Source organism: Schistocerca nitens, chromosome 3 (genome assembly GCF_023898315.1).
Source record: "Schistocerca nitens isolate TAMUIC-IGC-003100 chromosome 3, iqSchNite1.1, whole genome shotgun sequence".
In the NCBI taxonomy this organism is placed as follows: Eukaryota; Metazoa; Arthropoda; class Insecta; order Orthoptera; family Acrididae; genus Schistocerca; species Schistocerca nitens.
In genome coordinates this window covers 975,068,709-975,212,887 of record NC_064616.1, presented here as the reverse complement: position 1 = coordinate 975,212,887, position 144,179 = coordinate 975,068,709, and the positions used below count along the sequence as shown (strand labels likewise).

Below are 144,179 nucleotides of genomic sequence, written 5' to 3'. Positions count from 1 at the left end.
GGTAAGCTGTTGTTCGAAAGCACAGGACACTTTATACAAGATAGAGTTCAATAAAAGTGCTGACTCGAATTCCTTTCCTTGGTCCGTTATTATTGTGGCAGGGCAACTGAAACGAGAACTCTGTTGGCTGATAAATGTTTTTGCAGTTGTTTCATCAGTAATGTCAGAAGTTGGTGTAGCCTCAACGCTCAACGCAGTGTGTCAATTGCTGAAAGACTATATCTATACCCTTTTGAATGTGGAAGGGACCCAACGAGATCTAAATGGTTGTGCTGAAAACGACTCCTAGGAATAGAGTAATGGCTGAGTCATGGTTATGGACACTCTCCTATTTAGGAACACTGGCAGGTAGTGCCTGCTTACATCCAAGACTTACATACTTCCTTGACCTATGGACAGACGAAGTGGTCAGTGACAGACTTCGTTACTGGGTGAATCTCAGGGTGTGAAAGTCCATGTAGTTTATCTAAAATGGCTTGTCTCATTATGTGTGGTACCAGTCGATGAAGGTGGTTTTGGGAGACATGAGATAATACTTGTTTTGAAGAATGAGCCACATATCAGTCCCCTCTGTGTTTTTGTGCAACAGCACAAATAGAGGACCCACAGTTATCTGTAGGTCCTCTATTTGTGCTGTTAGAAATTTATCAAAATCAGTATGTACTGATAGAGCATTTATCCACGAGAGGAAATCAGCTACAACATTGTGTCAGACATCTGTTGTGAATTGTGGGATGAAGTCCAAATGGCGAAAGCACTGAGGACAACAGACTTTTGCGGAAATTTGGATGGAATCTGCTAGGGGGGATGGGGGATGGTCTGTATTAACTGTCAAAAGTCTGCCCTCAGTGTCATCATTAAAGGGCCCTATTGCTTTGTACACCACCAATAGTTCTCTGCCATAGCCTGAGCACTTACATTGTAAGTATGTCAGCTTCCTGGAAAAGAAACATAGTGGTTGTTGCGTGCCTGGTATTGACTATTGGAGGACAGTGCCAACAGCAAACTCACTTGCATCCGTGGTGATAGTTATCTGAGCCAGAGTTATAGCCTGGGAAATGCAGTAGCATCCACATCTACATCTAGATGGTTACTCTGCAGTTTACAGTTAAATGCCTGGTAGAGGGTTCACTGGACCGTCTTCAAGTGGACAGTTTGCAAGATGGCGCCGAATGAAACTTTGTTCTGTAACGATGTCTCAGTTTCCTTAAAATGTGGTAGTTATGTGTGTAAAATATGCGTAAACATGGTAAAGAGAGGTATCCTATGCATCGAGTGCAGGTCGTGGTATCATGATAAATGTGTTAAAGTGAATCTAGAATATATAAAAGACGAACATGACTAGATATGCCGGCAGTGCGTTGCGAGTGCCACGAAAAACGAGGTTATAAACACAATAAAAACAAAAGAAAAAATAATAAGTGTGCTTACAGAAGATTTAATGACTATAAATGCGAAATATGAAGAAATTCGGCAGAAATATCAGGAACTGGAAATGAAATACAAAGAGATAGAATAAGATCATCTTCTAGCACAAGACAGTGTTGTTAACAGTCGTTCTGTGCAAAAAACGTGGCGCGTGCCGAAAACAATAAATAAACAGACAGTGAGTACAGTTCCGGCGATACCGCTATCAAATAAATTCACAGCACTAGACGAAGATTGTGATAAGACAATAAACAATGACACACTAAAATCAGTGACAAAATTTCCAATCGAGTGCACAGTCAAGGAAACGTCTAATACGAAAAATTAACCAGTGAACATCAAACGACGAGTTGTTGTACTTGGTGATAGCCATGCCAAGAAAATTGCTGAAAAAATAAATGAATACAGTACAATATTCACGGCACCAGGTATGACGAAACCCAGTGTACCTTTGACTGAGATAATGAAGAACAGCAACTCACTTAATGAGCTATCTAACAAGGGGAGGCCGCCAATTGTGAAATTCAGATTGGATTCATACTGCGCATAATAAAAGCTCATGGCCAGAGGTGTAATGCGGCAAAGCACCAAGATGCACTTCTAAGCCGTTGTCGAGAAAATCGACAGTTAAAAGAAACCATTGTGGTGAAATACTCTCTACGATTAACAATTTTCTACATCGTTGTGGCGCAGCAGTAAGCGCTCGGGTTCGTAATCCGAAGGTCGCTGGATCGAATCTTGCGCCATGCAACTTTTTTTTTAGTATTTGTTTTTTGTAATTCAAATGTGTGTATACATACATACACCCACACACACACACACACACACAATTCCCGGCTATCAGTTGCAACAATTATGCATATAATAAGTTGTTGAAAGTCGTTTGTCGTGGAAAAACTGGCGACTTTGAACAAATATTATGTTTTCCGCAAACAAAGTTCTATTTCACAAATGTTATTAATTGTCATCATAATGTTAACCATGTATAGTTAACGGAAGACGTAGAAACGATATTCTGAAACGAATAAGTATAGCGTAAGTCAAATGTTCGAATTAGAATAGAGACCCCACGAACACAGATTTGCTGTGGCAGGTATGAAATATAAACTCCATTACTCGCTCGTTACACTTGAAGGACAGATGTTGAATGGGCCGAAACGAGCTGCTGTATAACAGCGTAGTTGCCTGCTAACTTCGAAAGAAGGTAGATGCGGCCCCTAGCGCAACTTATAACATCGTCGAAAATCAGTGCGGACGTGAGAGCTTTGGTACACCCTGTTAAACAAACGGAAAAATGGAGGTGGTACAATTGGAGAGCGACCCGCCTTCACCAACATGCATAAGCAATTCATTAATTGTATATATATACATATATATATACACACACACACACACACACACACACACACACACACACACACACACACACACATATATATATATATATATATGTGTGTGTGTGTGTGTGTGTGTGTGTGTGTGTGTGTGTGTGTGTGTGTGTGTGTATGTATATATATATATGTATATATATACAATTAATGAATTGCTTATGCATGTTGGTGAAGGCGGGTCGCTCTCCAATTGTACCACCTCCATTTTTCCGTTTGTTTAACAGGGTGTACCAAAGCTCTCACGTCCGCACTGATTTTCGACGATGTTATAAGTTGCGCTAGGGGCCGCATCTACCTTCTTTCGAAGTTAGCAGGCAACTACGCTGTTATACAGCAGCTCGTTTCGGCCCATTCAACATCTGTCCTTCAAGTGTAACGAGCGAGTAATGGAGTTTATATTTCATACCTGCCACAGCAAATCTGTGTTCTTGGGGTCTCTATTCTAATTCGAACATTTGACTTACGCTATACTTATTCGTTTCAGAATATCGTTTCTACGTCTTCCGTTAACTATACATGGTTAACATTATGATGACAATTAATAACATTTGTGAAATAGAACTTTGTTTGCGGAAAACATAATATTTGTTCAAAGTCGCCAGTTTTTCCACGACAAACGACTTTCAACAACTTATTATATGCATTATATATATATATATATATATATATATATATATATATATATATATATATATATATTTGAATTACAAAAAACTAATAATAAAAAAATTGCATAGCGCGAGATTCGATCCGGCAATCTTCAGATTACAAACCCGAGCGCTTACTGCTGCGCCACGACGCTGTAGAAAATTATTAATCGTAGAGAGTATTTCACCACAACGGTTTCTTTTAACTGTCGATTTTCTCGACAATGGCTGAGAAATGCATCTTGGTGCTTTGCCACATTACATCTCTGGCCTTGAGTTTTTATTATGCACAGTGTGAATAGAATCTGAATTTCAAAATTGGCGGCCTCCCCTTGTAAGAATGATGCCGTCATAATCATGGGTGGAAGTAGTGATATATACAGAAATGAGGGGAAACATGCGACCCAGTGTTTAAAACTACCTTACTTGATCTGAAAGTTCCGAACATCATAGTTACTAGCTTGCCTCACAGATACGACCTGCAAGACAATTCCATTGTAAATCTGGAGCTTGCAAAAGTAAACAGATAATTCTACAAAATATGCAAGTCCCATCATAATATAACATTTTTTGATCATCCTGATCTTCCTGATGCAAGAGATTTGTTTATGAAACATGGACTACATTATAACAACGCTGGCAAGTCATACGTTGGCAAAATGCTAGCGAAATTAATATAAAAAGATGACGACGTTGCAAGAAAACCAATTGCTATAAAACCAGTTTCGACCAAGGAAATGGATAAACGGGAAAACAATTTCAAAATCGCAGCCACAGCGCCAGCTCAAACAAAAACATCACGTCCAGAAGATGAGACGGTGCCAGAACCAGCCTCAGAAGATACAGCAGAGACTGTAATTATCGTCGAGAAAACTGTACCTACTCATCATGCAGACGCTCACACACAGGAAAACTGAGGAAAGGGGCCAATCCTTTCCGAATTTGGCACAATACAATGAATCCAGAACAATCAGTCAACACTCAGGTGGACGCTCCATTACTTTACAGTCAAATTAGTTTTAAAGACCCTCTACCTAATAATATATGCAGTAGTAATTTCATTATGCTCTTAAACATCAGAGGTCTGTCTGAAGGAATGATCAGGAAGCTTTATGATATAGAAATTTTGCTAGAAAGTGTGAAACAATCTGTGAAAGTAATATGTCCTAATGAACATTGGCTAAAATCTTAAAATATCAGTCTCCTGAATAAACTTACAGGCTATAAACTGGCTACCAGCTTTTGTAGGGCCAATGGGTATGAAGGCTCTTGCATACTAGTTCATTCCTCCGCAGACTATGATATTAGACAGAATTTTAGCCATCTGAATGAAGCAGGTACTTTTGAAAGTTGTTGTATAGAACTTAAAGAGCATAATCTGAATGAAGCAGGTAATTTTGAAAGTTGTTGTATAGAACTTAAAGAGCATAACATATTAATTATCAGCATATATGGCATCCCTGGGTACCATATAAGCTCTGTATTTTTAGATAAGCGTGATACATTGCTAAAAAAATTAAAAAGTGAGAAACTGTACAAGAAAGTAGTTATATGTGCTGACTTCAACATAGATGTAAATACTGATGACAAATTTTCTTCACACTTAAAGAACCTGGTAACCACAAATGGGCTAAATCTCAATTTTGATCAGTATACAAGAATTACAACGTCTACAACATGTATTGACAATATAGTAAGTAGTTATAATTATTATGTAAAAGAAAAGTTTCTTCTAGATTTAGGAGTATCAGACCATAAAGTGCTATTTGTATCACTACTGAAGCAAAATTTAGTCTGCACAACAAAAAGATGTAGGAATTTCAGTCAACAAAATGTGGAAGTAGTTTCTAAAAAACTAAGCCAAACCAAGTGGACAGTCAGCAAACACACTTCCACAAGTGACAATTATAATAACTTTCTAACTGAATTCTTGGGTATATTCAATGAATGCTTCCCTTTTGTAACAGTGAGGACCAGCTCCCATAAAAGTAGATCATGGGTAACAAAAGGAAATAGAGTGACTAGTGCTACTAAGAGGAAACTGTATATGGAGGCAAAAGTAAATCGAAGCCCTGAATTTCTTAAGTATGTAGGCACATACAAAAAACAGTCGACAAACTAGTTAAACTAGCAAAATGTACTGCGAATAATAACTTCATTTCAAATGCAAAAAACAAAACAAAAGCTGTTTGGTCTGTTATAAGAAGCGAAGTTGGCAGTGAGGCAGAGAGAAAATGCCCTTCTAAAATAGTGATAAATGGTAGAGCTGTTACAGAACCCAGTGCCATTTGTGAATCATTGAATGACTTTTTTTTATAAACTGTAACAAATTTGATGACTGTTCACCACTAAAAACAAAGCCCAATATGACAGAGAGTAATTGCCCATATTTTAAGTTTTCTCATGTTTCCATCTCAGATGTCGTCAAAATCATAATGTCCCTAAAAAATTCAAAATCTGTGGGATGGGATGAGGTCCCCATTGAAATAATAAAAATAGTCCGTAACAGTATTGCATATCCACTCTCTTTCATAATCAACCAATCTTTTGATGAGGGATGTTTCCCAGATCGATTAAAATATGCAGAAGTTAAACCAGTACATAAAAAAAGGCAAAGAAGATGAATTGGGCAACAATAGGCCAATCTCACTGTAACCTAACCTCAGATCGAAAATCACAATTCATCTAACAGCATTATCTTATGCAATCCATATGGTTTCAGAAAAAGCTGCAGCACAATACATGCAATAAATGAATTAGTCACAAAAATCAGCAGATGTCTCAATGACAGAATGTGTGTGTCAGGCATCTTTTGTGACCTATCCAAAGCCTTCAACACAGTAAATCATCACCCGCTTCTCCAAAAATTGACAAGCTATGGTTTTCAAGACATATCTCTTAGCTAGATGTCATACTTTGCAAACAGAAAACAGAGAGTACTTATTAACATTAATGGCAAGAAATTTCTCTCTGGCTGGAACCACACTCAATTAGGTGTTCCACAATGTTCAATATTAGGGCCACTACTTTTTCTGTATTATATGAATAATATGCCACGCCAGGTCCAGTCTGATTCTATCCTCTATGCAGATGACTCAACAGCTGTATTCTGTTGTAAAAATGAGGTAGACCTAATTTGTCATATTGAACAAACACTTGGGGAAGTAGAGGCATGGGTCAAAAACAATAACTTGACATTAAATTTCACAAAAAGAGAAATTGTTCGTTTCACCACAAAACAATCTGCACAGTCTACAAGTCAAATAAGGTATATGGACAAAAAAATCAGAGACTGCAGAGTGTGTCAAATTCCTTGGCGTATTAGTCAATAAAAACCTGTTATGGAGTCACCATGTGGACAACATACTGGGTCGACTGAATAGCCTTGTATATATTATGAATATTTTGTATAGTATTACTGATTTAGCTGCAAGAAAAACTTTATATAATGCATATTTTGTTTCAATCATTAGGTATAGTATAATCTTCTGGGGGTCTGAAAAAAACAAATTTACTTAGAGCTTTTAGACTACAAAAAAGAATCATCTGAGCAATGGTGGGAGCAAAACCAAAGCAACTTTATAAACCATTATTTGTAAGACTAGATCTAATGGTCATTCCAAGCATATACATCTATGAAACTCTCACTTTCACGAAAAGAAACCCACAACTTTTTGAGGGCGACTGCTTCTTGCATCAGTATGATACTAGATATAGAACGAGGTACATGTTACCTACCCACCGATTAAAATTATATGAAAGAACCCCATACTATATGGGCATGGAATTTGTAAATAAAATATGGAAAGGTATGGATGACTGAAATGTAAAAGGTACCAAGAGAGACCTGGAAGAATATCTGAAAGATAAATGTTACTATAGTGTAGAAGATTTCTTGAATGGCAACAATGCATTATAATTGTAATTAAAATACCTCTTTGAAGATGTTACACCATATGTATCATTAGTTTATTGTCTATTTTTAATATTATTATATATAGTGTAAAACTGACAAGTCGCCTATGTCACAATCATTGATTGTATAAGGCATGTTATGTGAAAATAAAAATTGAAGTGGAAATGGAAAAAGCTACTTCTCTACCATTCCACTTTCGAACAGCACACAGGAAAAACGGACACTTAAATCTTTCTGTGGGATCTCTGATTTCTCTTATTTTATTATGATGATCATTTCTCACTATGTAGGCTGTCACCAAAAAAATATTTTAACACTCTGAGGAGAAAGTTGGTGGTTGAAATTTCATGAGAAGGTCCTAGGAAAAGCTCCTTTGTTTCAGTGACTGCCACCCCAATTTGTGTATCATATTAGTAGTATTCTCTCAACTATTTCACGGTAATACAAAGCAAGCTTCCCTTCTTTGAACTTTATCGATGACGTCAGTCAAACCTGTCTGAAGCAGATCACACATTACACAGCAATACACCAGAAGAGGACAGACAAGTGTAGTGTAAGCAATCTCTGGAGTCAAGTTAACAGTCTTTTTACCTGAGGTGTGTTTACCTGTTAGTGTATCTGTAAGAAATGTCTCTGGCAGCTGCATTAGACAGGTATCTATGATAAAAATTTATCATGGTGAGGAACTAGAATACGTAATGAAAGGTCAGTGGTTGTGGCAGATGATGAATTAATTCGACATGTTGAAGTGAAGGCTGTCTGCCATCATGGGAAACCAGATGACCAAGGAAGGTAATCTGAGACTGTCTCAACTGACATCTATCATTATTGATTATAACGCCAAGTTTGTTTAAAGTACTGAAAACTACTCTGGGGTGCTCTTCGTGCTCCTCTCAGAAAGTAGAGAAGAGTAAAATGGCATTCAAGCATGTGTAGCAGAAGAGGAATTTAAAAAGAGCACTATCTTCAGATCTTGGCCAGGTTTGTGCTGCATGTTTAGTCCATATGGCGTATAAAGAAATTCATACAGTCCAAAATAGGTGATCAGTGGTCTTTGGGACATCATCAGTTTCTTTAGGAATCTCTAAATATGGTTTCTTACACTCTTATACACTGACAACTGAGGCACCTGTTAAAGAATGCGCAAAGTCCAGAATATATGAGGACAGAGTGACTGTTCACTATTGTGTGGGGACTGAGCAACCAATAGTCACTGTTGTTGTTGTTGTGGTCTTCAGTCCTGAGACTGGTTTGATGCAGCTCTCCATGCTACTCTATCCTGTGCAAGCTTCTTCATCTCCCAGTACCTACTGCAACCTACATCCTTCTGAATCTGCTTAGTGTATTGATCTCTTGGTCTCCCTCTACGATTTTTACCCTCCACACTGCCCTCCAATGCTAAATTTGTGATCCCTTGATGCCTCAAAACATGTCCTACCAACCGATCCCTTCTTCTAGTCAAGTTGTGCCACAAACTTCTCTTCTCCCCAATCCTATTCAATACCTCCTCATTAGTTACGTGATCTACCCACCTTATCTTCAGCATTCTTCTGTAGCACCACATTTCGAAAGCTTCTATTCTCTTCTTGTCTAAACTGGTTATCGTCCATGTTTCACTTCCATACATGGCTACACTCCATACAAATACTTTCAGAAACGACTTCCTGACACTTAAATCTATACTCGATGTTAACAAATTTCTCTTCTTCAGAAACGATTTCCTTGCCATTGCCAGTCTACATTTTATATCCTCTCTACTTCGACCATCATCAGTTATTTTACTCCCTAAATAGCAAAACTCTTTTACTACTTTAAGTGTCTCATTTCCTAACCTAATCCTCTCAGCATCACCCGATTTAATTACACTACATTCCATTATCCTCGTTTTGCTTTTGTTGATGTTCATCTTATATCCTCCTTTCAAGACACTGTCCATTCCGTTCAACTGCTCTTCCAAGTCCTTTGCTGTCTCTGACAGAATTACAATGTCATCGGCGAACCTCAAAGTTTTTACTTCTTCTCCATGAATTTTAATACCTACTCCGAATTTTTCTTTTGTTTCCTTTACTGCTTGCTCAATATACAGATTGAATAACATCGGGGAGAGGCTACAACCCCGTCTCACTCCTTTCTCAACCACTGCTTCCCTTTCATGCCCCTCGACTCTTATAACTGCCATCTGGTTTCTGTACAAATTGTAAATAGCCTTTCGCTCCCTGTATTTTACCCCTGCCACCTTCAGAATTTGAAAGAGAGTATTCCAGTCAACATTGTCAAAAGCTTTCTCTAAGTCTACAAATGCTAGAAACGTAGGTTTGCCTTTTCGTAATCTTTCTTCTAAGATAAGTCGTAAGGTTAGTATTGCCTCACGTGTTCCAACATTTCTACGGAATCCAAACTGATCTTCCCCGAGGTCCGCTTCTACCAGTTTTTCCATTCGTCTGTAAAGAATTCGCGTTAGTATTTTGCAGCTGTGACTTATTAAACTGATAGTTCGGTAATTTTCACATCTGTCAACACCTGCTTTCTTTGGTATTGGAATTATTATATTCTTCTTGAAGTCTGTGGGTATTTCGCCTGTCTCATACATGTTGCTCACCAGATGGTAGAGTTTTGTCATGACTGGCTCTCCCAAGGCCATCAGTAGTTCTAATGGAATGTTGTCTACTCCCGGGGCCTTGTTTCGACTCAGGTCTTTCAGTGCTCTGTCATACTCTTCACGCAGTATCTTATCTCCCATTTCATCTTCATCTACATCCTCTTCCATTTCCATAATATTGTCCTCAAGTACATCGCCCTTGTATAAACCCTCTATATACTCCTTCCACCTTTCTGCCTTCCCTTCTTTGCTTAGAACTGGGTTGCCATCTGAGCTCTTGATATTCATACAAGTGGTTCTCTTCTCTCCAAAGGTCTCTTTAATTTTCCTGTAGGCAGTATCTATCTTACCCCTAGTGAGACAAACCTCTACATCCTTACATTTGTCCTCTAGCCATCCCTGCTTAGCCATTTTGCACTTTCTGTCGATCTCATTTTTGAGACGTTTGTATTCCCTTTTGCCTGCTTCATTCACTGCATTTTTATATTTTCTCCTTTCATCAATTAAATTCAATATTTCTTCTGTTACCCAAGGATTTCTATTAGCCCTCGTCTTTTTACCTACTTGATCCTCTGCTGCCTTCACTACTTCATCCCTCAGAGCTACCCATTCTTCTTCTACTGTATTTCGTTCCCCCATTCCTGTCAATTGTTCCCTTATGCTCTCCCTGAAACTCTCTACAACCTCTGGTTCTTTCAGTTTATCCAGGTCCCATCTCCTTAAATTCCTACCTTTTTGCAGTTTCTTCAGTTTCAATCTGCAGTTCATAACCAATAGATTGTGGTCAGAGTCCACATCTGCCCCTGGAAATGTATTACAATTTAAAACCTGGTTCCTAAATCTCTGTCTTACCATTATATAATCTATCTGATACCTATTAGTATCTCCAGGATTCTTCCATGTATACAACCTTCTTTTATGATTCTTGAACCAAGTGTTAGCTATGATTAAGTTATGTTCAGTGCAAAATTCTACAAGGCGGCTTCCTCTTTCATTTCTTCCCCCCAGTCCATATTCACCTACTATGTTTCCTTCTCTCCCTTTTCCTACTGACGAATTCCAGTCACCCATGAGTATTAAATTTTCGTCTCCCTTGACTACCTGAATAATTTCTTTTATCTCGTCATACATTTCATCAATTTCTTCATCATCTGCAGCAATAGTCACTACATATTTTATTTTCACAAGTCTGTGTTGATCACATAGGTTTCTTTACACTTTATGACCGGTTTCGGCTCATCGCCATCTTCAGATTGTTAAAATATTCTGATATAAATCATCATCAAGTTAAACGTGTTTAACTTGACGATAAGCCGAAACTGGTCATAAAGTGTAAAGAAACCTATGTGATCAAGACGGACTTGTGAAAATAAACGTGCTAAAAATAAAATGATCGCAGACTCATATACAGACCTCATGTCTTCAATTGATAAGTCACCACGTAATCTAAAAGTACACTTGACATCAAAAAAAGTGGGTCACTGCCGAATACAACCAACATAACGTAGCTGTGTTGCAGCTCCTCTAAACACCAAAACCCTGTCGGGTACAGTTGTTTGACTACACACAATGGATACCGCAAGAGACTACTAGAGACCAAAGGTCTATATGGCAGTCAGTTTAAGCGTCAACTAATATCGTCATACAAAATATATTAGAAAACACGTTCTTAGCGATGAGACACCCATAACACTCATAAACTAACCTTAATTACAACAAGTGACATTCCAAAAGTTCTGAGAAAATGAATTCTTTTACGTATATCGTACAGTAATGCTTAGTCAAAAGTAAATACTTGAGGCAATATATGGAGTTACAAAGCTGTACGGCAATTGGAAAAAGTTTTTCGCTCTCGAAAAGGTTTTCCATCCACGTGCGGAACGTCACTCAACGGCGAGTTGCTCTGGAAACTGGATATTGGACGAACCAGTAAAAAAACGCGATTAACGGCAACAAGCACTCTATAGAAATCTCAACATTAACAGTGAATCACCAGTAATATCATTTTTCTCGTAACACATCAACAGCTACATGTACACAAGCCAGCCAGGGTGGCCGAGCGGCTCTAGGGGCTACAGTCTGGAACTGAGCTACCGCTACGGTCACAGGTTCGAATCCTGCCTCGGGATTGGATGAGTGTGATGTCCTTAGGTTAGTTAGATTTAAGTAGTTCTAAGTTCTAGGGGGACTGATGACCTCAGAAGTTAAGTCCCTTAGTGCTCAGAGCCATTTGAACACAAATTTGAAATTTAAATGACATGACCAACGTCGTCGTTCTGGTCCTGGATTCAAACCCAGCACCTATAAGCTTTGTTTGTGCCTTATTGAGACCCGATCACTAGGCATAAAGAGACGTGAAGTATAGACGTCTGCACCAGTATCAGTTATCAATTCAGAACCTGAAAATAAATTACGAAAATGTTTGTACTGAACTGGGAATCCTGTCATAACAGTTACCTCCCTGGGAAGTACACCCAACGACATTTAATATGGTGTCATTCACAAGGAACAAGATATGCTCATGTTTAAAATTGAAATGCCATCATGTAGTGCTTGTAACAGGGATGCGAACCCAGCACCTAATCGGATTGTTAACGACGTACGCAAAATCAGAAGTTAAATATCAAACATTTTCACCAATAGCGAGCTGTTGGAACCTTTAATGACGATAGAATTGTTTTTGCGTGACTGGGATTCGAACCCAGCATCTAGCGCCGTCGTTATCTAGCCAGGAACAGACGATAAATAGCTATTGTTGGTTCAGCAGTAGAGAAATGTGCGCATGTTTAGCTAGACATCAGGCGACGAAAAGTACTGTGCTGAATGGAATTCGAACCCTGCACACGTGGCCATGAAGACACTTTAACTATCAAATTCTATTCCAATAATAGCTAGGAGTGGCATGTTTGTACTTTCAATGATGTGATGGAAAATACTCTGCTGGCTAGAAGTTGAATCCACAACATATCATCGTTGGTGATCACAACGAACACAACGTCAAACCCAAATCCGTTTTAGCCGGTAGGATGGAGAGGAATGTTTGAACTTGAAAAGATGTAAGGAAACGTTTGATCTTGTAATGTTGTGATAAAAAGCTCATCATGTGACTGTGAGTTGAAACGAACACGTTACAGCTGACAACGCACGAAGAGACGTTCAAAATGCAACTATTTTTCACTAGTAGTTTGGAGTGCACGTGCTAGGGCTTGAAATGAAATAATGAATATTTTGTGCTGATCAGGATTCGAAACCAGATAGGTGCCTTTCGAGGAGGCCTAGAAGAGTTTGCAATCTTGGAAAACACACTGAAATCGAATTCGAATAACAGTCCAGCACCATAATATTCAACGTCTCAGTTTCAAATAAAGTAAGAGCCCTGTGAACTTACATGGCCATTGGTTCGCTAAATGAAATACGTTTTCTAGTTTCCGACAGCTTGCTGGTGACAGAGTCTCTGCGTTCCGGCGTTTCTCCATCTGTCACAGCTCAAACGAATGCCGCTCTCCCCCAGTCAGCAGCAAAGGGATGTTATCTTTACCGCGGATATTGAACTACGCAGCTTACTGGCGTTCTGCACTTGACGTTACTAGGGGTGAAGGAGAGTTACTTGTATGCGTTAAAAATCTACGCCTGACGTGAGATGTGAATCTACAAGTTTTACACAGCAATACAAGATTAAACCACCAGACCACAGAACCCCCTGCCAAGCACATAATTATGAATTGCAGAGTATTCATTTGGATGTAGATGCAGATGTCAAGGGACGGGTAACAGGAAGGAGGGCGGGATCTGGGAATGGATAGAAGTGCAGAACTGCAAAATATAAGCGTGAAATGCTTGCAAAGTATTGCTTACTTAGATGTGTACCACAGTTCGTTTTAACTTAGGACCGAGAGATAAGGAAGGGCTGTTTTCAGAACGATGAATGGGTCATAGGGAAGGGGAGATCAAAGAATACGGTTTCATAGGTGTTGAGAGGAATGATAAAGACAGCAGCAATTAAAAGAGAAAATGCAGCGTCAATGGAAACCGCTAGATTTGTTTATGAAGTTTTGGGGGAATGGAATAGAAGGGCACTTGCGGCGATAGTGTCAGAGAGAGAGAGAGAGAGAGAGAGAGAGAGAGAGAGAGAGAGAGAGAGGGAGTGAGAGTGAGAGAGTGAGAGAGAATAGAGGAGATATTAACAACGAGTAAACATAATAAGAAATCGTTTGCGTATTGTGTGGAGGACGGAAGGTGTATTCATGGATGGAGGGGAAGAGAGGGATGTATTTGAAACAACAAAAACTACTGTGACAGAGTCCATCTACGCTGATTAGTTTGTAAGTATCTAGACAGGATATAAATGAAATCAAAATAGAATATTTAACAAACTGTATCTTCGAAAGAAACCCACTTGAATTAAAAAGGCAACTCAAAGGAAAACTAACTCATATTGTATCTTTTCTGTGGCCACGCGATCTTCCACTAGCTCCGAATGAGGAAAAAGGACGAAAAAGAAGACACAACAAAACATTTTAAGGACTCTAATATTTTATCCAGAATCCTTCATTATGTTGTACTTCTATCATGCGTCTTGGCATAGACTGTATAAGCCGTCGGACGTAACAGCCTGAAGAAGCAACTTCCTCCCAGGCTTGCAGGACGCAGTCCCAAAAAGCGTCCACAGTAGTTGGTTGGTTTCGTGGCCAGTCTTCTGTTAATGTTCTGGCGACCTCAGCCCACATGTTTTCCATGAGGTTCATATCAACCGCCCGTGGCGGCCAGTCCATGACGTGGACGCCAATCGTGGAGAGCCGCTGCTGAACAAATGCAAACCTTTGAATGGGAGAATGGTCCTCTTGCAATGTGACGTCCCCTTCTGCGTACAGCATTCGCACTGACGGAAGCATCACTTTTTCCAATATGTGCGCATACTGCACGCTGTCCAGAGTTCCTTCTATTCTGTGAAGAATTCCCGCCCCTCTCGCAGAAATCCAACCCCAGCAGGAAACAGATAGCCGGCCACTTCTTCTCGTCATGGTTACATATTCGCGTCGATGGCGAGTCCCTTGCGGCCTGTAAACGATTCGTGGACCGTCGTTACTGGTGGAAAACACCTTCTCATCAGTGAAAATGACGTTGTCCCACGACGCCCTCAGATGGAGCTCCGCAAATGCTAGCTGGTGTAAAACGTTGTTTTCGCTAAGCTCTTGTTTCACGGTGGATCGTCGTGCATGCAGTCCAGCGTCCCTCAGCCTTCGGCGAATCGTGTCACTGGAGCTGGGGAAGTTGGTCTCCCGCCGCAGTTGCTTCACGTTCAGATAGGGATTTTCTCTGCTCCTAGAAACTAGGTCCCTGTCTTCCTGCTGTGAGCTCACTCTCTTCCTGCCTGATCCAGGAGCCCTGTTGGTGGCGCCTCTTTCAAGGCAGATCATCCACCATCTCGTTGCAGTGGTATGTGGTACGCCATACCGTCTGACAGCTTCTCTGATGGAACATCCTCCTTCTTCAATGAGAGCGACTATCTCGAATAGACCTCTCCCAGTGAGCCATTTCTGCAGACAGCCTGATGTGTATTTCTGCTTACCGCTCTTATACTGATGCCAGGAGAGGAGCTAAACATATTTACGTCAAACGGAGCGGCAGAGGCAGAGGCATGCGGCGCAGCCGTGCTGGCTCGTCCCGGACTGTTGGCCCACCAACGCCACCGCCAGCTCGCTCACTTCCGTCTCTCCTCGGCCGGCCTGGCTCGCCCGTAGCTCGCGAGCCGCAGCTAGTACAGACCCGGGCCGCAAGGCCACGATCACCCCTTGAAGGATCAAAAGTTACACCTAACCTACCCAAGTCTGTAGTATAAACTAACGCAGCTACAGCTATTATGCTATAACATGTGCAGGCACACCTACAGTTGACGATTCATTCAAATATTTGACCAACAATACGTTCAAAAATATATTCATTTTAAACATAGCTACCACAAAATATTTCACCTAGCTAGCAATAGCATGACGCAGGAAAATATTCTTTCTTATAGGCACTCTGCATTAGATGTAGCCTTAAGAAAACATGTATTCAACCACGACAACTAAGCGGAATGTAAAAGTAAATGTGTTTGGCGGCAGCTTCTCCAAATAATAGTATATACGTAGTATATAAGACACGTTTTGTGCACTTATAACATGCACTCAGTGTCTCTGAAACAATACGTGCTGCACGACGGAAATTACTTTCTGCTGAGGCACTTCATTTACATCTCAATGATACACCACTTGTAAATTAACACCATGATATCGCCGACATTAGGCAACACGTTACTAGGGATGAGAAAGGCCTTAAGGTTTGCTACTAAACATGCTACTCCTAGCTACTACTGAATAAGAATTTGATTATTAACGTGTCTTCATGACCATGTGTGCGGCGTTCGAGTCAGCATAGACGTTTTCGTCGCCTTATTTCTAGTTAAACGTGCGCACATCTCGCTAATGGTGGACCAACATTGGGCATTTCTCGTCTGTTCCTGGTTAGACAACGACGGCGATAGGCGCCGGGTTCGAATCCCAGTCAGGTAATACAACTTCAGTCGTCATTTAAGGTTCCAACCTCACTACTGGTGACAAACTGTGATATCTACATTCTGATTTTACGTACTTATTCAACAATCCGATTAGGTGCTGGGTTCGCATCCTTGTCACCAGCATTACATGATGGCATTTCAATTTTAAACATGTGCATCCTTTGTTCCTCGACAATGCAACAATATACAACGTCTTTCGAGGTTAATTACCAAGAAGGTAATTGTCATGTTAGGGTTCCTGGTTTCGTAGAAACATTATCGTCATTTACGTTAAAATTGAGAATTGATAACTGAAACTGGTGCAAATGTCAATATTTGACGTCTCTTTCTGCTTAGTGATCGAGTCTTGATAAGACACAAAGCTTTGCTTCGTTAACAATGGCTTTACATTCTGGGTTTGCATCCGTATCCAGAACGAAGACGTTGGACATGTCATTTAAAGTACAACTTTGTGAACAAGTAATTGTTGATGAGTAATGAGAACAATGATATTATTTGTGATTCGCTGTTAATGTTGGGATTTCCGTAGAGTGCTTTCCGCCGTTAATCACGTTTTCTTTAAACTGCTTAGTATTACATAAAGTTGATGCGAAACCACTTCCTGTTGAACGTTGAACGACGTTCAGCTTGTGTTGGGTAAATGTTTTAGTCAGCAAAGAACTTGTTCCAATTGCCATACAACTTTATAAATCCATATGCTGTCTCAAATATTTAATTGTGCTTAAGGATTACTGAACGATTTATGTGACAAAATTAGTTGTCCCATAATGTTTGAAATGTCACCTTTTTGTAATTAAGTTTAGTTTACAAACGTTAAGGACTGTCTGATCTCTTCTGTACTATCATGTTGTTACTTTACATCTGGATGGACTGTCATAAAAACCGGTGTTCTCTAGTAGTGTCTAGCGGTACCCATTGTGTATCTTACAACGACTGTACTGTGGAGGGTTGTGACGATGTGCAACACAGATATGCTATGTTGGTTGCATACACTCAGGTGCAGCCTACACATTGGAATTCAGGCGTGGCCCACTTTTTTTGCTGTCGAGTGTACATTCCTTCTTGGGTGTGAGCCAAATGGGTGAGGCCCAAGTACTATTGGACAGTCTAACAATCCCAGCATGCAACGATTCCTCTATAACCAACTTATCTGTGCAGAGTCTATAAGGAGCCAGTCTATGTGCTCTGTACCCAACTGACAGGACAAGCATAGTGTTTATTTTATGAACTGTACCATCACTGATACTGCACTGTTGGAAATGCTCACAGGGATTAAGTGGGGTGGGGAAAACACATACAGCAGGTGCACGGCCACTAGTGGAGTAATACACTTGAATGATCTCTACAGATGCTGATGAAGCTGTTGCAAGCTGTTTTGGTGGTGAGTGAGTATCCGCTGGAGTCTGTCCCATGTCCTTTGATCCATTCACGAAGAGAGAAGTGGGATGATGAGGCTGCTCCTGAGTAGCTGTTCGAGGTGTGTACATGCAGTAGTGCACTTGTCTGCTGGTGAGTGAATTTTGTCAAGTATTGAGAGGTTTTCTTCACATAGGTGAAGCGTGCCCTGTTTCATGTCAAAGTATTGCTGGGTACTATGTTGTATTTCCAACACTGATGATGTGCAGTCTAGACATATCTGTCAGTAGTGTTTAGATGTGTCAACTGACTTGATGGTTTGCAAGCTGAGGTCAGTAGCCATTGGCTGCATAATGGACGGGGTAGTGCTGATAAATCCAGTGACAAAACATCACCGCTGTGATGCAAAAGAGTTGCAACAGATATATCGGGAGAGAAGTTAAAATGCCTCAGAAAGTCAGTCCTCAATACTGGTTCGCTGACACACCAGTAAAAAATTTTCAAGAGAACCTCGCTTCTAAACCAAAGTCTAAGATTCGAGGTGTGGTTCCATACAATGTGATGCATTAATCGTTCACCACATGGCATTGGAAGGCAGATAAGGTCTCTCTTGCTGATGGTAGATCATCTGCAACAACACTCATCTCAGATTCCTCGTTGATGAGAAAATACTGATTGGTAGAGTAGACCAAGACATAGAGTCTGTGGTAGAAAGGCAGTGTGTGACGAAATTAACTCACATGTCGGGATGGTACGTGACTTGACTTGGTGTGACTATCTGGTGCGCCTTTTTGAATCATCCTTCCGGTTTGGGTATTGCAAGATGCTGTGCAATTGTGAGCTTTATTACTGAAGCATATGTGAAACCAGCAGAGGCGTGGTCTCTTCCTTTTTCTTGTCAGCAGGTGGAAGGTTGTCGTTGGCCAGCTGTCTGTTTGTTTTGGCTGGGTTAAGGTCGTTGCTCAGTGTGGGTGGGAGTGACATTATATTCAGAGCTGTTCATGAGTGCTTGATGCCTTTCAGCTGCAAGCTGCCACAAGTCACAGCCTGTACTCTGGCATGGCTCATTATTGTTGTCCATTGCATTAATGCATTGTCGATGTTGCAATGCTGCAAAGACTCTTATCTGACAAAATTAATCTCCTCTCAAACGGTTCACGCCCAGGTGAGATCACTTCACTGCTAATTGTAACTGAGGAGGCAATTTTACAACCCATGGAGCCCATAAAATGTGGCCCAGCACGAGTGTTACACCAGATACTTGTCGAAGATGTCTCACGAGTCGAGAAGGTGGGTTTGTGCCTAAACTTTTAGCGTAGATAACTCGAAGTAGTTGGTGTTCTGGTGCTTAGGCGAAACGTTTAATGAGAGCAGTCTTTGCTACATCGTATTTGTTGATAGCCTGGGGGACACTACAACAACACTAATAAGCTCTAAATGCTCACCAAAGTGATGAAGTGATGAACTTGAAACTGTAATCAGTAATGCCATGAGTCCGGAAAATGCACTCATTGCTGGTGAAACCCAAGTTTGGTCGATCAGGATGGAAGGGTGGCAGCTTGACTGATGAATTAAGATGCACAACACTGCTGTGTAGTTTCTGAGGCCCATGTATCACTGTATTTGGTTGGAGAACGACAATGGACAAGCTCTAACGAGGAAGCCGTGGCAGAGAAGTAAAATCCAGGAGTATGTGCATGGCCTGATCACATGGGCTCATATCACTATAGAAGCATGTTTGGCAACATCTTACGCGATGTGAGAGGTGTGGTATGGCTGAACAGCATCAGTCCGTCTCTCTCCATGGTAGTTTGTTGGAAAGTGCCTAGTTTGGTTGTGGAAGAGCAGGAAATCATTAGTTACACAGAAGGTCTGCCACTGGTACATACTATCTGGGTACAAGAAGGTCATTGTTGTTACCACTAACACAACATGAGAGAATGTCAGATTCATGATTAACCCAAGGTAAGAGTTGTTGCTATCGCTGTAAAGCAGTGAAATCAACACCAAATAAGTCACTGTCTCGTAACTGTTGTTTCCTAGCTGTAAAGTTGCGTGATGGGTCCATTGTTGTTGCAAACAAGACAAGCTGAAGCATGTAAAATAGCTCAGAGCTGGTAGTATTGTTTTATGTGGGATCACCAGTGTAGTGTAGATGAAGGTAGAGATGCTCCATATGGAATGAAAGACAGCCTAAATACCATATATCTACACTTTATTTACTGACTTACACATACACAAAACACATGCACGCACAACAGAAGTCTACAGACGACTGAGTCAGAGATTGCTGCTAGAGCAGAGCTGCAGCACCACCCAAAGAATTTTTTCATTGGAACACTCAATCGCTGCTAGGTCGCCACAAGGCCAAGAAAATGGTGTGGCTGTAGCATCTAATTTGTAAAATTAGGATGTGATTGATTAGCGAATAGTAATGAAATGCATACTTTATTTTTAATGTTGTAAATATTGTATCAGTAGTATACTGCCATGTACAAGGTCACCCAGTGGCGGATACAGAAAAACCTCAAGGAGGGGGCGTTAAAGATATCTTGAGCTACCTTTACTTTTACCATAATAAAAAAAAATAATCAAGTCACATGCAAAGTTTAAGAAAGTTTTATTTAAACTGATTATACACATATACAAGACAATGCCATTGTATGATATAAAAAAGTTACAGTTGTGGTTCTCTTCCTTAAATAATGAGTTCTATGCTCGTATTCTTCCTGGTAAATTGATTAATTACGCCGTCAATAGGACAATAAATGTCAGGGTGAGTGCTCAACAGAGCTAAGCCATTAAATCGATCCTCCTTCATTGTCGACCTCAGCCACGTCTTTGTATGCCACAATCTTGAAAAACTTCTTTCTACTGCACCAATAGATGCAGGTAGACAAGCAAATATTTTGTACAGCGTGTTAGCTACACTATGTGATCAAAAGTATCCGGACACCCCCAAAACATACGTTTTACATATTAGGTGCATTGTAGTGCCACCTACTGCCAGGTACTCCATATTGGCTACCTCAGTAGTCATTAGACATTGTGAGAGAGCAGAATGGCGCACTCCGCAGAACTCACGGACTTCGAACATGATCAAGTGATTGGGTGTCACTTGTGTCATACATCTGTAGACGAGATTTCCACACTCCTAAACATCTCTCGGTCCACTGTTTCCGATGTGGTAGTTAAGTGGAAATATGAAGGGACATGTACAGCACAAAAATATACAGGCCAACCTCATCTGTTGACTGACAGGAACTGCTGACAGTTGAAGTGGATCGTAATGTATAATAGGCAGACATCTATCCAAACCATCACACAGAAATTCCAAACTGCATCAGGATCCACTGAAAGTACTATGAAAGTTAGGTGGGAGGCGAGAAAACTTGGATTTCATGATCGAGCAGCTGCTCGTACGCCACACATCACGCCGATAAATGCCAAACGAGTCTCGCTTGGTGCAAGGAGCGTAAACATTGGATGATTCAACAGTGGAAAAACGTTGTGCGGAGTGACGAATCACAGTACACAATGTGGCGACCTGATGGCAGGATGTGCGCATGGTGAATGCCCAGTGAACGTAATGTGTCAGCATATGTAGTGCCAGCAGTAAAATTCGGAGGCTGTGGTGTTGTTCATTGGAGGAACCTTACACCTCTTGTTGTTTTGCCTGGCACTATCACAGCACAGGCCTACGTTGATGTTTTAAGCACCGTCCTGCGTCCCTCTGTTGAAGAGCAATTCAGGGATGGCTATTGCATCTTTCAACACAATCGAGCACCTGTTCATAATGCACGGCCTGTGGCGGAGTGGTTACACGACAATAACATCCCTGTAATGGACTGGCTTGCACAGAGTCCTGACCTTTTATTTATTTATTTACATTTTCTTTGCGTGGAGCCATCGTAATGATGGCTTTTGCAAACGTCAGACTTAATACTATGGTTATATTTATACTTATAAAATACACTATATTCTGTAGCTGTTGCTTCTTATGTCTATTTTTTACATTTATCACATTACAACTGATATGCTAATGCCTCATCACTATCTTAAAATTCATTGAAATAATATAAACATTTTTCTATTAGAAAAGATTTTAATTTTGTTTTAAAAACATTTCCCGTGTACATTCTTAGAGAGTTTGGTAGCTTGTTATACGAAATCAAACCACTGATATATGGACTTCTATCAGTCATTTTTAACGTTGCTCTGTTACGGAATTAGTTACACTTTGTTCTAATGTTGTGATCGTGTAAATCACTGCCTTTGATAGCTTCTGTTGGTTGAATTATAAAAAATACAACTATTTTGAAGAAGTACAGAGAATATATTGTCAGATATTCGTGCTGCACGAACACTTCTCAATATGAATCTCTATGTCCCATCCCATGTATAAGTCTTATTGCTCTTTTCTGTAGTAGTAGTATTCTTTTTAAATACACATCAGCTGCACAGCCCCATAGTTCAGTTCTGTAATTGAGAAAGGGGTAAAGTGTTCCATAATATACTAATTTCAGTGCTTGGCTAGGAAATATCTTTGCGAGCTGGCTGAGGAGATATATGGCACTACTGACTTTTCCACATAGGAAATTAATGTGGTATGTCCACCGCAAATTTTCATCAACATATACACCCAGGAATTTACAGTTACCATTTTCTGTTGCAGAGATATTACACACACTATTCATATTGTTGTGATGAGAACTGCCTGTTTTAAATGTCAGTAGTTGAGATTTGGTGACATTCACCTTGAGTCCCTGATCATTGAAATATTTTGTTACTTCTGTTACACCACTAGTAGCTAGAGATTCTAGCTCTTTAGATTCGCTCCCATAGAATAAGATTGACGTGTCATCTGCATAGCTTACAATATGGGAGTTAATGGGATGTGCAATGTCGTTAATATATATAAGGAAGAGAAAGGGTCCAAGGATTGAGCCCTGTGGTACACCTTGTAATACAGGTTCACTGGTGGACTGGGAGTTCATGATTTTATTATCTAGTTTGTATGACGATTTAGTGCTTTGCTTACGATTCAACAGGCAGGTGGTTAAAAGATTCATGCCTTGATCCCCAATACTATAAGATTTTAGCTTTTTAAGAAGTACCCTGTGGTTTACTGTATCAAATGCTCTTGTCAGGTCCAAAATATACCTGCAGTCTGCATCTTCTGGTCCAACAGACAGTAAACTTCATGGATGAACTGTGTAACTGCTGTGGTTGTACTTAGCTCTTTTCTGAAGCCATGCTGCGAATCTCCAAGCAATTTATGTTTTGTGAAAAAGGCACTTAGCTGAGAAAGGATAATGCTTTCGAATATCTTGCTAAAAGTGGGAATTAATGATATTGGTCTATAGTTGGAGACTTCTTCCTTACTTCCCTTTTTATACACTGGTTTCACTACACTCCTTTTTAGAACCTTTGGATACATGTTTTCTCTAATGCTGTAATTAATCAGGTGAGTAAGAGGTTTAGAAATTTCTTTTAAGCATGCTTTAGTAATAGCACTGGATATTCCATCCCATCCAGATGAAAATTTTTTCTTTAGCATGTATATTGCCCTGCGAACCTCCTGCTCATTCACTTCCACAAATTCAAATTCGGTACACTGGGGGAGATGGCACCGGATCTCTATCTGTGAATCTGTAATATGCGTTGATTGTTCACCAGAAATGTAGTAGTTATTAAAAATATAACATATAGAATCTGGTTTTTTTTATAACGTTACCATCAAATATTATGCTGAGTGGTTACATGTTCATCTTGTTGGGACCTTTACGGTATTTGTCAATCAGCTTCCAAGAAGCTTTGCTTATGTTGTCAGACTGATCTATTGTTTTGCTGCTAATCTGCTTCCTTAGATTGACAATTTCGGTTTTAAAAGTTTGCATGGCCCTATTGTATTTTTCCTTGAAAACCTGTATAGTAGTAGCTTTATAAAGCTGGTTTAGATCATGTACTTGCTGCCTCAGCCTAATCAGATTTGTTGGGACTTTTAGTCTATGATTACTTCCATTTTGACAGTGTTTAACTACCTTCTGGATTTCTCTGACTGGACAACTATATACATAATGATGAAATAGGGTTGAGTAGAATTCATTTCATTTCTCATCCGACCCTTTTACCTGGTACACAGAATGCCATTTCTCATTCGCTAGTTTGTATTTAAGAGCATTAATATTTGAGGTATTCAGCATTCGTTTCTGTAGCACAATTTTTGTTATTTTAGGCACAACTGAATTTTTGCATTCTATCACCTGACAGAAGTGCTCAGAATAAAGAAAATCTAAGTTACTGTAATTTACCTTATCTATAACATCTTTGTTGATTATAGCATAATATATTCTAGTGGAACATGTGTCTGTCACTCTGGTGTCAGAGTTCACCATATTTACAAGCTTGTATGAGGTCAGTACATCACTGAGTTTCAAGTTTACTATGCTGTTTGAGTTTGCACCTATATTAAAGTCACCTAATATAGTAAGGTCATTAGAACCAGACTGACCAGCAACACTACTAAGTTAATCCATAAAAAACATTACATCAGCATTTGGTGGCCTATACACTATGCTTTGGTAACTTAAGATCATTACTGTGGAGTACAATGCCTGTCATTTCAATTGATCCTTCTTTGGTGTGGTGTTCAAGAAAGGAAATTTTTTTCGCTTCTACATCCTTATTAACATAAATTGCCACACCACCACCTTTATGGTTTTTCCTACAATAACTACTTGCTAGTAAGTAACCTTCTAATCTATAGTATATTATTTCACTGCATTTTAGCCCATGTTCCATTATTACTAGTAAATGTGGCAAGTGTTTCTCTATGAATATTTGTAGAATGTCTAGCTTGTTTCTGAGATATTGCACATTTAAGTGCATTAACTTTAAGGGTTTTATCCGTTCTTGTTTATTTACCATTTTGCACGAATCAAAACTGTTTGAGTTACACTTTTTACGACATTTTGCATACACTGGTTTTTTGGAACTGACCTGCAATGACTGAGCACTTACTTCACAGCCTGGCTTTTCTTTGCGTGCAAGGGACTCAGTCATATCCGAAACACATCCATGAAAACTGTTATTATGGTCCTTTATTCAAAAAAAGTCTCGCTGTTGTAGCCCAGAGCAATTGGAGCTTTCTCCACACTGCCTTTCTCGCACAGTTTGCTTATGTGGGAAACTAGCTTGGCCTTCCCTTTCCTGTTTAAGTGGAATCCGTGTTTTGTATGTTCATCACGACTCATCTTACTTAAGTCTATCAAATGTAAATGGCTAAATTTATCACACAGTTTCTTTAGCTCGGAATTGTAGTGTCGAATCTCTTTGTTTACACAGGACCACAGTGGTAAATCATATCGCACTGGCACATTTGTGATGACAATGTTCGTTTGAAATAGTTTTGGTAATATGTTACGGAAGCCTCGTAGGGCTGTCTTGGTTTCGTTTTTGTATACGTCGTTGCAGGCTGCGATTTGTGCTTTTACCAGTGGGGGGGGATGTCTTAGGGGGTTAGTAGAATTACATATGTTACTAGCTTGGACCGTGGCGTTACGCATGGTTAAACAGCTATTTATAAATAGATGTTAATGCTGAAACTCACTATTGACGCGTATGCACTATCAGAAAAGCCATTCCTTGTTATATCTTTAAAAGTACATTATAGGTAAAGCTCATTTACAAAAACATCTACATACGGGTACAGATATACGATGGGAATTCAAAAAGTAGAGGCACATTTGTGGAAAGTTGTACTTATTCTGATGATAGAAAACTGAAACATATTAATAGTAAGACTTATTAAAAACTTTCAGTGTTCATCTCCACAAATTTAAATTATATGTAAAGATTTACTCCAGTGCGTGGGAAATAAACATCCCAGGTTGGGATGCATAAACTAAAACCAGTGGAGGGGATGGTCTGATGCAGAGGGGGGGGGGGAATCCCCCCCATCCCCCCCTGCAAATCGCACACTGCGTCGTTGCCGCCGCCAATAATCATAACGTGAGCGCCATTGTCCAGTTGACTTGTTTCTGATGTAATATTCTCCACAACTGCATTTAACATTGCACCAGGCTTGATTTTCGCGAAAAGTGAATGCTTTGAAGGCATGCTTTCGCGAAAACGTTTGGATAGATCTTTTCCTTGACTGTCGGCATACAGAAGAAGCCCTTTGATGCATCTTAAGGTTGGCAAGTTCTTTTCTGGTTCTTTAGCGGGAGTTTTGTGATTACTTTCTGGTTTTTTTATGTCTATTGTGTTACCACAATCCGCTACAACTGCTGAGAATTTGTTTGATAATGGTATTACTGGGGCTGTACTTACATGTAGTTCTTGCTTGTTTGTTTTTTTTCGGCACACGCCACATTTTCTACGTGGAATGACTATTAATAACGGCGTTGTCTGGAGTTAGGCGATAATTCCGATCCACTGCTTTATATTTAGTTTCCAGCTCTTGAAATTTTCTCGGAAGTTCTTGATATTGATTGATACTAAATCATCTGTTAAAACGCTTATTATTTTTACTTTTGTCTTTAGCGTGTTCGTTATTTCGTTTTCCGCGGCACTTACGAAGCACTGTCGGCATGTCCAGTCATGTTCGTGTTTTATATATTTCAAATTGACTTTGACACATTTATCGTGATACCAGTACTTGCAGTCGGCACACAGGATACATCTTTTGGCTTGCTTCACGCAAATTTTACGAATCTCACTATCACTTTTTAAAGAACCTGGGGCATCAATACACGAAAAATGCTCACTCGACGCCACCTGAACCCTATAGAACCCATTTGAGATGTTTTGAAACGCTCACTTCGTGCCAGGCCTCACCGACCGACATCAATACCTCTCCTCAGTGCAGCACTCCGTGAAGAATGGGCTTCCATTCCCCAAGAAACATCCAGTACCTGATTGAACATATGCCTACGATAGTGGAAGCTGTCATCAAGTATTATCGATGGAGGGGGAAAAGAAATTGTAAGTAATTTTCAGCCAGGTGTCTGGATACTTTTGATCACATAGTGTATCTATGTGCAAAACAGAGACGTATAAATTACGATGACCCAGATGCGCCTGCTACATAGAAAAGTACAACTGCTCCATAACTCGATTCAGTCCAGTCGACTGACAAAATAAACAAACGAATAGCGTGCAGGCTGACTGGTGGGGGGCGGAGCGGGTGGCAATGCGGGTTGTCCCGCAAGGGGGGGGGGGGGGGGTTGTTCTCCGCCATATGAGTCCGCCAGTGATGCCATCACACTTAATAATGTGTGTGTGTGCTGTTTGAAGCTTTAAATCCCTCAGAGGCATCAACAACAATAAGAAAGTCAATTCCGTATCTCAAAACCTCACTCTCGCTATTCGATACTGTGCTAAGCCTTCACCACCTTGAAAGCTTTGACTAAATGAAGTGTCATTGTGTTGACATTTCATCTAGTGTGAACACACCACCATTTGATGGTGACGACGCCTGCTGTTAATCGACCTTGTCCCGAAAATAAAGGAAACAATAAAATAAAGATTAAAAAGAGACCAAAGCAACACTCTATTACTGCAACATGCGTGAGTGCGCCATTAGCACACGATGCCATCGTTATAGCCGACCATTGTTACCCTCAAACCTTTCTTCCCCGGAAATGTTGTACCCCATTCTGTTCCGTTAACGGTTTGAATGAATGTTGTCATTTGAAATGCGTTGTGAAATGTTTTAACCTTTCATCATGTCCTTGAGCAAATTCCTTTTAATTTCTGTTTCTCTTGGGTTTACGTAAATTCACTACCTGGTTTGTGGGTATTTATTCACATGTATACAGCCTGAAAATAGTAAAGCAGCCATATTCTCAATCAAAGACAAAAAAAAAACTTAAGATTTCCTCATATGCATTAATTGAGTGTTCCGTCGGTTCCTGGTAGAATATTTTATACATTGTGAATGAAAACACACACAACACTGATGTGGCATTACACAATATTGTAGAATATTACACCAGTGTTGTGCGTGTTTTCATTCATAATTTCTTCATGTGTTCTCCTCCACAAAGGATTATCATGCAGAACATCGTGAATTAAGAATAAAGCATTTTTAGTATACACGCTACTTTCCCAAACTAATTGCGTTGAGCTACTGGCTTTATACTTCTTTAATTTTCATTCACTTACGATACAAAGTATGTGTTGGTCTTTTACAGAGCCAATACCACATTACAGTAAATATTTAAAGAACTGAAAGCTGAGTTCCTCTTAAACATTGGAGCTACGTGGCTTTCTTACATGTATGTGTTGTCAAGCCTCTTTTTCTGTCCTATTGTTAAATGCGACGGTTCATTTTGCGTCGATGACCGGATGTCACCCTCAATGAAACTTAAGTGAAGTTTGTCACTGATTGTGATGCAAAGAGATTGCTCATTCGAGAACAAGTGAACGATGCGGGTTGGGGGCAGGTGTGGTAGTTGTCTGTTTTTGTTGTAAAATCAGTATGCTGTTAAATTATAGTTTTACACGCAGAAAAGATCGTGTACGGATGTACGAAGTGTACATTGTTGATGTTTGTCTACGGAGGTGTACAAACGGAACGAGTCAACTGGATTCGAGGAGTGTTTAGTGCCTTTTTTAAAAACTGTAATTGGACGACAAGAAGGCGTCATTCAAAGTACGCACTCGTTTAATTTGTTGTGACGAATTAAATGTCAGAATTGTCAGGTTTTGCTTGTGCTTCACTGTTCAGAACTTGTGATATTGAATTAATTTGACTTAAGAAAAGAAGTTTGTAATACATTTGTGTCGGAATGGATTTTGACATTTATATCTCATCTTGATGTAATAAAATATGTTTTTGCAGCGCCCTTCCTATTTACTAATAGTTTTCCCTTTCGAAATCTCTAGTAATGAATGTACCCGTGCGACCAGCACCAGCACCACCTGGCAAAGACAGACGAAATATTCAGGGATCATTTTTCGACTGGGACGATGGGTAAGTGAAATATCATTACTTATTAGGAACTGTAAATAAAGTTTTTAATGGCGTCTCTGCATAATTTTTTGTTTGTTTATTCTGTGCAAGTTTTTACGTGTTTGACCCCTCAATCTGGAACGTTAGGTCTCATACATAATTTTCATTTGGTAATTATCTATCTCAATAACAGAAACATTATGTAACATTATCAAGTCTGATGTCAGCATCCATTGTACTGTTAAACTATGTAATGGATCAGAATGGATCAATAAATGATGATCATGACATTTATTCAATATTGTCTACTCATTTCCATGCAGTCGCATTCCTACCAACGTTTGCTCTTTTGCTGAATAAAAGCAGTTGCTTATGAAAAGATGTTGAATGTTCCTAAATTATGTGTTTCCTCATTTGTTTAATGTTTGTGGCAGGTTGCTGTATAGTCTTGTAGCCTGCTAGTAGCTAGATACTTTTCAAACTTGTGATCTGATTTAGTTTTTCTTCCCCTGGTAATATGCATGTTTCCTCTAATTGTTAAAGTGTGGCTGAGGGTTAACTGAAGCCTTCGACACTGCTGCTCCAACTCGTAATAAAACTGTCACCTTTCAATGTGTTAAAGGCCTCAGACTATGCTACAGATCAGTATGTCACCGCAACTAAGATTTTGTATTCACCTTAGTTGGCTCCAACAATATAATATTGATGAAAAAAAAACCTGTGTTTTGTTCTCTTCCTGTTTGCACATGTAAGACATCACAGGCAACAGTCGTCGTCATTGTCATTTCACAGAAGGGGGTTGACATGTGATATCTATAGACTCTGTTGACTTATGCAGTTTTTATCACAAATTCTCTCTTGCTCTTTGATGTATATTTTTTGAGAGGGGCAAGTTTAAGGAACTATGAGCATTGAAGCATCTTAAGCAGATAAGTAGAATGAGTTTATATTTACATTTGTTATGATTATTACTGCTTGATCATACAGCTTGGAGGGGGAAAAAAAAGAATAATTGACCCTACAGCCTTCCTGCCACTCAAATTGCTGAAACATCAATCATAAAGTTAGGCCTACTTTAATTGAAGTATACATGTGTGGGGTCAATCCAAGTGAACTGATCCAATAAAAATTAAGTTGGTTGCTGGGTCATTTTGAAATATTTTTTTTAAATGTATGATTACCATATAACTGAGAAGATCAAAACAGTTTTTTTTTTTTTACCTTGTAGCCTTACTGAATGTTTGCCATTTTTATTCGTAAGCACACAACGATTTTTCAGTTTGGATACATTAGTGTTAATATGAATATCTCTGCACTGATTTCTGTTACAACATCGCAATTGACATGAAAAAGTCTCCCCTACAACATTGTTTATTACCTAAAATACTCTGAATTCAAAAATAACTGCTCAGAATGATTCCCAATGTTTGGCACTGAAAATTTAAAAATTCCACTTTTAGACTCAAAAATAACAACCAATAGGTGATTTATCAGAGTGTATCTTTCTCTGTTAAGATATCATAAACCATTAGCCTTATATAGAGCAAGAACACTGACAAATAGCAATGTACTGTAAACATTTCGACTTTGGTATGACTTTTTGAGGATGGGCAAATAATTCACATTAAACTACAATTGATCTTATGGCTATTGTCTAATTCATGTGTGATATTGGCTGGATGTAATCAATTATTATTGAAGTTAAGGCACTGAATTGTATGCAGAAAAATTACTGAAATAAACACTTTTATTATCTTGACAAATTTAAAATAAATAATTTCAGTTAATGTACTTTTGAGATGTGGTGCTTCCTAATCCTAGAGGTGATTGTAAAGAACACTTATTTCTTCAGACAGCTTTTGTGATATAGAATAAGATCTCCCAGTTGCTGTGATATGTTCAAGCCCTAAAATCTCCCTTAATACATTTTTCATTGGTATCCAAACTGTCACTATTATACTTCATGAATGACATTCTTGGGCCAGCTGGGTGATAAAAGTACATAGATACATCATTATTTTCCAAAGTTATTCTTTCAACGTGTGCAAGCCACCATTGTCCATCATACACACATGCCACTATGTCATTCAGTGTTAAAAGACTGAGAACTAATTTTACTGATGCAAATTTCGATTTCTGATGTTGTTGTTGTTGTTGTGGTCTTCTGATGTTATGTAGCATCAAACTTAAGTTTTATGCAATGCCAAGGAGTTTGTGGAATTAGCTTGTTTATTGCTATACAGCTGTAAAATCTGGTTTGAAGTGTTGTTTTGATATGAAGAACTACCTCTTCTGTGTTGATAACAAAATAGGTGATGCCTGTAATATTATTCTTGCTAAAGGCATACATGTCCTCTATTGTAAGAATTTGGTCTGTGGTCATTCTTTGTAGACTGGCTTTACTCACTCCATATTTAGTTGTACCTCCTACTCCATCACATGCATTTTTACCATGGCATGAGGCAAAAAAGTGCCATGTGGCCTCCAACCTGAAATCTACTTTGTGGTTGCAAAGACTTGAAAAATTTTTTTGGTCTTGTATTGACTACAACTTCCACCTGAAAAGTATGAGCTTCTCAAACTTGGACAACTTTTCTTTTATGTAATTTGTAACATACTTTGAAACACATGGACAAGCGAAGTGTTGTGCGTGAAGTAGTCGCAAATTGAAGAACTGCAAACTTCATCTTATTTTTGAAGTACAGAATAAATGGATGCACTGTTGCCTCGTCATTGACCCAGTGGTACCCATGTATTTCATCCTGAACCACTAATAGAGTTTTCTGCAAAATAAGCTAGAACTATGTATTGAGTTTCATAAAAGTTGTCTTTTTTGCCCTTCAGGAACTTGCTTTGGAGTTTAGAAACATAGTGGTGACTTTTGACATTTTTTAAATTATCAATTAAAGATTCAAAGTACTCTTCCTGAGATTTAACCACTGTTGTCATTTCAGCTGTGTCGGTTGTGACCCAGTGTTTGAAGGTAACATTTTGGGCATTTCCTCCTCAGATTCGTTAAACAATTAAAGAGTGGTTTTTTTACCAGGGCATTTATCACACACACTCATCATGCAGTTGTCATTGTTAGCATAAAAGGCCATTAAATCTAGTAACTCTTTGTGGTTAACATCAGTGAGTTTTGCACTCTAAGTCATCAATTTGACATTTTGATGATAAAAACACATACAGAGTTTGTTCCTGAGGAGCCCGCGTAAAGACACCACTTAGAGCGAAGATCACAATATTTTGACCTTCCAATTTTGCATTCAGGTTGAGCATTTTTTAAAGCTGCATAAAGTTAATTTAAATGTGACAGCACTAGTGGTTTATGCATTGTTGTTTTAACTCCATGTATAACAACTCTTTTGCTATCTTTTCTACCTGGAGATGTTCTACTGTTTTCGCAATCTTCAAAAAACTGCTTGATTTTTCCAGTGTTTCTTAAGTTATATCCACTCATTACTTCTTTCCTAAAACTGCTGTGCTACTTCAGTAATGTACAGGTTAGTCTAACCAAACTATCAGAAAAGTTGAACTCGTGAATTATTTTTTTCTCTTGACCATGTATCAGGGAGCAAACATAAAATTTTAACTTTTTCTGCTTTAGGTGTCACTAAACACTTACTTTTTAATTTTTTAATGAAGCTCAAATATTCAGTGTCAGATGATTCTGGATGTAAATTTTCTTCTTTCTTAGAAATACTGTTGGTATTAAAGCATGATCCTAAGTCTTTTGTAATTTTGTCTGAAATTCATTGTACCTTACTTTCAGTAGCTGCTTTTCTTTTTCCAGCTAATCAATTTTCTTATTTTCCAAAGTAGGAGATACTTCTAAATTAGAACAAGCAAGATCCAATTTGCTAGTAGCTTCCTCATTAGTAATATAGATGTCATTAAGAAGGTTACATGGTTCTGATTCTGAATTCACGATAAATATTTTCAAGTAATAATTTGGGCACATGGAATTTCCAGGAATCACATTAAGTTTCACCCTGGAAGCTGCTTTATTCGCACTTAACAAGTACAAATGTTCAAATTTTATTTCCCTCAAACCTTTAATAACTGGCTTCTTATGAACTTTTAGTCAATCACAGCATTTTTTCCAAAAATATGGCTGTACTTCAAAATATATTTTTTCTCACGATACAAACTCACGATCTAGAACAACTGTCTTGTAATGTAAACAAAGTTCATCTACATTCATCGAATTCATTAACATTCTTTAAGTTTTTTTGAAACTGAACCATAAACTTTTTTGTGACACATTTCACAAACTGTCTGTGCAGTAGAGTACTGTTCATTCATTTTATTGCATTCCAATCAGTCTTTCAAATTAACGTATTATTAAATTTTAAAATTATTTTAGTTAATTAAAAATCATATAACAAAAGCACATAAAACATTGTGCACTCTCGGTGAAGTATGTACATCCACTCTAACAGAAGTTTGTGAACAGATTACAAAAATGCCTCACCCAGCAAATGTAGTGGAAGTAAAAGTTCATGTACAGACTTGACACTGACTGCTGGGCTCCTGTGCAAACTTTTTGCTTTATCCACTGAGTTGTTGTACGCGCTTGCCTTGAGGACTACACTTACGCACAAAACTGTACCCTACTCAACAATAGAGAAATTTCACATGTTTATCATTTTAGTTTTGTCGTTTTGATCTTGGTAATGTGCTACTTAATTGAGAATAAACCAAGATGTAAATAGGCAATTTTTAAACGTAGAGCTAAAGCAAAAGCTCCTATTGATAAATGTTTTATTATTGAAATAAATAATACTAACTAAATATAGGTTGATAGTGTCAACTAAATACAGGTTACAACCAAATTTTGTTACAATGGAACAGTAAACCATTTAAATAGGCAACAACCGTAGAATCACTTCCTCATTTTCAAAAATTCATATCTTTGTTCACAGATATCAATGGTCAAATTTTTACAGTACTTTGCTATCATATAGATGTGCAAACTTTCAAAAATCAATTTTTTATATTCAGTCACACCAGAGGTAACTCACCCCAAACTTTACAAAAAGTTAAAATTTTTCACATTTCAAAAATTTATAAAAAATTAAGGAAACATTTGTCACTGTTCTTGCTCTATCTAATGCTATTAGTTTCTGATATCTAACTAAAGAAAAAAGATGCACTCTGGTAAATCACTCATTTGTTGTTATTTTTGGGTCTAAAAAGTGGATTTTCTAAATTTTCAGCACCAAATTTTGGATGTCATTTTGACTAGGTACTTCTGAATTTAGGGTATTCTGGGTAATAAACAGTGTTGTAGAGGGGACTTCTCTAAAAACTTCATGTTAATTGCAATGTTGTAACTTAACCCAGTCCAGAGATATTCTAATTAATGCTGATGTCTCCAAAATGAAAAACTGTCATGCACTTACAAATAAATATGGCCACAATTCAGTAATGGTGCAAGGTAAATTCTTTGAAACACTGTTTTGAACTTCTCAATTGTAGAGTAATCACATACAGAAAATTGAAATATTTGAAAATGGCAAGCAACCTTCATTGGATCACTTCATACAGATTGACCTGTGTGTTTTGTGGAGCAATGTTGGCAATACATGCATGAGATATGATGGAAATGCAAAATTGTGTCAACAGCTAGTTGTAAGTACTCTGTCAGAGCAGTTGACAGATAATGGATTTTTCCTCTCGCTGAGTTGATGTTGTGTCAAATACTGACATGAATATAACCAGAGAATGTGCAATGTACTTAGATAAAATGGTCATTGTAATAACAAGAGTTCAAAAGATTTTTCCCATAACAATAAAAATGGTTTTTTGTAGCATGATACAGAGTCAAAAATAAAATGTGAAGTAATGTGATGCAAATGTGAATCATTACATTAACTATTCACTGACTGGCTGACCTTTCTTACAGGATCACATTTCTTGGCTATTCTATCTCACAATCAATCACCATCCATCCTAAACTAGACATATAACTATGCTGTAGTGTAGTCTGTCCTACAAACTCCATTCCAAGAAAGAATGAAAGATATCGAAGCAGTGACTGTGAAAATTTAAGGCACACTTTCATAGTTGAATATAACTGAATAATCTGTGAAGAATTATGAAATAGTGTAGGCGTAATTTTCCTCATTTTCTCTGTTATTAATTCCTGGTAAATGTCTAGATCAAGGCCAGTGGTATTCTTAGCTTACATGTTTCGTGCAGCAATGTTGTCAGCACTTGCCGTGTGGTATGATCAGAAGGAAAGGGCTGTGTGTCAGTAAAGCAGAATTTCTGGTTTGAGAGTGCTTTTGTTGTGTAAGGAGCAATTTGTCTGATGTCCAAAAGGGGATGATCATTGGCTTTCAACATAAGGGTGTAAGCATTTCTGAAATAGCTAAGTTTGTAAACTGTTAGTGTGTCAGAGTATTTAAACTATACCGTGCATGTCAATAAGGCACTATCCAAAACCAGCACTGAGGCAACTGGGTGCACCATACGCAGTAGATGACAGGAGTGAGTGCCGGCTGCGGCAATGTGTATGGGTGAATAGATGTGCTATTGTTGGGCAACTGGCCACCCAGATGGACCAAGTTGCTAACAATTTCTTCCCGTGACCGTTCAGCAAATGTTGCTGCGTTTGGGCTTCCACAAAAGTGGTCTGGTTCATGCACCAATGCTGAGTGCTGTTCATCGGTGACAAAGGCTGGAATTTGTATTGCCAGTACGATAACTGGATGTGCATTGAGTGGTGACGGGTGGCTTTTTGAGATGACTCATGTTTTAGGCTCCATCAGACGGATGACCATTGGTGTGTACAGTGCAAAATGTCTGAAAGCAAACACCCTGCAACCAGGAGGGAGCGATATGGTCTGGGGAATGTTTTCCTGGCATTCCCTGGGTAATTTCAACATTTTGGAAGGCACAGTGGATCAACCCAGGTATCCAACTGACGTTGGGGACCATGTTCACCCCTACACGCAGTTCGTTTTTCATTGGCACAGTGATGTATAGCAGCTGGGCAATGCAATGTGTGACTTGGCTCACAGAGTGGGTGCATGGTTTAAAAAACAACAGGTTGATTTTACCGTACTCCCCGGATTGAAACCTTATCAAGAATCTGTGAGAGCACCTCAGTCAGTCTGTTTGCACTATAGATCCTCAACCAAGAAACCTAGCACAGCTGGCCACAGTACTGTAGTCGGCAGGTCCCCACATCCCTGTTGGTAACTTCCAGACCCTCGCGGATTTTCTTCCTGCACGTCTTGCAGCAGTCCATGCTACAAAAGATGGGTATTCGGGCTTTTGACAGGTGGTCACATTAGTGTGACTGGATAGTGTGTGTATGAAAAGGAAAATTCACTTGTGAAAACTGTAAGATAATGAGACAGAATTACTGGCAAGAACTTACTTTCAGGAGACAAAATCTTAACCACTTCAGGGTGCTGAGAAAGCCTTTTGTCCTTCTACGAGGGTTGCCAAGAAAGTAATGCACCACATTTTTTTTTTTTCTTCAACAAGTCTTTATTGAACATAATGAGAATTACACACACGAAAGAATGGTCGTGTATCTCCACATCCTATTTTTCTATTCTGTTCTATGGGCTTCCTCCAGTGCGAAACAAGGGCATGTATGCCCTGTTGGTACCAATCCTTGTTCTGGTGGAGGAGCCAGTGCTTCACTATGTGAATCACCACCTTCCACAAATGGCATCCTTTAATGGCCCAAACAAGTGGAAGTATGAGGGGGCTAGGTCAGGGTTGTATGGTGGATGGGGTAACACTGTCCAACCTTGTTTTGCGATGTGTTCAGCAGTCCTCAGACTTGTGTGGGCCCGAGCATTATCGTGTTGCAGCAAAACATCTCGTGGGTTACTGTGGTTCCGAAGTCACCAGAAGTGCATCTTGAGTTTTGTTAATGTGTTGACATATGCTTCCGAATTAATGGTACTGACTCTTGGCATCACATGAATGAGGATTACACCTTCACAGTCCCAGAATACGGTGATTGTGGCCTTGCCAGTGGAAGTATTTGCTTTGTATTTTTTATTCTGTGGGGAATGGGAAAGGCGCCATTCCATCAACTGTTGTTTTGTTCTGGGCTCAAAGTGGTGAACCTACATTTCATCACCTGTCACAATCTGGGACAAGACAACCTCCCCCTCAGCTTCAAAACATTGCAACAAATCAAGGCAAATGTATTTTCTGTGCAATTTTTGATCCACCGTTGGACACCACGGGACCCATCTTGGCCACATTTTTGAATATCCAAGAGTGCTGATAATTGCATCCACACTTCCTTTGCTGATTGACAGGTGCAGCACCAACTGCCGAGTGTTAATACATCTGTCCTTGTGAACGACATCATCAGCTCACTGCAACATGTCAGGTTTGACAGACATGGATGGTCTCTCCGACTTCTGCAAATCGTGGAGCTCCCCCGAATCGCCTTCCGATGACCTCTGACTAACTGTACTTCTGTTGACTGCAGATGCTCCATAGACTTCGCACAAGCATTTGTGAATGTTGCTCACAGTTTATTTCTCTGCAGTGGAAAATTCAATGATGGCACATTGCTTGTAAAGTACATCACCTACATACGCTATTTTGAAACCGTCCTGCAGGTACGCTACCTGTCAGAAGTGACGGAAAATTGACGTTCTCACTCAGGAGACTTCAGATAATACATATGTAACGTTTCACATTCGTAGCATTGTTTTTGGCTGAGAAAGAAATGCAGTGCATTACTTTGTGGGCAAACCTGGTATAAAGAAAACAGTAAAATAAATAAATAAAAAAATTAGATTTACTACTGAAATTTGTGAAGGCTGTTTCACAGCCACTTGTTTGTCATAAATTTGGACATTCTGACTGCCCTTATCTCAAACACCATTATACAAACCATACACAGTAATTGTTTCTTTCATCAGTTTATGATGATGAGTATTCAAATAAGGAAGCTGCAGTTAAAAGGAAGAGATGCAGTCTCTTACCTGTAAACAATAAATGAGTGACACGTGTAAAAGGTAAGAAAATCACACTAGCTTGTGAATACATTGCCATTGAATGTACGTTAGGGTGCCTGGTGACATGTGCATTACTGATGAAATGTTTTAATTTGAAGTAAAGAGGTTTTGGTGTATAAAGCAATTGACATATTCTACACTCTAAGAAGGTATTGTAATATTCATATGTGGAAGAAACGAATTACTATAACTGACAATTTTGACGTGCCCAAAGGATGATAAAAACACAGATGACACACAAAATTTGCGAGTTATTTTGATGTTATGATGTATGCGCGAGGAAAATCTGATGGCATGTAACAGTGTGAAACTTGGTAAGGCAGTATTTTCCTCACAGCAAAATAAGGGCAACTAGATACTACCTGAAATAGTTCTGTTGAATGCTGTCCTCCAGAAGAGTCACTGTAAAGAAAAACTATGAGAACAGTGGCTTCATATTGGGTTTGAGCAATGAGAAATGTACAATGGACTTGGGAAGTTCATTGCATTGCTTTTTCTGTCATACTGGTATTGAAATAAATTTTCATCATACGGGGAAACAAGTGTATATTTGGTCCCCACAAAATGATGGCATTGCTGTGAAAGGAGGAGAGGAAAAAGCAGAATAAAAGTCGTAGAATAAACAGAGACTAACCTGATGATGATTTATATAGGAAACTGGGTTTGCCAGCACTGAATTGGCTGTATGTTGAGGCCAAAAGTGATTGTTATGTTACAAATAATTTGTAATGTTGTGTAGTAAATAAGGCAGAAACTTCAAAATTTTTAGGTGTCCGTATTGATGAGCATTTAAATTGGAAAAGGTATGTTTTAGAACTCCTAGGGAACTTAGTTCAACCACATTTGCACTTCAAATCATTGCAGATCTTTGGGAGAGGCAAATCAATAAGTTGACATCTTTTGTATATTTTCATTCAGTAATGTCATATGGAATAATATTATGGGATAACTCATCTTTAAGAAAGAAAGTCAGTCTTCATTGCTCAAAAACATGCTGTAAGAAAATATGGTGCTCTTCAACAATCACCATGTAGACGTCTGCTTGAGGAGTTGGGCATTCTGACCACTGCTTCACAGTATACTTATTCCCTCATGAAGTTTGTTGTAAAGCATGCACTGCAGTTAAAAAGGAACAGTGATTTATATAATTGCAATACCTGAGGGAATCCACATTAAGGCTGTCTTTAGCACAAAAGGGGTGCACAATGCTGCAATTAAATTTTTTATATCTTACCCGGTGTCTGACAGACAGCAAAGTAAAATTTGAAAACAAACTGAAAAAGTTTCTTATTGACAACTCTTTTTATTCCGTAGGAGAATTTATGTTATTATAATGTTTAAAAGCTGGTGGGTATGAATTACTAATTCATATTTGTGTATTTAATAATAATAATAATAATAATAATAATAATAAAATAGCAAAAAAAAGAACTTATAAATATTCAGCATGTAGCTATTTTTACAACTTAATTTGTGATGTGAGTTTAAAATGACTTGTTCTGCATTATTACGATTTATTGTGCAAATGAGCCATACAACATGAAATGAAGTAAATAAGTAACTACAATATTAATGCATGAGGATAAGGAAATACAGTCATAGAATGGTTTCCTGTATTTTATTTCTACTTGCTTGTCAATTGACAGTCTAAATCAGTTTCCAGCTGACATTTAAAAGAATACTAGCAGTCTAATTGCTTAAGACTCTGTTAACACAGTAGTGTTTGTTACTGAAAATGTATTATGTACAAAAGATTTTAGTTAGTGAGATGAAAATGACTTGATGAGCACTAAGAAAGTTAGTGTGTAACCATCCAACTGAATGACAAGTGTACATTGACATTTACAATGAAAATCCCAATGATATTTGTTAAATTTATAAGAATCTAAGCAGATTGCGTCTAACCTATTTGCAAATTGAATCACGACTAAGGAAATAAAATGTGTGAATGAAAAATGGTTAAATATGAATTAAAAAATTGTTGTTAATGAGTTTTGTTTACCAGTTATAGTTTTTAATTGTTATGCTTCTTTTTATACTCAGGGGAACATTATCACCGTACCGATGTTACAGTGAAACTGTTGCAATCAGTGACATGGATGTGCACCAAATGACAGTGGGTAGTAAAAATTTTGTTGGAACATTTGGAAAGCAAAACTAATTACACTCCAGAAGAGTTACTCCTTAAGAATGGTTTTCTGACTAAAAAGCTGATTTGTTACAAATAAATGGTCAAATAACATCATATTAAAATGATTATGTTAGAGAGTGGCAGACACATTAAAAATCTGGATCACTATCTGTTTTTATTAATGTTGCCTAGTTTCGATCTGACTAGCAGATCATCTTGAGGTCTAAGTTGGGAAAATGAAAAATTAGGTGTAGCAATATAAAAAATGACATAAGTGTAACACTATCAATAATACCAATCACTGTAAATGAAAGACAAAATACAAAAGCAGGAAACAACTTCACAGTAAATTGTACATTGGACATTTTGGTGTTTGTTTCTACATTTTGTAATACAGGAAGCACAAAATTAACAGGCATATCTAACTTGCACTATTTGAGTCCTCTCTCTGTTAAAACACCACTTTAGGGTCTTGTCTTCCTTTGGAGAGGTCAGTGGTTCAAATCGATGTTCAGCTATCCAGATTTAGGTTTTCTGTGTGCTTCCTAAATTGCTGTGGTTCAAATCCATGTTCACCTATCCAGATTTAGGTTTTCTGTGACTTCTGTAAATTGCTCCAGGCAAATGCCTGATAGTTCCTCAAAAGGGCATGGCTGATTTCCTCTCTCATCCTTGAAGCAACTGGAGTGTGTGCTTCATTCTAATGATTTCAGTGTCAACTGACATTAAATCCTAATCTTCCTTACTTCCTTGTCTTCATTAATCAAATAAAAGCATTCAGGACTCTCAGATTTAAGATAAAAATGAAAGAGAAATTAGGTTCCAGAAACAGCTGTATAAACTTTTAGCAAACAGTATTACTACATATTAACAAAGTAGTTGCATGATAATAGTGTGGGAAAACAGAGTGACCAGTTGGGTGCTCCACATATCATAACAGGTTGGGTGATGAGCAAGGCAATAGTGTGTATTTGCATGTTGCAGGCTGTAGTCAGTGCCAGTGACTGTGCATCTACAGCCAACTGTCGTGATTTAATACATTCGCGTTAGCGGAAATGAGGGAGCACATTTGGCATTGTACATTTACTGGAGAATGTCATTGTAAATATTAAAATAAACATTGCACAAACATTCATTCCGTTCATGAAGATTCTTGTCAGGGTCTTTTTTTTTGACAGTACAAATTTCCAGTTCTTCAAGCACATGAAGATACCGTCCCTTTTTTACTGTTTGCAAAATTTCCATTTTACTCATTGGTCTCATCCTGTGATAAAAGCAGTCATAAATCCTACACAACATTGAATGAAAATAGGCTTCCTTGTACCTACAGACTTTCGTTACTAGTGTAACTCTTATATAGTAGTTTCCTCTTGAGAAATTTACTTAAAACTCTAAATGATTAATCAAAATACTGTTTCAGAAATGATCCCTTTTTTGGCAGTCAACCATCTACTTTTGTGTCAAATCAGCTGACAACGGCCAAGAAGAAGCCACCACCTCGCCCACCACCACCGAAATTTGAAAATAAGAAGCAACAAAAACAGGTATTACTGGCTGTTTATTGCTATTACCTATTTTTTTTCTTCTCATATTGGTACACAGAGGGTTTTGCCTCTTGTTATTTCTCTGATTGTTCCCCTTTTGATGTAAGTTTTGACTACTATGGATTATTAATGATTTTGCTTGCTTTAGAGAAAGCCACTTGATTTTCCATTGAGACTGACTGATTTTATTTTGACCATTCCTTGTGAGTCACATAACATCTTAAAAATCTTTGTTTTTGATGGGGGGGGGGGGGGGGGGCAGTACAATAAATTAAAATGTGCAAGAGACAGAATTGTTTCAGGAACAATCGGCAAATGCATTAACTTCCATTTTCATATTGATAAAAATCTGGGTTCTAGTGTAAGATTGGATGATTCATATGTAGCATTCAGTGATATAAAAATACTCCCTGGATTGTTTCAGTTGTTAAGCATCTCAAGGAATGGGGGCAATCTGGGCTACACATATGGATTTGGTGAACCCACAGTTTCCGACCTGAGGATGGTAAATGCCTATTACCATAAACTCTGTGCACACTTCAGAGAACACCATTCAGCATTATGGTGGAATGTTGTGTGTGACTGGGGACAGGGTTCTTTGCACAACTACCTGAGGCGAACAAGTAATTAACAGACAAATTATCATACACCTTCTGCTCCTCAGTTCTGTTAAACTAGTTCAGGTATGAGAGGCCCTTCAAGAGTATGCATATCATTGGCTACTTGTCAGATCAAAATGGCATCTATCAGTTCCCAGAAAAACCCTCCCAGTGGTTCAGATAGGCCATTGGGCAGTACACCAAACCCAGCAAGTTGATGGAATCCTGTTCAAAATTGATCAAGTTAAAAGTTAATCTTTTATGAACAAATTTAACTAATATGTCATCGTAATTCATTTCATTGATTTCATCCTGGTTAATTCTACTAATTTCATTTCAGTTAATTTTATTCAATTGGGGAATATCTGTATGATAGGGTAAACCACACTAACCCATTGTATTGGTTCCACTAGTGGTGCTCTTCCTGAAGGGAAATGTGTGACGATTAATCTTTGTCTCAGTCTTGGATGTCCAGCTTTGTTAAGATGACTACCCAGGTTAAGCAGAAGATTTCTGTTTGAATCTCAGCATAACAGAATTTTGTATTTTTTATTTTTCATTATTCCAGGTGCAGCAGTTTGAAACAGGTTTCAGTGGTATCATTTATTGTCATTACAGTTTAATGGCATTGTCACCATGCATTCTGTATGGAGAAATGTTGTAAGTTGTTTTGTGCTCTGCTATTACAGATCTTTACAAAAGCTGTATTTGCAGATAAGGTAGGGTTTAGTAAAAGGTGTGAAGTTTAATGTAAAAGATGACACAGAAAACATATACTTGCTACAAGTCACACTGAATACAATTTCTGAAACAGAGCTCTTGTAAAAGTGTCATTTTATTATTGAGTGATTGTCATTGTAAAATAACAATAAGGCTTTCAGAGAAGAACAAATTGCCGGAGAGCTAATAAAGAATTGGAGATTGGTACTGGTTAAAATAATAGCAGAACTGTTAAAGAATGTGTTGGAATATGAGAGTGCCTGAAGACTATAAAATGACTGTAATCTGTCCTATACTAAAAAATAACGACCCCCTGCTCTGTGGTAATAGTAGAGGTATTGCATTCCTTAATGTAAGCTACAAAATTTTTGTACTAACGTGAATTATCCCATTTACAGAAGGACTTATAGGGGACCTTCAATGTGGTTTCAGAAGGAACAGACAACCAGAGATCAGTTTTTTACACTCAGATAGGTAACCGAGAAAGGTTGGGAACACGATGTTGCTATTCACATGGTTTTTGTTGACTTCGAAAAAGCTTATGACAGCATACGTAAGGGCACAATCACCAACATCTGGAAAGAGTTTGTTTCCACAAAAGTTGATACGTGTAGTACGTATGTGTTTGAAGGTAATTTATTGTAGAGTAAACATCAGTACAGGAGTGTCGGACCATCTTGAAGTCAGAATTGGTCTTGGACAAGGAGATGCATTATCTCCAATAGTTTTTAATTTAATTTTAGAAAAGGTAGACACAGAACGTCAAAAATTAAACCCAGCCTGATTAAGACTGGGTAATAACAATAAATCAGCTTGCATAAGTGGGTGGTGGCGTTCTAATAAGTGACAGCAAAGACGACTGGCGGGTCATAACAAATTCTTACAGAAATATAGCAAGGAAAGCAGGATTACAGATTAATGAGGAGAAATCTGAGTACATTGTCATGAGCAACACACCCAATGATGGTACCCCATTGATAGCAGATTAAGTCATTTTTAAAAGAAGACATATTTAAATATTTGGGAACTGGTTTTAGCAAGCAGAATAGAAAAGAATAGCAACAGAGATTAAATCAAGGATCACAATGGTGAAAGAGCATATTTTGGCATGAGGGACGTGCTGCACAGTAGAGCAATTTCGAGAAGTTTTAAAATCGGACTGTATCACAGTGGAATTCTCTTGGGAACTCTGTATGCGTCTGAAACCTTTACATCAAGGAAGACAGATGAACAAAAATTGCTAGTCTAAGAAAGAAAGAAAGAAAGAAAGAAATTAAGGAAAATATTTGGCCCCAAGGAGGACACCCAGTCACAGGAATGGAGGATATTTAAAAAAAAAAACAGGGGCTCGCAGACCGATACCCACAAGCTGATATTGGTTGAAGGCTGAAGAAAAGAAGATTGATGTGGGCAGGACACCTAATTAGCCCTTTCCCTGCTACACATATGCTCTTCGCATTTCCTGCTAAGTGTGTCTTTGTTGTGGCTGTACTACTTGCCAAATACTGATACCTATGTTGAGAGATGGTTGCTATGAAATGTTTATCATCCGATTTTAAGAAAACTATTTGCTGAAAACGTTTTGGTTTTTGCATATCTTACAGTCTGATATATTAACTTGGTGAAAGACTGAATGTCTTTTTGTTGTATGTCATAGTTACAGTGCTGCATCAGGTTGAGTAAAACATTGCAGGAAATTTTAAAGAGTTTTCAGAGGTGAAAACACATTGCGTAAACTTTATGTATGGTTGATTTGAGCTCATACATTTTGGTACACAAAATGTAGATAAGATACCAAAATTTTATTTAAAATTGAGAGCAGAACTATATCTCATTTCATTCTCAAGTTCTTGATTTTTATATCTGATGGATGGTTGCACACGAAGTGCTCATTTCCATCCATGTGAATTGGTGATTGTGGTCATAACAGTCTCATATTTCATAAATGGCTCAAGATATCGAAATGAGGTTTTTTGCAAATGATGACAAGCAAAGAGGCACATATGTTGCATGGTGAATAGTTAAAATATTTTTTATTCACTGAGATATCGAAGTAACTTGTCCACAGCTATGAGAGGTCAGCGCCTCAGGACGCATCCAGACATCAGTAGGAATGAAGGAAAATCCGAGCAGTGTGCATATTACACATCCACAGCACCTGGGGAATGGTGGAGCATGAAATATATAGCAGCAAAAGAGTGAGGATGGAAGAGGAAAGATTACCACAAGTAACATTCTCAGGATCCGTGGAGGGCAGATTTGGTAGAGAAAGTCTATGGACAAGATGGAAGGATGATATCAGCAGGGGTACAGAGATGGTGGGCATGATAAAAGGAGAATGGACCACGAAAGCCAGAAACAGAAATGATTGGCAGACGAATGTAGAGAATGCATATGGTCTCCCAGGCCAAAGTGAAAATGAAGAAGTGATTATCAAATAATTATAAGCAGAGTATTTGAAATTTGTAGTACAGGGATAAAAAGTAAGCTATATCGGTTGTATTTAGTTCCGTATTTTATGCACAAACTTCTCTTCATTAAGGATAACTCCACTTTTGTGGATGATGAAACATGAAAGCTAGTTTCTTGTTGGGTCTTACAATACTATATTTTTCAGGAAACCCTTGTCATTTTGCAAAGGATACCCTTAGCTAGGAAAAGAGCCATCAAAAACCATCTGTAGTGTGTGTTCCCGATCTTCATTAACCCTTTACCTTACCATCCCTCTACCAGTACCTTTCTGAGATTTGTGGTTAGTACTGTGGACTCATTCATAAGAGCTGTAGTGGTCACCAGGAAAAAAATATTTGCTGTTGGGTATCATTTCCTTTACAATTGCACAGAAACAGCAAAACTATTTTGCAGATTACATTTTCAGTAGGACTCGAATAATTTTTTCTTTTAATTGAGTGAGAACATCAAATTTTAAAAATAAGGGTTTCTTGCAGTGCTCCTTTCATTCTGTGCAGATGTTCTTTATATTAGCTGAGAACAATTTGCTGAAATATAGTACTCATATGTATGTTATAGTACTGGAGGTCTCTGTTTCTTTATTTTGGTTTGTTCGTTAATCAGTGAGCCAAATGTGTAGACATTGTCCTGATAGTAGCTTTGGGTAAGAAATTCCCAAAAAATCAGAGAAACAAACAATAAATTAAAGTTGATAAGTAAAAGATTCTTGGAGCTTTACCAATAAGCCTATAAGATCAATGATAGAATTTCTTGGCTTTACGGTGCAAAACCTTTCTAGGTAAATAATGCTCTTATTTTTCAATACAGTCAACTTTTAGAGACCCCTTCACTTTTAACGGCCAGATAAAAAGTTCTCTGCCTGACACAGATGGGACAGTTTAACACCAATAGAAATTCATCCACTACTCGTAAAGGTTTACAAGCAGTCTGCTGCTTCATTTCAACAGTTCATAAATGGGCACTCGAATTCAAATGTGGTCATACTTATCTAAAATATAATTCAAATGAAAGGTGCCCCAAAACTGCAACTGCTGGAGAGAGTGTTAATAAGTGTGCTGTGTGCTACTGAACAACCAATAGTGTTAAGGTACAATAGGCATGTCAGAAGAAAGAATAGTTTAGGATTCAGTGGTGAGTGTTCAGTTGGTGGAGACATTGTTGGCAGTTAAGAATGACATTTATTGGCTTCCGTGCATGACGTAGTGAGGCCACCTCGTGTCTCACTGTTGCCTCTGGCCGGTGCAGACTTATGTGTGGCAGCATCTGTCCTGGCTGCTGAGCTGACAAAGAGGTCTTCGGTAGGCCGGCAACCTTTAGAAGCCACGGCTGTCGACACCAGCAGCACACTCGTTTCCTCGATGTGGAGTCCGCGTGGCCCCGTGCTGCACTTACGTCACTCCGACGGCACGCAGAGACGGCTGTGCTTGGGGTATGACTGGCAGCCCTCTGGGAGAAGTCGGACAATGGCTGGTGCTGTGGTGCAAAATCCCACTGAGAACTCTGCATCACCGGCTGCAGGAATGGACGGCAGGTCAGTGGGTCTGTGGCACAAAGTCCTGTGAAGGACTTAGTACTGGCTGCAGGTGCAGCCTGGTCTGGAACCCGTGGCTGCTGTCGGTGATGCCTGGTCGTTCATCGGTTGGCATAGAGCCCCGGCACTGTGGTGGTCTCGTTGGTTTTTGGCAACGAGAAGTGATCCCCTGCCTCGAAATTCAGACTTATTTTTGTGCCTCTGGTGTGCATTTGGTTACATGGTTACCATTGTGTGATACAGTTTACTGCTGCACTTGGCTATCCCAGCTTTTTAATCCCTTCGCATGTCTTTTATTGTGACCCTCGTGTCACCACGCTGGCGGCTACTGACTGCTACTCAATAATCCGCAGCAGCTACCGCACAACTTATCCTTAGTTCTGATAAAGACTTACCATTTTTGCTCAAAGACTGTGTAGTGGCACTACCCAGCCCCTTCCACAGAGAAGACCTGGTCCCTTGGGTCTTGCTCCAACCCAGTTCTCTACTGCGATTACCATTAATTTGTAAAACGAGCACTTAACTACTCAACTCTTAACTCTTAAACATTACGCAGTTGTTACATTAATCCTTAAAGTCTGTGAACTTGTTTCTTGCTTGTACTGTGTGCTCTCTTCACATTTGTATGCTCCCTTGCCCTGCTCATTACCTCAAATAATACGAAACATATTTGATTACTAGGCCTCTCGCCATTCTTAAACAAAAACAACTTCTAAGTCTCAATTCTACACTTATAAAATAAAAATGACACTCCTTTTTTTGTTAATAAATTATCCTTAACATGTCAACTTCAACAAACATGGCCCAGCTTCTCAGCTTATTCCTCCCACTGTAGCACTCCTTACATTCAAAACAGCTTTCTGGTGTCTGGTGGCACTGTACGATGTGAATTACTCCTTAATGTATTTGTACATGGTTTAATTGGTTTATCTTATTCACTAGATATACTTCTTGACAACTCTACACTGGCAATAGCTTTCTGTCACCAAAGGTTAACTTCGGCATGATGTTCAGTGAGAATGTTTACTTTCAGGCTTGCGTTGACCCCTTCACGCACTTCATACTCATCATATACACCAGACAGTGGCTGTGTAGTAAACAGCTTGCTGCACACATCAACTGCTCGCCCTGCAATGCTGTGACCCAGCACTTGTGCCATGTTCTTAACTTCTGGCATATACTCTTCAACAAATACAGCCCTGTTGACTTGATAATGCACTCTGCGAACGTGTCTCGTCTTTCTTTTTCTCTGTTCGCCCGACTTCTAACTGTGTCTGTATTGTTTCTACCTCAACATCAGCAATATAACTATCATTAACTTTTTGTACATTCCATGTAGCAATTGAAACAGCAAAACCATCTGCAATTCCACTCTGCATGGGACAAAAACCACTCCAAACCAGAGGACCCCAGTCCACACTGGGTACAGTGCTGCAGATTGTCAGCTTGGCTTCCACTCCTCGAGAGATGGAGGCCGCCTTCACCAATTTAGCCAGCCGTCGAAAGAACCCAAGGATTTCCTCGGAACCCTGATGACAGGCATAGTTGGTGCTGAGATCTGCAACAATCTGCAGCTGGCTGCATCCCGCACGCTCGATAGCCACTGGAAGAGCCTCTTCCACATCCCAGACAAGGCCCCCCCCCCCCCCCCCCGGCAAGCACACCGAGTGAATGTTGGACTTCTTCCCTGCCCTAGCCGCTATGCTCCTGAAGGGCTCCATGACCCACCTAACATTGGAGCTCCCAATAACTAAAAAATCCCTACCCACATGTGCCTGTCTGGACCTTGCTGAAGGAGCGGCCACCATCCTGGCAGAAGGTGCATTCTGATCCGGCTCAGCCTCCCCCCCCCCCCCCCCCCCTCCAGCATCAGATAGCACACTGAATCTATTAGCAAAGTGCATGGGATTTGGCAGGAGCGTGCGTCCCCCATGCAGCCTTCGCCTTGAGGCTCGAGACCTCGACGTAGTCTGCCACCCACACTGAGGTGAGAGTGGACCAGCCGTCTGTCGCACCTGAGGTCGGCTCAGTGACAAAGAGCTGTGACATCCCCCCCTGCACCTCTAGTACAGCAGAGGCTGCCCCAGGCATCCCATCCCCACCGCACTTCAAGGTGGCATTCTGGAGCTTGTTGGCTGTGGCCAACAAAGCCTCCAGCTGCATTTGGACTGTGACCAACTCCTCCTGCATCCACACACAACAGACACAGTCCCTATCCATCTAGCTAATAACTGATTTACTATAAAAAACTTAAGGAAACCTACTGTCACACAAGGTTAACAGCTACACTCTAGTTGGCAGAAAGGTCACTCTATAATGAAAATAAAAATTTATGGTAGAAGTGAGATCTGGTGCTTATTTTCCTGCTAGGGGCTATGTAGTGAATACTAAAGAATAAGACAGTGACCTACAGTAAACTGCTGGGGGCTATTTAGTGAATATTATAAACGAATTAAACAGTGACCTACGGTAAGCTGAACCTACTGATTATCCCTCGTATTTGTAATTTAAACAAGCATTTACGTACATGTGAAAGTGACCTAATAAAACTATAAAAACTGCTACCTTAAATGTACGAGGGCAGTTCAATAAGTAATGCAACACATTTTTTTTCTCGGCCAATTTTGGTTGAAAAAACCGGAAATTTCTTGTGGAATATTTTCAAACATTCCCGCTTCGTCTCGTATAGTTTCATTGACTTCCGACTGGTGGCAGCGCTGTACGGAGCTGTTAAAATGGCGTCTGTAATGGATGTGCGTTGCAAACAACGGGCAGTGATCGAGTTTCTTTTAGCGGAAAACCAGGGCATCTCAGATATTCATAGGCGCTTGCAGTATGTCTACGGTGATTTGGCAGTGGACAAAAGCACGGTGAGTCATTGGGCAAAGCGTGTGTCATCATCGCCGCAAGGTCAAGCAAGACTGTCTGATCTCCCGCGTGCGGGCCGGCCGTGCACAGCTGTGACTCCTGCAATGGCGGAGCGTGCGAACACACTCGTTCGAGATGATCGACGGATCACCATCAAACAACTCGGTGCTCAACTTGACATCTCTGTTGGTAGTGCTGTCACAATTGTTCACCAGTTGGGATATTCAAAGGTTTGTTCCCGCTGGGTCCCTCGTTGTCTAACCGAACACCATAAAGAGCAAAGGAGAACCGTCTGTGCGGAATTGCTTGCTCGTCATGTGGCTGAGGGTGACAATTTCTTGTCAAAGATTGTTACAGGCGATGAAACATGGGTTCATCACTTCGAACCTGAAACAAAACGGCAATCAATGGAGTGGCGCCACACCCACTCCCCTACCAAGAAAAAGTTTAAAGCCATACCCTCAGCCGGTAAAGTCATGGTTACAGTCTTCTGTGACGCTGAAGGGGTTATTCTGTTCGATGTCCTTCCCCATGGTCAAACGATCAACTCTGAAGTGTATTGTGCTACTCTTCAGAAATTGAAGAAACGACTTCAGCGTGTTCGTAGGCACAAAAATCAGAACGAACTTCTCCTTCTTCATGACAACGCAAGACCTCACACAAGTCTTCGCACCCGAGAGGAGCTCACAAAACTTCAGTGGACTGTTCTTCCTCATGCACCCTACAGCCCCGATCTCGCACCGTCGGATTTCCATATGTTTGGCCCAATGAAGGATGCAATCCGTGGGACGCACTACGCGGATGATGAAGAAGTTATTGATGCAGTACGACGTTGGCTCCGACATCGACCAGTGGAATGGTACCGTGCAGGCATACAGGCCCTCATTTCAAGATGGCGTAAGGCCGTAGCATTGAATGGAGATTACGTTGAAAAATAGTGTTGTGTAGCTAAAAGATTGGGGAATAACCTGGGGTATTTCAATGCTGAATAAAACAACCCCTGTTTCAGAAAAAAAATGTGTTGCATTACTTATTGAACTGCCCTCGTACCGAGTCTAAACGGCATTAATAAACATAAACACTGGGTATTGTACACTGACAGATACAGGTACAAAACAAAACCTTTAGCTAACAATTAGAGTTAAGAATGTACAGCACAAATACAAATTCTACTTTATTAGAACTGATGGGTTTACAGTACACAATCACTAAAGCCCACAACAAACTAAGGAATTTAAGCAGACGACGAGGTGAGTTTTAGCTTTCTGCTAACTAAACCATATGTAAGAAGGGCTCAGAAGTTGTATTGTAACACTGATTTACTCAGATATTGTAGTGTAATACTAATTTACCACATATTTTACGTTTGCTTAACTGTTAACGGTCACAGGTTGCGCTAGTCAAAAGTATACAAGTGAGGTTATAAATCATTTTCAGTATCACTATTCCTAATAAATAGTATAAAAACTGCTACCTTCAATGTATCGAGCCTAAATGACACTAATAATCGCAAATACTGAGTATTGTGCACTGAATTAATTGGTAATCCCGCGTATTTAATGTCAGTTAAGAATGTAAACAAACATTTGCGTACACCCGGAACTGTCCTAAATAGAAACTTTGCTTATCTTATTCAGGTGCAAATAAAAACTGAAACCTTTAATTTATCATGTGTATCTGACACTAATGCACGTAAATACTATAGAATAGACAACAAAAACGCTTAATTACTAGCTAAGTTACTTATTTTGTAACACAGCAAGCAAAAAGCACTCGTAGTCGGCTTCAGGGCTGCCAATATCACAGAGTTGCCAGACATAATATGTGATGGTGTTCAGTATACTAGCCACAGGAATGATATGTTTGCACAGCTGATGGTTACCCCTGAGCAGGCTTAAATGTGAGAAGTAGAGCTCATATATCAAACATGCACCACAGAGTTGATCCAGGGCTAAAACATCAAAAGTATAAGCCAATGACTTTTACTCACATTTCTATAACTAGGCTTAGGGTTTAGAGCATAGATACTAATGAAACTGAGATTCACAAATTCAAGCTCAAAATCATAAATCAATAGGTGTCACAGTTATTGTTTTCCTTTCTTAAGCATACCACAAACTGAAAATCACATTCACCAGATGTGATTCACTTTCTTGCAGCATCTACAGTGGTTTTAGTGTAAGCATTATGTGCACTGAAACATTGCTTGAGCTATATAGATTTACAAAGGATATTTCTGGAGAATCCTATATTTGGCACTACCCCCAAAACAGAGGAACATAAGTGAGAAGACAATAACAGAGCACTGATTGCAAAAAATGGAGATCCACTGTGAAATTCCATAAGGTACAGGTACTATAATATCTCATATCATTGAAGTGAACTGTGCATGTAAACCATGCTCCATCACCGAAAAAGTGGACTGCAGGTGCATAAAGGAAAGAAAACAGGGATTGTAAAATGAACCCAATACACTGTCAGTACAGTTTTTTATATGTCGTTCTAAAGAAAAACTGTTATTCGGTCACACTGAGGTGACAAAAGTCAACCGATAGCAATATGCACATATACAGATGGCAGTAGTATCACGTACACAACGTATAAGATCTCTGTGCCGTGGTGGACCTGTCATTTGTACGCAAATGATTGATTTGAAAAGGATTATGACTTGATTATGGCCACATGATGGGAATTAACAGATTTTGAATACAGAATGGTAATTGGAACTATTGCATAAGTCGTTCCATTTTGGAAATTGGTAGGGAATTCAATATTCCGAGATCCACACTGATAGATGTGTGCTGAGACCACCAAATTTTAAACATTACATCTTACAATGAACACTGCATTGGCCAACAGCCTTCACTTAAAAACCGAGAGCAGTGGTGTTTGTGGAGATATATTATTGCTAACAGACAAGCAGCACTGCGTGAATTAACCACAGAAATCTATGTGGCATATATGACGAACATATCCGTTAGGACAGTGCGGTAAAACTTGGTGTTAATGGGCTATGGCAACAGACAACCAACATGAGTACCTTTGCTTACAGCACAAAATTGCCTGCAGCACCTCTCCTGGGCTCATGACCATATTGGTTGGATCCTAGACAACTGCAAAGCTGTGATTTGGTCAGATAAGTCCCAATTTCAGTTGGTAAGAGCTGATGGTTGGGTTCGAGTGTGGCTCAGAGCCCACAAAGGCACAAACCAAGGAACTGTGCAAGCTGGCGGTGACTCCATTATGGTGTTGGCTGTGTTTACACAGAATGGAATGGGTCCTCTGGTCCAACTGAACTGACCATTGACTAGAAATAGTTATGTTTGGGTACTTGGGAGACCATTTGCTGCCATTCATGTTCCCAAATAATGATGGAATGTTTATGTCTGCCAGTGCGCCGTGTTACCAGGCCGTCATTGTTCGTGGTTGATTTGAAGAACATTCTGGACCCAGTCACCCAATAGGAATGCCATCGAACATTTATGGGACATAAACAAGATGTTCGTTCATGCACAAAACATTGCACCGGCAACACTTTCACAATTATTGATGGCTATTGAGGCAGCATGGCTCAATATTTCTGCAGGGGACTTCCAACAACATGTTGAGTCCATGTCACGTCAAGTTGCTCACTATGCTGGGCAAAGGTGGTCTGACACGATATTAGGAGGTATCCCATGGTTTATATCACCTCAGTGGAAAATAATCAGAACAACGAAAAGTAGCTTCACCCCTGTTATGATTGCAAAACAATCATTACTGATGTTTGTTGATAAAAGCAAAAATCTGCAGGTGAATAAGCTCTTTAACTTTCACTACACTTATAAGACAGATAGAGAGAGAGAGAGAGAGAGAGAGAGAGAGAGAGAGAGAGAGAGAGAGAGGGGGGGGGGCGATACACCAATAAGAGGTTCACCTAGCAGACCGTGGGGGACAGTTGCAAAGCAGTGCCTCGCAGTTAGTGCAACTCTTCCATAATGTATTGCCCGATAGTTTCATATTAACGACTTCTCTAGGTCAGCACTATATTTATATGAGACTTGTGGAGGACTAATTGCTAGAATAGACTACTGTGTTATGTGGAAATTTTAGTTAAATGAGGTGACGCTCATTGTTTGATCTGGACCACTGAAACATTCAGCATATCCCAAAACAGCCATGAAGTCTGTACACTAATGTCAAGATAACTCTTCAGCACATTTACTGTCTACAGATATTGATGTTTACCAGTCCTCTTATAACTGAAAAAATTGGGTAGGCAACTAGTACAAAACCGGAATGACCAATAGACATTAAAGCTAGCAACCTTTCAGGTAATATCATTATGAACAAACATGAAAAAGTCATTGGGAAATCTAAAACATGAAACAGACATTATTCATATGACCCCCATGTAGCATCCTGCAATGTCATCGAAATTTCAGTAAAACACAGAAGCCAGTTACACAAAGTGATATATTAGAAATAACAGCCAACCGGTAGCAAAATAAAGGTCTATTAAACCTTGACCATGGTTTCGACTTTTTTAAAACAATCTTTTTCAGATGATGTAGGACTTGCTTTTACAATTTTCAGCTTAATGTCCATATATTTAGATGCAGCTTTGGATACTTGGGAAGGTACAAATTTCAAGATTTTGAAGATTTAATATCTTCAAGGTTTAATAAACCTGTATTTTGCAACTGGTTGGCTGTTGTTTCTAATCCATTGAAGTTCTTGCATGCACAGTTGCTAAAGCTTAGCCATCTCAAAATAATATGTTATTTTCCAAGTTTAACGAGCCTCATGACAAAAATCAACTCCCGTCACTAGTTATTTGCTGTACTGGCCTCCACTTAACTCCGAACTAAAATACTACAGGGGCATCAAAACTCTGAGAAGAAGAAAAAAATCTCTAGACCAACGTTCAAAGCACAAGAACAAGAAATATCCAACAGTCACAGGAAATCAAGCACGTCAGCTCACATGGAAACAATATAGTTCTTTCCGTTTTTAAGAAGTTGCCGACCGCTAATGATTTTCATGATGTGCTGCCTTCAATTAACAATGCCAGCTCCTTCTACATCTCCACATTCCATGTTACTACTTGAGACTACAAAACTGCTGACTAGCCATCACTACTGGGAGCTACTGCTGTAATGTCTTGCATCTCTGTAGTTACTCAAAACAAGCCATAAGAAGTCGGAAACTGCTGATGAACCTGTACGCTTGGGCGCAGAAACATAAGTCTTCTTTCAGTCATTCCGTACTCAACATGTAGCTTGTCCAATCACCATAGATCCCAAATAGCTGTCTGGAGAAAACTATATGCTATTGAAATTGGTCACTGTGTTCTGCAACTCTATGGATGTTAAGACCTCCCCTCTCTCTCTCTCTCTCTCTCTCTCTCTCTCTCTCTCTCTCTCTGTGTGTGTGTGTGTGTGTGTGTGTGTGTGTGTGTGTGTGTACATGAGAGAGCAGGTTGGGGGAGGAGTGGTGGTAGGGGATATTGAATGTGAATAAATATTAGTAAATAATAGAAGAAATGTTTTACATATTTTTCGGAGGATCAAGGGTCAAGCGAGTAACAATACAGGCTAATAAAACTAAACTAAACTCCACCTGAACAGGCCATGAAGGCCCAATGGTACTAAGTGTTCAGGTGTCACTGGATGTGGATATGGAGGGACATGTGGTCAGCACACTGCTCTCCTGGCCGTATTTCACTTTACGAGACCAGAACCACAACTTCTCAATCAAATAGCTCCTCAGTTTGTCTCACAAGGGCACCCCACTTGCCAGCAGCGCTTGGCGGACGAGATGGTCACCCATCCAAGTGCTAGCCCAACCTTACAGTGCTTAACTTCAGTGATCTGATAGGAACTGGTGTTACCACTGCAGCAAGGCCATTGGCAATACAGGCTAATAGAGAGATGAATTTGAAATAACAAAAAATAGCCTTAAAAAGGCCCTCTTGATGTATTCCTTTCGACATAGGCTGAGAGCAAATACTGATAATTTAGTATTCAAAACATAAAATTAAAAGAAATTTATTTTAATTAAAAGGTGGTGACATAGAGGAAAACCAACTCATTTTTTTATTTTGTGTTCGATGTTTTTCCGTTGCCAAATGATGTTCCACTGCCTCTCGCTGACAGAAAATTGACAGAAGAACAAGTAAAGAAAATAAAATGCTTTCAGTTTTCTAATATTTTGTCCAAAAACCCCCATTATTTCTGACATCAATCATGCGTTTTGGCATGGAATTAATGAGGTGTTGGATGTAATTGATAGAACAGGCAGCTTCCTCCCAGACCTCAAAAGCACATAGTCCCGAAGGGCATCAGCTGTAACTGGTTGGTTTTGTGGCCAGTTCTCTGACATTGTTCCTGCTAACTGTACCCAAATATTTTCCATGGGATTTATATCAGCAGTCTTTGGCAGCCAGTTCATGTCATTAATATCCAAGTTGGACAGTTACTGCTGAACGAATGCGGACTTACGCACACGTGAATGATCTTCCTGTAGCGTGAATCCACCTTCACTATGTAGCGTTCACACTGAAGGCAACATCACATTCTTCAATAAGTGGCCGTACTGCCTGCTATCAAGTGTTCCCCGAAATTCTATGAAGCTTTCCTGCTACTCTTACAGAAATCCAACGCCAGCAGAGAACTGATATCTGGCCACTTCTTATTGTAAATATGTATTCCTTGCGACGTCTTGTCCCTCGTGGTCTGTTAACTATGCTCCAGGCCATTGTGGCCTCATCGAAAACATCTTGTCATCTGTAAAAATTACATTTTCCCACACCATATTCAGATGGCACTCTTACAACGCCAGTCGGTACAACACATTTTCATCTCTGAGTTCCTGTTTTAAAGCAGATCTTTGTGTGTGCAGTCCAGCTTCCGTGTGTGCAGTCCAGCTTCTGCAGCCTTGGGCAAATTGTGTCACTGAAACCGGGAAGTTGGTCTCTTGCAGCAACAACTTCACATTTAGGAACGGAAGCTGTCACCTCTTACGCACAAGTTCTGTGTCGTCCTGCTGTGTACCTAGTCAGTCTCTTACTGCCCGAGTCTGCAGGTAGTGCATCTTTCAACACAATTCTTCCACCAACTCTTTGTGGTAGCATGTGGCATGCCACACCCCCTTCCAGCATCTTTAATTGAATCGCTCAGAGCATTGACTCTGTCTCTAGCGGAACACTTGTGCAGAGCCATTGTGTCTGACTGCCCGTGATGTTATTTCTGCTTGCTGCTCTTTTTCAGATGCCTGGGGCAGAAATAAATGTGTTGCCATCAAAAAGAGCAACAGTGGTGACAGACCTGCCGCTTTAAGTCAGCCTGTAAACCTGTATGGCTCCAGCCTATGAACGCTGCATAGGCCAAGACAGAGCACTTAATCAGACGTCGGTTTAAGTCCCATCAATGACATGGTCTATTTGTCTTGAGTTTATGTTCATTTATGCATACCCGTGTTTGTCCCTGAATAAAAATTTGTTAACTAGTTCTTAAGAAACATGCTTGAATTTTAACAAACAGTTGGTAACTGTGCTGTAAAGGTGCTAAATACCAGTAGTTAGTGGCTATAGCAGACATGTGTTGGAGTCTGACAGGGGAAAAGTCTATCTGGCCAAACACATGTTGCAGATAGATCTAAGACAGAGGTTGCTAGTTCAAATTCGGTCCAAGACTGAACCATTGTAACACACATGTTTCCAACATTGAATTCTTAAGCAAAAGGACAAAGAATCAGATGTACTGGAAATAGTTACAGCAAACATATATGAAATGTATGGCAGGCTGTTGTTGGTTTGTCCTGGAAGCCATGCACTTAGTGGGTCCAGAGATCAAGTCTAGGAATAGACTGTTGACATTCTGAGGTTCCATCCATCACATGGGTTGATATTTAATTCACAGTTCCCAATTCACAGACAACTTCCATTTCCACAATCGTCCTTGAGGTGAACTTGTATGGCTTTAACAATACATGTTACAGCCATTTGATAGTTGTGGTGTGAATACAGGATATCTAAGAACTCCTGAATGTTCCAGACATGCGACAGGCGTGGCTGGTAAGTCAGTTCATCTGCACACTGCAGATGTTTGCTGAATCCCTCGCACGTGCTACTACGCTTACAACAGAGGACAGTCTGTGAGGTCAAAGAAAATTTCTTTGAACACCTTTGACATCGTCAGCATGACAAGAGAGAGAAATCATCATCGGATTAAGATGCTTTGTCTGACATACATCATAAACACCTTTGACAACACCTCATTTACAGTCATCCATTGACAATTAGCACGACGGGCATATTACAGTTAAGCAGAGGTCAACAGTTCGATTTGAATCTTGAGTGTGAGTGTTGACACCCAGTGGTGCATTAATTTGTTTATCTGTGTTCATTTGTTATGTTTGTTACTAACAGTTACAGTTCTGCTATTGTTCAAGTGCCTCACACGACTTCTTCTACAGTTCTGTGTCCTGTGCTGTCACTGCCATAATGGTGCATCACAAGATTGCCGCTCACCTCACCATCATCTTCCTCATCTTTCCCTTCTCACTGTTCCTTTCTGGGGCAGTTAGTATGTTGTTAATTTGTATGTAAATAATTGCAGGGTCTTTGACATGATATGCGGTGTCCCAGACTTTGCGCTCAAGACATAAACAATGTATGGTGAAAGCCTGAATAATATTTTAAACCCCATGAAGAAATTGGAGACATTTTTGCCAAAGAAAAGTTTGTGGAACTACATTTCACAGTGTCGACATGGTTCTGGATTGTATACAAGCATGGTAATGGGAAGTGAAATAATAGTTCCGTACATGTGACATGTGAGCTATATTGGTATATGATTGAGCATTGTGATGTACCGTTTGGCTTAACTAGGCCAGCAACTGGAAGATACAGTGAATCATGAGTTTTACGATTTTCATTCTTTTCAACAGTGTTTGGTTTGTGCTGAACGAACTATACCGAGCTTTAAATTGATTAACTGCACATGACACTGCTCGAGATTCGAACATCTGAGATCAAACTTCTGTGGAAGCATTTAATTGTGGGCATATTTTTCCTAGCAGTCTCTAAGGGACTGAATAGATTACAGTTAATATGTTCAGACAGTTTGGAGATCCAGTAACATTGTGTTACTAATATGATAATATTCCCCATTCTCGAGGGCTTTAATGGCTGTATGTATGCACAGAAGTACTTGCTACAGTCTTACTTGTTTGCTTTTGGTAGAAATATTCTATCATTAATTTGTTGGGAAATTGTAACCAGTACTTAAACAGTTAGAGATAGTAACGTAAATATTAGGTTAGCTGTACTAATTTATAATGTTTCTTATGTTGAATTTGTAATGGTTTGATGATCCATTCTATCTTTTAAGAACAGCTCCTCAAATGTTGCTTTTATTGTTTGATATTTTCTCTGCTGTAAGAAACCTCATTGTTTGTGACTCTAGCTACTTGAAGAAAAATATGCAAATTATTGCAAAGCTGCTATGCAGTAAGCACAGCTATTTCAGTTTTCTCACAATAAACTTCATAATTTGGGTTAACATTGTTCAAAATATTGCCTTCTTTTTCTTTCTAGTGAGTTTGCATAAGCGATAAAAATAATGGAAGCATGTAGTTTTGAACTCTGCACCTTTAGGTTACCATTCCACTCTTCTATCCATTGCGCCACAAGGAAGAAATGTGAGAGTAGTCTCATTGAACAAATGACTCTATATGGTGATAGAAGGTAATTTTGTGGCTTTAATCATCATTCCAAAATGTGGGAACTTATGATTTCAAGTTGCAAAAGATGGAGAAGAGTGGCTTTACAAAATAAAGTTCTGTCTTTTTCTTTGCTGATCATCACTGGGGCCCCGTCATTTCAAAGAGACTCCATTTTATCATAACTAATATTTGATTTTGTCATGAAGTCATCAAAAGTCTTGACTAAATCTTCTCTGTGTCTTACCTTTGACTGGCAATATTGTTAACAAGTCTTCCGTACATTCTGTACTTTGTCTCCATAAACTGCATGAAAATGGACATTTGTTTTTCATCAAAAATGTCACATGATTCATCTAGAGCTATAATGTAACAAGGGTGCCTTCTGCAGAAGTTCGAGCAAACTACTTTTATTGTCAGCAGCCAAAATTTCAGTTCTCCTTGCATTACTTCTTGCCAACAATGTTGCTTTAAACTGTTTCTTTCAATAAGAGCACATGAGGCAAATTGGAACAGCTCCAGGCCTATCAGGTAGCATAAAGCAATATTGTTCAGTCTACTTAATTAAAAACTTCCTATTTCCACTAACAACCTTATGCTTTTTAGGACGTGTATTGATGTTAAAGAAACGTTACAAGCCTCAGTAATAACAAAACGCTCTGTATGAGATCGTAGCAACTACTGATGAAGTGGGAATAAAATTTGTGTACTCAATTTTGATTAATTTTTTATAAAGATAAAGGCGCCCGACGCAGCACATGCTGGCGCACAGCAAAGGAGCTACTTCTGTGTCAAAGTGTATGCTGCCGCACACCAAAGGAGCAGCACCACAAAGGAGTCGCTCTGCTTATGAAGCGCTTTGTTGTCAAATATAGCCGATGCCAAGTAAAACTCACTCAAAGTTTCATAAAGTAGCTTTAAGCTATTGTTAGAGTTACTACGTGCACAAAAAGTGGTGTTTAAATGAATATACCTTCTCCAATTTAATAGAGCTTTTAGAGGTTGATGGAGAAGTAGCGGCTCTGGTCTCGTAAACTGACATACGGCCGGTAGAGTGGTGTGATGACCACGTGTCCCTCCATATCCGCATCCAGTGATGCCTGTGAGCTGAGGATGACATAGTGGCCAGTCGGTACCATTGGGTCTTGATGGCCTGTTTGAGCTGAGTTTAGTTTGATAACTAACCATTAAGAATTCTAATTATTCAGCAGTTAACTTCATCCTAATAGAAAAAATTATAAGGATGGCACTCAAATGAATTATTATCTACAGAAAAATACTTTTTAAATACTTTGAGTATATAATTTATACTTTCAAAATATTTTTGGCAGGCCAGCTTTTGACCTTCTGTGGTCTGGACGTGGACTGCGTGGAAGACCAATCTTAGTGTGACTCTGAAAGAAGTGTTGGACATGCTGATCAAGCTGATTAATTTTATGAGGTCTCGTTCTGCTCTTCAGCACAGACAGTAAGGAATTTGAGGTTTTTCTTCTGGACCTTGATAAAAATTTTCAAAAGTATCTGGACCCCATCTAAAATTACTTACCAACCCCTGGTGTATAATGAGCCCTTATATGCACGTTCTTAGTTTTTTTATAGCTTTTGTGCCACATACACTCCTGGAAATTGAAATAAGAACACCGTGAATTCATTGTCCCAGGAAGGGGAAACTTTATTGACACATTCCTGGGGTCAGATACATCACATGATCACACTGACAGAACCACAGGCACATAGACACAGGCAACAGAGCATGCACAATGTCGGCACTAGTACAGTGTATATCCACCTTTCGCAGCAATGCAGGCTGCTATTCTCCCATGGAGACGATCGTAGAGATGCTGGATGTAGTCCTGTGGAACGGCTTGCCATGCCATTTCCACCTGGCGCCTCAGTTGAACCAGCGTTCGTGCTGGACGTGCAGACTGCGTGAGACGACGCTTCATCCAGTCCCAAACATGCTCAATGGGGGACAGATCCGGAGATCTTGCTGGCCAGGGTAGTTGACTTACACCTTCTAGAGCACGTTGGGTGGCATGGGATACATGCGGACGTGCATTGTCCTGTTGGAACAGCAAGTTCCCTTGCCGGTCTAGGAATGGTAGAACAATGGGTTCGATGACGGTTTGGATGTACCGTGCACTATTCAGTGTCCCCTCGATGATCACCAGTGGTGTACGACCAGTGTAGGAGATCGCTCCCCACACCATGATGCCGGGTGTTGGCCCTGTGTGCCTCGGTCGTATGCAGTCCTGATTGTGGCGCTCACCTGCACGGAGCCAAACACGCATACGACCATCATTGGCACCAAGGCAGAAGCGTCTCTCATCGCTGAAGACGACACGTCTCCATTCGTCCCTCCATTCACGCCTGTCGCGACACCACTGGAGGCGGGCTGCACGATGTTGGGGCGTGAGTGGAAGACGGCCTAACGGTGTGCGGGACCGTAGCCCAGCTTCATGGAGACGGTTGCGAATGGTCCTCGCCGATACCCCAGGAGCAACAGTGTCCCTAATTTGCTGGGAAGTGGCGGTGCGGTCCCCTACGGCACTGCGTAGGATCCTACGGTCTTGGCGTGCATCCGTGCGTCGCTGCGGTCCGGTCCCAGGTCGACGGGTACGTGCACCTTCCGCTGACCACTGGCGACAACATCGATGTACTGTGGAGACCTCACGCCCCACGTGTTGAGCAATTCGGCGGTACGTCCACCCGGCCTCCCGCATGCCCACTATACGCCCTCGCTCAAAGTCCGTCAACTGCACATACGGTTCACGTCCACGCTGTCGCGGCATGCTACCAGTGTTAAAGACTGCGATGGAGCTCCGTATGCCACGGCAAACTGGCTGACACTGACGGCGGCGGTGCACAAATGCTGCACAGCTAGCGCCATTCGACGGCCAACACCGCGGTTCCTGGTGTGTCCGCTGTGCCGTGCGTGTGATCATTGCTTGTACAGCCCTCTCGCAGTGTCCGGAGCAAGTATGGTGGGTCTGACACACCGGTGTCAATGTGTTCTTTTTTCCATTTCCAGGAGTGTATTTATTGACATCCAGGTGCTGTCACTGTGATTCAAACATTCAGTCAGGTCCACAATCTATCTACATCTACATTTATACTCCGCAAGCCACCCAACGGTGTGTGGCGGAGGGCACTTTACGTGCCACTGTCACTACCTCCCTTTTCTGTTCCAGTCGTGTATGGTTCGCGGGAAGAACGACTGTCTGAAAGCCTCCGTGCGTGCTCGAATCTCTCTAATTTTACATTTGTGATCTCCTTGGGAGGTATAAGTAGGCGGAAGCAATATATTCGATACCTCATCCAGAAACGCACCCTCTCAAACCTGGTGAGCAAGCTACACCGCGATGCAGAGCGCCTCTCTTGCAGAGTCTGCCACTTGAGTTTGCTAAACATCTCTGTAACGCTATCACGGTTACCAAATAACCCTGTGACGGAGCGCGCCGCTCTTCTTAGTATCTTCTCTATCTGCTCCGTCAACCTGATCTGGTACGGATCTCACACTGATGAGCAATACTGAAGTATAGGTTGAACGAGTGTTTTGTAAGCCACCTCCTTTGTTGATGGACTACATTTTCTAAAGACACTCTCAATGAATCTCAACCTGGTACCTGCCTTACCAACAATTAATTTTATATGATCATTCCACTTCAAATTGTTCCGCACGCATACTCCCAGATATTTTACAGAAGTAACTGCTACCGGTGTTTGTTCCGCTATCATATAATCGTACAATAAAGGATCCTTCTTTCTATGTATTCGCAATACGTTACATTTGTCTATGTTAAGGGTCAGTTGCCACTCCCTGCACCAAGTGCCTATCCGCTGCAGATCTTCCTGCATTTTGCTACAATTTTCTAATGCTGCAAGTTCTCTGTATACTACAGAATCATCCGCGAAAAGCCACATGGAACTTCCGACACTATCTACTAGGTCATTTATATATATTGTGAAAAGCAATGGTCCCATAACACTCCCCTGTTGCACGCCAGATGTTACTTTAACGTCTGTAGATGTCTCTCCATTGATAACAACATGCTGTGTTCTGTTTGCTAAAAACTCTTCAATCCAGCCACACAGCTGGTCTGATATTCCGTAGGCTCTTACTTTGTTTATCGGGCGACAGTGTTGAACTGTATCGAACGCCTTCCGGAAGTCAAGGAAAATAGCATCTACCTGGGAGCCTGTATCTAATATTTTCTGGGTCTCATGAACAAATAAGCGAGTTGGGTCTCACACGATCGCTGTTTCCAGAATCCATGTTGATTCCTACAGAGTAGATTCTGGGTTTCCAAAAACGACATGATACGCGAGCAAAAAACATGTTCTAAAATTCTACAACAGATCGACGTCAGAGATATAGGTCTATAGTTTTTCGCATCTGCTCGATGACCCTTCTTGAAGACTGGGACTACCTGTACTCTTTTCCAATCATTTGGAACCTTCCTTTCCTCTGGAGACTTGCGGTACACGGCTGTTAGAAGGGGGGCAAGTTCTTTCGCGTACTCTGTGTAGAATCGAATTGGTATCCCATCAGGTCCAGTGGACTTTCTTCTGTTGAGTGATTCCAGTTGCTTTTCTATTCCTTGGACACTTATTTCGATGTCAGCCATTTTTTCGTTTGTGCGAGGATTTAGAGAAGGAACTGCAGTGCGGTCTTCCTCTGTGAAACAGCTTTGGAAAAAGCTGTTTAGTATTTCAGCTTTACGCGTGTCATCCTCTGTTTCAATGCCATCATCATCCCGGAGTGTCTGGATATGCTGTTCCGAGCCACTTACTGATTTAACGTAAGACCAGAACTTCCTAGGATTTTCTGTTAAGTCGGTACATAGAATTTTACTTTCGAATTCACTGAACGCTTCACGCATAGCCCTCCTTACGCTAACTTTGACATTGTTTAGCTTCTGTTTGTCTGAGAGGTTTTGGCTGCGTTTAAACTTGGAGTGAAGCTCTCTTTGCTTTCGCAGTAGTTTCCTAACTTTGTTGTTGAACCACGGTGGGTTTTTCCCGTCCCTCACAGTTTTACTCGGCATGTACCTGTCTAAAACGCATTTTACGATTGCCTTGAACTTTTTCCATACACACTCAACATTGTCATTGTCGGAACAGAAATTTTCATTTTGATCTGTTAGGTAGTCTGAAATCTGCCTTCTATTACTCTTGCTAAACAGATAAACCTTCCTCCCTTTTTTTATATTTCTATTAACTTCCATATTCAGGGATGCTGCAACGGCCTTATGATCACTGATTTCCTGTTCTGCACTTACAGAGTCGAAAAGTTCGGGTCTGCTTGTTATCAGTAGGTCCAAGATGTTATCTCCACGAGTCGGTTCTCTGTTTAATTGCTCGAGGTAATTTGCTGTAAAGTAAGCAATCTTTGGCACGTTGGGCTTAGGTGGGTACAGAGTGAGTGTCGGATATCTCACGTTTACTGAATCAATGATCCACTTTGTCTCTCTGATGTCACACCCTGGCCCAGTTTTTTTGCTGCTATTGCCAAATGGTCCAATTTTTCTACCATTTTTGTCTATAGTGGTCCATTTTTTTCCTGTAGAATGTATGTTTTATATAAATAATAAACCAAGAGATGTGTTTACCCCAAATAAGGCAGATTTCAGGCAAGGGCAGTACATGTCCCCTTACGGCCTTGTCAAGTAATCGGGTGTCGGTCGACACCCCATTACTATCATTAAGTCATCCAGATAAGCTCCTACTTTTCAGGTGTTCCATAGGACTTTGCAGATGAGGAGCTCAATTTCTTCTCATATAATGAGGAAGTCTACAACCTTCCGTTCTCTGTGTGGGGACTGGAATCAGCTTTGTCTGTGGCCAGAGACACTGCTCCACAACCTGATGAGATCCATTACGCCATACTTAGTCATCTGTGCCCTGAAGTGAAAGGACAGTTCGTCTCTTATTTCAGTCAGGTTGCGTTTGATGGCTTGGAATGTTAATTCCATTCTGGAAACCAGGCAAGGACAGTAGTGCTCCTAACACTTACTGGAGTTTGGCCCGTACCAGTTGTATAAGACTCTTGAACACAAGGGCAACTGCTGCCTCATCTGGCTGCTCGAATCCCGATGTCACCTGAGCTGTTTCCAGTGTGGTTTCAGACACTTCTGTTCCACCCTTGACAGCTTAATTCTGCTGAAGATACCGATACAGGAGTCCTTCGTACCCTGAAACCATTTGTCCAGTGTGTTTTTTGACCTCAAAAAAGCATACAACACTACTTGGAGATAAAACATTCTTTGCCAACTACATGAATGGGGACTACATGGGTGCTTGCCACTTCTTATCCAATTCTTTCTTGAGGACAAGCGTTTTCGACATTACATTGGCGATGCCTTGTCTGACTGCTGTATTAAAGAGAATGGGATACCCCAAGGCAGGTCCTTAATGTCACATTGTTGGCCATTGCTATCAATGGCTTTTCCTCCACAGTCAGGAGCCCTGTCAAATGCTCTGTTTGTGGATGGCTTTGCAATCTTCTACTGACAGGGTTTTTGAAGTGCATCTTCCGGAACACTTCGAAAATTATGATGCGGAATTATGTAGCATTCTGATGGCACTAAAGAGGATTAACAGACATAACCATACAAGGTTTCTTGTCTGTTCTGGCTCGCTTAGTGCACTAAAAGCTCTTTACCAAATGTATCCAGTATACCAGCTGATTCAACTCATCAATTGTTCCTTACAGTAGCTCCAGCACCGTGGCAAGGAGATGATCTTTAGCTGGGTACCCGGTCACATACGGATACGGGGAAACAACATGACTGACAAAGCCACCAAGGAAGCATGTTGGGATGGTGCTGTCTGTGAATGTCCCATCCCATTGCAAGCCATCATCTCATTTTCTGACACACACATCATGAATCAGTGGGAGACTGAATGGTTGCAGGTGACAAAAAACAAACTGCGGTCGCTCAAATCGACACACAGGCATGATGAACTTCATGTGAACCTCACTGCTGGAAGAAGGTTCTGCTTATCAGACTGTGCATTGGATATATCCCTTTAATACATAGCTTCCTCCCCCGGTGGGGGGATCCACCCCTCTGTGCAGTTCGTGGTGTGAGACTATCAGTTCAGCATATTTTGGAAACGTGTGTCTTATATACTGATATTAGGGCAACCCTGTCTCAATGGAGATCTGCCCACCATCCTGACTGATACTGATTCCAATGTTACAAGAGTGGTGAAATTTTGTGAACAGCCAGGCTTCATCCTAAATTGGTGGGGAAGGGAGGCAGACTTTAGTATGTTATAAATTGCTCCGCATGTGGGGAAAGCCTTCGTCCCCTTCCACGAGATTGGCATGCTGAATTTTCGTCGGGGGCTGATGACCATGATGTTGAGTGCCCCTCACCTCAGATCATTGTCGTAGTCATCATCCACCTGACAGAATGCCGCAGCCCAGCACCCCTGCCTCACTGCAGTTCCAGCTTGTGTGTTCTGCCAGCACAATGCAGGTGCACAGGTGTGTGTGTGTGTGTGTGTGTGTGTGTGTGTGTGTGTGTACCAGAACTTTCCTATCAATGTATCATATTTTTAATTTTAAAGTATTAAAAAAATTACTGTAATTGTTGGTGATCCTGTTCATTAGCTTCAAAAAAATTTTGATTTCAGGTGTCATCACAGGGACGTTTTGTCGGGTTGTTCACAAGATACCAACGTACGAATACCTCCAACAGGAGCAAGCCCAACAATCAAAAGAATCATGCAACATCATTATCGGGAAGCTGCCGACCATATTCTCCCTCGCCTACCAGCCGCTCAAGCAGTGATGGTGTTAGTGTTAATAGTTTCGGAAGTGATGGCTCATTTTCTAATAACACAGCAATTGGTGGTAATGCTTCAATATTTGAAAGTGGTTTTGAAGAGGACTTTGATTTCTGGCTTTCAACATCTACAAAGCCACAAGCAAATGAACAAAATGATCCTTGGAAAGTAACACAGCAAGACCCATTCTCACCACCTCCGCAGACACCGCAACAGATGGTACATAGTGCGAGTTTCCCTGTACAGAAGTTGAACACTACCTCCTGGTTTGATGAGCTTAGTAAGCCAATTCCACCAGCTCCTTCTACACTAAAAAGTGCACCCTTGTATGGGTCAGTGCCGACTATTATCCGTCCTAAACCAAATCGGTCTACACAGCCTCCAAAACTTGTACAAAATGGAGCACCAGAGAAAAAATTTCAAAGTCACTCAATACAGCACGCGTTTTCGGCACTCACATTGTCTGACACTTCAGTGAAGCTGAACACTCGAGAAACTGAAGAGACCAGTGATTATGAGGACCAAGATGACTGGGAACCACCGATGCCTTCCATTCCACCACCCCCGCCGCCACCTGAAGTTGTAGAAGAGCTGGCGAAAATTGCACCACCAATTCCACCTAAACCACTATCACAGGTACGTTGTTGCAAATTGCTATTTTTTCAAAACTGGTATTAACAATTAGCCATTGTCTCCCATGATCTTGGAACTAAAGTTCTCTTTTCTGGCATTTTGAAGGAAATGGAAAAGAAATGATAAGAGTAAACTAGAAGAATAAATCAAATAGAATGCATTATAGAAATAACAGTGTTTTGGACCAGGAGGATTTTGTGACTGAAAGGCATGTTGTTGGGAGGTTCCTATTTGCACTACTCAGAGAAACTGGTGTTGGTGAATGGATTGAATGGATACAGAGGATAAGGGGTTGTGAAGTAGCCATTCATCTTGTAGTAAAAAAAATATGATCTGCCATATTGTGGTCGAACTTCTCTTTTGTGACAAGTTCTCAGTGCCCATTGATATGGATGGGTGGTGGGGACTACGTAACAAGTTTTGTAGAGATTTGTTGATGTTTATGTATGATGTGTCTGCTTTTGCTAGTGGTCATATGTCTGACAGTACGCAATTGACTGGTGACAATGCAAGCATCACAATCAGCTGTGGCACCATGTTATGTTCCCTTTGGTTCGTTGCACTGACAGCTGCCGATTGGAGTGCCATTGCTTCGGATATGTATTGCCAGATCCAGTTTGCAGAAAATTGGAATTAAAGACAAGTGATTTAAAAAATCAGTAGGGCCTAAAAATTGTGAGAGAAAAATGAAAATATATACATTTTGAAGCATTAGAAAAGCTCTCTGCATATGATGAATAAAGTTGGTACACTGGTACTAAGATGTACTGTTTTGTTCATCAAAAGTACAAACATTATCCAATTAATAATTATTTCTGTCACTCACCAGGATAAATTTACAAGTTACTTAAACATTAATAATCAACTTTTAACATGCAGACTCATCAGTTAGGCTTTTCACTCAACCTCAGTCATCTTGCGGTTATTTTGGTTGAACACATGCACAATAGAAATACAGCCTCCAGTAAGAAATAGCTACGCATGCACAAGCAGGAAGAAAACTGGGTTTTGGCAGACTGTAGTTGTGAAGTCAGTCGGGTATCTGGCACTGTTATATTCAGGGTGGACCAGGAAAACTAGTACTTGCCAGCCCCTTGTGGCCTAGTGGCTTAATGCTGTACCAGAGGTCACAGGTTTGAAATCTGTCTTGGGCGTGAATGTTCATGTTTGTTTTTGTATCTAGTGTAACATATCTTTCAAGTACTATGGGTGACTATTTTTCCCGGAACCAATTTGCAGAAAATAAAGACAGGTGGTTAAAAATGTCAGTACAAAGCCTTAAACTGCAGGACACCACAAAAACATAAATTTTCAATCATTAAGTGACTACATTAGCTTAGTCCTATTTAAAAAGTTGATACAGTGGCACATCTATGTGAAGTGACTTAATATCTATCGAAAGTAGGCCTAGGCAACAAATTTATCTACAATTAAATCTACATACATACATACTCCATAAGCCACTGTATGGTGCGTTATGGAGGGTATCCTGTACCACTACTACTCACTTCCTTTTCTGTTCCACTCACAACTAGAGTGAGGGGGAAACACTTGGCTGTAGGCCTCCGTGCAAGCCCTGATCTCTCTGATCTTATATTAGTGGTCCTTACATGAAATGTATGTAGGTGGCAGTAGAATCTTTCTGGAGTCAGCCTCAAATTCTGGTTGTGTAAATGTTTTCAATAGTGTTCCTCAAAAAGACTGTTGTCTTCTCTCCAATGATTCCTATTCGAGTCCCTGAAGCATCTCCATAATACTTGCATGTAGTTCAAACCTACTGGTAACAAATCTGGCAGCCCGCCTCTCAATTGCTTTGACATCTTTGTTTAAACTGACCTGGTGTGAATCCCAAATTTTCGAACAGTATTGCACAGTGAGGCACACTAAGTGTCCTATGTGCTGTCTCCTTTACAGATGGACCATACTTTCCTAAAATTCTCCCAATAAACCGAAGTCAACCATTCGTCTTCCCTACTACAGTCCTTACACTGAGGTGACAAAAGTAACAGGATACCTCCTAATATTGTGTCGGACCTTCTTTTCCTCAGCATAGTGCAGCAACTCGATGTGGCATGTACTCAACAAGTCATTGGAAGTCCCCTGCAGAAAAACTGAGCTGTGCTGCCTCTATAGCCATCCATAATTGCGAAAGTGTTGCCAGCACAATATTTTGTGCACGAATGGTCGTCCCGATTATGTTCACTGGGTCTCACATCGGGCAATGTGGGTGGCCATGTCATTCACTTGAATAGTCTTAGAATGTTCTTCAGATCAATTGTAAAAAAGTGTGGCCTGGTGACATGGCACATTGTCATTCATAAAAATTCCATTGTTGTTTGGGAACGCGGAGTCCATGAATGGGTGTAAATGGTCTCCAAGTAGCTGAACACATTCATTTCCAGTCAATGATCACTTCAGTTGAACCAGAGACCCAGTCCATTCTGTGGAAATACAACCGACACCATTATGGAGCCACCACCAGCTTGCACAGTGCCTCGTTGACAACTCGGGTCCATGACTTTGTGGGGGCTGCACCACTCTTGAACCCTACCATCAGCTCTTACCAACTGAAATCTGGACTCATCTGACCAGGCCATAGTTTTCGAGCCTAATTCGTGCAGTGTCGATTACCTGTTAGCACTGACAACTCTACACAAATGCCACTGCTCTCTGTCGTTAAGTGAAGGCCGTTGGCCATTGCCGTTGTCTGTGGTGAGAGGTAATGCTTGAAATTTTGTATTTTCGGCACACTCTTCACACTTTGTATCTCGGAGTGTTGAATTCACCGACGATTTCTGAAATGGAATGTCCCACGTGTCTACCTCCAACTACCATTCCGCATTCAGAGTCCGTTAATTCCTGTCGTGTGCGCATAATCGTGCCAGCAACCTTTTCACGTGAATCGTCCGAGTAAAAATGACAGCTCTGCCAATGCACCATCCATTCATATCTTGTGTATGTGATACTAGGGTGGTTTGAAAAGTTCTCGGAATCACCACGATAGGTCAGCGCTTGCGCGACGAGTTCTCTGTGTGATATTCATTGGGCTGCTGCCTGTAAATATAAGCCACGTCAGTGCTCTTGGAAGAGAGCTGTGGCAGTGATGTGGCTCTGTTGTTGTTCCCGCGTAGTGATTAGCGATGATGGAAAAATCGAGATTCGAGCAGTGATTAAGTACTTCATAAAGAAAGGTATGAAAGCAAAAGACATTTGTGCCGATTTCCAGAATACACTGGGGGACTGTGCTCCTTCGTATTCAACTGTTGCCAAGTGGACAAATGAATTTAAATTTGGTCGGGAGAGCTTAGGTAATGATTCGCACAGTGGTCAGCCGAGATGTGTCACTACTCTAGAAATCACTGCTAAAGTGCACAAAATGGTCGTGGGCGATAGCTGATTGAAAGTGCGTGAAATTGCTCATGCTTGCCAGATGTCATCTGAAAGGTATATCACATTTTAACTGAAGAATTAGAAATGAAAAAATTATCTTCAAGACGAGTGCCGTGACTCTTGGTGTGTGTCCGCACACGTGTGCCGTCGCCATGGCAAAATTACGTGAACTAAGGTATGCATTGTTGCCACATCTGCTTTATTGATCTGATATGGCTGCATCAGACTTCCATCTCTTCCCAAAACTGAAAATTTTCCTCAATGGATGAAGATTCACTTCAAACGAAGAATTGATAGCCGGAGTTGACAACTGTTTTGCAGGCCTGGATGAAACTAATTTTCGAGCTGAGATCGAGGCATTGGAATGTCGTTGGACCAAGTGCATTAATCTACAAGGAGACTACATTGAAAAATAAAAAAAAAGCTTCAGTGATGTAAGTACTTTTTTCCTATTCCGTTCCGAGAACTTTTCAAACCACCCTCGTACTACCCCTATGTATGTAAGAGCATTTCACTATCCCATCACTTTCGTCACCTTGGTGTACATACTCATTCCATTTCATATTGCTCTGCTATGTTACTCCTATATTAATTGAGACGACTGTGCCGAGCAGCACACTACTAATACTGTATTTGAGCATAGTAGGTTTGTTTTTCCTACTCATCTGCATTAACTTACATTTCTCTACATTTAGAGCTAGCTGCCATTCATCACTCCAGTTAGAATTTTTTTTCAAGTCCTCTTGTAGCCTTCTACAGTCACTAAATGATGCCACCGTCCCATACATCACAGCATCAGCAGCAAATAGCTGGAGACTGCTGCTTACCCTGTCTGCCAGATCATTTATGTATATAGAAAATAACAGTGGCCCTGTCACACATTCCTGGGACACTCTTTGACGATACCTTTGTCTGTGACGAACATAAAGGCATGAAAAGAAAGACAAAGGAAAATTTGGGATTGCAAATAAATTTCCAAGAAAGGATTGTGCTTACAGTGTCCATGTGGACTGCCTAGATAACTTTCTAAGAAGGGATTGTTGGTAAATCATACAGGACTTCATATTCCATTAATTTCTTTTTGACCTTTGAGCAGCCCTCAGCAGCTGCACACAAACAGTCTGTTCCCACTGCAGGTAAAATCAGCCTGTCGAGAAAGAAAAATAAATCCCAGCCCGAGAAGACTGCATCAACCCACAGTCAGTTTTATATCCATTAATGTCCTCCACCAGTATGTCGTGAAATGAAGCATTAATTTTGGTTTGCTGCCAAATAATGAGATGAGACAGAACCTTTTATGAATGTAAGTCAAATTTATTTTTCTATAGAAACTTTTATATGACCATGTAATTGTAAAAATGCAATATATACAATGTGTGCAAATTGCAGAGACAATTAGTGCTTGCCCTTTTTTTATTGTGTATTAGGTTGGCGCATAATTTTGTACAAGGATGAGTCAAATGAAAATCATAAATTTGTAATAACAAATTGAAATTTCGCGCCATTATCCTGTAGGCCTAAGTTGGTAAGCGTGCTACAAACAGCGTGCAGAATAGCCTGTAGGTGGCAGCATAGTGCAGATGCACACATACCGTCGCGGTATCAGTATAAAGGTGGCCGCCCCACTTGCGACTTGCACCAGGGAAGAACAGCATTCATCGACGAATGAAGGTTCAGTACGCTGATGCATGTTTGTCACAGCAGCAAGTCTACGAATGGAGTAGGAAGTTCGCAAATAGTGTGACTTCAGTGGAAGATGCTCCTCGTCCAGGTCAGGCACAATGAATTGTGACTCCACAGAACATTGCAGCAGTCAAAGCCATAGTGAAGGAAAACCACCGAGTGACACTGAATGACATTGCAGCATGTTTACAGATTAGTCATGGGTCAGCACAACACATTGTGCATGATGTGCTCCAGTTTCACAAAGTGTTTGCAGGATGGGTGCCACGGCAGCTGACTCTTGAAATGAGAGAATGACGTGTTGATGCTTGTGAAGAACTTCTTCGGTGCTTTGAACGAGAAGGTGATGGCTTCCTTGCAAGAATCGTTACTGTGGATGAAACCTGGGTTCAAATCCACCAACTGGAAACAAAGAGAGCGAGCAAGGAATGGCGCCATTCCTTATCACCAAAACCAATGAAGTTTTAAACAGAACCATTAGCAGGGAAGGTTATGCTGACTCTCTTTTGGGACGAAAAAGGCGTCATTTTGAAGCATTACATGCCTAGAGGGACCACTGTCACCAGTGCATCATACACAGATCTCCTAAAAAATCATCTTCGGCCTGCAATCAAATCAAAGCTACGGGGATTGCTGTCAGCAGGTATCCTTTTGCAACATGACAATGCAAGGCCCCACACTGCCCGTGCAACAGTTGCAACAATCACAGACCTGCATTTTGAGTTGAGTGTCTTCCTCATCCACCATACTCACCAGACCTTGCCACAAATGTTTGGACCACTCAGAGATGCAATGGGAGGAAATAAGTTCCGTTCTGATTAAGAAGTATGCCACATGGTGCACGAGTGGTTGTGCAGACTACCAAAATAATTTTTTTCTAAAGGAATTTATGAACTTTGTAAGTGTTGGAGGAATTGAATTGAGCCTGGGGGAGATTATGTTGAAAAGTGATACAGCTTTGTACCACTTCTGCACAATAAATAATATTTAAAAAAATATTTAAGGTTTTCATTTGACTCACCCTCGTAGCATTTTTGTTTTGCATGATGGTATTCTGGTGGCTATGGGTTTATTTATGTATTGATTGTAATTTTTAATTGTAGTTCACTGTTGCTGTTTGAGTTTACATATTGTCATTTGGAGATAGTGAGGGGAGCTATGGGCACTAGAGAATGGAGTGCCAAGAGAAAACGAGACAAGTATTAATTTGTAATAAAATCTTAAGAAACATTCTGTGTTTGTCATTTGTGTCTGTACTCTCGTAATGCCAGAATATCACATTGCTCGGCTTTCTCTTGGGAATGGTTACAGGTAGCGACAGGAATTTGGTGTCACGTACTAATGTATTCGGTCTCTTCATTCCGTACAAAAAAAAAAGCTTCTAAGTCAGTAAAATCTTGAAGTACAGCATGATACGTCTCATATTTTTATTATTGAAAACTCACTTATTCTGCTTGAGTCCAGTAGAGGGATGACAGCAGTGGAGACATTCAGAAACATTTGTGCCATGTACGGGAATAATGTTATTGGACAGAGCATGGCGAGAAAATAGTTTCCTCATTTTAAGGAGAATTGTTTTGACATTAGTGACTCTCCGCATTCAGGAAGACCTCTGGGGTTTGCTGATGATCATTTAAACACATTAATCCACAATGATCCACATCAGTGTACTAGAGAACTGGCAAATGTGATGAACTCTGATCATTCCATCGTCGTGCAACACCTGCATAGGGAAGGTTAAAAAATTGGGTGTATGCTGTAAGTCAAAATAACCAAAATTAGCGGGTGTGCATCTCTGCTTGCTTGTCATCAATTGGATCATGAATAACACTGATCATTCCTGTCCTGCATCATTACTGCTGAGGACAGATGGTGTCTTTATGCTAACATAAGGAAAAGAAAGTTATGGCAGACCCAAAACAAGGCAGCAACTCCACATACAAAAAAACCCACGCATCCACAAAAGATAACGTTATGCATTTAGTGGAACACCAACTGTGTATGGTGCTCCATGATAATGCCCACTTGCATTGTGCTAGACTGACAAAAAACACTACACAGGAGTTGGGTTGGGAAGTCATTCCGCACCCATTCACCTCATCTATGCCCTCAGATTTTTGCCTTTTCCGCTCTTTGTTTAACAACCTTCAAGGAACTTTCTTTCTAGATGAAAATGCACTCCAAACATGGTGTGATGAGTTCTTCACCTTGAAACCATGTGATTTCTAGAGTTATAGATTGAAAAGTTACCCAGCATTGGCAGACAGTTGTACATAGTGAAGGAGAATATATTATTAATGACTAAGTCACAGATAGGCACAACAAGAAGACTGTCAAACAAAGCATTCGGACAAACAGACCATCAAAACAGACAATACACACACACTCTCTCTCTCTCTCTCTCTCTCTCTCTCTCTCTCTCTCTCTCTCAAATGCAACTCACACACACGACTGCAGTCTCTGGCTGCCAAGACCAGACTGCAAGCGGTAGCACATGACAGCAGAAGCAACTGGGTGGTGTGGGTGAGGAGGAGGCTGGAGCAGGAAGAGGGAGGGATGACAGGACAGGGGTCAGGGACAGTAAAGTGCTGCTTGTCGGAGCATACAGATATGAGGTGGGGAGAGGGTAGAGCAACTAGATGCAGTTGGGAACTTAGATGGAAGGCACGAGGGGGGGGGGGGGGGGAGACAGAAAAGGAGAGAAGTAAAAATACTGTAGGTGTGTTGGTGGAATAGAAGGCTGTGTAATGCTGGAATGGGAACAGGGAAAGGGATAGGCTGGTAAGGACAATGACTAACAAAGGTTGAGGCCAGGAGGGTTATGGGAACATAGGATATATTGTAGGGAGAGTTCCTATCTGCACATTTCAGATAAGCTCATGTTGATGGGGAGGATCCATGTCACAGGCTGTGAAGCAGTCATTGAAATGAAGAATGTCGTGTTGGACATCTTGCTCAGCAACTGGGTGGTCCAGCTTTTTCTTGGCTACAGTTTGTTGGTGACAATTCATATGGACAGACAGCTTGTTGGTTGTCATGTCCACATAGAATGCAGCACAGTGGTTGCAGCTTAGCTTGTCGACCACAGGACTGGTTTCACAGGTAGCTCTGCCTTTGTGGGTTAGATGATGCTTGTGACCGGACTGGAGTAGGTGTTGGGAGAATGTAGGGGATGGATTTTGCATCTAGGTCTATTGCAAGAATATGAGCCTTGAGGCAAGGGTTTGGGAGCATAGGTTGTGTAGGGATGAACAAGAATATTGTGTTCGGTGGGACAGCAGAATGCCACTGTGGGAGAGGTGAGAAGGGTGGTGGATAAGACATGCCTGATTTCAGGGCATGATGAGAGATAGTCAAAACCCTGGCAGAGAATATGATTCAGTTGCTCCAGTCCAGGTTGTTTTAAGTCGTGACGGTAATGCTTCTCTGTGGCTGGCCAGTGAGACTTTGGGAGGTGGTTGTTGACTGAAGAGATAAGGCGTGGGAGATATGTTTCTGTACAAGGTTGGGAGGGTAATTACAGTCTGTGAAGGTCTCAGTGAGACCCTTGGTGTATTTTGAGAGGGACTGCTTGTCACTACATATGCAGCGGTCATGGGTGACTAGGCTGTATGGAAGGGACTTCTTGGTGTGGAATGGGTGGCAGCTGCCAAAGTGGAGGTATTGCTGGTGATTAGTAGGTTTGATATGGGGGAAGGTACTGATGTAGCCATCTTTGAGGTGGAGGTCAATGTTGAGAAAAGGTGGCTTGGTTGGTTGGTTTGTTGGTTGGTTTGGGAAAGGGGATAAAACAGCGAGGTCATCAGTCCCATCAAATTAGGGAAGGATGGGGAAGGAAGTTGGTCATCCCCTTTCAAAGGAACCATTTTGGCATTTGTGTGAAGCGATTTAGCAAAATCACAGAAAACCTAAATCAGGATGCCCAGACACATGTTTGAATCGTCATCCTGAATGTGAGTGAAGTGTGCTAATCACTGCACCACCTCACTTAGTAAGGTGGCTTGTTGAATTGAGTAGGACCAGGTGAAGCGAATGGGGGAGAAAGTGTTGAGGTTCTGGAGGAATGTGGATAAGGTCTCCTCATCCTCGATCCAGATCGCGAAGATGTCATCAATGAATCTGAACCAGGTGAGGGGTTTGGGATTCCCCTAGATGGCCCATGAATTCGTTGGCATAAAATGGTTCCATGTTGGTGTCCATAGCTGTACCCCGGATTTGTTTGTAGGTGATGCTTTCACAGGAGTGGTATTAGGAAAGGTAGTGTTCAGTAGTGGCAAGGCCATGTGCATTAGGAATGTTATATAAAGGTATGTGGCATCAATAGTGACAAGCAGGACACCACGTAGTAAAGGAACAGAAACTATGAAGACTCAGTAGAGGAAATAGTTGGTATCTTTTATATATGTGGGTAGGTTGCAGGTAATAGGCTGGTCTATGGGAGCAGAGATTCTCTCAGTGGGGACACAGTAAGCAGCCACAGTGGGGCGTCTTTTGTGGGTTTGTGGACTTTAGGAAGCATGTAGGAGGTAGGTGTGTGGGGAGAGGTAGGAGTGAGGAGAGAGATGGACTCTGGGAAGAGGTTCTGGGATGGGCCTAAGGATTTAACGAGAGGCTGGAAATCTTGGTGGATTTCCAGAATGGAGTCATTGTGGCAGGGTTTGTAAGTGGATGAATCTGACAGCTTGCAGAGTCTGCCTGCCAGGCAGTCCTTGTGGTTCAAAACAACAGTGATACAGGCTTTGTCAGTAGGTGGGATTATAAGATTGGGATCAGTTTTTAGATGGTGGATTGCGGTTATTTCTGCAGATGTAAGATTAGCTTACATATTGACGGATTTGGGGAATGATAGTGACGCAAGGTTCAAGGTTAAGAAATTCAGGAAAGTTAATGGGGTGATTTGAGGGCAGTGGTGGTGGACCATGGTTGGATGGAGCAATGAACTGAGTCAGGCAGGATTCAGCATTGGTCTTTGATTGAGGCTGATTGGGAGGGTTGGTGGCGAAGATGTGTTTCCACTGTAAGGTCCGGGAGGAGAGAAGGTCTTTAACAAGTCCTGCATGATTGTATTTGGGAGTGAAGCAATAGGTGAGGCTTTTGGAGAGGACTGATACTTCTGTGAGGCTAAGGCTTTTGTAGGAAAGGTTCATGACTGTGTTTAAGAGTCTGTTTAGGTTCTGGATACTGTATGATGTTGGGAGGGAATTTTTGAGCATGGGATAAATGTTGTAGATCTGCAAGGCAGGAATTGTCAGCTATCAGGGTATGTGGGGAGGTTGGGAGGTTGTTGTATAGGTGGTGGATAGTTGTAGTCCAAATCGGGAATAAGGAGTTAACAGGGTGGAGAGATTTTTGAGGTGGTGTTGTGCATGCTGTTCTCATTCCTGGAGGGCAAGAATTTCAGTGTGCGATATGGGATCCAGGAATTTCGGATCCCAAATGGTTGGAGACACAACATCGTTGTTACAGTCTACAGAAACCAGGTCATAGATGTTGGCCACTAATAAAATCATGTATATGATTGGAGTTAACCCCATCAGCAGCAGTTACGGCCTGAAGATGGTGTACTGAATCACCGAAACTGGCAACCACACAAAAATAACATCAAAAGGACAGCTGATGGTGTTCCATTTTATTACATAAGTGAATGGATGAGACCTAATACCTTCAATCAGAAGGATGGACATACAAAAATTTTAATTGGAAGTAACTTGCCCAGTGTCGGTGAATGAATATGCTGTTGCAGTGCATGTGTTGTTCAGAACACAGGCACTGCAGTATCGTATTGTGAAGTATAAACGGTCATGAATGAAATAATGAATTTTAGTAAAGATAGATTAATATTAACTTTTCCACTTACAAGTGAAAATATTGTTACCCATTGGTATCGAAAGGTTTAAAGTGTGTATCAGGCTTGATTACATCACACTGTGCAACATCAAGGTTTCACAGCCTCATTTGTATCAGCTCTTGGTGCCCAAATCAAAAAGTTGCTACTCTGACAGAGGTACAAGTAAATAATGCTGACATAAACACTTGTCGTTGCTAATCCTTATGCCTGCAGATCATGTCAGACAACCCATCAAACATACAAGTGATACACAAACTACAGTCGTATTCCAACAGACAGACAAAAGTTAAGAAACATGAAAGTATCTTCAGCAGTGAATTCATCACCACCACAAATGTAGGAAAGACAAGTTAGTAAAAAGCAAAGACCAAAGAAGTTGGTCAAAGCCATCTGAAGATATAACTGTGGTGTATTCACATGATTGTGATAGGTCTATGGAAACTCTGCAGTGGTACACTTGTCTGAGGGAACCAGTTAGATCCTCACATTGCATATTGGATCTAGCAGGTTCTTCTTGTTGGGAAGAGAAAGGGAAAAGGAAAGTAATGGTAACTGCATTAACTTCCTGCACTTAATTATAATCAGAAAACAAGATAAACATGTATCCAGAGGTTGCAGAAAACCAACTTGAACTGGTGTTATAATAAATACCAATTCATTTTGTTTTTCAACCCTGTAGTTTACTGTCTAGTATGCCCACCATTGCAACAAAGTGAAATGCATAAAGAACTCAATATACTGAAGCAGATTACTGCACCAAACAGTTATGATATCATCATTGTTACCAACCTAATAGAAAAATCAAGAAATGATGTGAATCACTTCTTGGTAGACCAGTCATGAACAAGGCCCAGAAAGAAAAAACTGTGTATATTGCTATGACATATAATGGTAAAATATCACAAAAAGCAATGTTTTGAAAATCAAACATTAAAATAGGTTTTCAGTTTGAGGTTACATCTATAGCATAAAACTAGACCTAAACATGACAAGTTTGTGAATTCTGCTGTGTACAAAATGAATTGAAATGACTGTCATCGGTATTACATAGGTCAGACAGTATTGTTGAAACGTGTTTTAGAGATATACGTATTCTCAAAATAAAACAGCTTCTGGTAAAAGTATTGTTGAAAATAAGAACTGTAGAACTAACATAGAATGGAACATGAAGGTGATACATCGGTAACTAAAGGAAGATTACTTGATGTGCTGGAGGTAATTGAAACCTTGAGTAGCAAAAAGTGCTCTACAGAACAAATTTTGAATGGACCATGCGAGTTTAATCAGAATGCATATTTTATCATTTTTCAAGGAGCAGCGCTATTGAGCTGATATTTGGACATTGTATATCAAAAAATATGATACAGTGATATGCAGAAATAAGTGATTGTCATGGTTACTGCTTTGTATGGAGGTGGAAGATGGCAAGATTGTTTCTGCATAGGCCCTTCTGCAATAATACACAGTTCATCAACAACTGGGGGCAGCAACGGGATACGTCGTGCCAGAAGGGAGCAAACCCTGCTGGCTGCAATGAACTAATTGGTGGCACAATGTTCTCTCTCTTCCCTCCTGTATTTCACATTTTATTTGTTAAATTATTTCATAATTTACTGATGGGCAATGAACTTTTTGTCAGTGCAACCAAGCCAGGTAGCACAGTAGTTAGGACATTGGATTCACATTTAGGATAACGGCGGTTCCAATCTGCATCTGATCATCCAGATTTAGGTTTTCTATGATCTCCCTAAATTGCACCAGGCCAATGTCAGGATGGTTTCTTCGAAAAGGCACAGCTGATTTTCCTCCCCATTCCTGAAACAATGCGAGCTTGTGCCCCATCTTTAATGATCTCGATGACAATGGGATGTTAAAGCCTAATCTTCCTACCTTCCTCTTTGACAGTATAACATTCCTTTCTTGTACCTTGCATTTTATTTGCTATACTTTATAAGTTGCCAAGGTGCACCTCCCATTATCTATTATCAGCCTGCTCATTAGAATTATTGTTTTAAATCCTATAATCGTACATACGGCAGTGCCCTCCAGCAGATATAAGATTGTTTTTATTTTAAATAGCAGTATCACAAAACACACAGATTTAATGAATTGATACTTGATTGTAAAAGTGTGACTTTTTACACCGTGTAACACTATTTTATGGTGTGTTCTTTGTCATCTTTTTTTTTTTTATATTCTGCACATTGTAAGTAGGTAGAATTTTTGATATTGTAAATAGGTAGAATTTTTCATGAACAACATTTTTTTCTATTTTATGTCTGAAGATGATTGCTAGCACAATTAAAACCATTCATATCATTTTATAAACCTGCAAGTAGTGGTTACATTGAAAATTAAGGTTGATTTTCCACACTCTTGACTGCATGAAGCCTTATAATAATAAAAATAATTAAAGGAAAACCTTTGTCAGTCATACTTAATTCATCACACACATTTTCACTACTGTGGTACAAGACATGATTTATAAAAATGAACCTAATAAAAACCCCAAAATCATAAATACACCATCTATTCAGTTGACAACATAATATACGTACATAATAGATTACACAGTGCCCCACTCCAAAGTATATCATCCCCAGACATCTTACTCCTAAATCTAACCCCCTTCCTCTTCAACCCTGGGTCAAACTCTGTGACTTTCTTCCATACAATTTGTAGTTACATATTTCTTGGTCAGGAAGTCCATCTCAAGTGTTGCATTTACAGTTCAACCTGGTGTCATTAGGAAATTCTCCTCAGTAGGTTCCCCGTCTACCACAAACTTGAGCACAAGTTCTCTTTTGATTGACTTACTGTACTAGCATGTAACATTTTTTGTTTTTATATTTCACAGGAAACCATACCATTGTCTTACCATACAGTTCCTTAGTATATTTATAAAATTTTAAGCTACAAATATTTACGCCCACTGTCCACTAAAGCTTCCACACACTTATCATATCCATTCACATTAATAACTGGGTGCACTTTCTCTAAACTATTTCTGACTAATTGCATGTCATACAGTAAATCATTCTCCACATTGATCACACATTCACTCTGCATAGCATTAACATTTGTAAAACATACAATTTTGTCATTCTCAAAAACTTTCATATAGGCAGCATTAATTATATTATTCAGGGTTATTAATCCGTAGCATGCCCCTGGCAGACTCAAATTTTGCATCTTCCTCATATGCATAACATTAATGTATTTATAAAATTTATGTTTATCCACCCAGTCTTTCACAATATCCTGAAATTCATCCCTTTCCTTCCAGTCATTACAAAAGTCACTGTACAGTATAATGTAGCTTCCGTCTTCCATAGACAGATGTGCCTATACTTCGTTCTCCTCATATATATGATTAGCAACAACAATTAATAAAACACCACATGTATTGGGCTCCACAGAATCCACAATACCACTTTGCGCTTTCTCTGGTACCTCTAAAACATAAACATTACTGGTTGCTGTGACACTTTGTACACCTTATCACCAGCCTTCACACCAAACCCATCATAATTATTACCCACAAAAACAGACTTGCTTGTTTCCACAACTACATCATCAACCTCTTTGTTTCTGCTGATCCTGTCATCATAATTAGAGCACACATATTCATTTATAGGAGTTTCCTTCATCACACCTGCACATGTTTATGGTATTGAACACAGTAATGCTACTACCACTTGAGTTGCAATTCTTTTAGATTCAATCTGTTCAAACAGTCTTCCAATGTAAAAATTGTCATTCATTGCATCATTTTTAATTCTATTACCTTTGCCCATATTTTGCTTGCTGTTATGTTTATTTACACCATCCCGCAGCTCTGTGTTACTGCGAATGCTGACCATGGAGCATATATTATTCCCCACCTCCTCCCCCCCCCCCCCCCCCCCCCCCCCCCCCCTCTACCATCAGATCCATTAGTTTTATTTTTGGTCCATTCTCCAATATTCATGTCCCGCCTCAGGCCATAGTTGGGACCCATCCTAGTTTTTTTTGTTTGATTGCAAGCCATTTCCCCTTTCTGTGGACCAGTGAACATTGCATATAGCTTCATTCTGCCTTTCCCTCTCATAAGAATTTGGTTGTTTTACCAATCAAACCATTGCCAATTTTCTTGAAAATGACCTTGGTTTCTCTTATCAGGAAATTGCTGATGCTTTCGATTAATATACACTGAAGTGTCAAAGAAGCTGGTATAGGCATGCGTATTCAAATACAGAGGTTTGTAAACAGGCAGAATATGGCACTGTGATTGGCAATGCCTATATAAGACCCCAAGTGTCTGGCACAGTTGTTAGATCAGTTACTGCTGCTACAATGACCAGTTATCAAAATTTAAGTGAGTTTGAACACGGTGCTATAGTCTGTGCACAAGCGATCGGACACAGCATCTCTGGGGTAGAGATGAAGTGGGGCTTTTCCCATGTACCATGAATACCAGGAATCCATAAAACATCAAATCTCCTACACTGCTGGGGCCTGAGAAAGATCCTGCAAGAACAGGACCAACAACAATTGAAGAAAATCATTAAACATGACAGAAGTGCAACCCTTCTGCAAATCGCTGCATATTTCTGTGCTGGGTCAACAACAACTGTCAGTGTGCGAACCATTCAACAAAACATCATCGATATGGGCTTTTAGAGCTGAAGGCCCTCTCGTGTACCCTTGATGAGTGCAAGACACAAAGCTTTACTCCTCACCTGGGTCCGTCAAAACTGACATTGGACTATTGATGACTGGAAACGTGTTGCCTGGTTGGACAAGTCTTGTTTCAAATTGTATCAAGCAGATGGATGTGTACGGGTATGGAGACAGCCTTATGAAACCAGAGAGGCTGCATGTCAGCAGAGAACTGTTCAAGCTAGTGGAGGCTCTGTAATGGTGTGGGGTGTGTGCAGTCAGTTGAAGTGATATGGAACCCCTGATACGTCTAGGTATGACTCTGACAGGGGACATGTTCATAAGCATCCTGTAGCACCTGATTCCATTCATGTCCATTGTGCATTCTGACAAACTTGGGCAATTCCAGCAGGACAATGTGACACCCCAAACGTCTAGAATTGCTACAGAGTGGCACCAGGAACACTTTCGAGTTTAAGGACTTCCGCTGGCCATCAAACTCCTCAGACATGTATATTATTGCGCATATCTGGAATGCCTTGCAATGTGCTGTTCAGAAGAGATCTCCACCTCCTTCATACTCTTACAGATTTATGGATAGCCCTGTGAGATTCATGGTGTCAGTTCCCTCCAGCACTGCTTCAGACATCGGTGGAGTCCATGCCACATTGTGTTGCGGCACTTCTGCATGCTCGCGGGGGCCGTACACGATATTAGGCAGGTGTACCAGTTTCTTTGGCTCTTCAGTGTACTTGCCTTGGCGTCCACGCTAGTTACAGTTGTTTCCACTTCATCTTCTGTTTTCTTCCATTACCTGTAAATTATAGCTCTCACCATTTGCACTGCCTGTTTTGTTCATTGCTAGTTCATAAGGTATTGTCAAACTTTTCCACATAGACCAAGGATGATTCAGTTGAATCAGTACGACTGTAAACTAAATTTCACTGAAGTGACTCGGGTAAACATCTTATTGTCTCCTTGCTATTTCTGTATGCCGGTGCATTCAAAAATTAGTTTTGTAAACTTATCTGCTTGGTCTTGCTCTAATATTTATTGAGGAGATACTTCTTTAGCACACTATAACTAAATCACATTAGAGTTTTGGTTTGCCGAAGTTTGCGCAGAATCCTATGAACTTAATTTTTGTGTTGTCCCACATCGATGATACCTGTTGTCACTGAAAATGGTTTCAACACAGGTTGCTGCAAGACAGGCTGAATGTAAGGCATGCAAGACTTTTTTATTACATTCAACAATTTCAAGGTGGCTTGCCACTTCCACTAAATATGAATCAAAACTTAAAATGAGGGAAAGGCAACCATAGTGTGTGTGTGTGTGTGTGTGTGTGTGTGTGTGTGTGTTATTGCTGGAAAAAGAGCTGGTGCTCAAAAGCTAGTGTGAATGCTGTTTTCTGTTAAGTGTTATTGTGCTCTATGGTTTGGTCCACTATATATGAGTGGTTGCCTCTTATTTTACTCTATCCAGGAATTTTCATTATTGTTATTAATTATCTTAAGTTTCCATAGAACATTATAATTCAGAATTCATATGCCTAACATTGCCACTAAATTTGTCATGAGGAGATTTAACTTCTTTCTCCTCGTCGTCGCACTGCAACTTATTCTTTCTCCTGTCCTCCCTTAAATTCTCCTTCAGCACTTCCAACTTGGGAGCAAACATCTTTTCAACTTTTACAAACTTAACTTCCAGCCCCTTCAATTTATCAGTCATGCTGCTTTCAATTATGATGAATTTATCATTTAACACCCCAACTTATTTTTAAATTTTGAGTCCACAGCCTTGAATTTATTCTGAGTCTAGGAATTCAGATTTGGTGAGTGCGACTTTACAGCTCCATATTGTGAATTTAACTATCCTAATTTGTTTTAAAATTGTGAGTTTAATTCCCCTAATTAACTCAAAATGGGCTTACTGGCTCACCAGCTGCCTTCTCCGAATCAGTCACTCTGTGATTTCTTAATCTGGTCTTCTATGGCTGACAACACTACTCATGGTACACAAAAGTATGGTAGTAGCTCTACTTAACTTATTTAGACAGTCTCGAAGTCACCTCCATTGTGTACCAATGCAGTACCTCGAACTTGGGCATTGATGTGATCATGGCACTAGTTTGATGAGGTACGACATCACGGACAACTCTGTAGGCTGGAAACGACATGAAGTTTTCGATTGATGGCTGCAGTGAAGTGTTGTCTCATACTGCTGAAGTGATGACTGGAATGATCTGAACTCTCAGACGGTGGATGCGTTGCCTGCGGCATTGCAATGTCTCAGGTGCTGAGTGATGTTTGCTGCTGCTCAGTTATTTTCTCTAAAATTGTCCTGGTGGTACTGTCCATGAGTCTGCTTGCTAAATTTCAATTAATCTGGGTCGAACCACCATTTACTAGCTACCATCCTCCCCCCTGCGGGTTCGGGGGTAAGAATAGGCCTGCGGTATTCCTGCCTGTCGTAAGAGGCGACTAAAAGGAGTCTCAACTGTTTCGGCCTTTAATGTGATGGTCCCCTGAGGGGTTTAATCACTCTATTTCCAAATTTTTCCGTTAGTGCGTACCATTTGGGGAAGGACACCTTACATGGTGCATCTTAAATCCATCTTGCCCTAAGATCTGGCACACCTGATATTTTCATGGAGGTGGACTTACATCGAGCTTCCGGCCACATCCGCTGCAGTGTGTTCCGGATAGCATCCGTTCCCTCCACTGTGCACTTCCATCTTTGCCCTCGTGATGTACATGGATATTTCGACACCCGACATCCAGCACGGTAGCCTGTCCGTTGTGGTGGGGTCGTCATGTACCCTCTCGGTGGTAGCCCCCTGACTACACAGGGATCGCACTGCTGATGCCTGAGCTGCTACCTCCCCTCGTATGCCGAGGAGTAGATGCCTATCCCTTTGGGGCATCGGGACTCCCGGCAAAGGCCATCCTGCCAGGTGGTCTTTGCTGCGGCTGGGTGGCGCCCGTGGGGAGAGCCCCTGGTCGGAGTGGGTGGCATCAGGGCGGATGACCCGCAATGAAGCGTGGTACATCATCTCTCACTGGTGGGCCTCCACCAGCAGTCTCTAAGCGATCGAGGTCTAACCTCAATGGAAAGAAATTTGATCAGAGAATATTTCCCTCCCTGGCCACTCCATGGGAGGAACGTTTGTCCAAAGAAGGCAGTGGAGATTATTCACCCAGGTACCTCGTGTGTACGCGAGTAGATGGGGAATCATTTATGTCGACCAAGCCCCAGTTTTTTGTGGAGCATTTAGAGGACAAGTTCGGGGAGGTGGAGGGCTTGTCCAAAATGCGCTCTGGGTCAGTTCTCATCAAAACAGCATCCTCTGTCCAGTCACGGAGGTTGCTCACTTGCGACAGGTTGGGGGATGTTTCCGTCACCATCACTCCCCATAAGAGTTTAAACATGGTCCAGGGTATTATATTCCACAGGGATCTTCTTCTGCAGTCCAACGATGAACTACGCGCCAATCTAGAACGACGAGGTGTTCACTTCGTCCGGCGCGTCCATCGGGGTCCGAGGGATAATCAGGTAGCCACCGGTGCCTTCATCTTGGCCTTCGAAGGTGATGTTTTACCCGAAAAGTTCAAGGTGATGGTTTACCGCTGTGATGTGAAGCCATATATCCCTCCTCCGATGCGGTGTTTTAAATGCTGGGAGTTCGGGCACATATCATCTCGCTGTACTTCCGGCATCACACGTCGAGATTGTGGACGTCCTTCGCATCCCAATACTCCATGTGCTCCGCCTCCCATCTGTGTTAACTGCGGAGAACACCATTCCCCCTGCTCGCCGGACTGTAGGGATATTCCAGAAGGAACGAAAGATAATGGAATATAAGACCCTGGACCGCCTGACCTACACCGAGGCTAAACGGAAGTATGAGCGGCTCCATCCTGTGGCAATGACGTCGACCTACGCCACTGCTGCAGTAACGGTTCTCCCATCGTCACTTATCATTGGCTCTAAGATCTGTCAGCATCAACCTTGTTGTGGGGGCCACTTCACTACCTGTTGCTCCTGCTCCATCTTCTTCAGGAGCAACACCCCCCCAACTATCGGGGACATCAGTTCCCCCTTCCCAGCCGGAGAAGAGTAAGACTTCTTTGGCTACTCTCGCCAGGAAGGGGTCCCTTGGGGACATACCTTCGCAAGTTCCGACCAGTGGAAAAGCGGACACCCGCAAGTGGCTGAAACAACCACCAGTCCCTGGCCATGGGGCCTCACGGTCGTCGTCCGTCCCTGAGACTGACCCAGTGAAGCCCTCCAAGCCTGAACCACCGAAGGCACAGCGAGAGAAACAGAAGAAGAAGAAAGTCCCCAAGGCTAACGACATTGCGGTGGCACCCATCTCACCGCTTCTTACAAGCACTGCGTCTGAGGACGAGGTGGAGATTCTGGCATCCGCTGAGGACCTCGATCTCGCCGGTGCCTCAGACGCCATGGAAAGCACTAGCACAGGTGCTCATTCGGAGGCAGCAGGTGACCCAGTGGCGCAATCTGCCTTCCCAGTCCCATCACGCCTTTCTCAGAGATGGACAATACCATCCTCCAGTGGAACTGCAGCGGTTTCTTCCACCATCTAGCTGAGCTCCGCCAACTTATCAGCCTTCACCCTTTCTTCTGCATTGCACTTCAGGAAACTTGGTTTCCAGCAATGCGAACCCCCGCCCTCCGTGGCTATCGGGGTTATTATAAGAACCGGGCAGCTTATGAAAGGGTGTCTGGTAGCGTCTGCATATATGTCCTTAACTCTCTTCACAGTGAGTGTGTCCCTCTACATAAAGCTTTAGAGGCTGTCGATGTTCGGGTGTGGATGCCACAGGCTGTTACTGTTTGCAGTGTTTACCTTCCACCGGATGGTGATGTTGCGCAGCATGTCCTGGCTGCGCTGATAGCCCAATTCCCGCCACCTTTCTTGTTACTGGGTGACTTTAACGCCCATAACCCTCTGTGGGGTGGGTCAGTGGCAACAGGTCGAGGCGCCACCGTTGAGCATTTATTGGCGCAGCTTGATCTCTTGATTTTAAATGATGGTGCCTCCACACACTTCAGTGTGGCGCATGGCACATACTCCGCCATTGACCTATCGATCTGTAGCCCTAGCCTCTTACCGTCTGTCCAATGGAGTGTGCATGACGACCTGTGTGGTAGTGACCATTTTCCAATCTTTCTGTCACTGCCACGGCGTCACTCTTCTGGGCGCCCCAGCAGATGGGCTATGAATAAGGCTGACTGGGAATTGTTCTCCTCCATTGCCGCTATTGAGCCTCTCTCTAGTGACGACATTGATGCGGTGGTTCACTCAGTCACCACCAGCATCGTTACTGCCACAGAATCTGCCATTCCCAGTTCTTCTGGGTCCCCTCGGCGGCGGACTGTGCCTTGGTGGTCGCCTGAGATCGCTGAGGCGATTAAACATCGCCGGCGGGCGCTACAGCATCACAAGCGACATCCCTGCATTGAACACCTCATCACCTTCAAACGGCTGCGTGCGCGGGCCCGCCGCCTTATCCGCCAAAGCAAGCAGGAGTGCTGGGAGCGGTATGTGTCCACCATTGGCCTCCATGTCTCTCCATCGCAGGTCTGGGCCAAGATCCAACGCCTCTATGGGTATCGGACCCCTGTCAGCGTCCCTGCGCTCTCACTGAATGGAGCAGTTTGTACAGACTCCAACGAAATTGCCAACAGCTTGGCAGAGCATTTTGCTCTTAGTTCCGCTTCTTCCAATTACCCACTGGCCTTCCTCTCCATTAAAGAGCGGATGGAACGTCGGAGCCTTTCTTTTTGCACCCACCATTCTGAATCCTACAATGCTCCATTCAGTGAGTGGGAATTTCACAGCGCCCTTGCCGCTTGCCCTGATACCGCTCCTGGGCCAGATCGCATTCACTGTCAGATGCTGAAACACCTTTCAGTGGACTGCAAGCGACGCCTCCTCGACCTTTACAACCGTCTCTGGGTCGAGGGTGAGTTTCCGTCGCAATGGGGGGAAAGCATTGTCATCCCCGTTTTGAAACCGGGCAAGAGCCCTTTGGAGGTGGACAGCTACCGCCCCATTAGCCTAACCAACGTTTTTTGCAAGCTTCTTGAACGGGTGGTGAGCCGGCGCTTGAATTGGGTACTGGAGTCTCGGGGCCTTCTGGCTCTGTCTCGGGGTGGATTCCGTAAAGGCCGCTCCGCCACCGACAATCTGGTGAGTCTGGAGTCGGCCATCCGTACTGCTTTTGCCCGCCATCAGCACCTGGTCGCTGTCTTTTTCGACATGCGGAAGGCGTATGATACGACATGGCGTCATTACATACTTTCTACGCTTCATGGATGGGGTCTTCGGGGCCCTCTGCTGCTCTTTATCCGAAATTTTCTGTCGTATCGTACCTTCCGTGTGCAAGTCGCGGCCTCTCATAGTTCCTCCCGAGTCCAGGAGAACGGGGTACCACAGGGATCTGTCCTCAGTGTCTGCCTGTTTTTAATCGTAATAAACGGGCTCGCTGCAGCGGTGGGGAAATTCTGTCTCCGCTTCCCTGTATGCTGACGACTTCTGCCTTTACTACAGCTCTACTGGCATTGCAGCTGTTGAACGTCAGCTACAGGGCGCTATCCGCAAGGCGCAGTCTTGGGCTGTAGCGCATGGTTTTCAGTTTTCGGCTGCCAAGACCCACGTTATGCATTTCTGCCGGCGCCGAACGGTCCATCCTGAGCCGCGGCTTTATCTTGCCGACGAACTCCTTGCTGTGGTGGAGACCCACAGGTTTTTGGGTGTAGTTTTTGATGCCCGGCCGACTTGGCTGCCTCATATTCGGCAGCTTAAACAGGCGTGTTGGCGGCATCTAAATGCTCTCAGATGCTTGAGCCACACCCGCTGGGGCGCCGACCGCTCTACCCTGTTACGGCTCTACCAGGCGTTAATCCAGTCCTGTCTGGTTTATGGGAGCCTGGCTTATGGCTCAGCATCCCCATCTGCGTTGCAGGTGCTGGACCCAATTCTCCACAGCGGGATACGCCTTGCCACTGGTGCTTTCCGTACCAGCCCTGTGGACAGCATACTAGTGGAGGCAGGTGTCCCTCCACTGCGGTTACGGCGCCGTTTGCTGGTCGCTTATGCTGCCCATGTTTTCAGCTTGCCCGGGCATCCTAACTATTGGCTACTATTCCCAGAGTCGCACGTCCATCTTCCAGAACGTCGACCCAGGGCTGGCAGTATGATCGCGGTCCGCGTCTGAGAGCTTCTCTTTGGGCTTGGGGCCTTACTTCTTGCACCTCCTTTCAGGGCACCTCTGCGTACACCCCCATGGTGTGTGCCTCGCCCTCGCCTTCAGCTGGAATTGGCACAGGGCCCGAAGGACTCAGTCCCTCCGGAGGCCTTCCGCCACCGCTTTCTTTCCCTCCTTGCAATGTATCAGGGCTCTGGCATTGCGTACACTGACGGCTCGATGGTTGCTGGTCGTGCCGGTTATGCGCTTACTCCAGGGGACCATTCCGAACAACGTTCATTGCTGGATGGCTGCAGCGTTTACACTGCTGAGCTGGTCGCCATCTTTCGTGCCCTAGAGTATATCCGCTCCTGCTCAGGTGAGTCCTTCGTGATCTGTAGCGATTCCCTGAGCGATTTACGAGCTCTCGACCAGTGTTTCCCTCGTTTTCGTCTGGTGATGGCTATCCAGGAGTCCCTGCATACTCTTGCCCATTGCGGCCGCTCTGTGGTCTTTGTGTGGACCCCCGGTCATGTCGGTATCCCGGGCAATTAATATGTTGACCGCCTGGCGAAAGAAGCCATCAGTAAACCATCTATTTACATTGGCCTCCCAGAGACTGATTTGCGAGCAGTCCTCTGCCGAAACATTTTTGCGCTTTGGGACGCTGAATGGTGCGATCGGATCACACCCAATAAACTCCGTGCCATTAAGGAGACGACGACTGTGTGGCGGTCATCCATGTGAGCCAACCGCAGGGACTCAGTCGTCCTTTGTCGGCTCCACATTGCCCACTCTTGGCTGACACACAGTTACTTACAGCGTCAGGAGGACCCTCCTCTGTGTCACTGCGGGGCGGCTTTGACAGTGGCCCACATTTTGTTGGCCTGCCCCGTTTTAGCCGTGGTCAGGCAGACATTTGCGCTGCCTGATACGCTCCCTGCCCTTTTAACTGATGACCCTGCTATGGCTGGCTTAGTTTTAAGTTTTATTCGGGCAGGGAGTTTTTATTATTTAATTTGAGTGTTTATGTTTTATTTTATTGTTTTGTGTTGATTCTGACCTTTGGCCTACGGTTTTGAACTGAGTTTTTAATGTGTTCTCGGTGGTTGGCTTTTCCTTTTTTATTCTATGGTCGGCCAACCACCGCCATACTCCGTGTGATTTTAATTTGTTATGTCTGTTATTCGTCTGAGTTTTTCTTGTCCTGTGTTGTCTGTTGTCTCTATTATCCGTTTTTTTACTCTGTGTGGTAGTTTTTAAGTTTTGGAACAAGGGACCGATGACCGTTGCAGTCTGGTCCCTTTAATCCCACAAACCAACCAACCTAGCTACCATCCTGTTTTGATAAGTTTCTCTGAAGGGGAACATAAATGCACAATTGTGTTTACCTGATTTAGACCAGTCAGATGTAGTGTAGAGCCTGGTCACTCACTGCTGCAAAACACTTCGTACTTAAAAAGGTAACAATTCTACAAGTCCTTTGCAGACTTTTAACTACAGCATAAATTTAAAAAAATGTACTGGAGTTGTTCAGAACAAATAAGCTAGATGACATAATGAATACTTTGAACTTCAGTAGATTATTCACTGAAAAACAGTTGTAGAAGTGGCATTAGTTATTTAAGTAAACTCTAGCAGGCAGAGTCTCAGAAAACAGACTCAGTTTCAATCATAATTCATGATTAGTAGACTATACAGTTATTTCTACTATTTTTATGAACACATGTCCCCATAACACTCGTGGAAAAATTCTTCTTGTCTTCCCTCTAGGAATTCCAACTTGAGTTCCCAAAGCATCTCTGTAATACTTCTATGTTGATTGAACCTACCAGTAACAAATCCAGCAGCCTGCCTCTGATTTGCTTTGGTGTCTTCCTTTGAACATCACAGGATTGTTTTTCCTACTCTTCTGCATTAACTTTATTTCTCTACATTTAGAGCGAACTGCCATTCATCACACCAGCTAGAAATTTTGTCTAAGTCATCTTGTATCATCCTACAGTCACTCAACAATGACACTTCCCACATGCCATGTCACCAGCAAATAGCTGCAGATTGTTGCTCACCCTGCCTGTCAGATCATTCATTTATATACAGCAAATACGAATGGCCCTATCACACTTCCCTGGGGCATTCCTGGCAGTACCTTTGTCTCTGATGAACACTCGCTGTAAAGGTCAGTGTACTAGGTTTTATTACTTTAGAAGGTTTTGAACCACTCATATATCTGGGAACCTATTCCGTATGCTCGTACCTTCATTAACAGTCTGTGGTGGGGCACAGTCTCAAACACTTTCCGGAAATATGGAATGTGCCTGTTGCTCTTCATCCACGATTTGCATGATATCACGTGAGGAAGGGGCAAGTGGAATTCTGCAATGCTTTCTAAATCTGTGCTGATTTGTGGACAGAATTTCTGAATTTTGTTTTTAAACCATGGTGGGTCTTTTCCATCCATAATCCACTTGCCTGGCCCATGCTTCTCCAGGACCTGATTTGAAATCCATATAAACTTTACCAGTAATTCCTGTACATCCATCATACTGGAGCTAAATGATGTGCATTCATTTTGTAAGTGGGATGCTAACAACTGTTTATGTGCTTTTTTCCCCATTGTGTGTGGGCTGTCAAACTAGCTTCGCAAGACAATTTTAACAATAAATTGCCGAAGTATTTGTAACAAATTTCTTGAATTTACTGCCCTCTAGAAAAGTTCTCGTGCTCAAATTATTCTTGGGATCGAGAGCTGGCTGAAACCTGAAGTAAAAAGCTCTGAAATATTGAGTGAGACATGGACCATATATCAAAAAGAAAGATTAGATGCCATAGAAGGGGGAGTGTTCACTGCAGTCAATAAAAATATTGTGTCTGTTCAGGTCAAAGTTGAGCCTGACTGTGAGGTTACCTGGATGCATGTAAACTCAAGTTAATTTTCAGATGTTTTTACCAGCCACCCAATTCCACATTGACAGTTTTAGAATCATACAAAGAAAGTTTACACTCAGAGTAGCACAGAACTATTAGTTGGAGGCAGTTTAATCTACTGAGTACAGACTGATATGTATATGGATTCATTGCAGGTGGTACGGACAGAAAGTACAGTCTTGTGAAGTACTTTTGAAGTTTGCATTTTACATGGTCTGATTTCCCTCTGTGCTTATTGACTGTCAAGCATTCATCAGAGGGCCTCAAACTACCACCTGGGAGAGGTAGTGCACTTCACAAGTACTCTGCTATTTGAGTAGCTGCTTTTTTTATATAGTGGACCCGTGGCCTAAAGAGGGAAGTTCAACAACAATCCACTATAGCACAGGTCCAGAATCAGTGAACCTTTTGTTGAGGCCCTCCACTTGGCTGCTAACCAAAGGACCCCGATCAGTTCAAAGACTGATGCTGCAAATTGTGAGCTCTACTTGCACCTCATGCATGAGGCCAGCAGCCTTCACCACTTGAACCAGCTGCTCATATGAGTTGAGGATAGCCTCAGAACCCAAGTGAGAGACGTAATTTGTGCAGATGTGAGCAGCAACTTGCAGAGGACTGCACCCAGCTTCTTGATAGCTGCTGGCAGGGGCCCCTCCACATCTCGGATGAGGCCCCCTGGCAGACATACAGAGTGTACATTGGATTTCTTTCTGGCCTTGGACACTATTTCCATAATGGGCTCCATAACGTGCCTAACATTTTTGCTCCCGATAACTAGCAAGCTCCTTTCCTTGTGTACATGCTCGGATCCTGCTGAAGAAGTGGCCACCTGTGCACTCACAAGGTGAATGGGCAAGGCCAGACAGCCAGCCTCCACCTAGAGCAACAGAAACGTGTTACGACCTGCCACTCACCGTGTGGTGAGGGCGGATCCACTGTGTAAGGTACACTGCAAGAAGCCTTGGCGGCAGAGCCTGTGGGCGAAATAAGTGACACCTTAGATGTCCTGTGGAACTTGCCAGATTCCTAACCTCACTATACCCTGAGACAGCAGCCCGAAGTTGACTGACTGTGGCCAAAATAGTCTTCAGGTATTGCAAACTGTGGCCAGCTCTTCATGTGTCTGCGTGCATCATGCACACATGCTATTCATCCTAGTACTACTAACTTAAGAATTAACTATAAAAGCACACACAGACAGGAAAATAGGAAACTTGCTACCTTTGTGACATGTCAATGAGGGAGGCTGCTGCCTTACTGAATAGTGTTGCTGGTTGTACAAAAGAAATGACCAGTATGTTACATCCTGTGTGAATCTATAGTTTACAGTTACTAAAAGGTGAGATTACACTTGTTAAATACGAAAACTTGCACCTGATTTAAGAAGTAAAAATTAAAAAAAAAGGTAAATATGTAACTTGCTGCTCTGCTGGTACATCTAATGTGGGTACTGGAAACTAACTAGGCTGAGACAAATGGTTGCTGCCTGTTCAAAACAAACAAATGACAACTGCACTGTAGATTGTGCAAATCTACACGTTATAGTGACTGAAATGCAAATTTACATGTGGTAATGGCTACAGTGCAATCGTTTGCTGAGGTGGGCAATGTTGGAAACATTATAGTTCAGGTGCAACCTCTGTTGGTACAGGGTGAAAATCATTGAACTATATGGGGAAGAAAAAAAACTTGATGTTGTCGATGATCTCCTGAATAGCTGTTTTCAGCACAGCAATGGTTTTGGGTTATTAGCATACACCTTATCTTTAATATAGCCCCACAAAAAGAAGTCGGATGTGTTCAGATCCGGAGGATATGGTGGCCGGTCAAGGCCCATGCCAGTGGCCTCTGGGTACCCCAGAGCCAGGATGCGGTCCTCCAAGTGCTCCTCCAGGACATCAAACACACCACCTGCTTTGATGGGGTCGAGCTCAGTTTTGCATGAACCACATATTGTCAAAATCAGGGTCACTTTGGATAACGGGGATGAAATCGTCTTCCAAAGCCTTCGTGTACCGTTTGGTAGTCACCATGCCATCAAGGAATATCGCACCGATTATTCCATGACTGGACATTGGACACTACACAGTCACCCATTGAGGGTGAAGAGATTTCTCAATCGTGAAATGTGGATGCTCAGTCCCCCAAATGCACCAATTTTGCTTATTGACAAACCCATCCCAATGAAAGTGGACATTGTTGCTGAGCCAATCCATAATAATTCCCATCATGCCCTGCTACCAACCATGCAGTTTGAACATCCTAATACAAAATGCAGTTTGAACGTCCTAACGCAAACTGTTCAGAAGTTATGGTGATTTTATTTCATATAGTTCAATAATTGTCACCCTGTATCTTATGCAGCGTAGTTCGAAATACCCTCACTTGAAACTGCCACCTTAAAGTGTCTGCATACTTCTACTACTACTACTACTACTACTACTACTACTACTACTACTTCAACTCCCTATGCAAGTTATATGCAGTGTTGTGACAAGAAATGCTAGTGGGATTTCATGGGGAGAGAGAATAGCAACTGGAGCGATAGACTGTGACTGAGTAATTGCTGCAGTCATTAGAGGCAGACCCAGCATTAGGAAAGGGGAAGAACATGGATACAATGATGACACTTGGGTTAAAGCATACTTATTTTCATTTTATTGTACCCTCTAATACAGGTATGTACCACATCAACATAAGTGAAATTAGACAAAATGTATTATTAAGCAATAATTTTTCATGCCTGTCTCTATCCTTGAACTGTATTGTATGCTGAGACAATTTTCAGCTTGCCCAACCAACCCTATGATAATGGATGAGCTGTTTATTATTTATGTGTTCTAGTATTCCAACAGAGCTTCTGTGCAGTGTCATGAAAAATGAAATTCAGAAATGTGTTGCAAGCTGTTCTCCATTCCAGTTGTGTTGATCGATGTAGATAAACATTTTCGGACTGTTAGGATGCAGACCAGTCATAAACAGTCATGCACTAATATGCCACAACAGATTGTTCCTTAGTAATGGAAGCAGTCTCATTTCTCATGCGTAGAGGCTGTATGTTGCACCAAGGGCGTGCATGCTGGTCAGAGTGAGAGAGAGAGAGAGAGAGAGAGAGAGAGAGAGAGAGAAACAAACAACTTTAAATATGTCAATGGAAGTTGTCGAAGATGACCAATAATGCCTCACATGGTGACATTTGCAGATTGGCAGGTATGGCCATGCAGCTGAGCCCATTTACGCATAGCAGAGCACTGCCTTTACTCACCATTACACTTCACACTGCATTGTCATATTTCTCACTGCCATGTTTCCTTAGCCACATGGTATGGCCAAGCACCGCTTGGCTTGCACTCGACAAGTGTTTGTCCACATGATGGTGGTGGTGGTGGTGGTGGTGGTGGTGGGGGGGGGGGGGGGGGGGGACTTCTGTCCATGTGGAATGGAGCTATATGGAAAAGCGAGATATGAGGAATGAGTGCCATTGACGTGGTTTCACCACATGGAAGCACTACTCTAGTATTTTAGTGAGACACAAGGATGATTGACAGATAATGGTAACAGCTTATGTTACTTCTCCTAAATGACTGGCATCACCAACCAATACAGCGACTTCACACTGTACCCTCTCCTGAGGCTGGTAGCTTTTGGCACTACCATTCTTCTAACTCCCCTTTTCAGTGACAACTACAGGCTGCCTTGAGCCCAGATAATAACTATATGGCATTGCTCTGTGTGGATAAGCATTTAAAGGAGTTTTGCACCCTTGTACTGACCAGGGAATGTGGTTTCTTGGAGGAAACTAGAGTGTTGAACATGCAGTGCTGCTGGGTAATTTGGTGGTGTCCAGTAGTCAGCTTTAAAGTGTCTTACCTCATTGATGTGGGATGGTGTGTGTCTACCTCCACAACCTGCCATTATTAACTCTTTCGACACTTTTAGCTTTTCTACATATTTCAGATGGATGTGAACTCACTCTGTCTATTGCATCTGGCAGTGTGGTAGCCCACAGCTGGCTAACATATATACTGGTGTCAGGCTGTTTTTTATACTATGATGTTATTTTTCTTGGATTCTGTAAGCTGAAACATTTTGTTAACTGATTCTCTACTCTGTAATTTTGGGCCCACACATTTTGCACTGGTAATGAACTTGCTACTTGAAAGTAACTAAACCATTTCACTAATGCTATTAAATTGTAACCTAGTGTGACTCACAAAACTACTTGGAGTTTCTGACACTATTGTAAGCTGAAAGTGGTATAACAAGCCAAAAACTAGTGTAATGAAACAAGTACTTATTGAACAGTAGATAAAGTAAAGCCCACATTATCAGATTGCTTATGACTTTTGTTTTTAGTGTGTGTCATGATATTTCCTCTCTTTGATATATCTTGTTATTCATTTGCAGCATTGCTGTTATATTTGGATTTAGGGAAATTTTGGCTGCAGAAAAGTGGTAACGTCTATTTGTGTGTTTCAGATTGACAATCAAAACAAACCACATGGAGTAGCTTTGTTTGACTATGACTCTCCCCATCCAGATGATTTATCATTCAAGGTAAGACTTCCATATTTTGTATATTTTTTATCCTAAACTATGAAAAGTAATGTATTGGTGTTTATATACTGAGAGATTTTTGTAGTATTGTCAGTACTACCTGCTGTAGGTTTTGTGCTTCGCAAATGATGGCCAAAAGCAGTCTTTCTTGTTTGGTCTTATATGTTCCTTGTATCTAGTTATAAAATTCTGACTAGAAGTGTGAATTGTGATTTATTAGTCTCATAACATGCACTTACAAATCATGTGATTATGGTACAGGAGACACGTCAAAAATTACAATCTAGAATCTAATATTAATTTTTAAAACTATATTTAGTCTATGTAGCAGTATCTATATTTTCTTATTTTCCAGCATAGGTAAATATCTTTCTTGATAATGGACTTTTTTTTCCCCACAATATAATGCTAATTTGCAGTTGGATTCTGCTCAAATTATCAGTTCATCTTCCATGAACTCTTCTAACGAGTAATAACATTTGTGGATAAGAATTGGATAAGAATATCCTGTAACTTTTTTAGTATCCCTAGTTCCTTGTTTAGAATGTTTTTGCCTTTAAGTTTGTTGTAGACCTTCATTCGCATATATTCAATCTATGGGCAGGAAGCATAAAATTATTTTTTTTTCCTTGTACTGTATGGATGATCAAATTGGTTTTTAATGAACAGTTCCGCTTTGTTGTGTAAAAATATCATTAGCTCGTATATGTATAGGGAGGGGACAGTCAAAATTTTTAGTTTCTGTAATAATGGACAGCATGACTTTCTTTGCTGTGCAGTGCACATATTTCTGATAATTTTCTTCTGGTGCTTCAGTACACGAGATATATTATTGGAGCTCCCCCAGACAATAATGCCGTATCTTATCACTGCTTCAAACTAACTTAGATATGCTACTTTGTGAGTGGACATGTTAGTAGCACTTGATATATGCATGGCATATGCAAAGCTACCCAGTTTGCTGCACAGGTACTCAATATGTGTGTTCCAGTTTAAATTCTTATCGAGGTGTAGACCTAGAAATTCAGCAGAATTCACTTCCGTTAATTCTTCACTTCTATGATTTATACTAATTTCCTGGTCTTTTGACTGTTTGGTTCTGAATTGAATCAAGTTTGTTTTTGATATGTTAAGCTTCAGACCATTTAACTGTCACCATGACTCTAGCCTGTCTAATGTACCAGTGACTCTATAAGGAATCGTTTCTGTTTCTTCGCTTTCTATCAAGACAGACGTGTCATCAGCAAACAGAACGGATGGTGAATTTATGTTTAATGGTAAGGCATTGACATACAATAGAAAGAGAATTGGACCGAGGATCGAACCTTGTGGGACACCCTGTGTTATTGTTTTCCAGTCTGAATGGTCATTCTTTGTTTTCTGTTCTTTGTTTTCTATTAGATAAGTAAAAAGTAAGCCATTGAAGTACTGCACCCTTAATCCCATAGTTTTCTAGTTTGTCAGGTCGCAGAAAATTCTGGCTTCTTTACTGTTTTTGTCTAGAGCTGTGCTAAATTTTTCTGTTAAATTATTTATGGCATCTGTGTAATTTTCCCTTGCTGGAAGCCAAACTGATTGCACAAAATAATCCCCTGTGATACACTGAAGTTTTGGATTTGGATAGCAGCTACTTTATCGAAAATTTTTGACAGCACTGGAAGGAGGGAGATAGGACAGGGTGTATACGACCCGGGAAATCCGGGAAAAACCCGGGAAGTTTTTCATCCGGGAGAAAACCGGGAAAAACCCGGGAATTTTTCGGAATTCCGGGAAGTTTTCATTGTTTTAGCTTTCAGTTAAATTTTTGTAATTTTGACTGCAGAATTGATTCACTAGCAAAGAATGTTATTGTATCCTGCTACTGGTACTGCAGCAATAAAATATAAACGAGAGGGGGAAAAAATTTAGTGGCAAAGGAAATGTGCAATTTACGACAACAAAACACCGTGCACACACAAGCGTTTGCAGATAGCAAAAATATGTCAAAGGCTGTAATTCTTCTTAACAATAAACTGCTTGCTATGAGCATGACGTAACAACTGTTCACATTAGGTTCGTTTGACCAGTTGCCAGTGGTCTGTTGCACATGCGCATTTGACTAGCGTATAAGCAGTACCTTCTCCCGCTTCCCGCTACTTGAAGTTTGGCTGTTAGCTGTATCGGTAGTAGCAGCAAGCAGCCAGATGCAAACGAGAAAAATTTTTCTCGCGCGCCCTAGCTGCCAGATTAGCGCTTGCACAGAGTTGTAGTGGGGAGGGGGTTAGTCCTACGTGACCTGTGTTTACGTAAAGTGATTTCGATGCTTCTCTTCATGTACAGCTCCCACGTCAAATGAAAACAAAATGGATTTCTGTGGTCGGGAGCTGTCAAGTGAATTAAAATACATTCACATAATTCCGGAAGGCAAAAATATATTATTAATTTCAGTTTCTGATTTTATTTTCTTTCCAAGTTAGTAGCAGTCAAGCATCAATCGCCTTGCAGAAGAATGAATTTATTTTTGCAAGTTTGCTAAAGAAATTCCGCTGAGGCAATCATTTTATTTGAAACGAAGTGTTTCATTCTACAGTATTGGCTAGTTCCAAAACTTCAAGCCGAATTATGCATTTTAGTATGGTTTACGAAATTTCGATGCTCGTTGGAGTATCCTCTGATGCCCTGTTTCTTTTATGGTGCAATGTAAGCTCTCTTAGTGCTTTATACCCACGAACATGCGGGCTTCCTACACCACTGCAGTTGCACATGCACAATAATGCTTTTTCTGGAGCTCTCTGGCAACTGGTAAATCGAACCTATTTCTAACAGTATTGCGAACGGTGGTTAGAAAAGCGTTACTTTCAAAGTAAATTTCTTTTCACGCATGATGAATTATGTTACGTGTGAGAAAGTGGGATGGATATCTAAATCACAGAGTGTTCGAAACTGAACAGTTTGAGGACCAGCCACTTACAAGAATTTCGAGCCGAGGCATTTATGTCATAATTTTAAATTTACTGACACATTTGCGTGATGTATCTTAAAATATAACACACGCAAAAAAAGATCAATATTACATGTGGAAGTTTAGCTTCTATTGTAGCGTGTTAATCTTAGAGACCAATATTATATGTGAAAGCTTAGCTTTTCTTGTAGATATACGGTACTGTGTACATTAATGTAAACCGTTAACTTTTCCTCTTGTGTGTTCGCGCTATGTAACCAGTAATCTTGCTATTGGTTGACTATAACATGTGTTCTATGCTATGAATAGCTGCTGTCATCGGCTGGCAAGATCTCGTGGCTTGAGATATGACTCGCTTACAAAAGGACATCGCAACATCGGTTGCAACATTCCGGAAACTAACGCGCTGTGTTTGGTGCAATTCGAATTTATACTTTCGTAATACGAAAATATGCAGCGTATATGTTGCTGCAAATCAAAGGTCTTTCCAAAACTTCTCTCCTTTTTTTTATTAAAAGTCTCTCCAAAACTTCTCTGCTCCATCTTTTCTTTTTCTTTTTTTCTTTTTTGGGAAGTTCTACGCAGTTATATAACACGTTAACCATTCAAAGGATTGATAAGTTTTACAGTTCTGAGGGAAAATCTACGGAAAACCTACTGTCACTTAGCACAGAAAAAGTGTATTTTCGCCCGGGAAAAAGCATATTTTTTAAACGGGATATCCGGGAATTTTTTTTCTTTGTCCCCGTATACACCCTGTAGGACGATAATTCCCCATATCTTCTCTTGACCCTTTCTTAAAAAGTGGTTTTATTTCCCCGTATTTTAATGATTCTGGAAAACAACCTTCTTCAAATGATTTGTTGATTAATTCAGCTGGTGGAGGACTTACTATTTTGTACACTGATTTAATTACTTTCACAGGTATCCCATCCCAACCCACCGAATTTTTATTTTTTAGTGATAATATAATGTCTTCTATTTCTTTCATTGTAATATTTCTAAATTAATTTTTTTACTTCTTTATGTGATGGTGTTGGTATTTTTTTATATATTTATTTAAATATAGAATGTTAGAATGTGAGTAATAAAGATTCTCTTAAAACTATTTGCTACTGCTACTTGTTTGAGCCCCCCCCATTAACCATAGACCTTGCCGCTGGTGGGGAGGCTTGCGTGCCTCAACGACACAGATAGCCGTACAGTAGGTGCAACCACAACGGAGGGGTATCTGTTGAGAGGCCAGACAAACATGTGGTTCCTGAAGAGGGGCAGCAGCCTTTTCAGTAGTTGCAGGGGCAACAGTCTGGATGATTGACTGTTCTGGCCTTGTAACACTAACCAAAACGGCCTTGCTTTTGTGGTACTGCGAACAGCTGAAAGCAAGGGGAAACTACAGCCGTAATTTTTCCTGAGGGCATGCAGCTTTACTGTATGATTAAATGATGATGGCATCCTCTTGGGTAAAATATTCCAGAGGTAAAATAGTCCCCCATTCGGATCTCTGGGCAGGGACTACTCAAGAGGACGTCGTTATCAGGAGAAAGAAAACTGGCTTTCTACGGATCAGAGCGTGGAATGTCAGATCCCTTAATCGGGCAGGTAGGTTGGAAAATTTAAAAAGGGAAATGGATAGGTTAAAGTAAGATATAGTGGGAATTAGTGAAGTTTGGTTGCAGGAGGAACAAGACTTCTGGTCAGGTAAATACAGGGTTATAAATACAAAATCAAATAGGGGTAATGCATGAGTAGGTTTAATGATGAATAAAAAAATAGGAGTGCGGGTAAGCTACTACAAACAGCATAGTGAACGCATTATTGTGCCCAAGATAGACACGAAACCCACACCTACTACAGTAGTACAAGTTTATATGCCAACTAGCTCTGCAGATGATGAAGAAATTGATGAAATGTATGACGAGATAAAAGAAATTATTCAAGTAGTGAAGGGAGACGAAAATTTAATAGTCATGGGTGACTGGAATTCGTCAATAGGAAAAGGGAGAGAAGGAAACATAGTAGGTGAATATGGATTGGGGGCAAGAAATGAAAGAGGAAGCCGCCTGATAGAATTTTGCACAGAGAATAACTTAATCATAGCTAACACTTCGTTCAAGAATCATGAAAGAAGGTTGTATACATGGAAGAATCCTGGAGATGCTAGAAGGTATCAGATAGATTATATAATGGTAAGACAGAGATTTAGGAACAAGGTTTTAAATTGTAAGACATTTGCAGGGGCAGATGTGGACTCTGACCACAATATATTGGTTATGAACTGTAGATTAAAAGTGAAGAAACTGCAAAAAGGTGGGAATTTAAGGAGATGGGACCTGGATAAACTGAAAGAACCAGAGGTTGTACAGAGTTTCAGGGAGAGCATGAGGGAACAATTGACAGGAATGGGGGAAAGAAATACAGCAGAAGACGAATGGGTAGCTTTGAGGGAGAAAATAGTGAAGGCAGCAGACGATCAAGTAGGTAAAAAGACGAGGGCTAGTAGAAATCCTTGGGTAACAGAAGAGATACTGAATTTAATTGATGAAAGGAGGAAATGTAAAAATGCAGTAAATGAGGCAGGCAAAAAGGAATACATACGTCTAAAAAATGAGATTGACAGGAAGTGCAAAATGGCTAAACAGGGATGGCTAGAGGACAAATGTAAGGATGTAGAGGCTTATCTCACGAGGGGTAAGATAGATACTGCCTACAGGAAAATTAGAGAGACCTTTGGAGAAAAGAGAACCACTTGCATGAATATCAAGAACTCAGATGGAAACCCAGTTCTAAGCAAAGAAGGGAAAGCAGAAAGGTGGAAAGAGTATATAGAAGGTCTATACAGGGGCAATGTTCTTGAGCGGAATATTATGGAAATGGAAGAGGATGTAGATGAAGATGAAATGGGGGATATGATACTGCGTGAAGAGTTTGACAGAGCACTGAAAGACCTAAGTCGAAACAAGGCCCCGGGAGTAGACAACATTCCATTAGAACTACTGACGGCCTTGGGAGAGCCAGTCCTGACAAAACTCTACCATCTGGTGAGAAAGATGTATGAGACAGGCGAAATACCCTCAGACTTCAAGAAGAATATAATAATTCCAATCCCAAAGAAAGCAGGTGTTGACAGATGTGAAAATTACCGAACTATCAGTTTAATGAGTCACAGCTCCAAAATACTAACACGAATTATTTACAGACGAATGGAAAAACTGGTAGAAGCTGACCTCGGGGAAGATCAGTTTGGATTCCGTAGGAATGTTGGAACACGTGAGGCAATACTAACCCTACGACTTATCTTAGAAGAAAGATTAAGGAAAGGCAAACCTACGTTTCTAGCATTTGTAGACTTAGAGAAAGCTTTTGACAATGTTGACTGGAATACTCTCTTTCAAACGCTGAAGGTGGCAGGGGTAAAATACAGGGAGCAAAAGGCTATTTACAATTAGTACAGAAACCAGATGGCAGTTATATGAGTTGAGGGACATGAAAGGGAAGCAGTAGTTGGGAAGGGATTGAGATAGGGTTGTAGCCTCTCCCCGATGTTATTCAATCTGTATATTGAGCAAGCAGTAAAGGAAACAAAAGAAAAGTTCGGAGTAGGAATTAAAATCCATAGAGAAGAAATAAAAAATTTGAGGTTCGCCAATGACATTGTAATTCTGTCGTAGACAGCAAAGGACTTGGAAGAGCAGTTGAACGGAATGGACAATGTCTTGAAAGGAGGGTATAAGATGAACATCAAAAAAAGCAAAACGAGGATAATGGAATGTAGTCGAATTAAGTCGGATGATACTGAGGGAATTAGGTTAGTAAATGAGACACTTAAAGTAGTAAAGGAGTTTTGCTATTTGGGGAGCGGAAAGTAACTGATGATGGTCGAAGTAGAGAGGATATAAAATGTAGACTGGCAATGGCAAGGAAAGCGTTTCTGAAGAAGAGAAATTTGTTAACATCGAATATTGATTTAAGTGTCAGGAAGTCGTTTCTGAAAGTATTTGTATGGAGTGTAGCCATGTGTGGAAGTGAAACATGGACGATAAATAGTTTAGACAAGAAGAGAATAGAAGCTTTCGAAATGTGGTGCTAGAGAAGAATGCTGAAGATTAGATGGGTAGATCACATAACTAATGAGGAAGTACTGATGAATAGAATTGGGGAGAAGAGGAGTTTGTGGCACGACTTGACTAGAAGAAGGGATAGGTTGGTGGGACATGTTCTGAGGCATCAAGGGATCACCAATTTAGTACTGGAGGGCAGTGTGGAGGGTAAAAATCGTAGAGGGAGACCAAGAGATGAATACACTAAGCAGATTCAGAAGGATGTGGGCTGCAGTAGGTACTGGGAGATGAAGAAGCTTGCACAGAATAGAGTAGCATGGAGAGCTGCATCGAACCAGTCTCAGGACTGAAGACCACAACAACAACAACAACAACAACAACAACAACTTGTTTGAGGCTTCATCTTATGGAAACTTACATAGGTAAGCTACCATAGCAAAGAAATACTTTTTTTAATACTGTGGTGGGTGGTTCAAGCCTTCCGTTATGACAGTGAAATATAGTGGCAGTGTTATGGAGAAGTTAGCACACACTTTCCCTAAGCAGTACAAAAAAGCTTTTCAAACTGCAGGTCAATTTAGGCTTAAACTAAGACATAAAACTGGAAAAAGTATTATGCATCTGCTGTGTATAGATTACAATGTGGAACATGTGATTGTTTTTATACAGGCCAAACTGGTCAGAATTTTATATCCAGATACAGGGAACATGTCGACCCAAACAACAAGACTGCTTTAGACAGTCGTTTGCGAAGACAAAACATACAGCCGGTAGTGTTAAAAATACTATGAACATTTTGCATGTAAAACCCAGAGGAATGAGGTAAGATATACTTGAAGAATGGGAAGTATATAAATGGAAGTTAAAGGAGACATGCATATTGATGAATGAACGGTCCAAATTGAAATGCAATAATTTTTTTTGCCATTTTTGTTAACCTTGTAAGCACGTATCCTGCAAAACTGAGCATAATATTACTTTTCACTTGTAGTGATGAGTATAGCAATATAAACAATACTTCTTTATGAAAATACAGAGTGTATCAAAAAGAATTGTTCAATTAAAAAAAAAAAACTATTATGTTATTTGAGATATGTGCATGAACAATGTGCTGTTGGAAAGAGAAAACTCTCAAGTTTTACAAGGTTCCCACTAGGTAGCAGCAGTGTCCGCCACTTCAGTTCTAGTAAAAATGATGTCGGAACAACAGAAAGCGTTTTGTGTTCTATGTTTTGAGCAGTGCAGGTCAGTAATAACTGTTTAGTGTGACTGTTGTACTAGGTATACTGTGGATCCTCCTACAGCACACAGCATTACACAGCGGCATGAACAATTCCGAGAAACAGGTTGTATGTGTAAAGGCAAATTACCAGGTCATCTCAGAGTGTCTGACACAGTCGTCAAATGCATCCGCCATAGTTTCACAAGGAGTTCGCAAAATCAGTTTGCCATGCAGCTAGACAGCTGCCGCCGATGTCCATCTCGCACGTGTTGCGCCGATGTGTACATATAAAACCATACAAAATTCAGCTACTGCAAGCTCTTTGTTAATGTGAAAAATTTCATTCTTGGCAAGATGGAGGATGACAGTTTTCTTCCATGCTTAGTGTTTAGTGACAAGGCAACATTCCATTTAAACGGAAAGGTGAAAACTGTCATAATGTGAGAATATGGGTTACAGTATAACCACATGAAGTTGTACAACATGAGAGACTCCAAAATTTAATGTGTTTTGTACAGTTTCACAGGAAAAGGTGTATGGTCCATTTTTCTTTGTTGAGAACACTGTTACAGGAAGCACATATCTTGATGTGCTTGAGAACTTTATTTTTCCACAGTTGGGGACCGATTTAAAAGACTTCATTTACCAACAGGATGGAGCACTGCCACACTGGCATTTGGAATTGCGGGAATTTTTAAATCAAAGGATTACTGAACAATGACTCTGTCACACTGCACCAAATGATTCTCATTACATTACTGGCCTCCAGTGTCACCGGACCTGACTGTATGTGATTCTTTCATGTGGGGGTTTATAAAAGACTGTTTATATGCATCCGTTACCAACAACAATGAATGAACTGAGATATCACATAACAGCAGCTATAAAGGCTGTAACTCAGGATATTCTCACTGTAATGTGGGAACAACTTGAATAGCACATTGGCATATGCTGTGCATCTCAAGAGAGACATATTTAATACTTATGAAAAGGTATGGGGGGGGGGGGGGGGAACGAACTTTTTTGAGTTCGCCGTTCATCAAAAAACAAAATTCGTTGTACATGTTTATTAGTTTCATAAATATAGGCGTGCGAAATTAGATAATTCTTTTTGATAAATCCTGTATAGTCTTGGTGGAAATAGTGTGTGGTCTCTCAAGAAATATCTCTTTATGCTGTGACATTCCTTTTGAACCTGAGAACAAAAGTTTCATGACCCTTCTAAATGTGTGCCTGCCAACAGTAATCAGCACTGAAAGGAAAAGATCCACTTTTATAAGGAGAAGGTCCACTTTTATTCAGATCTTGATACTGTGATTCTGAAAGTTCCCAACGATGATAAAATCCTGCTTCCTGTTGATTAGGTTGGGGAAAGATTATGAAATATCATAAGAGTGATTGGAAGATGTGACAGGCTCAGTAAATGACAATGGACCAATACACTATCCAGTTGTTGCATTACAGACACTCGGTTTAGGCAGTCTGAAAGTATACACTGCTGTGCAAAACTTAAGAACAGGGTGAATAAAATAAAATAAAATGACATATTAACAATTTAGGTGAAAAGGAATGCAAGTGCAAGAGCATGTTGCCACAGGTCTCCCTGTTCACAGAAAGCTGGACATGATGTGGCATGAAGTCAGCATGACCATAGTGCCAAATGGGGCTGGCCTCATAAAGTGAAGTTGTTGAAGGGACAGGAAAATATAGTGTTTGTCAATTAGCCAACGGTTATGGTGTACTGTAGTGGTGTTTTTTGTCACAATTTGGTCTGGAAACAACATTTGGATGAGTTCACACAAGGAAGAATCATTGGGAAACTGGGAGGAGGTAGAAGTGTGATAAGTGTAGCCCATGTGCATGAGACCATTCTGAACCACAGGCACTGCTGCCCGAAGGAGAAGAGATGGTTGGCAACTGTCAACTGCACCAGCGAATGACCACTACATTGTGCAACAGACAAGAAGGGATGCACATCAAACTGTGGGTGCAATTGCAGCCACATTGAACAGGACTGCAAGACACACAATATCATGCTCCACAGTGGCACAGTGACTGCAGGTGGTTGGTCTCTTTCCTTGACAACCCGTACGTTGTGTCCTGTTGACACCCACAGGGCACTGTTTGGGATGAGAACAGTGCAGTCTGAGTAGTGATTCTGGACAAACCCTTTCATGGGCTTACTGACCTCCAGATCTTTAAACGTGGTACACTCACTGGTCAGAGTTATTCTGACAGTGTACTCCTTCCCCATTTACATCTTTTCGTGGGTATGTGTGGCTCTGACGTAATTTTATGGATGAAAATGCGGGACTGCATCAAACAGCGCAGGTGGAGCAGCTCTTGCAATGAGAGGATATTGGGCAGATGGACTGGTTTTCCATTTTCTGTGACTTAAATCCCATCGTGCACGTGTAGGATGCGTTGGCGAGATGTGTCGAAGTATGTCCACACGTGCCGACCGTCCTGCAGTTGTCAGCAACAGCCGTGGAGGAATGGAATTCCCGATTAGAAGAACCAATCTCGTAGCCAGCATGGGAGCACATTGCAGAGCACGCATTGCCATCCTCGGTGATCTCACAACCTATCTGGAGCTATGTTCTACCTTTTGTAACGTCCAGGAAGCCATCGTAAATCGTGGTGGTTTCTTTGTAATCGTTTTCTTCGAATAAAAGTTTCATTTCTGTCCATCTCGTAGCGTATTTCTTTGTTACTTTGTGTACTATACCGTAGCAGTTCTTTCTGTGTATGGTCCAAATGTGAAAGTCTTTTTCACTCTCAAGTTTTGCATACCAATGTAAAACAGCCTAATAGCATCCATATATACTGCCGGAAAAAAGAGTCAACCCTTTTAGAGGTTTCCAGTTCACTCAAGATTCATTGTTGCAACCTTGGATATAGAGTACGTGCAATGATTACATTTACAGATAAATAACCCAAGCAGTTCTGAGGCACCAGGTATCAACCCTTGCTGAAACACCCATATTGTACGTGGTGGCAATGCAGGCACTGACACTGGCATCCAGTTCATCCTACAGATGGCGAATACTGTCCTGGTATACATTATGCCACACCTGCTTGACTGTTCACATAGTTCTGTAAGAGTTGTTGGTTCCCAAGTCGCACAAGTCACTTCTTGTCCCATCGTATCCCACATGATCTCAACTGGAGGCAAGTTGAAAGATTGTGCTAGCCAGGGATGTTGCTGCACGTCTTGCACAGCACGTCTAGTTTCACAGGCAGTTTGTGTGCGAGCTTTATCCTGTTGGAACAGTATGGCACCTTCCTGTTGCAAGAACGGCAAAAAGCTTTCGTCGCTGAAGACCGTGGCACACCATTCAATTTTCCAAGTGATCATCTGAGGGCATCATTCGAGCCGTGCACGTTGATGCTGTGGCGTGAGTTGAAGGTGGACTAGAAGTTTGCATGCCCGTAGCTGCACTGCTAATAACAGGTTCACAGCAGTTCATGTTGACACATCTGAGCTCACATGCTCTGTTATCTGTGCTGTGGTTGCTGTACGATCTGCCACAGCTGCCCTTAATTACAATACGCCAGTCGTGGTGGGCATCTGTGCCGCATAGACGTCCAGAACCTTGTCTGTAGTTGTGACAATGTTCACGTGACCACTGATACCAGTGCAACTGACTCGGCACACCCATCTTGTGTGGCAATTTTCCAACAGGACCATCCCACCACTCTGAAGGGCACAATTTGACCCTTCTCATATGCGTTCAGTTGGCTGTAGGAAGCACGTGAGAGTCTCTGGGACATAGTTGCCTACTTACTTCACACATTTGCACCACACTGAGCCTTCAGGCTGTGAGCCTTATCTTTTAAAGGGTAGACACATATGGAGCTCTGGTTGCAATGCCACTACGCTATCTGTAGACAGATGATGTTGAAACCATTGTCACTACATCTACTATCCCCTAGGTGCCATATGCCATCATCAGATCAATATCAACATCGTGCTTCCGGGTCTACTAATTTTTCTTACCAGTAGTGTATATGATTAAGACATTTCATAGACTATGCACTTGTTAGGCATATGTAAATAAGTTGTGTGAATATCACATGAGCTGTGTGTGGTGGCCCATGTTGGACAGATCTTTGTAGTTAAGTTGAACATCTGAATGTGCTGAGAGAGTTGATTACCTCCAAAGAAACCAGTCATCCTTGAATTACAAAAATATACCAGTCAGGATCATGGGGTGGGAGAGGTAGGGGATACAGGAAGAGTTGTTAAAAGCCATTGGTGAAATAGATTGGAATGGGTAAAGTAATGTTGAACAAAACTGCCCTCATTTCACATGTGGATCTTTTCAGCTGCGAAATATACTTACGGAATTTACAAATGTGTGCACAAAGACTAATTTGACCGTGACAGTGATGTACTCGTAGCTGCTGTGTACTATCAGTGTCAGCAGCTCAAGCCATGGTAGTTAAATTGTAACCAGCAAGAACTGAAGCACAAGTTAGCACCAAACAATGTGAAACTCTGAATGTCGACCTGAAACGAGAAAAACAAATGGGGGGGAAAAGTGAGGTAAATAGGATTCAGATTCTTGCAAACCAAGTTGGTGTTGGTCCATTCTTGCAAGCAGTTGGGAGGTTACAAGGTCCAAGTGATCCAGTGCAGCACCTCTCAAACCACAAGATGGAGCAGTGTGATTTCCAGAGCCAAATGAAATCCTCAGTAGATGGACAGTACACTTTACTATGCTTCATAATACAGAAAATAATGCTAATATAGACTACATAATGACTGCCTGATCTTGAAGTGGTTGAAAGTACAAATTAGTTACCAACACTGCACATAGTTGTGAAAAAGACCTTGGTGAAAATGGATATCCTGGAGAAACTTTGAAATTTAATGGGGATGAATGCTGTAGCATCATACGGCAGGCATCTTGGTATGTGGATGAGAAAGCTAATTCCTGATTATTTTATATTTTGGTTGGTCTATTTCCATGAGAAAAATGATTCTTTGGATGGTAGCCTATCTGTGGAAAATCTCGGCTTGGCACAAGCAGAAAAGTCTTCTCAAGAGTGCAACTTAAACAGTGTATTTATTTAACATGTGGTTAGTATCACATCACATAAGAAAACTTTTTCCATTAACTGAATTTTCTGTTGGTGCTTGGCAGAACATGATGATAATATTAAAAAAGAAAACGCTGCCTAATGTTGTGTAAAATTCTATTTAATTGGTCACAAACCAGCTTTTGGCTTCTCAGACAATCTTTAGGTAGCAAGTGAATGTCGCAAACACAAGATAAACGTAATGTGTGACTGACTTGTATATTATTTGTACAGAAGATACAAAAATGACAAAAGTGTTGACACAGGAAAACATTACAGTAATTACACTAACTAAAAAAGGGATAAAGAAAGTTTTTATGTGGAGATACATTTAACAAATGACAAGAGATAAGATGAATTTACAGTTTGAACCTAGTATTTGTAATAAAAACTTAATTTAACAAAGGGGAAAATGAAAATTGTGTCTGATAATTTGATACTAGGCTGGCACTCTGTGTCATGTTTTTGCTTGGCAGAATGTAAAACTTTGCATCCTACATCATATGAATGATTTTCTGGTAAAAGATTTGACGTTTGCTGATCAGCAAAGGTCGAATCTATCTTCCTTAATTGCAAGCGTCTCTCATGTTCACATAGCCTAATTGCCACAGCTGTGCCTGACTGACCAATATACAATTTTTCACACTGCTTGCAAGTGATTTTATATACACCACTCTGTGCCAAGGGTTGCAGTTTGTCTCTGCTATTGAATAGAAATTTTGATGTATTATTGGTACTATAAAATGCGGGTCTACAGTCGCAAGACTTTAAATTTTTTGCAAGATTGTCTGAAATGTTGCAGTATATATAATTTTGCACCAGGCTTTGTAATTACTCCGTGATCGCTGCTGGCTAGTGTACAGAAGTGGTGTAATTTAAATCATTTTCTTTTTTTCATAGAATTGTGTTATGTTATAAAGTGTGGTAACAAAGTGCCGTTAACCATAATTACAGGAAATTATCAAAGGAGAAGCTAACGGCCACATAGAACTGTCGATCAGGGCAGAGCTATAACCATTGCTGGAAGTTATTTGTTTGATGATTTGTAGTCCTGTTTGAAAGACTGATTTGGATAATGGAACCAATATGAGGCAATGCACCATTAAATGGAATCCTAGATGTTAGTGCCTATGGGGATGTGCTGTGTTTTTTCTGTAAATGTTTACCATGTGTTTCCTTATACTAAAATCTATATAAGGACCAAGAACCTTACAGAAGGGCCTCCCAGCTCCATTGTAAACTGAATATTATGTTATAAAGTGTGGTAACAAAGTGCCGTTAACCGTCATTACAGGAAATTATCAAAGGAGAAGCTAATGGCCACACAACATAGTTCGTTCAACAGGGAGTGTGTACATCGGAGTCCAGCTGCAATGAAAGCTATCTAGATTGGCGAGAGAACATGGGCAACAGAAGAAATGCGAAACTTGCGTTATCTGTGTGTATCTACGCCACAAAGAAAATTATTACAGTTAACAACATATGAATTGTTGATAGCACTTGTTCACAATCAACAGTTTGCTGATCGAATAACAAACTTATCAAATATAACAATTACTATGGATGAGCTCAAAGTGTTAAAGGTACTAAATATGCTCCACCATGCAAAATTTCTGAAAAATAGCTACTTGTGCTAAAAGTGATGTTGAGCTCATGTTAGGTAGTGATGTTTCTCTGAAACATTTGTGAGCCCATGATTTAAAAACTGCTGCTGCTGTTAGTGACAAACTCTCATGCAGTGATATCAATACATTAAGCAAGTTCAAGGTGAAAATAATCTCCACAGTGTCATCTATATCAAAACTAATAAATCAAATAGTTTAGTTCCTCTGAACTAGTTCCTTGACAGTTCCAACTTCAGACATCTACAAAAAGTCAATGTTACCAGTAGACTGGGAAGACTGGTAATACAGGACAGGCAGGGAATTGTGGTGGAACTAACATTAGTAGAAGAATCTGGTTATATGATTAAAAAGAAGAACAGTTTTAAACTTAAGTTTGGCATAAAAAATTCTATGGTTCTTGTTGACAAAATTAAAAATACGCATATCCCACCCACTTCTAAAGTAGTATCATTTGATGTTGCTAGGTTATTTAGAAATGTTCCTACTGATGAATCTATAACTGTATTAACAGATATTTTGCATGAATCCAAAGGACATAATTGATGCTACTCAAATGTGTATGAAACAGAATTACTTCCAGTTTCAAAACAAGTACTACCCTCAGTCTGATGGCCTAGCTCTGGGTTCACCTCTTAGTACTATAGTATCTGAAATTTTCATGGACAATTTTGAATAAATTTTCTTACAGAAAGAGTCATTGAATTGCAAAATTAAGTACGGTTCAGATATGTCAATGATGTGCTGTGTTTGTGGACTGGTACCACTAGACAATTAGATACATTACTACAACATTTAAATTCACAACATGAGGCAAACAGAACTAAAAACCAACAAACAAATCACTTCCAGCAATGATTATAGCTCTGCCCTGACTGACAATACTCTTCTAAAAAAGAAAATGATATAAGTTACACTATTTTTGTACGCCGGCCAACGGTAATCACCCCGTAGCTACAGAGCCTGTTGCAAAATTCCATATACTGGCAACATTTCAGACAGTCTTGCAAAAAATTTAAAGTCTCGCAACTACAGACCTGAATTTTATAGTACCAATAACATATCAAAGTTTTTATTAAATAGTAAAGACAAATTTCAATCGTTGGCAGAGATTGGTGTATACACTGATCAGACTCTATTATAACCACTGACCTTGTATCGATATAAACCTGTCCACGCGATAGCAGTGTCACCTCATGAAGAATGCCTGCTAGTTGGACACACGCATGGTGCCTGTCTGTGTGTAGAATGGAGAAGTTGCACAATCTATTGGTGTTTGCTCGAGGACAGATTGTGACGGCCCAGAGACTCGGCATGAACGTTTCGGAAACTGCATGACCTGTCGGGTGTTCGAGGAGTGCTACGGTGAGTGTCCTCGACACGTGATGAAACCGAGGTAAAACCACATCCAGATGATGTGGGGTTGGGCGGCCACCCCTCATTGCAGATGTTGCACGTCGTAGGCCGTGAAGACAGGTAAAACGGGGCAGGCAGGGAATTGTGGTGGAACTAACATCAGACTTTAATGCTATGCAGAGTACAAGAATGCCTGAAAACACAGTGCATTGAACACTCTTAATGATGGGCCTCCGCTGCTAATGACCCATGTGTATGCCAATGTTAACACCACAACATTGGCAAGTACGACAAAAATGGGCACATAACCGTCGGCACTGGACATCGGTGCAGTGGCAGAGTGTTGCACAGTCTGATGAATCCCAATACCTTCTTGATTATGCTGGGAGAGTGTGAATCTGTCATCGTGAACTGCTCCTTAACACCTGTACTGAGGGATGGTGACAAGCTGGCAGCAGCTCTGTTATGCTCTAGGGGAACATTCACATGGGCATCCATGGGTCTAGTGGAGCTCATGCAAAACACCATGATGGCCAAGGAGTGTTGTACAATGGTTGCAGATCACATGCACCCCTTTCATGATGATCATGTTTCCAACAGCAGTGGCATTTTTCAACATCATAGTACACGATGTCACCAGGCCAGGAGTGTGATGGAGTCATTCGAAGAACATGGTGGCAAGTTCAAATTGATGAATTGATGTGCTGACCTCCCCCCCCCCCCCCCAACTCATTAGATTGGAACCTGATCGAACACATTTGGGATTGAACGTGGCATCTGAGCTCATTGCCCCCTTCCCAGAATTTCAGAATTTATAGGAATTAGGTGATTTGTGTTTGCAGATGTTGTGCCAACTCCCTCCAGCGACCTACCAAAGCCTCATTGCTTCTGTGCCATGATGCATCACCACTATTATCTGTTCCAAAGGTGGACATACTGGCTGTTTGGTAGTTGGTCATAATATTCCGGCTGATCAGTGTATAAAATCGTGTGCTAGCAGTGTGCAAAAGTGTATATTGATCTGTCAGGCAAAGCTGTGCCAATTAGGCTGTGTGAACATGAGAGAATCTGGCAATGAAGGAAGAAAGATTTGAACTTTGTTGATCATCTTTTAGCAGAAAACCATTCGTAAGATGTAGAATGTGAAGTTTTACATTCTGCCAAGAAAAGCAGGAAGATGACACTGGTGGAAATAAACAAACACATGACACAGAATGCCAGCCTAGTATTAAATTATCAGACTCAATTTCCATTTTCCCCTTTGTTAAATTAGTTTTCATTAAAAATACCAGACTAAAATTGTAAATTCATCTTCTCCCTTATCATTTGTTAAATGTATCTCCACATAAAAACTTTATCACTTTTTTAGTTAGTGTAATTATTGTAATGTTTTCCTATTAAACACTTTGTCGTTTTTGTATCTTCTGTACAAATAATATATGTGTAAGTCGCATGTCATGTTTATCTGTATTTGTGACATTCACTTGCTACCTAAAGATGGCCTGAGAAGACCAGTTCGTGACAAAATAAATATAATTGAGCAGAGCATTAGAAAGTATCTCAAACTTTTTCTTTAATAACACATATATTTTTTTAAAATATATATGCACATATTCAACACAAGAAAAAAATTCATAATTATGGGTTAATGAAATTTACAGTATTTATAAAACACAGGAGGTCACAGGCATACATCCAACTGCTGAATATATTCAGTTGATGTGTTTGTTCCCATCAGGAACTCCTCTGGATCACCAGGAACTGGTTTCGGGCGCATATGTATGATATGCAGAACATTTTGTCATTCTGCACCACAGTTGTAGCTGGGCAGTGTTGTTAACCCCCATTTTTACAGTGAGTAAGCACATATTCCACTATTTGTCCATATTTTGTTGAGTGTGGGCCAGTTCTTGTGCTGCTCTTCGAAACGTAGGAGCCTGGACAAGACATGGGGCATTGTCTGTTATAGTTACTCTGTTGTCCGCCAAAAATTTTGCACATTGTAGAGGTGGATGATGGGAGCAAAGTCTGCTTTTATTGAGTGCTGGAATGTCCTCATGTATAGGGAGATAAGGATCACCAGATATTTTTTAAACTCCCACTTGAGAGCAGCTTCTTGCCACAAAAATGGTGGAGAACAATATGGCAGGTAGCACCGCCCATAGTTACCTGCCCAGTCTTGGAGGGCAGCAACTGTGATGAACAACGCATGCACCATGTACAGTACAGAGGCCTATATAGGATGTCGATTTGCAGCCTCGGTATCAGTTCTCTGTGGGACTCAGCAGCAGAAGCAGTGTTCTCCAGAAGATGGCAACCAGTTGGATTGCCGAAAAATTGAATCAAGTTGATTTTAATATCCGGCAGCAAACTCGAAAAGACCTTCAAGGCTTATTATGCTGGGAAAGCCTACAGAGTCGTACCTTGTACATTGTTTGGTACTCCTGCAGATGGTAGCAGAGTGGCAGGTCTCCAAACTGGTCGACTAATGAACACCACCAGTGGATAGACTGCTCACTGTAAAGAGTAAGTAATGGGTAGTGCACGAGTGCTCAACTTTTGTAGGCTTGAGATCTACTACATGCAGTTTAGTCTGGTAAGAGCTACTGACTTAAAAAAAAAATCATAAAGGTTTAACCACAAGAGAACACCAGAGCCAAAATTTACCTTTTTAATTACATGAAATATATAAAAGGTAATTTCCTGCCCATCAAAAGTTGTAGGCTTACTACTAAATTTTCAAGATACTACACAACTGAAAATATTCAGATATGCACCATCATAAATGATGAAAAAAGTTTAGTGAGTTACTGGACTTTGCATATCATTGGCAAGTTCATTCTAATCTTGTGAATAACTTGTCAGAGACAACTTTAATCAGCCTGGAGAGATGAGGATCAGTCAGTTTATTTCTGCACTTAGATTTCACTACGTTTGTCTTTGAAAAATGTCTCACATAGATAAGTCGATCCAAAAAACGATAAAACCTTTTACAGTGATAGGGTAGATTTTTTCACTGACTAATTTCCAAAAGTTATCTTCATTGCATTCTAACTTTAAGCAAATGTAATTTTGAAATCAAAGTATTTCTTCTTCAAGTTCAGTCTCACTACAAGAGAAAAGAGTGTTCATTGTATCTGAAATATCTTCCACGTCCACCTTTTGGAAAGGTGTTTCAGACTCTGTCTTCAGTGCTGTCAGGTTGACTGTACACTTCTTTGCAGCTTCTTGATCCAATGATGCTTGTTGATCTGACAGTTCTGACTGTATTTGAGGAAAGTGTTTCACATTTAATTTATGTAACTATGCTATCCAAAGCAGAAGATGTAAGAGCTATGATGGTTTGGTTTTTTTTCGTGGAAGTTATTTGCTTAACTCCTTTAATTCAACTGTCATATCAGTTACAAATGCCAGATCCAACAACCAGCTCTGCCTCTCCTGTCAGAAATTCTCTAAGTCACACCTCTACTCAGCCATCAAACTTCGGCGTGCAGTAGCAGATTTCCATATTTGCTTTTCATTTCTTCTAATAGCACTCTAAAGTTTCTACTCTGTAGTGATTGTGAACGAATTAAAGAAACAAATTTTGTGAAAATATTTGTAACGTGTGCTATTTTCAAAATATGTTGATGAAGCACTTACTGAGGCACAATATAGTGAAGAAAGGTAGGAAAGATGTGTTGTTCATTCTCAAGATAACAAATCCTTTGTGTTTGCCTATGATTGAAGGTGCTCCATGGGTGCAAGTTTCTGTACTGGCAAATCATATTGAGAAATGATTTGAATGCATTGTAAAAATCTTCTCCTCATGCAGTGTCTTTTTAAGGTCAAATTTTTAAGCGAATCTTATTTTACACTGAAGTCTGAAAAGATCTATCTCAACAAAAAGCATAACTTGAGGTGAAATGACTCGATCTACAGGCTCGTCTAACTGCACCGAGAAACACAAGCAGGATTGCAAGTCTGTTTTCAACTGACCTTTCATATTTGCTGCCATTAATTCCACTTTTATTGTTATAGTAGACTCAATAGAGGCATGTCTCCGGTGACTGATATATCAAAATGGTTCAAATGGTTCTAAGCATTATGGGACTTAACATCTTAGGTCATCAGTCCCCTACACTTAGAATTACTTAAACCTAACTAACCTAAGGACAACACACACACACACACACACACACACACACACACACACACACACACACACACACACACACACCCATGCCCGAGGCACGATTCGAACCTGCGACCATAGCAGCAGCGCAGTTCCAGACTGAAGCGCCTAGAAGCGCTCAGCCACAGTGGCCAGCCACTGATATATCTCTGACTTGTTTTTACATGTGGAAAACAAGGAGTCACTAGTTTCCAGAAAGCACTTGTTAACAACTGTGTCTTCATCAGTTGGTGTTGCATGTTTCATCAGTACTTCTGATACATTTAATGATACTATGTTTGATTAAGAGACGAAATTATTTTATGTTTAATGAAAGACTTTTTTTGTACAGGTCTTACAAAAACCAATGGTGTGATTGTAATTTAATTTTAAGAGTAGAAAGTTTCTTTCTCCTCAACTCAGTACTAACAGCTGTTTCCAATTTAAGTTCTTTGTGAACTGTTCTTAAATGGTGTTCAGTATTTCCTTTTTTTTTTAGGTTCGGCTAAAATAGCCTTATACATCATACATATACACCCATCTTTATGCATTGTCATAAAAAACTATTTTTCCCACTGACCATGGAAGTAGAATGTTTTCCTGTGTTTAGCTGCACTCATTTTCCACAAATACATTACTAAGTGAGAACTGTCAGATGTCATGTGGCCTCCCTGGTTCTGATGGGGAGCGCTCGGCAGTGGTCAGGAGACTTCACACCATAGTGGGTAGGAGATATTCATTGCCAGCTGTCCAGCATACCATTTGCGTTTTACTGAGCTGTACTGGTGCTGTGGTGTGTACTGTTGTGCTATTTTGATCACGATTGTGTTGAAAATGAGTGATGGTGCTGTTATTTGATATTTCAATACAAACATCAATCTCAGTTTTGATAACATGAATTGTTTAACTGCACATTGTTGTTTCGTGGAAGCACAAAAAACAGAGGTTCATGTTGTCTGCAGTGAACAATGTTGTTAGATTTACCACCTACAAGTACTTTGCGAAACGCTACATCTATCTACATCTACATCTATACTATGCAAACCACCGTGAGGGGCATGGGAGAGGGTACATCTCATTGTACCAGTTATTAGTGTTTCTTCCCATTCCATTCACAATTGGAGTGCGGGAAGAAAGGTTGTTTGAATGCTTCCATACGTGCGGTGATTATTCTTATCTTATCCTCTTGATCCCTATGTGAGCAATATGTAGGGGTTGTTGTATATTCCTAGAGTCATCATTTAAAGCTGGATTTTGAAACTTTGTTAACAGACTTTCTCAATATAGCTTATGTCTATCTTCAAGAGTTTTCCAGTTCAGTTGCTTCAGTACCTCTGTGACACTCTCCCACTGATCAAACAAACCTATGACCATTTGTGCTACCCTTCTCTGTATATGCTCAGTGTCCCCTGTTAGTCCAATTTTTTTTCCCCACACTTTTGAGCAATATTCTAGAACCAGTCACACAAGTGATTTATAAGCAATCTCCTTTGGAGACTGATTGCACTGCCCCAATATTCTACTAGTAAACCAAAGTCTACCATCCATTCTACCTGCTACTGAGCCTGTATGATCATTCCATTTCATATCCCTACAGAGTGTTACACCCAGGTATTTGTATGAGTTGGCTGATTCCAACTGTGACTCATTGATTTATAATCATAGGATACTATGTTTTTTTTTTAACTGCACTGGTGGTCAACAAACTGGTATTTTACAAAAACAGCTCATTTAAACAGATTATGGTAAAGGTTTTGAAAGATTGGCTCATAAAGCCATGAAGATCGACTAGTCGATCGCTTTTGACAGGTTGAGCACCCCTGGTGTAGTGGATAGTCACATAAAAGCTTAGGACAACTGTTACATCTACTTTTGAACCTCTGTTTGTAAAAGTAAACAAAAATGTGAGTGCTCAGCTTTAGTGTTTTACTGAAGCTTCCATGACTAAACACTTCTTCCATGTAGTGAATTATCGTGTCTAGCGATACCAAGAGTTGTCTTCTATCTAGTATGTTCCATTGTTATAGTAATTGTTAGTTACAAATGTCTCCCTTACTACTACATAATAATCAGATACTTCTTTCCCTTTTAGCTGCAGCTAATGGTATTGAGTTGAATGTAGGAACACATGTTTCTTAGTTTGAACTGAACAGTAGCAACTTCACACTGTACACAGGTGGGACCTCTGGGAAGACAAATATGATGGATAATTGATAACACAGTGTGTAAAGTTATAGCAAGAATAAAATCAGCTCTCTCTCTCTCTCTCTCTCTCTCTCTCTCTCTCTCTCTCTCTCCCCCCTCTCTCCCCTCCCTCCCCCCTCTCCCCCTCCCCCCTCCCCCCTCCCCCCTCTGCTTTCATGGCCAAGGCTGTATCATCACCATTGTTACTATTGCCTTGAGAACATGTTATTGATTAACAAGAAACTGGAGTATGCTGACATTTTTAACTCAATATATTGGACATTGTCAGTATAGGGGAAAGCAATGGTAAGCAGATAATGAAACATAAAATTATAAAAATTTTAAAAACCTTCTGTAAAACTTTTTAAAACTTTCAAAAATGTTCTATATATTGTCTGTCACATTCAACAATTTTTTTTACCAAGTGATGACCAATTTTGGTAGCTTAACTAGGTCTACCATCTTCAGAACTGAGGACAGACAAACCAAAAGAAAAACTGCCTTAAGTAACAAAGTTGTGTAAAAATTGCTATTGGCTTACTTTCAAAAAATGTACAGGTAGTTAACATACCACATGTAGTATTATCAATACACTTGTAATGCAGAACAATGTTGCACCAGCCATGACATTCTTATTGTAAAGCTTCAGGTAAAATGTGTGATGTGCAGCACAAGAAATGATGATTTAGAGGAAAGACTAGTTTTTTTGGACATACCACACTATATGTGGGAGCACAAAAAGCCTGTACAACATCGTAAAAATTTTTATACATTGAAATGTCCGTGTAATTATTGTCTTTACAGTCAGTAACTACAATCAAAGATTTACTGATGAAAAGGAAGAACCAAGTCGCAAGTGCTTGCTCTTAGTTGACAGTGCATAAAAGTAATCTGACTATTCAAAGTAGTAAAATATTTTTAGTGTATATGTATTTTATGTTTTACTTTTGACTTCAAGTACAGCTTACATGGTATATTGCTGTGCGAATATTTTACTATTTTCAGTAATCATATTACTTTTATGACTTTTATTACTGACTTTTAATGACAATAATTATATGGACCTGTGTAAAAATTGTAACAGTGCTGTACAGGCTTTTAGTGCTGTCTCAGGTAGTGTGGTGTGTTCAATGAACTAGTCTTTCCTCTAAATAATTATTTCTTATTCTTACTTGTTTGCCAGTACATAATATATTTGCCCTTACATTGGTTTACGCTGTACATAGTCCATTTTACCTGAAGATGTAAAATAAGAATGTTATGGATGATGCAACAGTATTGTACACTCTGAGTGCATGTATAATACTACGTTACATATGTTAATTTTCTGTACATTTTTTTAAAAGTAAGCCGATAGTGGGTTTTACATAACTTTGTTACTTAAGGCAATTATTCTTTCGGGTTTTCTGTTCTCAGACTGTAGGGAAGCAGCATACTCATGCCATTATAGAATTCATATGCTTTCCATTGTGTGCCAGCCTAGTCCACTGTAACTAGCTGTGACGTCACGAATATTGCGCAATACCTTAAAAGTAAAGTAAACAATCTGAAAAGTTAATAGCATGTCAGGAATGATAATGTGTTAAGTTTCAGTTTAGTAACTTTAACAGTTTTTGAAATGTGGATGGTTTAAGTAAAAATCATCAGCACTACAGGAAGGAGCTAGAAACTTCAAAATTTATATTTGGATTCCTTTTTCATTGTAATTTAATGGAAACAGTATGCTGGATCTCACAAAGTAGTATTTTGGTTGAAATTCATGATTTTCTGTTTTTGTGTCCTAAAAGTACGGAAGCAAGATAGATTAAGTAAGTGATTATCTATAGCTAGGATGTTTAGATTTAGGTAGAATGGAGATATGCTATAATAAGAAAGATTAATAAGAAAGATGTGAGAAGTTTCCAAAAGTTAGCTATAAAACTATAGCTGTAGCATCTCTCCAAAGGGCAAGTTCAGAGCTCATCTATTGCATGCAGTGCAACTAAAATAATTCTCTCACCAAAAGTATTTAACCTAGCCACATCATAATTTTATTACAAATACTTACCTGTATGCTGATTGCACAATTAAATTGTGAGCTTCATTGGCCGTCAGTGAATGAAGCAATTAATTATTCAGTAACTTGAAGTGGTGCTCTACTAGCCCAAGCGGCTAGTTAGGAAGGCAAATTTTGTTGGCTGCACCTTCGGCGGTCCGCACCACGCCTATATAAATAAGAGCGTGCGAGCTAGAGTCAGGCCCCAGTTCTCTTCTAGATTCGCATCAGTGCGCACTCCGTGTCGGAAGCCGCGTCACGCTTGTGCAGTTGCAAAGAACAGCCTTGGATGCCATATTACGTAACTCGGTATGCACGTAACGTTGAGTTCGCATGGGGGTAAAGTGTTAATTGCGGAACGACTCCAGTGATTTACTCTCAGTTTGCGTATGTCGTATTTTCATGTGTCGCCGCAGGACAGACCATCTATCATTACTAGCATGGCATTTGGTGAGTATTAACATCAAATTTTGGTGAGCATTCACTTCGAACATTTACATCGATAACGATTATTGAACAGTTTTATCTAGGGATAATAGGATCCGTGCAAGAGACTCTCAACAGCTCTGATAGTACAATAGCTGATAGTAGCATTGCTTGCTTAAACATTTATTTGAAACTTTACGCTTTATCGTTTTTAGAATATAGTGAAAATTGTTATAGTAAACTGCATTTTCTATGAATCCCAGACATCATCCTAAATCCTCGGCGTAATGAACTTCAATGATCAATAACTTTATTTCTCTGTCAGAGTGGGCACAGTGAACTTTAATTACAGGCATCACATTTTTGCTAATCACTTTCTGGTTGCCAACATTGTAGTTAGAGAGCTTGTGTTGAGAACGGCTACAATACAATAGAAATCAAAAATTTCAACCCGCCGCCCTACAAGACCTGAAGATGGTATGTAAGCTACCAAAACTAGTCGTTACTTCGTAAATAACAATAATAGTAATAATAATAATAATAATAATAATAATAATAATAATAATAGGGTTTAACCCCCCTTTTAGTGTGATTAGTTGGTTCAGGACAGAACTAATGAAGCCTCGGACAAGCGCTTTTATGGTTGGGGACGACGCTCCAACCCTATGCCTGTCCACAATGGTTACGACACTGCTAGCCACATGGAGAATGATCTAAATCCAAATAGAGGTGTTTTGCAGGATATGCTTCCTGCAACCACTCTAGAAGGAAAACAAAGACAGAGGATGAGATGGTCAGATGAAGTTAACCAACACCTCATATTCTGTTATTACCAAGCAACAAACTTAGGAACCAACACAACTGGATACAGATCACAACATAAGTATATACAACATTTAATACCAGATACCCAGAATTAAAATTTTTAACAGAATGACGACTAGCTGATCAGATCCGTGTAATAATAAAAAATAACAGGATACTCCAGTCAGAATTAGAAAACATCAAACAACAAGTACAACAAATACTGAAACAAAATAATGTGCAATCAGAGGAAGAAGAAAATACAGTAATGGACTCAAACATCCCAGAGAAAACAAACAAAGAACAACACGCATCAATTAAACAGTCAGAGGAAAACGAAATCTTAAGACAGCCACCAGAACAAGCACAAATAGAACACGAAGTGACACACATGTTAGATATAGAAGAAAAATTTCAGCTGACATACATAGAATACAAAAACACAAATACAGACATTGGACCATTCTTGCATAGACCACCAAATAACCCACAAGTCGAAACAACAATAACAACTATCAACATAACCATACACAACAAAATAAATGAAAATACAACTATGGAAGAGTTACAACTACTGGTTTATATAGGAGCACTCACTACACTAAATATACACACTAGGCAGAGATCAGAACCAACCAACACACAGGAATAAACCTCTCAAAACCAGCATGGCAACACAGGCTACAGATCAGAATAGAAAAACTGAGAAAAGACATCAGACAGCTAACACAATTTATAAGAAATGAAATATCAGACAAAAAACGAAAAAGGTTAGGTAAAATCTCACAACAAGAAGTGATAGAGCAATTAGATGAAAAGAAGCAGAAATTACAAGCATTGGCCAAACGACTTAGAAGATACAAAAAAAGTGAAAATAGAAGGAAACAAAACCAAACATTCAACACAAACCAAAAGAAATTTTACCAGACAATAGATAACGCACTCATTAAAATAGACTATCCACCAAACATAACAGACATGGAACACTTCTGGAGCAACATATGGTCAAACCCGGTACAGCATAACAGGCATGCATGGTGGATGCAAGCAGAAACAGACACATATGAGATGATACCACAAATGCCTAAGTGATAATTTTGCAATATGAAGTCACCCGAGCAATTAATTCTACGCACAATTGGAAAGCCCCTGGAAAAAATAAAATAGCAAATTTCTGGCTAAAGAAGTTCACCTCAACACATTCACATCTAACTAAATTATTTAACAGTTACATTGCAGACCCATACACAATCCCTGATACACGTACACAAGGAATAACTTATCTGAAACCTAAATATCAAGCAGACGCAGCAAACCCAGCAAAATATCGCCCCATAACATGCCTACCAACAATATACAAAATATTAACTTCAGTCATTACACAGAAATTAATGACACATACAACACAGAACAAAATTACAAATGAAGAACAAAAAGGCTGCTACAAAGGAGCATGAGGATGTAAAGAGCAACTGATAATAGATGCAGGGGTGACATATCAAGCTAAAACTAAACAAAGGTCGCTACACTATGCATACATTGATTACCAAAAAGCTTTTGATAGTGTACCCCACTCATGGTTACTACACATATTGTAAATATACAAAGTAGATCCTAAATTGATACAGTTCCTAAACATAGTAGTGAAACATTGGAAAACCACACTTAATATCCAAACAAATTCAAATAATATCACATCACAGCCAATACAGATTAAATGTGGAATATACCAAGGAGACTCATTAAGTCCTTTCAGGTTCTGCCTTGCTCTGAACCCACTATCCGACAAGCTAAATAACACAAATTATGGATATAATATTACTGGAACATACCAACACAAAATCACACATTTGCTATACATGGATGATCTAAAACTACTGGCAGCAACAAATCAGCAACTCAACCAATTACTAAAGATAACAAAAGTATTCAGCAATGATATAAATATGGCTTTTGGAACAGGCAAATGTAAGAAAAATAGCATAGTCAAGGGAAAACACACTAAACAAGAAGATTACGTATTGGATAACCACAGTGACTGCATAGAAGCAATGGAAAAAAACAGATGCCTATAAATATCTAGGATACAGACAAAAAATAGGAATAGATAATACAAATATTAAAGAATAACTAAAAGAAAAATATAGACAAAGACTAACAAAAATACTGAAAACAGAATTGACAGCAAGAAACAAGACAAAAGCTATAAATACTTATGCTATACCAATATTGACCTACTCATTTGGAGTAGTGAAATGGAGTAACACAGACCTAGAAGCACTCAATACACTTACACGATCACAATGCCACAAATATAGAATACATCACATACATTCAGCAACTGAAAGATTCACATTAAGCAGAAAGGAAGGAGGAAGGGGATTTATCGATATAAAGAACCTACATTATGGATAGGTAGACAATTTAAGAAAATTCTTTATAGAACAAGCAGAAACTAGCAAAATACACAAAGCAATCACTCATATAAATACATCGGCTACACCATTGCAATTTCATAACCATTTCTACAACCCTTTAGATCACATAACATCAACAGATACAAAGAAAGTAAATTGGAAAAAGAAAACACAACATGGCAAGCACCCGTATCATCTAACACAGCCACAAATCGATCAAGACGCATCCAACACATGACTAAGAAAAGGCAATATATACAGTGAGACGGAAGAATTCATGATTGCAATACAGGATCAAACAATAAACACCAGATATTACAGCAAGCATATTATTAAAGATCCCAATACCACAACAGATAATTGCAGATTTTGCAAACAACAAATAGAAACAGTAGATCACATCACAAGCGGATGTACAATACTAGCAAATACAGAATACACCAGAAGACATGACAATGTAGCAAAAATAATACATCAAGAACTTGCCATACAACATAAATTAATAAAACAACACGTTCCCACATACAAGTATGCACCACAAAATGTACTGGAGAATGATGAATACAAATTATACTGGAACAGAACCATTATAACAGATAAAACAACACCACATAACAAACCTGACATCATACTCACCAATAAAAAGAAGAAATCAACACAACTAATCGAAATATCCATACCCAATACAACAAATATACAGACGAAAATAGGAGAAAAAATTGAAAAATACATCCTACTGGCTGAGGAAGTCAAGGACATGTGGCATCAGGATAAAGTTGACATTATACCAATTATACTATCAACTACAGGAGTCATACCACACAATATCCACCAGTACATCAACACTACAAACGTATATATACAACTACAGAAATCTGTAATTATTGATACATGTTCAACTACCCAAAATTTCCTAAATGCAATGTAACATATATCGTACATTTAAAAGGAAGTCACGCTTGATCAAGGTCCGCGTCACTTTCCATTTTTAACCAGACATAACGTCTGAGAAAGGAAAGAAATAATAATAATGTGTAATGCAATTGAGACAATATATAGGACATTTTTTGAGAGTTTTAAAAAGTTTTACAGAGAGTTTTCAAAAATTTTTTAATTTTACATTTGATTGTTTTTAACTCAGTTAGAGCAGCTGCCATCAAAGTAAGAAGTCCATGTATGAATGCTTTCCTGCACGTATATTTGCAGATGTGGACAGCATTAAAATATTGAGCAACTTCTGTGTACACCCCTCCCTCTTCCCATAACTTGCCAAGGTGCATTTGTATGTAATAACTTCGCTAGAACAACAAATAAGCATACATTTGCATGTTACATCATGTGTAGATTTGTCACATGTCCTGTAAAGTATAATATTCATCAGCTATGTAATATGTAACAACACAATATCGGAGTGACTGTATGTAATCAGTTGAAACTGTGTGCCAAACCAGGCCTTCAACCCAGATCCCTACCATTTGCAGGCAGTGTGCTACCAATTAAGCCCTCCAAGCATTCCTCACTGACAGACTCAAAGCTTCAACGCATCACTGGCTCCTCCTCTTTTGGTTGTGAATTACTCATAAAAGGTGGAGACCCTGATTTGTATCCTGCTCTAGTACACAATTTTAACATATGAGCTACGATCATCACAACATATAATCTGCTTAGAAAATACTCAATAATACTGGGACCTTTATTAGACACAGAAAACAAATCATTATTGTGTTAGTTAATTTGCATCTTCTTATGTATTTAAGCACATACACAGCTTAGATGTTGATAACAGCCACCTCCTTTGCCAAAATGGTCCCGTGCTCAATTTGTAATAAAACTTAAGTAGAAAATAAAATTATAGCAGAAATGTAAAAAAAGGGAATAAGAAAGAACTTCAAAAGTATTCACAAATTGTAAAAGTTGCATTCAGTCAGAAAATCTCGGAAGTTAGCTGCAGTTTATTTTTTATTAGTTTTATTTTTATGAGAATTTTATTGATACATAGGTTGAAAAAGCTTGTGTTTATAAATTCTCATTTCTGGTCCAGTTGACACTTCTGGAATTGAGATAACATTAAAACTGTGCTAGTTCCACATAAAAATGCTACTTCAATCCTTCAAGCTGGTAGTTTCTGTCCTCATGGCTAACATACTGATGGCAGTTTATTCAGCTGACTGGTACAGGATCCAGTATTTCATTCTAATTGCTATAGTACTCCAATTACACGTCAAAAACAAGTCCTGCACAGTAGTCTCTTTCCACAAGTTTTCAACAGTGCTGTTATTAGACAAAGCCTGAAATTTATATTTGCATCTATCTTAGCCTTTTTCAGTGACTTCATAAACAATGAAAACGTCATGCAGTGTAACATTTTAATAACATTCTAAATATATTCATGCAGAACTTTACACGTTTTTGTTTCTTTCCTCAGAGACAGCAGGTAATTCCTGAATTACTTTGACTCATTCACTTCCCAACAAAGATCTTGATGGTGTGTCAGCACAGATATAGCTACACGTAGCTGACAAAATAGTTTTGCTCATCATCATCATCATCATCATCGGATGGTAAAGCGATACAATTTTGCTGTTAAGACTGCACTGAGTATGTGGTCAAATTGCTGCCAGTACAGACAATAATGGCACATATTTAAGTACGCGGGCTCTTATCTTGCAGCATTAACATGCATTACAGCATTATAAAATATTATATTACATGTAAAATATTAAAAAATGGCATATGCTGTCCAAGTGAAACAATGAGATATACAGTATTTATGATGGTAATACATCCAATTTAATTTTTATCCCTCTGTTCTAGGAAAATGATGTTATCATATTAAAGAGACGTATAAATGCTGACTGGTTGTATGGACAACTTGGACAAAAGGAAGGCATGTTTCCATCAAATTTCATCAATGTAATTGTTCCACTGGATAATGAGGGTGACTTTCTAGTGAAAGCATTGTACCAATTCATAGGGGAGACAACATCTGACTTGGAGTTTCCGGTAAGAGAAGATTAAAATATGTGTCTTTAGTGTGGAATGTGTGTTTTTTTAGTATTAAAGAAGAACCAATGTAAAATATAGTTGCATTTGGGAGCAGCCTATTATTAGTTTAGGTAAAACAAATGCTGAAGATTAGTACATGTTTTTCTCATTTGTTAAAAGTACATTGACATCATAAACTGAGGAACAGATGAGAGCAGGGAGATAATGTCAGCCTTGAACAATGATGACATTGGTATTGATGGAATTTTATTTTTATTGCATGTATGGTGGTATGTTTCACAATAATGTAATCATGTGCCAACTTCATCTGCAGGGTAGTTTTGTTTGTGTGGCATCTTAAAACAATCGTGTTCTGTATTTTTTATTCAAATGTACAAAAAGGTATACCATATAAAAAAAATTATTTGTTTTGGGCAGATTATCATCGACATAAGTTAATCCAAAGTAGACGAATGTTTCTAAGGAGTCTGCTTCTTCATTTGCAACAGCTAGGAATATAAATGTGGCTGTACTTTTCTTGAAGGTGATCCACATCAGGGGCATGTCAAAACTGCAAACACAGATGAAAATGTATAGAAATGTGGTACACATCGTGTTTATAAAACACAGTGCCCAAGAACACTTTACAGCAAGTAAAATCCAATGTACAGAAAAAGTCCAGCCATCGTTATCAGTGAGACACCACATTGGAGCAAATTCTGCCTAGACATGGAGAAAGGGGTGCTACCTCAGATGCTGTGGGTTGAAGTTCACCGATCTAGGTAAAGTAGGAAGCTGCCGAGCTACAGTTCCATGTCCCAGCTCGGTGATGACATCACAGGAACAGTGGTGTGGACTTCTTAACCGATGATATGAGCCAGTGTGTCATCTGAGGCTGCTACTGCTTCCTGTGGGGAAGGTGTGATGAGCCAATCTGTGATACCAACAGAGTACTGTTGGCTGTAATGTTCTCGCTGGTATTGCTGGTGAGGAGAAGATGGTGTTCATGGGGGACGAGTCATTTGTGTTCTGACTCAAAGATTATATGAACCTGTAGGTCCTGATGACTGATCCTGTGCCACTGCTGATTTTTGGTAATGCTGTCATTGGCAGCTATGCACTTCCGTGTAGTATAGGCAGTGTCCCTGATTTCTGGTCACGTTTGCGCTAGTGCACTCTATGTGTTGACAATATGTTTGCATCCACACCCTGGAAACCATGTGACAATAATGGCATGATGGTCCTTGTGATGTTGCGTTGCCTGTGTTGGTAAGAATAATGATGCAATTGTCTTTTTGGACATCGATGCATGTGTACTTTAACCATGGCAGCACACAAACAGTTTACAAACTTAGCTGTTTTTGAAATTCTTCCACTGTCAGTACGAAAGCCAATGATTCATTCCCTTTTGGACATCAGATAAACCACTCCATTTCCGCATTATGACAATGTCTGTACTGTTTCCTCATCCTACAGACACACTTTATGTACCCTCCATTGCTAGTGCTGCCATCTGCATGTGCCTATTGCATGCTGACGTTGAACGTAGGCAATGGTCACATCAATGTGTTTGGGCCGTGTACGTGTCATACAATGGTATATTTCTATATGTACATTCAGTGATGTGTGGATACTGTCTGCAGAATTTGTTCTGAATAGAATTAGTAGCAAAGAAGTAATAAATTAGAAACTTCCTGGCAGATTAAAACTATGTGCCCGACCGAGACTTGAACTCGGGACCTTTGCCTTACGCGAAAGGCAAAGGTCCCGAGTTCGAGTCTTGGTCGGGCACACAGTTTTAATCTGCCAGGAAGTTTCATATCAGCGCACACTCTGCTGCAGAGTGAAAATCTCATTCTGGAATAAATTAGAACTTCATGCTTCAAGAGGCATGGCTGGTCATATTAGATGTGAACTTACTGTGGTCTATACTCAGTAAAGCTCCATTATTGAAGCGACTATCTTAAAAGTATTGTAATGCTATTAATTTGTTAAAATATTGGCTTTGTCCGTAAGTTCGTGGCATTTTTCCGTAAGTTTAATAAACACAACAGAAACACATAACAGAGACTTCAGTCATCATTAATATATACTCCTTCAATATTTACAACAGTCTGCTAATGCTGGGGTAACTTTTCAATTCTGTGACTGTAGAAATAACATGCTTTTGAGGCGAAAAACTTGTTGAGCCATGTTCGGAGCACATTTTCATCCAGAAAGGAAGTTTCTCGAAGATTGTTTGATAGAGAGTAGAAAAGGAGAAAATATGAGGGCACGAGATCAGGTGAATAAGATGGGTGCAGTACGACTTTTTTGTCAGTCTAGCAAACTGCAGGCAGGCGTTATTGTGGTGTAGCATCACTTCGCAGTCTTTCTGATCATTGCTCTCGGAGTGTGTCTGCAAGATGTCTCAGTTGTTCAAAATAAATGTCAGCAGTGATGGTTATATCTCAGGGAAGCAACTCATAGTACACTACACCGTTTTTCCACCAGAGCACAACATTATCTTTTGTGGAAGTGTGCAGGTCTTTGTATGTGACCAGTAATAGTACAAAATAGGAATTATTGGTGTTGTTCATGAGCCAATTCATGATGAGCAAGGGGAAATGTACATATGGTCACCAGCTGATTTTTGTGATTTTGGCTTAGAGTATGAGTTACCGATACACCCAGTTTTTGAACCTCCCCATTGCATGCAAAAGTTGCACGATAGTGGAATGATCACAGTTCATCACATTTGCTAGTTTTCAAGTACATTCACCCAGATCATTGTGGATTAATGTGTTTAAACACTCATTGTCAGACCCTAAAGATCTTCCTGAATGTAGAGAGTCACTAATATCAAGCGACCCTCCTTACAGTGAGAAAACAATTTTCTTGCTATGCTTTGTCCAATGCCATTTTCCCTACGTACGATGGAAATGTTTCTGGCTGCCTCTGTTGCTGTCATGCCTCTACTGAACTCAAAACAGAAGAATGTCAGAAATGTTCTGATTTCTGTACTTGGCATGGCATTTTCTAGCATCCACAGCTCCACTGACTATCTCCAAACAATAATATGTAAAATCAAATAGCAGCAGGGAACTACAAATAAAAAATGACAATTGATAAATAAACGCGTCTTAACCAGAATAGCAACATGTGAAACAAAAACGCTAAGAACTTACACACCAACTTAATAAAATACTACAGGAAGGTCCTTGAAATGTGTTACTGTAAGGTGCAGTGTTATTACGTATTACTAATGAAGTCTAGAGGGCATGTTTTACATTTTACTAATATATGGAGAGCATGAATGAACTTTTATTCTATAAAGCTCAGTAGATCAGGAAGTGTGAAGTAATACAATGGTGAAAACAGCAGCTTAGTCAGATAAAACCACACTGCTGGACACACCTAAACATTTTCACTTACCTATCTCCTACACGCTTGTCGCCGTACGGCTGGAACTCCACAGTGGAGCGTTTCTAACCTACAATTATCTGGGAAGCTATGGTCGAACTGGGGTCCCCTTTTTACCAGGTTGTTTTTCTCCACTTCTGTAATGCTCCACTGAAATTGTCCTCACACCGACCTTAAATTGTGGTTTAGAAAATTTCTGTCAGGCTGAAAAATCGCATTTGCAAGTTGACAGCTCTTTGACTTGTCATGCCTCTGTTAGCTCATTTGATTTGTATTTGGGGCACCGTGATTTATGAAGAGAAACTAATTCCATAATCTCCAACATTTTAAGATTCTCAGAACTAAACTAAACTCTGTCCTAAGAGGCTTTGGAAATGCCAATGGCCTTGTCACAGTGGTAGCTCTGGTTCCTGTCATATAATTGAAGCTAAGGACTGTCGGGCTCAGTTAGCACTCGGATGGGTGGCCGTCTGGATCTGTCAAGTGCTGTTGACAAGCAGGATGCACTCGGCCCTTGTGAGAACAAGTGAGGAGCTACTCGATTGAGAAGTTGTGGCTCTGGTCACGAAGGCTTACAACAGCCAGGAGAGCTCTGTGCTGCTCCATATCTGCATGATAATCTCCTGTCATCTGTTATTTTAGAAAGCAGGAAACCATTTGGGAAAGAAACCTGTGACGCACCTGCATCGAGAAGTACACGTCTGCCTCCCTTGCTGTTGTTCCTTTGGTTGTGGTCTACCCAGTCTTGCTTGTGAAAGTGGCTAAGACTCATCAGTTTGTTGATATTCACTTTAGGGATTTGCTGTAAAAATCAATATCACCATGTATCTATTTCTTCTGTCTCCAACAACAAGCCCAGAATATAAATAACTATAAGTGATGCTATGTGACTCCCTTGAAAAAGACCTGCTTGACTTAGTGGTTGTTAAATTTGCTGAGTCTCTAATGTTCCTTTCTGTAATGATAATCATGAACACGGCTATGTATTTATCGCATCTTCAACAAATACATTCTTATTTCCTAACTTCCTGTTCTTTTCATTGCCAGTCTTTACTATTATGTTTTCAATTACATTTAAACTGTAGCAGTTCTTTTTATCACTCCGCTAATGAACAACATTTTCTTTCTCAAAGAAGGTACGTATTGCTCAACTGTTTCAGCACACCCTTCTCGTATGGCAATCCAACGGCAAGGAGAGGTTTTTTTTTCAGTATTTGAAAAAACATAAGAATTAGGTTCCCATACCTAACAAGGGAACCTCCCCATCGCAACCCCCTCAGATTTAGTTATAAGTAGGCACAGTGGATGGGCCTTGAAAAACTGAACACAGATCACTCGAGAAAACAGGAAGAAGTTGTGTGGGGGGAGAAAAAAAAAAATAGCAAAATATACAAACTGAGTAGTCTATGCGCAAGATAGGCAACATCAAGGACAGTGTGAGATCAGGAGCGCCGTGGTCCCATGGTTAGCGTGAGCAGCTGCGAAATGAGAGGTCCTTGGTTCAAGTCTTCCCTCGAGTGAATAGTTTAATTTTTTATTTTCAGACAATTATTTTGCGAAGTTGCACAGGTACACAGAGCAGTATTGTTTACGTGATCGTGTGTCAATTATCAAAGTTCAGGCACTCACACATAATCAACTTCGCTCTCAAAAATTCCAGGGCATGTTCAGATTTGCTTGGACAGATGCAGGATTTGACGGTCTACACGCAGAAAAATTTGAAAACGTGAAAAACATACGTTTTGACAGAGCACAGGGAAAACTGTGCGACTGTGAAACTTTTGCATTCATTTGTTGCAGTTTATGTGACAAACTCTTACGTTTTCATCACTTTTTTGGGAGTGATTATCACATCCACAAGAAAACCTAAATTGGGCAAGGTAGAAGAATCTTTTTACCCATTCGCCAAGTGTACAAGTTAGGTGGGTCGACAACATATTCCTGTCATGTGACGCACATGCCGTCACCAGTGTCGTATAGAATATATCCGACGTGTTTTCCTGTGGAGGAATCAGTTGACCTATGACATTGCGATCAAATGTTTTTGGTTCCCATTGGAGAGGCATGTCCTTTCGTCTACCAATCGCATGGTTTTGCAGTGCGGTCACAAAACACAGACTATACAGTGAACAGAGACGTCAATGAATGAACGGACAGATCATAAATTTGCGAAAATAAAGAACGTAAACTTTTCACTAGAGGGAAGACTTGAACCAAGGACCTCCCGTTCCGCAGCTGCTAACGCTAACCATGGGACCACGGCGCTCCTGAGCATACACTATTCAAGATGTTGCCTATCTTACACTTGGACTGCTCAGTTTGTATATTTTGCTTATTTTTTTCATAGTTCCACACAACTTCTTCCTGTTTTCTCGATTGATCTGTGTTCAGTTTTTCAAGGCCTATCCACTGTGCCAACTTATAACTAAATCTGAGGGGGGTGCGATGGGGAAGTTCCCTTGTAAGAAATGAAAACAGATTAAAGGGTGCAATGTGAAAATGGGGTCTAGATGAAGGAAAAAAATCACATGCGCAATCAGTAAATGGCAATTACAGTTTTATGGTTATTTGCATGGAATGAATAACAACAGGCTCAGAAAGAAAATTCTGAATTTACCTTCATCATTGAAGAACGGGAACAATTGGTTCACAGAAATTCATGAAGACATAAAGAAAATGGACATAGATAGGATTTTTTTTTAAAGGAACAAATTCTAAACTGTAATTAATAATCACTAATTTCCTGTCAAGCCTACTCAACAAGCCCCAGGACGGACAGAAGAATGGAAGTAGGATTGCAGCGAATGAATGGAAAGATACATCAATTCAAATGTGCTCCTCAGTTGAGCACAATGGTAAAAAAAAGGGGTACAATGCCTGAAACTTAAATATGATGCAAGGGGAAACAATCATAATAGTGGACGTAAACATTTGGCAGTGGCAGGTGGTTTCTGTGATGTGCCCTTGACAGATTCATCTTACTATTTCTTCATAGCTGTCAGTCCTTAAAGTAATTTTCAGTGCAAGTATAGTGTGCATTTGCAACTTCTGTTAAAGATGTAAGTACTTGCATGAAACGTAAATGTTAATTTTTGATACAATTTTCCTCTTTTTGGTGCTGTACAAGTATGTGTTTTGTCATTAGTCACTAAATTCAACAGTTGTTGGTTTTTATTTAAAATTATGTGTGCAACGTTATAGAATTTTTTAAAAGAAAAATCCTCTCGTACTTCTAAAAATTTAATGGTCTGTTTACTTAATAGTGAGTGGACTAGAAATAAATAAAAGTGATGCAACTGGGTAAACCTCTTTTGAAGCAGTACCTTAATTTGAGTTTGTTACCTAGTGTGTTGTTTGAATTTAACTTCAGAAATGATAAATTGTTCTCATCTTATTGCCTTACTTTCACTGTCTGTCAGTTTGAAAGTGGTGGTTTCATATTGTATTGGTTCGTATCAAGCCAGATGACATCATTCAGCAGTTCTTTATGTAAGTGAACATTAATTTGTGAATGCAGGGAACATCATTCAAAACTAAAGAGGATGTTCACGCTGGTATAATAGTGGTTTGTATGTACATCAGAGAACAGCAGTTTTTGAGAAAGCGAAGCAACATTTTGTGTGCGTGATAGCCATTATTACTTAGAGTTACCTAGTTGTATGTTTCTGTGATTATCAATGTGTTCTGCAGTGCTTTTGTTGATGGCACATACATTCTCCGCATCTAGTAAAGCTGTCTTCATGAGTATAGCATAGACTCAGTTTGGAATTGTGTTAGTTATGCAAGAGACTACAGTGTTTGTATTTTATATAAAAAATAAAATGGTATCTTGTTACAAGCAGTATAGTCATTCTGCTATTGTGCTCTCCACTCCCATCCTGCCATGGCTAAATGGGATGCCTTGAACAATGGGTTTCCTCAGTAAAAAATATTCTGTTTTGACACAGAGTGCATAAAACATAGTGTTGATGTGTGATGTACTCCACTCAGATATAAATTTTGACTTCTGTTGTGGAAAAGGTGTCTTTCAATCCACTATACAGTCCATATGCGAAGAAAAAAGCCTGGACAATTAAAGTGGGCTTCGTGCATCAGTCACAACCAATAACATGCAATTCTAATTAAGCCTCTGTGCCAATGCCTTGGTGTTACTGCAGCTGTATGGATGACTATTGTTTTCAGTTACATAGTTGTGGTACAATCAGCAGCCTTTCATGCTTCACAGTTGAAAGGTGGCAATGGCACTGCCAGCTGTCAGGGCTCTTATTTCTCTGTACGAAGTATAGCATTAAGATTTTTGTGGAAAGAACAATAACCTAAAGTATGAAACCGGAAAAATGATGAAGAAATTGTCAGAAGAACCCTTCCTTGCTTGACTAGACTAGGCTGAATTCAGCCATCTGTGTTTGCTTCAAGTGCTGTTTCAAAGTTTTGACCTGCTACTATGTCTCCTTTTCCCAACCTAAATCCTACTGAGGCAATGCTGTGAGTTATTGGACTAACAGATGTTATTGGGATGAATTCTGAATAGTCCTGGAGCTTGAAAGGTGAATAGCCATGGTGTATTTCTTTGCACTGCCATGAATGTTCGGTGCAGAATCCTGCTAAAAGTAACTAACTTTAAAGGCTGCATCATTAAAATTTTTTTGGGTCTTGTGATAACCTGTTCTGGTGTTTTGTATTTCTGATTGTGTAATTTATTTATTTATTTATTTATTTATTTTTTTTTGGGGGGGGGGGGGGAGTGATAAGTGGGAGGTAAATCTTGAGTGCTCCAGAAATTTTCCCTTGTAGGTGTTAAGCTCGTTGTATTTTTGCAGTAACTCTGGTTTTTTTCTCTTTTCCATATAACCCCATGTGTGGTCTCTGATTGCAGGAAGGTGCTTTCATTAAAGTCCTAAGCCGGATATCAGCGGACTGGTTGTATGGTGAATACGAGGGAAGGAGAGGTCAATTTCCAGCAACATATGTTGATCACATTCCATCTGGCCTGCCAGACTATTCTAACTAATGATATTTTTGCTATTTTATGTAATATACACCACTGAATTTCAACTTCCATTTAGAATGATCTCATGTAAGCACTTTGATAATCTTCTATCAAAATTTATAGCTTAATTTTTTGATGCAGTATTTGTGATGAATGTCACAGGATCAAAGCTTTATAGTATATGAAGATATTCGATAGTACTGAAATCTTAAGACAACGAAGTGATTTATGTTAGGACTTTTTAGTAGTGTTGCTAAAAATATTTAGCTAATGATGAGTCTTTAATGTTTTTACAAGGCTCATAGAGTAATCTGCAGGAGATCTTGATGGTAAACAGTAACCAATGGTGCTAAAGAACATTATCATATCATGTATAGTTTCTTTGTTTTCTTATGCTTAATATATTCTACTAAATTTATACTTAAATTATCCTTAAATTATCCTTATTACCCTTATTACTGTATTGCTGCCATACAAGTTTTCAATATTACTTACTATATGCATTTGGAATATACCTGGAAAGCAAGAACTTTACAGTTTTATCCATTGTACATCTTTCACCAAAACTACAGTTGTCGAACAATTTGTGAGCTTTACATCATGTGTATGATATATCAGTATTTCAGTCTAGGTCATTCATGCAGTTAATTTTGTTACTGAAACTAAGAGACTGTCTGGCCATAACAGGGATAAATATGTTATTTTTGTACACAAATCCCTTAAAATTATTATATTTAAATATTTATCAACTTTTTTTAAACAATATAAAACTTGTAACAGTGCATTATCAAATTGTGATAACTTCATTTGGTAAAATTATCTGTAGATTAATTAAAACTCCAGAAAAAGAAATATATTTATGAATTGTAATATATTTTTGAAAATTATTGATATTTTTTAGTGTTATCATGGCACTTTTGCTACATAAAGTTTTTGATTAATTGTGTTTTTGCCTGATGATTGCTGTGAATTAAGTGACTGTACAAAAAGTGTAAAAAAAAGTGCTATATTGATCCTTACATGTGGATGAATGTACATTTCAGATGTGTGGAACCTATACATGTATATTTCAGCAATATTGGTGATATTGTAAGATGAATTAAAGGAAATGTGTTTTGCAAATTATTTGGTGAAGGTTATTAACCAACGAGGCTGTGCAGTTGATCTGGGGCTGCTAAACTACTCAACTTTTGCTGTCAAACAAGTCACATCAGTCATGTAGTAGAAATCTATTCCAGTGACAGTTTTTTTTGCTGTTTCTGTTGTGTATAGTAGCAGTTTTAGCTTTGTTGTAAAGTATTACTAATCATTAAATTATTCTATTGTATATAACATGGTTAGTTGCTCAGTGTCATATGTTTGTTGTTATGATGATCATTAATGTAATTCACCTATCAAACAGTGGAAAGTCCAGTATGGAATAACAGTGTTGTGAAAAGGATAGATTGCTACTCAGCACATAGAGGAAGTGTTGAGTTGCAGGCAGGGACGATGAAAACACTGCTGAAAATTTAAACTTTTGGACCAAAAAGCCCTTCTTCAGAAATAAAATACATACATGTTTTATAAGCACAACTCATACACACAAGGCCACTGTCTCTGACTGGCAGTCATGCCACAGTGGCTGGAGACAGTGGCCGTGTGTGTGTGTGTGTGTGTGTGTGTGTGTGTGTGTGTGTGTGTGTGTGTGTGTGTGTGTGTGTGTGCGTGCGCGCGTGCGCGCGCGCGCGCGCGCGCGTTTTCTGTTTCCAAAGGACTTTCTTGTCCAAAAGCTTAAATGTTTAAAGTCTTTGCATTGTGCCTGTCTGCAACTCATTGCCTCCTCTATGTGGTGAGCAGCAATCTGTGCCTTTCATAATTCATCTGTCATTTAGTGAGAATTTTGATTTTGTTTAAAAACGTAGTTCCTTATTTGTGATTTACAGAAATTTTATTCACAATGCAATAGTTTTTGAAAATATTATTGGCTCTTGCAACATCATCAGCTATATCTGATTCTTTAATGGTAATTGACATATAAAATTAAGCAATGTTCCATTTAATGGGTATTTTAAATGTTATTTAGTTTGCTGCTGTGTGTTATAATTTTATGTTTTCATGAGAGGAGAAAGGAATCTTAAATCCTTCTTAAATTTGAACTTTATTCATACCTTTGACTATTTAGCAACAGGGCATCAAATATTTGTTTTATTGTTCTGCAGCATGAGCCATTACTTGTGGTCCCTTGAAGGGATATCACATTACATGCTATGTTCCTTACAGCAAACATTAATGTTTATATGTACATTTATTTAGATTGATTGTACAGATGTATATTTATTCTGTATTTCATATAGAGCAATAATATTACTTGTTGGTGCATTATTATAGATAATTGAAGCTGTTTCTTACTGTACCTTTTGTAAAAAGATCTGGTAGCAGAAATTGTTTGTTCACTTGTGTAAGTGTGACCATTACAAATGTTTTACCAGTGTTTTCATAATGAACTTTCCTTCAGTGCAACGTTACCATTATCAAAGATCTGTTTGTGAAGGCCACGTAGTAAAATGTCTGGCCCTTTATGCTAATTGCACTGCTGTGGTAGTGTGTCAAATACAAAGTAAATTTTGTGTTGTAGTGGGCTGTGTCAGCTTCAACTTTCACTATGTGCAGTTTATACATACATGAAAAGTTAAATATTTCTGCCAAATATATGGAGCGAAGTGGTACACATACCAAATGCTAAATTTTTATGATAATTTATGTTATTCAGATCCTGCTCCTTCAGTTCTAATGTATGAATACCACACTTTCGTACAAAATGCTGACACTACTGTCCGGAGGTTATACTTTAAGAAGAGTGAGTGACTATGTTATTAGAAACTATTGGGTTGAATATAAATAATGCAGTCCGAAAAGACAACTATTAACTGTATAGACCAGGCTTTTTCATTCTCCCCCTGTGAGTCACAGTCACTCACAACACCACCTGCTGATCGGGTGTAGGTGATACGCTGCCCACCAGGTTGGCCCTATTGCAGCAGTTTCGCACCTGTACATCTACATTTGCATCAACATGACTACTCTGCGATTCATGCTTAAATGTTTGGCATGTGGTTCATAGAATGTAGGTTGGAGACAACAAAATGTTTTCATATTCAAAGAAGGAAGTTGGTGATTGAAATTTTGTAAAAAGCTCTCACAATGGCAAAAAATGCTCTTGTATTATGTCTGTGACACCGTCTCACCTGTTTTGCAATAATGCAAAATGAGCTGCCCTCAACAATTTTTTGAAATCCTCTTTCAGTACTATCTGGTAACTCTACACAATACTCCAGAAGAGGAAGGCCAAGCATAGTGTAGACAGTCTCTTCAGTAGAGTTGTTGCATCTTCTGAGGGCCAATTGTATAAAGCATTTAATCTTACACTATCACTAAAGAACCACTTTAACCAAGCTGAACTGTGAAATCTACATTAATAAATGTAGATTATTTGCAGTGGACAAGGATCAACTTTGACTAGAAAAATTCCACAGACAAAATTGTTCTGTTGCAATCATTAATTAATTACCAAGTGACACAATAAAAGAACTGGTTTCATTTTGAGCAAATAAAAGTTGAAAATAAGTAAATAGTAAAGAAGTTTTAACACTCCAACACAGCTAAATTTTGAAATAACTTTTTCAATGTGTAAGATTAGTTTCAGTGTAATATCAGTGATATAAATGAGTGCAGGCAATAATTACTCCCATAAGAATTCTTGGAGTCGACGTGTAATTAATGTTTAAAGGTATTTCATGGACACTTAGCAGCAGAGTAAGAAAGGGAAATCCATATGCTTCAGCAGAAGTAACTGCACAATTAGTGTACACGTGCTTTAACTGATATATCTTACATTCATTAATGAACAGAAATAGTAATCAAATACAGGCCAGTCAGCAAAGTCATATTATCCAACAATAGTAAATGTCAGTTGTTTTGGTGGTTCAGTGGTAACATGCTGGGCAGGAGATCTCAAAGGTCTCAATTCGGTCCCAGCTTTCTACCTACACAGCCACAGTCACTGCCAGACTGTAACAGGCCTTTGTGCAACTTTCGTAACAGTGTCCAGACAGTCAAGACGAACACAGAAATGGTAGCAAGGTTGCCCATGTTTAACAATCATTTCAAATGAGGTTGACTGTTCCGAGATATTACGTGAGAGTTACGGGTAAGCAGTGGTATGAGAGAAACATGTCCAGTAGTAATGTAAAATAAGTTTATAAGCAGCCATCACAGGGAAAGAAGTCAATCGGTACCACGAGTAGGACGGGTGACTACCAGGAAGGAGCTAAGAGCAGTACAGTAGCCCAGGCACTATAGAGTGGCACCTTGTTGTTGTTGCAATAAAAACTATGAGAAGCCTGTACACATTAATGGGAGGACAATTGAGCTTCAGACAAGTAAAAAGCACTGTCCTGCACTCCTCTTCATTTATGAATGATAACGTATAGTCACAGTGAGTAATAGTTAGTATTTTGTGTGTGTCACAATATAAAGAGGGACAAGTCCTTTCTCACACTTGTCTCCTATTGTAGTTAAGGTATTTCATTACATATTGTCGGAACAGGTTCCGAGCAGTGTGTTCGTCTCTGATAGTGAAAGGTAGAACTCGGGGAAATGGAAGTTGCTCGGAAGGAGTAATTGAGCGGTAGTGTTTTCTCGTCGATTTGAAAAGTGTAAGACACTTCTCTGAATAAGGTTTAACTGATGGGAAATAAATTGTTCTGAAATTGAATCCTTAAGCTTTAACACACTTATTCACTTCCTATGAAGCCAACAACTTCTCTCTGTGCCAAGTCCACCTGTGCTAAGCATCCTAGGAGGCGCTCTCGCTCTCATTCCGTTAATGGTAACTTGGTAGACTGCAGCCCACCTTGTCGACATCCCGATTGCATTGTGCAGGCTACACCTTCGTCTGAGCTGGTGATAGGACCAGTGCTAGGATTGGACGTGAAATTTCTGGTGTCAGATTGTGGTGTGTGTTGTGTAGCATTCCAAAATGGGGAATCAGTTGATAGAATATCAGAGGAGAGTAGGAAGACTATCAGAATCAGCCCATCGAACTGTGTTCTGCAAGATGATCAAGAAGTAGGTCTGTGGAACACATCAAAGGAAGCGGAAGCCATTCCGAGAGTCCAGCAGAAACTTGGTGAACTTGTTAAGGTCAGACAAACTGCAGAAGAATCCAGCAGAGGAAGTAATAGTCATAGAAGGAACTACAAGGGAAATGCAAAATTACATAGTCATCAACACACACAGTTCAGGCAAGTAACAACAGTAATAGTTTTAAGACTCTTGTGGATGACATTGTATTAACATACATTGTCTTCAGCTAGTAGTTCATATGTTAGAGACATCAGTGTAAAGGATGTTCTTGTATTAGTAAATAAGTCATTTAGTGGGGCAAGTCTGAAATTAGGGGGTTAATTGGAATGAATGCAGCATTCAAAGTAGTCTGAATGGATGATAAACCATTACTATTTCAGTACACCAAGTCTAAAATTATGGGAGAAGTTTGACCGAAATAAACTGTCAAGGATATAGCTAATAATTGGTATCAAGTGAAGGTAAGTTGGAAGAAAGTTATTCAGGTAACCACATCATACACTACTAGACCTGTAGGATTGTTCAGGCCAGACGGCATCCAGGAGGAGCAACTGCATCATAAGCAAGTTGATTAGATGAGTTATCAACATCATTCAGAGAGGCAGTCACCAGAGTGACATGGACAGCACAACTACAAGGTATATTAGAACTGGTATGAGTGCTAGCATGGGCTTGCTTCATACAGGGCACAACAAGATTCAGACAATTGTACGAAGTTGGTCTGAACAGATTAGCTGAAGTGATGCAGTGGAAGTAGCCTTGAAGGGGGAAAGCACATTATTGTCCACGAAAGAAAAGTTTCAGTTCATGAAACTTGAAGTATGATAGCAGAGAGACGTAACTGAGGGGAAACGGAGTCACATGGCTAGAGACTGTAGGCAGGTCTGGCTTGATAATATTTTTGCTTTCAAGAGACTTTTCTTTTGGTGCTTACTGTTTCCCTTGTACACTTTCACCCATGTCAATTTTAGCTCCTAACTGTGATACTCACTGTGTACAAATCTTGCACTTGAGAGGCACCCTCAGCATGGCACCTCAAGCAGCCACTATCAATTGTGATACATCCTGTGTAGAAGTCTTACAATTGTGGTGCCCCAAGTGGTAGCTTGTGTCGTTTGGGCGTTAAACCTGCCCTGACTATGAAGCAAAAGTGGACCACTGAGGTACGATGGATAGCGCCATCCACAAAGAAGTGAAGAGCTTCTGGAATTTTTGTTATCGCTGCGATAAACAAGAACACATGGATG

General features: G+C 40.2%; 1 protein-coding gene across 1 annotated transcript; it reads left to right on the top strand.

The window, feature by feature from the left end:
- Nucleotides 1–28,324: 28,324 nt before the first annotated feature.
- Nucleotides 28,325–140,531, top strand: LOC126249036 (SH3 domain-containing protein 19). Its single transcript, XM_049950654.1, has 7 exons — nt 28,325–28,553; nt 28,787–28,874; nt 41,410–41,533; nt 67,073–67,861; nt 98,045–98,122; nt 129,243–129,431; nt 137,692–140,531. The coding sequence occupies exons 2-7, from the start codon at nt 28,789–28,791 to the stop codon at nt 137,824–137,826; spliced, it is 1,401 nt and encodes a 466-aa protein (XP_049806611.1). The 5' UTR covers nt 28,325–28,553; nt 28,787–28,788; the 3' UTR covers nt 137,827–140,531.
- Nucleotides 140,532–144,179: the final 3,648 nt, after the last annotated feature.

Coding starts and splice junctions, on each gene's coding strand:
- LOC126249036 (XM_049950654.1), top strand. CDS start 28,789: ATGAATGTACCCGTGCGACCAGCACCAGCACCACCTGGCAAAGACAGA. Junction 28,875..41,409: donor TTTTTCGACTGGGACGATGG/GTAAGTGAAATA, acceptor ATACTGTTTCAG/AAATGATCCCTTTTTTGGCA. Junction 67,862..98,044: donor CACCTAAACCACTATCACAG/GTACGTTGTTGC, acceptor TGTGTGTTTCAG/ATTGACAATCAAAACAAACC.